At 39.7% G+C, this 141,102-nt stretch overlaps 15 protein-coding genes, 1 long non-coding RNA gene and 3 pseudogenes across 19 annotated transcripts; 9 read left to right on the top strand and 10 right to left on the bottom strand.

Annotated features, from left to right (window-relative positions):
- Positions 1-478: 478 nt before the first annotated feature.
- Positions 479-1,948, bottom strand: LOC115677844 (nuclear transcription factor Y subunit B-3-like). Its single transcript, XM_056303727.1, has 2 exons — positions 1,556-1,948; positions 479-1,406 (listed from the first exon to the last, which is right to left on the bottom strand). Exons 1-2 carry the CDS (start codon positions 1,724-1,726, stop codon positions 975-977), a joined length of 603 nt encoding a protein of 200 aa, XP_056159702.1. The 5' UTR covers positions 1,727-1,948; the 3' UTR covers positions 479-974.
- Positions 1,949-6,747: 4,799 nt separating this feature from the next.
- On the top strand, positions 6,748-7,854 carry LOC115677821 (uncharacterized). The gene is made up of 2 exons (XM_030601032.2): positions 6,748-7,158; positions 7,291-7,854. Exons 1-2 carry the CDS (start codon positions 6,942-6,944, stop codon positions 7,635-7,637), a joined length of 564 nt encoding a protein of 187 aa, XP_030456892.2. The 5' UTR covers positions 6,748-6,941; the 3' UTR covers positions 7,638-7,854.
- Positions 7,855-12,332: 4,478 nt separating this feature from the next.
- On the top strand, positions 12,333-17,285 carry LOC115677880 (SNF1-related protein kinase regulatory subunit beta-2). Its single transcript, XM_030601120.2, has 4 exons — positions 12,333-12,858; positions 13,703-13,881; positions 13,997-14,159; positions 16,656-17,285. The coding sequence occupies exons 1-4, from the start codon at positions 12,652-12,654 to the stop codon at positions 16,980-16,982; spliced, it is 876 nt and encodes a 291-aa protein (XP_030456980.1). The 5' UTR covers positions 12,333-12,651; the 3' UTR covers positions 16,983-17,285.
- A 132-nt stretch (positions 17,286-17,417) lies between these two features.
- On the bottom strand, positions 17,418-21,484 carry LOC115677878 (oligopeptide transporter 3-like). The gene is made up of 6 exons (XM_030601119.2): positions 20,791-21,484; positions 19,984-20,081; positions 19,003-19,572; positions 18,623-18,878; positions 18,337-18,519; positions 17,418-18,224 (listed from the first exon to the last, which is right to left on the bottom strand). The coding sequence occupies exons 1-6, from the start codon at positions 21,301-21,303 to the stop codon at positions 17,607-17,609; spliced, it is 2,238 nt and encodes a 745-aa protein (XP_030456979.2). The 5' UTR covers positions 21,304-21,484; the 3' UTR covers positions 17,418-17,606.
- Positions 21,485-26,559: 5,075 nt separating this feature from the next.
- Positions 26,560-29,865, bottom strand: LOC115677959 (oligopeptide transporter 3-like). The gene is made up of 6 exons (XM_030601213.2): positions 29,353-29,865; positions 28,799-28,896; positions 27,998-28,567; positions 27,559-27,814; positions 27,258-27,440; positions 26,560-27,174 (listed from the first exon to the last, which is right to left on the bottom strand). The coding sequence occupies exons 1-6, from the start codon at positions 29,863-29,865 to the stop codon at positions 26,560-26,562; spliced, it is 2,235 nt and encodes a 744-aa protein (XP_030457073.2).
- Positions 29,866-37,496: 7,631 nt separating this feature from the next.
- On the bottom strand, positions 37,497-40,833 carry LOC115677884 (oligopeptide transporter 3-like). Its single transcript, XM_030601126.2, has 6 exons — positions 40,261-40,833; positions 39,736-39,833; positions 38,938-39,507; positions 38,495-38,750; positions 38,194-38,376; positions 37,497-38,114 (listed from the first exon to the last, which is right to left on the bottom strand). Exons 1-6 carry the CDS (start codon positions 40,831-40,833, stop codon positions 37,497-37,499), a joined length of 2,298 nt encoding a protein of 765 aa, XP_030456986.2.
- Positions 40,834-48,138: 7,305 nt separating this feature from the next.
- LOC115677885 (heavy metal-associated isoprenylated plant protein 7-like) lies at positions 48,139-51,877 on the bottom strand. The gene is made up of 5 exons (XM_030601127.2): positions 51,740-51,877; positions 51,477-51,627; positions 50,606-50,805; positions 48,731-48,821; positions 48,139-48,659 (listed from the first exon to the last, which is right to left on the bottom strand). The coding sequence occupies exons 1-5, from the start codon at positions 51,746-51,748 to the stop codon at positions 48,334-48,336; spliced, it is 777 nt and encodes a 258-aa protein (XP_030456987.2). The 5' UTR covers positions 51,749-51,877; the 3' UTR covers positions 48,139-48,333.
- An 11,021-nt stretch (positions 51,878-62,898) lies between these two features.
- On the top strand, positions 62,899-109,676 carry LOC115677850 (disease resistance protein L6-like; annotated as a pseudogene).
- On the top strand, positions 72,454-73,964 carry LOC115677857 (disease resistance protein L6-like; annotated as a pseudogene).
- On the top strand, positions 81,358-91,060 carry LOC115677858 (disease resistance protein L6-like). The gene is made up of 7 exons (XM_056303812.1): positions 81,358-81,441; positions 81,540-82,098; positions 84,877-85,436; positions 86,141-87,248; positions 87,391-87,675; positions 87,762-89,374; positions 90,274-91,060. The coding sequence occupies exons 2-6, from the start codon at positions 81,919-81,921 to the stop codon at positions 88,503-88,505; spliced, it is 2,877 nt and encodes a 958-aa protein (XP_056159787.1). The 5' UTR covers positions 81,358-81,441; positions 81,540-81,918; the 3' UTR covers positions 88,506-89,374; positions 90,274-91,060.
- On the bottom strand, positions 102,855-103,544 carry LOC130135232 (uncharacterized). The gene is made up of 2 exons (XR_008814681.1): positions 103,416-103,544; positions 102,855-103,329 (listed from the first exon to the last, which is right to left on the bottom strand). It is a non-coding gene; the product is annotated as an uncharacterized LOC130135232 (long non-coding RNA).
- Positions 103,199-105,968, top strand: LOC130134492 (disease resistance protein L6-like). The gene is made up of 3 exons (XM_030601080.2): positions 103,199-103,692; positions 104,390-105,497; positions 105,603-105,968. Exons 1-3 carry the CDS (start codon positions 103,199-103,201, stop codon positions 105,951-105,953), a joined length of 1,953 nt encoding a protein of 650 aa, XP_030456940.2. The 3' UTR covers positions 105,954-105,968.
- A 4,607-nt stretch (positions 109,677-114,283) lies between the features above and the next one.
- On the top strand, positions 114,284-115,943 carry LOC115677855 (heavy metal-associated isoprenylated plant protein 5-like). Its single transcript, XM_030601089.2, has 3 exons — positions 114,284-114,452; positions 114,729-114,810; positions 115,199-115,943. Exons 1-3 carry the CDS (start codon positions 114,441-114,443, stop codon positions 115,759-115,761), a joined length of 657 nt encoding a protein of 218 aa, XP_030456949.2. The 5' UTR covers positions 114,284-114,440; the 3' UTR covers positions 115,762-115,943.
- Positions 115,944-116,016: 73 nt separating this feature from the next.
- On the bottom strand, positions 116,017-118,641 carry LOC115677852 (two-pore potassium channel 1-like). Of its 3 annotated transcripts, none has more exons than XM_056303916.1 (3): positions 118,282-118,641; positions 116,713-118,132; positions 116,017-116,621 (listed from the first exon to the last, which is right to left on the bottom strand). In XM_056303916.1, the coding sequence occupies exons 2-3, from the start codon at positions 117,645-117,647 to the stop codon at positions 116,474-116,476; spliced, it is 1,083 nt and encodes a 360-aa protein (XP_056159891.1). In that variant the 5' UTR covers positions 117,648-118,132; positions 118,282-118,641; the 3' UTR covers positions 116,017-116,473. The 3 variants fall into 3 exon arrangements, with proteins under 3 accessions (XP_056159891.1, XP_030456946.1, XP_030456945.1); XM_030601086.2 differs by having other exon boundaries at positions 116,713-117,630; XM_030601085.2 differs by having other exon boundaries at positions 116,713-118,641.
- A 540-nt stretch (positions 118,642-119,181) lies between these two features.
- On the top strand, positions 119,182-120,227 carry LOC130135203 (putative protein FAR1-RELATED SEQUENCE 10). The gene is made up of 2 exons (XM_056303758.1): positions 119,182-120,091; positions 120,166-120,227. Exons 1-2 carry the CDS (start codon positions 119,182-119,184, stop codon positions 120,225-120,227), a joined length of 972 nt encoding a protein of 323 aa, XP_056159733.1.
- On the top strand, positions 120,208-121,833 carry LOC115677851 (putative protein FAR1-RELATED SEQUENCE 10). Of its 2 annotated transcripts, XM_056303917.1 has the most exons (3): positions 120,253-120,419; positions 120,499-120,728; positions 120,828-121,833. In XM_056303917.1, the coding sequence occupies exons 1-3, from the start codon at positions 120,401-120,403 to the stop codon at positions 121,437-121,439; spliced, it is 861 nt and encodes a 286-aa protein (XP_056159892.1). In that variant the 5' UTR covers positions 120,253-120,400; the 3' UTR covers positions 121,440-121,833. The 2 variants fall into 2 exon arrangements, with proteins under 2 accessions (XP_030456943.2, XP_056159892.1); XM_030601083.2 differs by having other exon boundaries at positions 120,208-120,728.
- A 4,074-nt stretch (positions 121,834-125,907) lies between these two features.
- LOC115677854 (nuclear polyadenylated RNA-binding protein 3-like) lies at positions 125,908-127,407 on the bottom strand. The gene has a single exon (XM_030601088.2). It carries the CDS (start codon positions 127,044-127,046, stop codon positions 126,219-126,221), a length of 828 nt encoding a protein of 275 aa, XP_030456948.2. The 5' UTR covers positions 127,047-127,407; the 3' UTR covers positions 125,908-126,218.
- A 4,025-nt stretch (positions 127,408-131,432) lies between these two features.
- LOC115677856 (uncharacterized) lies at positions 131,433-132,286 on the bottom strand. Its single transcript, XM_030601092.2, has one exon. It carries the CDS (start codon positions 132,182-132,184, stop codon positions 131,606-131,608), a length of 579 nt encoding a protein of 192 aa, XP_030456952.2. The 5' UTR covers positions 132,185-132,286; the 3' UTR covers positions 131,433-131,605.
- Positions 132,287-135,530: 3,244 nt separating this feature from the next.
- Positions 135,531-138,090, bottom strand: LOC115677761 (uncharacterized; annotated as a pseudogene).
- Between the last annotated feature and the right edge of the window lie 3,012 nt (positions 138,091-141,102).

Below are 141,102 nucleotides of genomic sequence, written 5' to 3'. Positions count from 1 at the left end.
GTTAGGGAAGCCCATAAAAAGGATAATGACACCATAATTATCTAAACTCTTATCTATTCTACAATTGAATATCTAAACTTTTTCTTCAATCAAATGCCCAACTTTTCAAATTTGGCTCACGTGAGACCTCCATTAAAATCACAGACCAAAAATGCCAACGTCGTCACTAGCATCGTTAAATTATAGTTAGCTATCTATTGGCACCTGAAAGCAACTGAAATCAGTCTCAGAGAGAGAGAGGGAGAGACTGACAGATAAGTGATAGGAGGCTTTACTTCGTATCTTTCCCTGTATGAGTAGATTTTGCTAAATATATAGCGACAAAGCAACTAAAATCCTCTGAGAACGAAATCGTTTCCACAGGTTCGGAAAAATAAAATTGGAAAAGGAAAGAAAGACCTACAACGTTATCCACTCCTCTCTCTCTCTCTCTCTCTCTCACTTCATCCACTTCCATTTCAACTGAAAAACCAACCCATCACAGCAGAACCTTTCTTACATTCAATCTTACAGCATTTACACAGTGTCGAAGATGGAAAACATCGAAAGATTAGCCATCACTAATCCACTAATAATCACAATTATACATGTAAAAACTTCTTCTTCCCTTCCTACTCCATGACAACACCCACCAGATCGCCTCTATCATACCCTTATGCTCCTCCACACAGTACAATCTCTCTCTCTCTCTCTCTCTCTCTCTTTTTCCGTGTGTCATGTGAAGACCAATGAAATGGGAAGGAGGAAAAAAAAAACCCTTTTGTTCTTTAACAGCATTCGTGAACATTACTTGGATCCACTAAGGAAAAAGATGAAACTAGAAAGGCAAACTAAAACGAAAAAGCTTGGCATCAGCATCATCATCACCATCAGCATTTTTACTAATTTAATTAAAAAGGAGGGAGAAGAAGTTAAATTCTTTCCTTTTTGTTTTTAATATATGAGAAGAAAAGGGAAGAGAAAAAGGGAAGAACCTACCTTGGTCTCCCACCAGATGACCCTCCACTACCGGATCCATACATGTGATGGTGACTCTGATGATGCGCATGATGCACATGATGCCCCATCATCATCATCCCCCCGTACATCCCCCCACCTCCCCCAACCCCATACCCACCCGCGGAGCTCCCGCTGTTCACGACGGTGCCCCCGCCGCCCCCGCCGCCGATGCTGCTGCCGTCCCCGCCGTCCGATCTCTCCCCGCCCTTCCCCATGGCCGCCGTCTTCTCCCCCTCGATCTCCCGGAACTTCTGCAGGTACACCTTCAGGGGCTCCACGTACTCCTCGAACCCCAGCGTGGTCATGGCCCAGAGCAGATCGTCCCCGTTGATCGTCTTCCGCTTCTCCCGCTGGCACTTGTCCGACGCCTCCCCCGTTATGAAGCTTATGAACTCCGACACGCACTCCTGCAGAGGAAATCCGGGAGGTCCCGACAAACGAATTATCACACCAAATAACAGCTCCGTTCGCGGCAGCAACAAGGGTTCGACAAGAAGGGCAAGGGGCAAGGGGCAAGCCTGGCCTGCCGCCGCCGCCGCCCGTCATTTTTTTTTACCTGCACCGTCTCCTTGGCCTCCTTGGATATCTTGGCGTTGGCGGGGAGCGCCTTCTTCATGATCCGGCTGACGTTGGCGATCGGGAGGAAGCGGTCCTGCTCCCGGGCGAGGGCCGAGGACTCGCTGTTCCCGGCGTTGTGGCCTCCCGAGTCGTTGTCGGAATCCGCCATGAACCTCCCCTCGATGCCGCCGGGCCGAGGGGCGGCGACGAGCCGCCCTCGAGAATTCAGGCGCGCGGGGACGAACGTCGCTCGAAGCGAAGACGGTGGTGGCTGGCTGTTCTCGCCGGAGGGTTTTGTGACCTTTCGGACACGACCGAGGTCGTACGGTAATAGAGAGAGAGAGAGAGAGAGAGTGAGCGTGAGTGTGTGTGCGCGCTTCGCTTCGGCTTCGCTTTGCTTCGCTTCGTGTAGGGAAAGTGGGAGGGTTTTTGATTCGGACTTGATGATTTGTGTTATGTGATGCGGGGGTGGATTTTTCTTTTTTTAATATCGGATCGGAGGAGCGTTGCGGGTGACACGTGGGGGCCTCCCCCGCCGTTCGTTTATCGATAAGTTCACGCGACTTGGGCGCGCGGCGTGCCGTCCGATGTGCCTCGGGATCGCGGGATCCCGGCCGTCCGATCACCTCGCCCCCGCACGTGATCTGGGCCCTCTGCGTGTCCCGATCCCCCCGGCTCGGCTCGGCTCGGCTCGGCTCGGCTCGGGCTCTCTCCGCTTTGTACGTGAGACTTTCATTAAATGTTTTAAAAGATGGAATTGGAACCCCTCCGCCAACCCTCGATTGATTAATTTTTTTTTTTGTTTTAATTTAATCTCAGTGACGTGGCAGTGTCTCCTCCTGTACTTGAGGAGATCCATATGCCTCAAAAATATTGGGGAACGATTTTTTCCGTCAACCGATCTTGAAGATGCCGCGCGGGATTCTCAATAGCATCAACCAACGAAAGTCCCGGTCACAACTTATTCTCGCGTACTAAAATATGGAATGATATGGCCAGATATTTTCTCGATATGTTCTTTTGACTAAATGTTGCCTGATGCGGTTCCTAGCTTTGGATTAGATAAAGCTAGGGGGCTAGAAAGCTTCTTTATGTTAAATCAAATTTGGACTTTTCCGGCTAAAGAAGTTTCCACAACAGTTACATTTTGGTTTTAGTGTCTTTCCGCACGAAGCTGCGCTGTTCCAAAGGACTCCCTTAGAACTTGCGAGACCTTTTTGCTTTTAGCCATGCGAGTAACTTCTTAGGAATTTTTATAAACATGCAATTACCACGTTCATTGATCCTAGAGAAACGATATCGGCATTAATAAAATGGTGTTGCGATCTTACGTGTCGTTAATAGATTACGTTGCGATCTTACGTCTCATTTTTTATAGGATAGTTCGCATTTCTTTTTTTCGCTGGTAAATCGACACATGCCATGAGCAACAAATCGAGATAATTATCAAGGATTGGTCTTTCTATGTTTAGCTCTTTTGCTTGCCAAGCCATGTCTGCGTCCACGACACGATTAAGGCACGCAATTCATATCGTGATTAAAGAAACCGCATGAAATACTTTCCCTTGCACGACGGTGAACATATATTGTACCGGACATATATCAAACCCTAAGGCATGTGTTCGTGTTTCTATCGGGCTTCGACCCACATTTCAATTCTCAATTTAAGAGGTCGGTGAGGTATTTTCTAAGACGAGTTTTCTTGTAAAAAGAACTTTTGGCGTACTTTTCCATCTTTAACGAGTGTTGAATGGGTCGAGTGATGCCAGATAGTCATCTTTATCCCTCATCTTATCTATTGCCCGCCACTCATGGAGCGACGTTTTTGCTAATTTTTCTCTAATGCAAACATGAATTAAAATCTAAAATCAGATGCATAGCCAATTTTTTTTGGGCTTAATTGGAGTAACCATTTTGGTTCAAACTTTTTTTTATCTTCTCAAAAATTAATAATTTTCACTTAAATCTCAAATATGGCACGAACAATTTGAAAATTTTAACATAACAAGGATCAAATTTACGACTCGAGTAAAAGTTAATTCTTTTTATCGAGACAAAAAAAGTTCGGATCATAATTATTATTCAAGATAAAATTTGTGCTTTGTTTTTCTGGAATTAACTTTGTTTTTTTGCTAAAAAGTATTCATTTTTAAGAATTTAAAATGTAGAGAAGGGAGTGCCCTACCCAAAAGGACTACAAGCCAGACAAAGTTGTTGGGGGGGGGGGGGGCGGTCAAAGCCGCTCCAAGCCGCCGCCATTTGTGGCCATATTCCATGACGTCAGCGTGACGTGCGGTTTGATTTTACCAATTCATTCATTTATTTATTTTTGGTTTTTTTTGCCAGTTTCTTTCAACTGCTAGTGGAGCGGAGCCAATGGACGAAAATGGGATTCCCCGGGGGGGTCAAAAAGCCTCGCTCCCACGCCCCCCGTCCGCCATGCATCATGCGTTTTGACCGCAGATGCTGCCCCCTCCCCACCACGTTGGACGGTCCTGATTTCTCGCAATCATGCCCGGCGGGCCCCGCACCGAGCAGCACGTGGGCCGTGACGGGGCGCCCTTGATGATTCGAGCAGGTGGTGGGAGGGAGGAGGTCCTTGGTTGACCGGCTCATGACGAGACAAGCGAGGGAAGATGGGTCAAACTGTTCAAGTGTCGATTCCTCAAAACCTCGATCGATGAAACGCACGGCACGAATTCGATCCCTCGCACCAATTCGTGTTTTCCACTAGGCTTTTGACCCGCATTTTCATTCTCGCTCAATCAAGGCGAGGCCGATCTCGCCGTCGCTAGGTTCTCTTGCTACTTTCGAGGCGATCTTTGCTAAAGCCAAATACGGAAGGAGGATAAAAAAAAGAAAAAAAGAAGAAATAAAAAAAATTATTAAAAAAGATAAATTATTAATTATTAAAAAATTACTACGTCGTGGTTTTGGTATGGGTCGAGTCGGGTATGGGTTAAGAAAATTGCATTCCGCATAAATGGGTCATAAGTGGGTTATTAATTATTAAAAAAATTACTACGCAGACTGCAATTGGCCAAAAGAACTGAATCAGAAAATGTAAAAGGTTTAGGATTAAATTGGCAAAAATGCAATAAATTTATGACTTTTTGAATAATTTTTCCGGACTCTCATCAAACTGTTGAAGTTCGATTCCTCAAACCTCAATTGATTAAGCGCACGTCACAAATTCGATTCCTCGCACCAATTTGTGTTTCCATTAGGCTTTTGAACCTTAGTTTAACTCTCGACTTAAGAGATCGATGAACAATTTCTAAGACGGGTTTTCTTGTAAAAAGAAACTTCCGGTGTACTTTCCCATTTTAATGAGTGTCGGGTTTTCCTCTCCCGCCAACCTATTGCACGCCACTCATGGAGTGGTGTGTTTGAGTGTCAATGACCACAGTAAGAGGCAACCCAACTTTGGCTGAAAAAGACAACGAGTTTAATAATGTAACATCATTCTTAAGTTGATTCAACATGAAGCCAACGAAGAAATTGCATCTTTCCTGTGCTTCTCCACTTGTGTCGAAAAGCGGGAAGATTCTACGAGAATCCTGCCAAAGGACACATTGGAAAAAGCAACCAGGCTGCAATATGCATGTACGACTGATATTTTTAACTTCCGCGTGCTTTTTGAATACAGTCAGCTGTATATCATTAGAGCCATCTTCAACTCTTTGAAGAAGTGATTGACAAGTTTGGTGTTGATAAATTTTGCCCATGAAAATTTACTGGTTTGTCCTATATAGTGATAGCTTGATGCACTATCTTTGGCCAACTACATTTCATCCAGCGACAAGCAACCGGTTGGATTCAACCCGAAAACCGAACATAACTAGCCTTACCTGATTGATTCAAGGGTGGTTCCAGGAAGAACTGATCCGCTTCTCGATTTTGAAAACTTCGAATCAGCTTTATGTACCATGACTAAGTTAATGAATCCCGCAACCTCCATCCTGAAGTTGGCGCATAAGACAATTCAACTAACTTCATGACGCCCATTGCACATACTCCTCCACTCGTTGCCGCCCTGTGATTGATACCAACCTCCATTCAAGCCGCTCAATGCCATTGCCGGTGTTGCCCATTGCACATACTCCTCCACTCGTTGCCGCCCTGTGATTGATACCAACCTCCATTCAAGCCGCTCAATGCCATTGCCGGTGTTGCCACTATCTACCCACTCCTCTCTCTCTCTCTCTCTCTCTCTCTCTCTCTCTCTCTCTCTCTCTCTCTCTCTCTCTCTCTCTCTCTCTCTCATATGAGATAGTGACCTCAATTCGAGATTCTCAGTCGAAGGCGATCTCTAGACTAAGATTGCCCGAGGCTAAGTGCGCCATTGGCAAGATGGTTGTGGCCTTCGTGGTTGTGACTAGCTACGCGTATGCAAGATATGCAATAATGGAGATAGATACGGAGCGAAGAGACAGCAAGGCAAAGGTGCGATGAGGGTGTGGAGCGAGCAGTGACGGAGCCCCTCACCTCATGGGGGGTGAGAGAAACTCAGCGATGGATCGCATTAGAATACTTAAATATTAAATCACGCAAGTTTAAGCTTTTAAACAATTGATAATGGTCACACAAAATCTCAGAGGCGGGGAGGGAGGAGGTAAGGTTTAGATTCTTGGTGTAAATTTTCTCTAGAGTCATAATATTTTGGACAATTTGGATGACTAAATCAGGTCTAATCATCTCCTAATAAATTGCCATTAGCAAATCGTAATCTTCCTCCTTTTAATTACTTGCACGAATGCCGCGTCGAGTTAATGTTTTATCCCAACAAAAGCCGCTTAAAATGGGAAAAAGATTTTACTTTAGGGTTAGCATTTTAGGAAGGTGGGTCGCTCTGTTGAAAAGATTAATTTGGGGCAGATTCGAACTCTTTTGGATGGGAAAGTTATTGTGTATTGTTAAGTTATTACATCGAAGTAGTATGCTTCTATATATTTCGATGCTGCAATTAGTTCTCTCTATTTTATGGCTCGTAAAGTGAGCTTACAAAAGCTAAATCGAGGATGAGAACTTGGCTATCGATGCAAGCTATTAGGATACGTAAAAAGATCAAGTTAAGACAACCAAACTTTACGTATCAACTGCCCTTCTAACTACCAACTTCCGTTTCGGAGATTTCGAGGATATAAAGACAAGTAAGCCCCTAGTTATGGATCTAATCCACGAAATCTCCCCTGCTCATCCTTTGCAAACTTTGACCGCATTCAATTGAAGAGTGTCAAAAAGGGTAGCTACGTAAAAATGTCAACTGCACCTTGTAAATCTTCATCTTCATTGCACGAAACACGCGATGGAGATTGAAGAACAAACCCCATGAATAAATATGAGGTACTTAGCTTTGGAGCTTCGACCGCGATCTTGCGACGATGACCATCTTCTTCATCTTCTTCTTCCTCGTTATCTCCGACGGAGCTGCTTCGATGGAGGGCTTGCCTCTCGAGTTCTCGAGCCGAGACGAGCTGGTGGAAATGGCGGGATACGGCGAGAAGAAGGTGTCGACCGTCTTGGTCGCCGGCTCGGTTTCATGCGAGGGTCGCTTTCTCGGCGATGCTCGTCATCAGCTTCATGCTTGGCCAGTCTCCGGTCTTTACCTATAAACTCGAACTCTGCTATTTGAAAACCCTCTGCCATTTGAAACCCTAAAGCTAGATACGACCTTCATGATTATTTGACTATTACTGTATGCTGACTATAGTCGTCAGAATCAATCCACAGGTGCTTTAGTTGGTGTGAAATGTCGTACAAGCAAGAACGAGATCAGTTTGGCTTGGACTCGAGGCATCGCCGATGAATTTGGCGACTTCACCATCGATCTCCCTTCCCACCTCCACGCCATTCCGGACCTGCCCAAGGAATGCTCGGTTGAACTCCTCCGAGTCCCGAGAAGCTCGCTCTGTCGGCCGGCTCGCGGCCATAGACGCAAGAGGTTGAGATTAGCTTCGGTCCGGGACGGGGTTCGCAGTTACGAGGTGGGAAATATAAGGCTCATGCTCATGCAGTCCTCAAGGCTTGCAATGGAATATAGAAGCAACAATAAGAGGGTCATGAATAGAAATCTATAGCTAGTTGATCATTCAAAAAGGACAGTTCCGTCCGCAGAATATAATTCGATACATATTGAATGACGATTATTTTGAAGGCAAGGCAAGAGCATGTTGGCGATTTGCATGGTCTTGGGCAAGTTGTACTTGTTCAGATGATTTTCTGAAGGTGTATATTTTAATCAGTAGCTGGATGATGTTGTGTAAATTCGATATTTAAATAATTTTTTTAATTCAACTCCAGGGTGTTATAGGCTTTATTTTTGGGTACAGATATGGTCCACTTGCCAATGGTGCATTGTTTGGACCTGACTGGTCTGGTGGGAAATCTTAGGCCCATCCAGAAATTGCGGCTCCCTTTCTTTTGTTCTGTTTTTTTTTTCTTCTGTAAAACATGGTTTTTGGGCCAAAATTGCTCTTTTTCTTTAATCTCTCAACCATCTAAAATTGCTTTTTTTTTTGTGAAATTTCTAATCATCCGAAATTAATTTTCTTTTAGCTTTTTTTAGAAAAAAATTACTCAAAGCCCCAATGAACTTTGGAGCAGTACACATTCGTGACAAACTTTCAACTGTTATACAATAGCCTTGAACTTTCATTTTGTTTCATTTGTTAATACTCCATTAATTTTTCTTTTAGAATGTGCGATGCACAAGATTTTATTGGGGTAAAAAGTGTGCTTTGCATCTCATTTTTTGAGGCCAATCTCTTTTTTACTCATAGGCCCTGTTTGGCAACCGGCCAAATAGTGAAAATTTCTGTTCTTTTGTTCCCAGAATCAGTTTTGGAACAGAAATCTATTTGTTAAATTTTTTGATTCTGGGCACAAAAGAATTTGTGCCTAGAATCAATTTTGAAGTAGAATCAAGAATAAAAAAAAAGTAGCTTTTTGATTCTGGGAACAAAAATGAGAATCAATTTTTTTTCTTCTTCTTTTTCTTGGTTTTTAATGTAGCTTCTAATGTCCGGCGCGAGGGCCACCCTCGCCGTATCTGACGAGATTAAAATATTTTAATAAAAAAATATTTTATCGGCTATGAACAAAAAAACTTATTTTACCAGCCATGGCCAGCGACTAGGCCATGAAAAAAATATATTATTAATAAAAAAATATTTTATCTGCCATGGCCGACGACCAGGCCATGGCAAAAAAAAGGAAAAAAATATTTTCAATAAAATTATTTTTTATTAAAATATTTTAAGAAAAAATATTATTAATAAAAAAAATATTTTACCGGCCATGGCCGGCGACTAGGCCATGGCAAAAAAAAATAAAAAAATATTTTCAATAAAAATATTTTTTATTAAAATATTTATAAAAAAATATTTTACCGTCCATGGCCAAAAGAAAGAAAAAAATATTATTAATAAAAAAAATTTTACCGGCCATGGCCAAAAAAAAAAAAAAAATTATTTTTTAATAAAAGTATTATTAATAAAGAAATTTTTTACCGGCCATGGCCAAAAAAAAATAAAAAAATTATTTTTAATAAAAGTATTATTAATTAAAAAATATTTTACCGGCCATGGCCAAGAAGGAGGAGAAGAAAAAAAGAAAAGAAAGAAATATTAAAATATTTAAAATATTATTAATAAAAAGAAATTTTATGCCGTTACCAAACGCATTTCTGTTCTTTTACTATTTCAGGAATAGAAATTTTGGGCCGTTACCAAACGCCTTCAAATGCTCAGAATCAGTTCCCGGGCACAGAATAAAAAAGAATCATTTCTGAGCAGAATCAGTTCCCGGGTACAGAATCGTTGCCATGCGCACCCTTAATTGCTGTAAAAAATGAAAAAAAAAGGGTGAAAACTAAATTGACTAAAATACTAACAATAGGAAAAAGATACTATCAAATATCATATTAAACATGTGTATGCTAAAAATAAGATATATGGTAAATTCACTAGTGTAAGGGATGTCAAGTGACTTGGATGTGTTTGATCTAGCTCTTTTTGTGATCTTTTTCGATTTGTTTATGCAACAGTTGAACTGCTTCTGTGCACCTGAATTAGCTCTGTTGAGCTGCTAATGCTATTGAATGAAGTTGGTCATTTTGAGTAAGGAGCTGCTGTTGAACAGAAGTTTGGTTTCATGCTACAAAATGAAGTTCCATTTTGTGCAAGGGCCAGCAACTGATGTTGAATGAAGCTGTTAAGTATGCTATTGAATGAACTGCTGTGTACACCTCACAGCCATTTGTATAAGCCAACTTGATCTCAACTTCAACAACAGGAGTTCTTTCATTGATCATCATATCAAAAGTATAACCAAGAACAAGAACCAAGAAAGAACAAGCATCCATTGATGCATTATCGTCTCCTTCTTTGCTTGTGCAAGCTCCTGCTTCAAGGTCATCACTTTTCCCTTCATCAACATGGAAGGAGTTCCCTTCATCAGCATCATCTTCATCAGGCATTTCCCTTGCTGCATTGCAATCGGTGAGCTTTTGTCTTCCATCGATCAGCTCCGAAATAATTTCCCTTATTCAATTCAATACTTTTCGATCAAGTCACGCAAAAAAACTTGCACTTCCCTGGCATATTAAACCCGGCACGTTCTATTAAACCTAGCCCATCCGTGAAACTGAGCGCATCCGTGAAACCTTCTTCCTCGGTTTATTCTTGTCAATGCAGTTTGCTGTGATGTTTGGAGCAAGATACCTCTGATTCGACTTCAAAGCAAGTCGATTGACTAGATCGTGTTGAATGAGGCATACTTCCGCTTGCCGTAGTCCTTGATCGAACGCGAATTAGGGTTCTTGATTTTGAGTTGCAGCTCCACTTATTTGATTGGGGGTGGAAGAAAATGGCGTCTTAATTAGGTTGTTTTAATTGTGATTGTAAGGGGACGGCGTCATTTTCTCTTGTAGGATGCCACGTTGGATTATTAACGACCACGTATGATGAAAAAATTAATACAAAAGCCACGTGTGTATTTTCATCCATTTAAAACTGACAAACCGAACGAAAGGACTTAATTACGAGAAGTTGAAAAGTTTTGGGATTTGAATGTATGATTTGACAGTTTAAGGACTGAAATGCACGAAGTTGACAAATTTTAAGATTTTTGCCGTAATTTTCATAATTTTTTCTTGACATTCAGCGTCGCCCTCGAATCTTATTTTTTTTTTCAATATGATCCCTGAATTTCTAAAATGTCGCTCAATATAATTTTTCCGTAACAAAAACTAGCAGAGCTAGCTAACACAAACGCTACCACCATTAACTTGCCATCAAGTTATATAGCTTGGCGTCTAGGTATAGCAATGGCTCGACCACCATTCTAGTTGCAACTTGTTGCCACTGCGCTCGGACGCCACCATCGCCAACTCAACCACCACCCGTTGTTGTAACTTGTCGCCGCCGACAAGATACACTTGACCACCAACGAGACAGACTCGACCACCACCTCTTGGCCATTGCTCATTGCATCACGACTTACTCGATTACCGCAAGCCAATTGAAACTCGGTCTCGACCATTGCAACTATTAGATATATACATTGATTTTTTTTATATTTCTCAGGACTTTAATTGTGCATATCCCCAATTGATTATAATTGGTATTATGTTTACCTCATTACCTCGGATAGTCATATAATTAAACTTATAAATAGGCTTGCGTACTTTTCGTTACGACACGCGTTGAAATACACAAAAATTACTTGATTCTCGTTTCCGCATATTTCTTATCTGCAACCATCGACATCCAAAAGTTAATACTGTATTGTTCTCTCTCACCTTGTGGTCGACCGCTATTAACGGAGATTACACGCTTGGTCGTGACATCTATTTGAGGTCCGTCGAAGAGTGAGAGAAAGAGCTCCCGAGGTTGAGCTGAACACGGAGGTTCGGCACCGGGAGCGATGGTGATGAGGCACGGCACGACGACACAGGTGACTACGAGTAGAAAAGATAAAGGATTTCATTTATAGAATTTAATGGAGCGGGACACTCTACAACATCACTATGTACAAATTTTTCCGTGCTGGCATGCCACGTAATTGCTGGAAAAAACAGGCGACAGGAAAGCCTGATTAACGGAATGACCATATTGAGCATGCATCAAATTGAATAAGAAAAAAAGTTCGAGGATAATATCAAACATCGGACAAAAGCTTAGGAGCTACCCATGATATTACCTTTTTTCCGGGGGCCTATGCACAAATAATGCAACAAATGAGGAGAGTAGCTTTGGAAAGAGTGAGATGGAAGGGAACCAAACCAAGGGATCGAAAAAGGCAAAAAGAGCACAGGGTATATTAATAAGCAACCAAAATAGCAGTTGAAGTTACCAAAACAGCATCATCATCGTCTCTCTCCTCCCCCATCTCTCTCTTCTCTCTCTCTCTCTCTCTCTGTGTTGGAGGAGGAGGAGGAGGAGGAGGAGGGTGGAGAGAAAGGGGAGGACTTTGTCAAAATGATGACGTGACGAGTATTCCCCCCCGCACTAACCCCTCCCCTCCCCTTCCCGTCACAATCACTACTGGGCCATCGTCCGATCTTCCAAACTCGTCGGAGTACAATTTGCCCCTTCTTCCCCCCTCTCTCGCTGTTTGGTTTCTCCCTTTCTTGGGTTCTCCCGTTCTTGGGTCGGGGCTGCCTTGTTCCTTCGCTCGCTCTCTCCTCCTCCTCCAAATCTCGTTTCGCTTTCGTCCTTTTGCGTTCGTTTTTTCATTTGGGTTTCTCTAATCTTTTTCCCCCCTTTAGTTTTAATCCGTTTCTTTATACCCTTAAAAGTTCCTGCTCCCGAACAGGGCGACCCATTTCACTGTCGCTTCGATGGGTGCCTGCTTCTTCACAGTGGGAAAGTAGCACTTTTCGGGGCGAATGGGTTTGTGGGTTCGTGGGTATAATCCTTAAAAGGCGTTCGAATCGAGCTTTGAATTGTGCGAGTGGGGGGCTTTTCTTGTTTAATCTTTTTTTCTTCTCTTTTTCTTTTTGGGGGGTGTTAATTCTTGAGGGGGGGATTTTCCCCTTCGTAGCGTTGAGGATAGATAGGATAAAAGAAAGAGGCTTTAATTGGAAAAAAGATGGGGAATGTGAACGGAAGAGAAGATGGGTTGGGCAGTCCATCTGGAGTCGATGAAGAAGGTGGCGGTGGTGATGGTAGTGCCCAGGATAGCATGGGTGCGGCCGATGAGGCGCTCGTTGGGTACCCTGCGCCGGCTGAGTTGATGGGTCAGTCTCCTCCTCACAGCCCAAGAGCCACCCAGTCTCCTCTGATGTTCACTCCTCAGGTTAGCCCCTTGGTTTTTTTTTTCCCTTTTCTATTTCTGGGTTGATTTGATTTCGTGACATTCCCCCCATTTGGAGGGTGTTGGACTTAATCTCTGAAAAATAAAAACTTGTAGCAGTTTCTTTTGCATGTGGTTTCTTAATGGTTTTGATTTGATGAAGCTGTCTCTTGTTTGGTTTCTGTTTGGGAGAGATTTCACTTTGGATTTGAGTCTGTTGTTGTGAGCTTAGTAGTTCTTGTGATCGTTACAAGGTTGGTTCTGTAGAGAACTATGATTGATAGTTGAATTGATGATCTCTTGGAAAACCTTTCTGGGATTTTGGATTGATGATGAATTACTCTTCTGCGTGTGTTTTTCTTTGGTGTTCATCAGATGTTTGCTTAAAGTTAGAGTGAATTCTTGGGTTTTCTTTTGGTTAAGAACATATGGCAATTCCTCAGCGTGGGAATAATACTCAGCTGCTGCAAATTTCTGTGCAATTCCTTCTGGACATGAAGATCCGGGATATGTGAAATGGAGCATTCTTGCAAAAAGTATTCTTCCTTGTTTTATTATGTGATTTGCGATCCCCGTAGTTTGTAGAGCTTCTGACTTCCTTTGTGAAGCCCGATCTACATCGTGGGGAGCTGAACAATTTCTCATCTGTATGAGATCTTGTCGATCCCCTCTTTGCCAAACCATTGCCATGTTTACGCCTCAACGATCAATTTTGTACCTGGGTCAGAAATCTGTTTATTCCAAGTAAAGGAAATATTTGTTTATTTGTCATGAGTTACTTTCATTGAGATTTTTAAAAAGATCTAATTGTAGTTTGCTGTCTACTACTTCCCGGTGTCACCCTTAGGTCCCGGTGGCTCCACTACAGAGACCAGATGAGATGCATGTTTCTGGCCACTCCTGGATGCAAACTTCCTCGGGTTTTGAAGATGTATGTAGTGAACAAGGGATACCAACCATGATCACATGGTGTTACGGTGGTAAGGAAGTTGCTGTGGAGGGATCGTGGGACAACTGGAAAACAAGGTTCCTTCCCTTTTATTTCTTTAACTCTCTGTTCTAGTGTTGTTTCGTCCTCGATGTTTTGCTGGAGCTGCACTGCACATGACCTCAAGTTTGAAACCTTTACCCTATTGAGCAGGATGCCCTTGCAGAAATCAGGGAAAGACTTCACAATAATGAAAGTATTGCCATCGGGTGTTTACCAGTATCGGTTCATTGTTGATGGGCAGTGGAGGTATGTGCCCGAATTACCCTGGGCCCCAGATGATGTTGGAGCTGCTTACAACATTTTGGACTTGCAGGTATGTGATTTGTTGTTAATAAAACGGGGTTGTTATTGTTCTAATAGGCTGGAAATGCCTTTACCATGGATAGTTTGTCTTCAAGTGGGAGTAAGGTGCTTTTGTCTCATTTACAGTTAGGTTAATGGCTGGAAGGATGGTTTGTTCTTTAACAATCTAATTTGAATTAGGGTAGTGTGCCAAGTGGAAGCTAGGGTGAACGGCTTCTTTGTCATTGACTGCCTCGCTGAACATATTGACTGCCTCGCTGAACATTCTTTTATTGTCCTGGTCCACACCTTGGGGTTTCTAGTCTTGTTCTTTTTTTATGGGTTAGTGTTCTAAGTTCTTATATGTGGGAGAACTTCCTTTATTCCATCTTCCCTTGGTTGATTGTTCTTCCCTGTCGAAATTGTAGTTTGATAATTCTTAAATTTTACAAGCACAATCATAACTGTTCAAAAGATCCTGATTTTAAGATACTCAGATTGATAAATGGGCTCTATAAGTTAGTCTGTCAATGTATGGCACTCTTCCCAGCCCGTTGATTTCCCCAAACAAGGTAAATGATAGTACTCATTCCAAAAGATGGTTGGAATTGTTGCTTTGGAGGAAGAATGACTTTATATCCTGATTGAGGCTGTAACCGTGAGCTCTATCTGTTCTGGGGACAAGTACTGCTTAGATAATGACAGATGTTTGTGGGAATATCTGAGCTTTGAAATATCTGCTACTTGGATGGATATTCTACTTTCAGTATTTTTATGTCTATCTTCTCGTCTTTTGGAACATGAGTAATTTGTACAAGTATCTTATTCAAATGTTATTGATGTCTATAAGATGATTGATAGGATCAACGACTGTATTCATTGTCGTATAGATCTTGATGCATCTCTTGACTGATCCATCTAGGTACATGACACTATGTTCCTTTATTCTATAGCTGTTTTGTGTAGCATGGATGAGTTATTGGACAATCTGGATTAATGCATGCTATGTTCATATCGAATAATCCACCATTAGACTTTGTCTTGTTTACAAAGTTTGGGTCCCTCTTTCTGGTTGGTTAATCTGACCAGTTCATCATTATCAGCTAAGCACGAACGTCCTTTTATGAGGAAGCACCACAATTTCGCCCAACTGGATAGTGGATTCTAGGGACTGTTATCAAAATGGCATGAGAAATCCACTGCATGAAAGATTTAAATTGAAACCAACCGAGACTATTTTGTTAGATCAACTCAATCTGAATTCTAGATACCCTGCAATTGAAAATTTTGCATCATTGCTGGAAAGCTCCTTGGAGTAGCGATCCCAAAAGAAAAAAGTTTCTAAGCGAGCACTTTGCTAGAATGAATTGCAACCTGTGAATGTCACGGACGGGAAGTGTCGTCCCTTGACATGAGTATATACTTGATGCACATGCATGTCGTGCATGATTTCGGAGGTGACCCTTGGGACAATAATTAGTTTTAAGCGATTTTTTCTTTTGACATTAGCTGAACATCTTTCGCCACTCAGTGTATTTTTTACATTTCAGCAGTTTATGGTTTATACAACCCTTTGGCCTTGGGGGAAAAAGCAGTTTATACAAGTATCTAATATGGATGACTTAGTTTCTTCTCTGTTTTGGCGTCCCTTACTCCATGATTGTTTTCTCATATTAGTGGAAGAGTAACAAATAGGTGAATATTTTCTACTATCTCAATGATAGCAATGTTATTCCATCAAGTGAATGGATTAGGGTGATGCCGTCCTCCGACTAGTTTCACTGTTATATATGGCTTCATAAGAATCGGCATGAATTTGGTTCAGTTTCACACGCATTCCTTGTTCTTGCACACAATCTTTATGGTAGACGAGTTTGAGAACGGGAATTTCTTATGTTGCATTCTATCAAGTTTTCCTCTACAATACTGTCCGTCTCTTCATTTATATGTATCTGAGAAGGTTCGATCATGAATAAACCAAGATTAGATCTTCCTTGTCGATACTTTCCTTTTTCTTGACAAGGGATCACTTGATCGGTGAATGCTGAAATCATGAAATATTTCACTAATTTCATGGATTTGGTAAGACGCGAACCGAAGTCTGTGTGGAAGGCCAAAGCACGGGATTTTTGCAATTTGACATATTTTTCGTGCAACGAAGCTTATTTTGTTATTTTACATGACGTTTAACAGTATAAAGAAGGATCCTCTTTATAAGGCCACCTTAGTCATGCAACTTTATATGTTCATGGAAGATGAATGAAGAAAATCATGAATTTACAGTCTCATGCCTTAACTTGGATGAATATGCACCCACAAGTGACACAGAAGTCTGGGATGTGTGCATGTTGCATCTGTGGTTTTCCCAACTAGTGCATTGAGTTGGATGTATGGATTATATATTTCCATCTTGTGACGGTAAAGAGGAAACTTCGCCGGAAGTGCGGTCATATATGTGAAGTTGCTATTTGATTGTGCAAATTGGTTTCCAATTGAGGTGACTGGTACTTCTGATTTTTCCCTGCAGGATTTTGTTCCTGAAGACCTCGAGAGCATCTCCAGCTTTGAACCCCCACAGTCCCCGGAGTCCAGCTATAACAACTTGTTTCTTGGATCCGAGGATTACGCAAAAGAGCCGCCCATGGTTCCGCCTCACCTACAGCTCACGCTTTTGAATGTGCCGGCACTCCACATGGAGATTCCACCGCCTTTGTCGAGACCCCAACACGTGGTGCTCAACCATCTTTATATGCAGAAGGGGAAGAGCAGCCCTGCGGTGGTTGCACTTGGCTCGTCGCACAGGTTCTTAGCCAAGTACGTGACGGTGGTGCTCTATAAATCCTTGCAGAGGTAGAGCATGTGTACTTTGTATCTGAGTGGGCTGTGTAGTATTCAGCCAGTCTTTTCCATTTGATTAAGAGGGTAATGCATTTTGTCAGTGGCTTATACTAGGAGGTCAGAAAAGAGTCAATCGCGAATGGAGCCTAATTGTAGTGATTTAGATGTAGACCATTTGATCGGATAGATGTTCGCGTCGATAATTTGGTCTGGCCTCTTTCGTGGTTTCGCCCGCTCATGCAACGAGGAATCTATCAAACATGTAGCACTGGAATTGCAATACTAAGAACTGCTCTCTCATTTTGGAGGAGAGATTGAATGACAGCCTTCTTTAATCATGTTTAGGATTCAAATTACAGTCATGATTGATTGTTGCATTTCTGATTTAGTGACATAGCAAATCAAGGTAACATCCAAGTCCAAAATTGAGGCCATATGTGGAGATAGTTGCTTCAGTGAGAATAAACCATAACTAATATATTACCGAGAATAGGCATGCCATCGTGTACGAAATACAAAGCAGGTTCCCTATCTATTCAAATCTTACAGATCTATGCTACTCTGCTCACACTCATACACATTCTGCTTATCTCCAAATTTGCAAGACAAATGACTAAAGGGCAAGCTCACATAGACACAGCTAATTGAAAACTGGGCAATTTGGGACCTTAATTCCTGGCGCGGTCGGACACGATGCTAGAGGACAGTGATCGATATCGGTTGCCCACCATTTCAAGTTTTTGTTCTCGTTCTGCAGAGCGAAGAACAACAGAACACCCATAAAAGCCGTCCCAGCATCCAATGCCGCAGATAAGACATAATTATATTTCTGCCACCAGCGTTTCCGGTATCTAAAGACGAAATAGTTGAAGATCGTTCCAGTGATGAGCCAGCTTGCTATATTGGTCGGAGTGGCTGGTGGCATTCCCGCGAATCCGTAGGATATGACCGGAATGTTTATCAAGGCAATCCATTTCTTTTCTGGGAAGATTTTGCTCAATGCCCAAATTGGCACAGGCAGGACAGCTCCGATGAGGAACAACCAAACCAGGTTTCTGTATAATCCTCCTGGTCCGAACAGCCTTCTTGGTCCAATCAATCCCCATATAACAGAAGCATCAAAGGTAACACGGTACTTAGGGCACGTCCATGGAGAATCGGGGTGTAATGCTTCGACGTCGCAAATGTTCTCGATGCTATCTAGCATCCACCATGCAACCGCGAGGTTGACCACTCCAGAAACTAGAGTACCAACAAGCTGAAAAAAGAACATCAAAACCAAGAAAAGAAAGAGCCATTATGCCATGACAGATACAACCTCGGGATACTAATGAGAGCCACGAAAGCAGGAACCTGGGAGCTGCAGATACCTGAGCTGTGTACATGCAGCGGGGCGGAATCTTCATGTAGTGCCCGAGTTTGAGATCAGATAAGAAAGAGAGAGCATGAATGGTGCTGATCCGTCCGTAGATCTTGAAAAGCAGATTCGCAATGGGTTTTCCTGGGAGCACATACCCTATAAGGAACTGCGCGATGATGTCGTATCCGGGTTGCTGCAAAAGAGAAGCAAATGGAAAAGCAGCATGTCAGCAATGCAAACCTTGCATTAAAGAACATAGAGAGAAGCGACCTAGTAACTAGCACCTCTATTTTTACCTGGTTGGTGGTCGCTTGAATGACCCCAATTGGCAGTGTAACAATAAAAGCCAAGCCGAAGGCGAATATCATCCCCCACCATGGCAGCTGAACTTCATCTTTCCACACGAAAGACATCATAAGGGATACGACGGCACTTCCTAACAGTAGAATGAGGAACCACCATTGAGGCACTTGTTTGTAACTTTGCATTAGCTTTGCGTGAATGTCCAGTTTTGCATTCTTGATGGCAGCTCTACTTTGCTTCATAATCTCGCTATAGGACACAAGCATGAAACAGTTCCATGAATGTATCCGTGTGAGTGTTGATAACGTGACATTACCCGATACATCTATTCAATTGAAATCAATAAGCTGGAAGGGACCGAAAAAAGATTTACCTGCCATGGAACAATGCCACATGAGTGAGCGTAGCCGTGAACCGAGCGAATCCCGTTGCTATTGAGAGGGCAAATAGAGGGCTCAAGTATAGCTTCCCATAACTTTCATAAGCAGAAACATTGAGATCATATTCTGGGGTCAATATCTTGGTGGTATCATACTTGAGCCCATCAGACTTGAACAGCTGATTCGAAAATATTGGGAACTTTCGAGCATTGAAAGTGTTGTACTTCCAGTAGCACAGAGGCACTATTATGTATATGAACATGATGAAGCCAATCCCGACATTGGCAATTGAATGCCATGGGGAAACGAGCGGGCTTCCGTGATAAGCGGAGATTCCGGCCCAATCAAGCGTGAAGGCGCCGACCCCGAGTCCATGGTATCCTGATCCTACTTGTTGGGCAGTGATACTGCGTGGCCAGGCCCAGCAGACCCAAGAGAAGAATGTCAGGATCGGGAATAGATAGCCTGGAAGTGCGTAGTAGACAAAGCTCGCCCCCATTGCCATGAGAAAGAACTGCATTCGGGTAAATCCTCTTGTTTTATGTTCCCTTTCATGGAGTGCTCTGCCAATAAGCAAGAACAAAAAGAATAGTGAGTCATGCTGTTCAACATAAAAGAGGATATAGAGAGGAACAAGGAAGGGATGTGCTTCCGATTGACATATTAAGGGGCTGCAATTTTCACAGCAGACTTTCTGATTTGCTCAACCGCTTGCAAGCATAAGGAGAAGAGCGAGAATAAAAATTTAATTGTGCATATTTTGCTGGTTTCCCCTCATTTCAGATTTGATACTATTTAGACACATGAATAATCTCACAATAGATCCATTTGTATTGATTGATTGTAGAACTTAGTGCTAGAGAATACATGGATTGCTTTTGTTTCTTTCGTCTAAGCATGATTAGTTCGATTGTTTCAATAAACTGGAATTCATGGACGATGAGAACTTCAGATGTTACGACCATTTTGCGGACCTGAACAGAGAAACCTGAGCAAGATTTGCAGGCCACCACATTTCGACAGGATCCACAAGGTACTTCCTCAGCAATCCAGCCCAGCCATATCCCAGTACCTGGATACCCACAATATAAAGATCAAGTGATTTTTAGAATTAGCACAATACACATATGACTACTCGAGGATCATAGAAGTGGATAAGGAGAGAAATTGAAACTATATGCAATCTGGAGCTCCTTAAGAAAACTCCATCTCAGTCCACTTTAAACTAGGAAACGAATCATTCCGACCCAATATGTCATGTTTTAGTCGCATATTCCTAGCTCTTGATGCCAGATGCTTAATTCATGCTCCATACTAAATGACCGAGTCCTTTTGTAAGAAGTTTATTACAAACACCAGATGCAGAACAACTAGTCCTCTCGAGCCGAAACAGCCTAAAGTTATCAGTTTTCCTACCACAAGGTGGGAGAGAACATTGACCGCAACCGAGGGCCACAAATGGGGTTTGGGGTCTGTGAATGAGACAGTACAACATTTAAACAGGCTTTAGCACTCGGGTAAGACTAAGACTAAAATGTAAAACTAATCCTAAAACTTCTGACAGCAGTTTTTGGTACACTACTAACAATAACCGCACTAAAGTTGCATAATAATTAGACAACTGGAAACAGTAAGCTTTATGAACACCCTGGCCTTCTCACTTCAACTCGAAAACATCTAACCAATAATTGAAAAAGAGAAGGCGAACACACAAAGACCCCAGACCACAAAACACACGAACTAGTCAAAAGGGGACCAAAGGAATCAACTCTTTTCCTCACCTGTGTGGTCAAGACAATGAGGAGGCCACAGAGAAAGCTCAGGTTCTGCTTGTAATAAGCCTTCATGACAGTGATGGCTCCAATGGAGTACGCATCGCCCCCACCGATGGACACTCCGCAGTTGGCGAAAATGGTGATGATCACATGCTCCTTCATGTTGAAAGGCCCCGGGTTCAAGCTAAAGCCGTACCCAAACACCTGGTACTCTTTCCTGGGCAGAGTCCTGGCCATGAACCTGCCGATGGGCAACACCGCGATCTGCATGAGGATGGCCGAGATGGTGAGGGGCTGCGTCCGGAAGGTGAAGAAGGTGTTGAGGAAGATGAGGACGACGCACGAGGCCAACCCGAGAGTCCACACTCGGAATGTCATCACCGGGAGCGATGGGTCGTCCGTTTCCGGCACGACCAAGGCCACTTCTTCCACCGGGCATCTTTCTACTTCTTCTCCAGCTTCTTCTGAGAAGTCTTTCTTTGGCTTTTCCGGGTCCAGCGTTTGGTCTATGGCGGCCATTGAAGGCAGGCTCGGGGTGGTTAGTGATGGCTCTCAAAGCTTGGATGTGTTATGCCTACAGTGTGTTGGGAGCGACAGAGCTCACTCCCTCTGTTTTCTACCTGTACTGGACCTTGGTACTTCTCCTGGAAAGTGTTGAGCTCCGAGGTAGTTATATAATACAAATGGGACACGAGTTTCTTGTCGCTCGCCGCACAAATTCGATTCCTTGTATTACCAATTGCAAAGGATTTCGTGCTTTCGTTATCCATTGCAATTTTTACTCGCGTCTTATTTGATTTGTGAGGTTGATGCGGTTGCATAAATCCGAGAGTTACCCATATTAAATGGGGTTCCTAGAGAAAAACGTATTAATGATCAAAAGACTTGTAAGGCTTTTGTGCTTTCCAACCAGAGCTTTTCACACTTCGTTTGTTCGCTAGGATTTGACGGGAACTGGTTGTTATGGGACCTTGCTGATCTCGAGACCCTACTGTCTCTTTTATTTTTTCAAGAATGACAAGGGTAAAAAGAAAAAGGAAATGACGGATTGAACCTGCTTTCTAACTAAAACATGCTGTTTTAATTTATAATCTTATCATCCTACATTAACATTTGGAATAACTATACAAATGATTCATAAATTTTAGCTCAATCTATAATGTCGTCCATGAAAACTAAACGAGATATTTCTTGAAACGACACCGATTTTATCTAGTCATTGCCGACCATCTTCCTGTCACGGCGGATAACCAAATGTGGATAATATTACTCGAAACAACAATGATTTCATCCATAAAAACGGAATTGAGCTGCAAATTCAGGCAAAAACTTGGCCGTGAGGGCTTGATTGCATATTTCACTCAAAGGTTTAGGACTATATCGATTCAATTCAAGGATTTATGACAGAATTTAAATTCATATAGTAGGTATAGTATTGAATCTGCAATTCTCACGGTATAAAACAAAAAAGGGTCGTCTTCTCTCGTTCCATCACGCACACATATCCTGCCGTGCTAGTCAAAGTGTCCTAGCGAGGTACTTTGTCTTCTCTGATTAACACCAAATCATCAATCAGATACATCGTGATTTTATTTAATGCTGCTGCAGCTAATTTCAAATTTCTTTATTCTACCCTTTGGACATATTCTGACCGCCATCTGACTCTCTACTGCAAGATGACAAGTTTATATTATATTATGCACAGAGGGTCTTCATCAACAACTTCTTCCTTGATCCCCCCATTTCATCATGTGAATCGATGGAAAGCAAAGCTCTCATGCATACATCTTTTGTCCCTTCGCCATTATTGCTTCCAGTCTCTCGCAGTTTCCCTTGTAACCCAACTAGCACGATTCGACAATTCTTTGTTTTTTTATAAAGATTATAAAAACAGCAACTCGAATTAAAAAAGTCAGATTCTGACAAACTGCCCTCTCAAGGCACTGTCAGAAAATATTTAAAACAATAACAACAGTATCTAAACATATCAACTCCCTAAAGAATAATGTGAGAACAAAAACATGCAGATGTTTTGTGGACCACCATCTTCGAGACAAAAATAGACATTAGATAACTGTCGAATTAAGGTTCATTTGAGCCTAGTTAAGGCCTCCACTGCTCGCAGATAAGAGGCTATTCATTGACAGGAAATGTGTTGTTTTTAGCTCAATTTTTTTATATTTTCGTTCTAGCAAAATATGTTAAAATTTATTTTCTCTGCTGTAGCTACCGGATGCGTGACGCAGATAATTTTCAGAGAGTGTGGGACCGTGGTAGTCTAATTTGTAGCTTATACATTATTGTGGGTAGGGCTATCTTCACTTTTTTTTTAACCTAAAATACAGCGTTTTTAATTTGATTAGCTAAATTAGCCTTAGCTTTTGATTAAGCATACATTGATATTTAACACATAGTTTTAGGCAATTATGATCCATGAATTGCTGCTTCCTTATCTCAGTTTACTTCAGAAATTTTCCTTTTGAAGAACACAATTTACTTCTACCCTCAGAAAGGCAAAACAGAAACTCAAATTGGCATTTATTCTATTTGTTGCTTCCAATCTGAAAAACATAAAAATTAAACAAGGTAAACACTCAAAAAGGAAACGAGAAGATCGAGACTAAACTTTTAGATTGTTCTACCGTGAAGAAAGTCGTTTATACCTTTCACAATCTCAAAATTCAAGATGGTCACATATATGTTGAGAGGAGGAGAGTTCTTTGATGAAGCAATGGAAGTTCGAATTTATGGAGATTGTAACTAGGTTTGGCTCTCCATCAAAATCACGTAAAGCTACAAAAAAAAATGACGTCTTACCAACTCAAATCAACTGCATTATACCATCGCGGCGTCGACAAACCCATGGACTTGTGATCGCACGAAGAAAGACTGCTTTTCAAGTTTCGAACAAGGTTGTGTTCCGAAAGATATTGAAGGTAATTTGGTCAATCCACTTAAAAAATGTGTGTTATAATCTAAAATGACGTGGAAATAGCCCCACCTATTTGTCTTCCTTGAAGTATAAAATATAGTTTTGTAAAGAAATTAGATACTTTTTCTGCTCTCCAATCAAAGCATGTGTCCAGCACATGTGAGAGAGCGTTTTTATTTTTATTTTTATTTTGTGCGGTCATCTCATAAGATTTTCATTATCACTATCACTGTGAATGATGCTTCTTACAATATTATATACTAGCGTGACTACCTACATGATGCTATGTAAAACTTAAAAATGATTTTCGAAAACGGTGCATATCGAAGTTAAGAGTAAGATAACGAGAAAGAGTGTTCGACATTCTGGAAGAACAATTCCAGGTTTTGTTATAATGAAAATGAAAAATTAGATCGTTTGAACTCATAGTCTGTATGTGAATACAAAAGTAGAAAAGAATGAAGCTTAAGAGACATGAGAATGTTTCAATTAAGTGAAGATACCGTGCCATGAGTATTATAGTTTATGAGTAAAAAGTAGCATAGAGCAACAAAATAAATAGTAAAATTACAAGTTAGATATGATGAATGTTGTGTAATGAAAGTGATGTTAAACAAACATGTATTATCGTACATAAGCAAGCATTGTTTTCAAATAAAATATTTTTTAGATAAACTTTAAACGATTTTATTGCTATAAAGGAAAACAAAGATAAATGTAAGCAAACGGTTGGTTGGGTACGTTTATTTGTGTTTTCATGCATAAACAATAAGACCATTTAATGTGGTTTTAGTTATTTAAATATTTGTCTTACTAACCAACCAATTTCTACGATTGTGTTATCAATTAGTTTTGCATTACTAACTCTTATCGGATTAGTTACGACGTTTATGTGAATTGTTTTTAATTACGAACTTCTCTTATGTGTGACAAAAAGACTTCATTTATATTTTACCAACTTTATTTACCTTCTTAATATGTCTTATATTGACTAGCTGTTACATGAAAGTACCTACCATTATTTGAGAGACAAACCAACTTTCTCTCGATTGAGTAACCCAATAGAAAAACTGGCGAATTAAACAATATAAATAAATATTGGTGACTAACTCAAATGAGAAATAAGAACCCAAAAACTAGTTGATAACTCACTTGGAGAAAAGTTGATAAATCCCATAAATTGAATTTAGTGTTTTCATAAGAGTTGGCAAATCTAAGGCGTAGTTAAGAAATATAAATAAAAGTTGATAAAAAATTAAAAGAAAAAGAATTAGGTAAGTAACTCAAATATGAGTTGGTAATAAAAAACTAGAGAGTAACTTAATCGAGGAAAAGTTGGTTAGTCACTCTCATTAAGGTTGATAATTTCTAAAAAGAGGTGATATATTTAAGGCTTTGCTCCATGAATGCAATTGAAATTTTGTGGACAATAAGAATTGCTGACGAGAAAAAAAAAATGACGGAAAGTAACTCAAATGAGACTGGTAACTCGATACTAGATGGAACCGACCAACAAAAAAACCCGATACTAGATGGTAATTTAACGAGAGAAAATTTGTTAAGTCTAGGTAATTTAGGTGGTAACCTCTAAAAGGAGTTGGTTAATTCAAGGGATTTCTAAGTAAGACAAGTAAAAGTTGATAACTCAGTAGAATAATAAGTAAATAAAAAACAGATCTAGACGTTAGTAAGTAATTTCAAATGAGAGTGGGTCATCTAAAAAAGTTGATAAGTCACTGTAACGTTGATATTTTTATAAGAGTTATTTAATTCAAAGCATTAGTGAGTTTTGCATAAAAAAATCGGTAAGTTATTACAAAATTAGTAATTTGCAAACTATAGAAAAATGAGATAAGTGCATTAGAAGTCATAAAATTTGTCACGAAAGTGCAATTACTTCCTAAAATTTTCAAAAACTATACTTAAGTTTTAAAACTTATCAAGAAAGTGCAATTGAGTCCTAAAACTTTTAAAAAGTGCAATCGAGTTCTAAAACTTGTCAAATTAGTCCAACAAAGTTATTCTGTGATTGCACTTTTTGAAAGTTTTAGGACTCGATTATTTTTTTTTTTTAATTGTAAGACTCAATTACATTTTCGTGACAAGATTTAGGACTTCCAGTGCATTAATCCCTAGAGAAATTGATAATTTCATTAAAGCGTTGGTAATTTACCAACAAGGTACTTGTTCAGCAACGGATTTTTTTACGCTTATTAATACTCAGTGAAATTTATCAACATGAAAATAAAATCCGTATTTCCGTGCACGGAACGACAAATTTATGCAGTGTCTTAATGTTAGGTGTTATTCCTCTCATGGAAATATCACCATGTGCAACTTTAGATTTGCCCAAAGATTATCAAATGGAGTATAGCTATTCCTAAGACAGAAAGTAGCAAACAACTTCCAGTGAGAATGTCCCATTGTGGTGCAGGACTGAAGTACAATACAATGAGATTGTTTCTTGTTACGAAAAATAAACAAGTTTCTCCAAAGAAACATAATTTGATGTTCGAGACCGGAATCACTAGTCCAATCAACATCATGTTCCGCTCGCGATAACGATGAACAGTCGGAGGAGCTGCGATGACGATGTGTCCTGATATATATATATTCCGAATCGATGCACAAAAAAGAAGCAAAGTGACCAAGCAAGGATAGAAATTCCTCTAGTTTCACATGAAGAATCAAACATGTACGGAAAATGTCACAAAACAGAGTAGCAATCTACCAAATCATCATATCTTCCCTTACTCTGCTGAAATCTCATCTCCTTTGAGCTTATCCTAAACTCCCAATGCCAAATTATCTGAAACATGCGAGATCTCTCATGGACAAAACTACTAGAAAACTGGGCATCCTTGGACGACGACCCCCGGTTCGGTTGGGCAAGTCGCAAGCGGACAGTGGTCGATCTCCGTCCCCCACCATTTTAAGTTCTTGTTCTGATTCTGCAGAGCGAAGAACAGGAACACGCCCATGAAGGCCGTCCCGGCATCTAACGCTGCCGATAAAACGTAGTTATACTTCTGCCACCAGCGCTTTCGGTATCGAAAAATGAAATAGTTGAAGAACATCCCCGTGATGATCCAGCTCGCGATGTTCGTGGGAGAGGCTGGTGGGATCCCTGCGAAACCAAAAGATAGGACGGGAATGTTTATCAGGCGGATCCACTTCTTTTCAGGGAAGGCCTTGCTCAGCACCCAAATCGGCAGAGGCAAGAGAGCTCCGACAAGGAACAACCAGACCAAGTTCCGGTACAAGCCGTCCGGCACGAATAGCCTCCTTGGCCCAATCAATCCCCATATGACAGAATAGTCGAAGGCGACCCTGAATTTGGGACACGTCCATGGGGACTCGGGATGGAGGGCCTCGACGTCGCAGATGTTCTCAATGCTCCCAATCATCCACCATGCCACCGCGAGGTTAACTACGCCTGAAACTAGACTAGCCACAAGCTGCAAAACTTGAAACAAAAAGATCAGACAAAGGGACTGAGTAATCTCAATGCCCTTCTGCTGGGGATCCGAGCCACGATTACCTGAGCAGTGAACATGCAACGCGGAGGAATCTTCATGTAGTGCCCAAGTTTGAGGTCCGACAGGAAAAACAGCGCATGGGCGAAGCTGAATCGCCCGTAGACCTTGAAAAGCAAGTTTGCTATGGGCTTTCCTGGCAATATGTAACCGATCAGGAACTGTTCTATGATTTCATATCCAGGTTGCTGCAGAAGAAGTCATAGAAAAACAACACGGTGCTTATGTCAATTAATGTGACCGGGTTAACCACAAATCCCATGCCGTCTCGGAATCTGAAGCAACGAGGAAATTTCATATTTTTACCAGGTTTGTGGTTGCTTGTATGACCCCAATGGGGAGTACAACAAGCCAAGACATGACGAAGGCGAGAATCATCAGCCACCACGGCAGTTGCACGACGTCTTTCCACACGAAGCACATCGTCACCGACAAGGCGGCACATGCCACTGCCACAATGTGGAACCACCATTGGGGGACTTGTTCGTAACGACTCATCAGCTTTGTGTGGATGTCCATTTTCACGTCCTTCATCGCGGCTCGGCTCCTCCTTATTACATCGCTACGAGATGGAAATGTAGCACGATTCTATTTATGTGTTAGTTGATCATGATCATGCCACTCTATACTCAATTAAGGAAATGAATCATACAAAACAGCAGCCACTTGAGTAATAGTATGATTTATCAAAGAGTATTGTGTAAAATGGAGATGCTTAATCTTGGAAATAATGGAAGTAAGTTACCTGCCGTGGAACAATGCCACGTGCGAGAAAGTAGCGGCGATGCGAGTGAATGCTGATGCTATCGTTATTGCGAACATAGGGTTTAGGTACAGCTTCCCGTAGCTTTCATAAGCAGCTACATCAAGATCATATTTCGGTGTCAATATCTTGGTGATATCGTACTTATGCCCATCGAACTTGAAAAGCTGATTCGAGAATATTGGAAATCGCCGAGCGTAGAAGAGGTTGTACTTCCAATAGCACAGAGGCACTATCACATATATGAACAAGACGAAGCCGACCGCAACATTGGCAATTGTCTGCCAAGGCGTCACGAGTGGGCTTCCACGATAGGCGGAGACGCCAGCCCAGTCGAGGGAGAAGGCGCCGATCCCAAGCCCATGGTATCCTGACCCGATTTGCTGGGCGGTGACGCTCCGTGGCCACGCCCAGCAGACCCAGGAGAAGAATGTCAGGATTGGGAACATATAGCCAGGGAGCAAATAGTAAGCGAAGCTCACTGCGAGCGCCGCGAGGAAAAACTGCATTCGTGTGAGGCCTTTCGTTTTGTGTTCCTTTTCATGTAGGGCTCTGAAAAGAAAGAGGCAAATCATAATCAAGAGAAGCAGACACATGAAATGATAATCAAACAGAATCAATTAGAACCCTAAGCCCATCCAGGCAATTATAATCAGAGAGATGATGCATCCTAGGAAATGTCAGCGGGCCACCTAAGTTCCATTAAAACATTCCTAGAATTATCAATTTTCCTTTCATAGCATATATATAAGTAAAAATGAAGAGAATAGTACAGTTACAGACCTGAAGAGAGAGACCTGAGCAAGGTTTGCAGGCCACCACATCTCAGCTGGATCCACCAGGTATTTCCTGAACATCCCAGCCCATCCATACCCCGCTAACTATTTGTATCATCCAGCAACAGACCCATCAGTCACTCAAAACTTGCTAACCAATATTAATTACAGTCCCATGAAATTCGGTTCTACATTTTTCATTGGTAAAAAACATGTTTTCCCCTTCATCTTCATCGAGCGTGTAAGCATAATCTTGAAATCAGAGCAACATTTTCCTATAATCATTTTTCCGCAGTATGAAACAAACATATCATGATATTGGAAAACACATGACTGATGACTCGTTTATAATTTCATGCTAGTTACGAGAAACTCCTTGTTCGATGCACACTTGGTTACTAGGAAAACAGATAAGCCATTTTGTCCATGATATCCGATCGGCCGTAAAAACAAAGGTAAGTCTGATAGTTTGAACTCTGGGCTCGAGAACGAAAAATGCAAAAAAAGTGACAACCTAGGAATGGCAGCCACTCAAAGGAAGACCAGTACGATGAGTTGCACCTGTGTAGTCAAGACAATGATGAGGGCGCAGAGAAAGCTCAAGTTCTGCTTGTAATAAGTCTTCATCACCGTGATGGGTCCAATGGAGTAAGCATCAACTCCGCCCGTGGCCACTCCGCAGTTCGCGAAGATGGTGATCAAAACGTGCTCTTTGACGTTGAAAGGCCCTGGGTTCAAGGTAAAGCTGTACCCAAAGACCCAATATTGCTTCGCGGGCAGAGTCCTGGCCATGAACTTGCCGATGGGCAACACGGTGATCTGCATCAGGATGGACGAGATGGTCAGCGGCTGCGTCCGGAACATGAAGAAGGTGTTGAGGACGATGAGGACGACGCACGATGTAAGGCCGAGGACCCACACGCGGAATGTCATCACTGGGAGCGACGGATCGTCGGTCTCCGGCACAACCAAGGCCACTTCTTCCACTGCACATCTTTCTTCTTGTTCCTGATCTCCTCTGTGATCTTTGTTTGGCTTCTCTGGTTCTTGGGTCTCTTCATTGTCGATATTCATTGAAGCAATCAAGTTTTTCAAAGTCAAACCAATAAATGGAGCACAGAGCTCAGCGTTTGATCTTCACTACTTATTTTGGTGGATATATATAAGTACATGCATTTTTCATGATGAATTTGTTACACATAAAATATTTGCAAGATTTAGAACGTCCAATGTTATAACAAGACGAGGACGGTCACCGTACTTCTTGGAATAAGTTCAACTTGGAGTAGAATCCATAGCAGTATTATCTAAATTTAAGTGTTTATCATGCAATTAAACTATGGCCATGAATTAGGAAAAGCATCAAAATATCGACTACCGCCGTATGAATTTAATAACAACGGTTTACTAAATTTTGTATACTAAATGATATGGCGGATTCAAAATGAACTTTCAAACAGGTGGGACATATTCATCGTTTAATAAAGATCCGACTCATTTGTTAGTGTGTGTATATATATAATCATTTCAGAATTTTTTCTTTTTATAATCATTCTGACAAGTTCTGATTGCAATTTCTCATTGTATTGCTCATATGACGATTGTTTATTGGTAGACTACAGAGTCTGATCAGCATCATTAACCTCGTTTTATTAGCATCTGAATCCGCCAAAAGGTGTCTGCCAAATGGCGATATTTTATTATTATTCCTCGTAGCTCTATGGTTTCCACTTTCTCTTAAGATTCTTAAATTTTTTTATATCCAAGTTGGATAATTTTATATCAGAAATTTTGAAGAACGTATCCTACCCTAGGACCCAGGTACTTTATCGTGGGTGTGTCATAAAATTTACAGTGGAGCATTTCCACTTTTACCACTAATGGGCGATAATCCTGATTAAAATAAGAATAGTGTAAAGTATACTAAGACTGACAATCTAAAATGTTTTATAATGTGATAGTTTATTAGATGATGCATATAACCTGCTTATTCGAAGGCCCCATTACTATTGCCACATACTTACTAAACTAATTTAAAAGATCAATTTTAGTATATCTGTCATTACTCTTGAACTAATTACAGATATGTGATTCAACTTAACCCACAAACACACATAGGGATTCTCGCTAAAGTATCAGATATCCCGTTAGATTTAATTACGATATTTTCCTTGATTTTTCATAACTTTAGTTGATTATTATTGATATCAGAATATATATGTTACCTTAGATAGACATATAATAAACTAATGTATTGTTCATTATCTAATATACAAAAGTACAGAGAAATTACACATTTCTCTCTTCCAGTTTGTTCTTGTCTTGGGGTATTGGGTGCACACCCAAAACACACCTAACCTCATAGCTAGACATGGCCACGGTTCAGGAACCGCCGGTTCCGGTTCGTGGCCATGTATGAACCGGCGGTTCCGGGCCGGTTCGGTCCCGGTTCCGGTTTGAAGGGGAGGAGGAGAAAAGGGGAGGAGGCGCAGTAGTGAGGGGGAAGGAGGAGGGGGCGTCGGCGGGTCCGCGGCCATGGGCGGGGACGACGGCGGCGGGGTCGATCTGGGAAGACGGGGGCGGGCGGAGGAGAAAAGGGGAGGACCGGAGGAGGCGCAGGGAGAGGGGGAAGGGGCTGGCCGGTGAGGAGCGAAAGAGGACGAAGACGACGTGGACCCCTGGCAGTTCGGTGCGGAGGAGTTGCCGGGGAAGTGGGTCACGATCTTGACGCCGATGTAAGGGAGGGAAGGGTGGGAGGACCAGGAGGGCATGAGGAGAAGGGAGGTGGAGGGGGCGGCGGAGGGGGAGGACTGAGGAGGGAGCTTGAAGCCCTCGACTCCAGGAAGATGAAGAAGATGACTCAAGTTTTTTTTTTTTTTTTTTGGAACCGGGCCCGGAACCTTCCAAAATTATTGGAACCAGAACCGGGCCCGTATGCCACGGGCCGGTTGCTCCTGCTTCAACCGCGGCCCGGCGAACCCAAGGCGGCTTCCTCAACCGCGGCCCGGTCAACGGGCCGGTCCCCGGGTTTGACTCCGGCTCGGTTCTCGGCCAAACCGGCCCGTGGCCATGTCTATTCATAACAGCCTATTGTGTAGCATGCACCGTCTTTTGCTGACCCTACACCACAGCCACGTCAACCTCTTCTACTCTACCTACACGGTAGCCACGTCAACCTATCATTGCGTAGCTTGCACACATCAGCCGGTTCTCTCTTTAGCACACCAAATTGTTTGCACAGCCTATCGGACTTATTCTCTACCATCGGTTGCACACATTGTGTTTTTTTGGATATTTTCTCCAAATTCCAATTAACTTCTTCTAAGTCACCTCGAGGAGGATGTTGGAAATAATTATGATATTTCCCTTGATTTTTCACATCTCTTCAGATTGTGTATATATCTCTGATATATTATTATTGATATCATAATATATATCTTCCTATAAATATGCTAATGTATTATTCATTATCTGATATTAAAAAATTACACAATTCTCTTTTATGTTTTATACTTATCTTATCGAATACAAAAAAAAATTATATTTATACACGTGACTTTACGAATATATATTGTGCTTATTCAAATACCAATGCTTATTTGAAATAGGCAAACACAGAGCTCTTCAACTCATGCATGTAAATCATCTTGGTTTGTATTTGATCGACAAGATACCAAGTCGAATGGCATAAAATCTGATTGGATAAGAAATCATCTGCATTTTCTATGCGCTATTGCTGTTTAGAAAGGTACCGTATAGATATATTGTACCCCGTAAAACATTTAGTCAACCCAGATCTAGAAAAGGTTGACTAAAAATAAAACAATCACAGAGAGTACTGCAGAAACTAAAGTAAACACCACCAAAAACTCCGTACATAGAGTATTTATTATCTTGTATACCCTTTTATTTTAAAGTATGTAAGAGATAAGAGACATGTCATTATCTTCGAAATCCTTGTTAAGTAATAAGTTTATTATATACATATCGCGCATGGGAAGCCACCATTAAATTTAGATACACAAAAAAAGTCTTTGAAATGGGAAAAATAGTGAGATTAATTGTGCAGTAACTCTTTTGTACGTATAGTTAACTAATCAAACAATTAAGCTGTTAAAAAAACAAGGGTTAATATCATGAAAAACCCCAAATTGATACACATATGATAAATTTACTCAAAACTAATTTTTCGACTACCAAAATCCTCAAATTGGTATACTTGTGATGAATTTACCCTCTGTTTGTTTTCGTTAAATTTTGCTGTCAAATTTCTAGGTTGGATGACACGTGCAGTTGACGGGTGTACTAGTTTAGAGTTTTACCCCTCCATGTCACAGGTTTACCAATTTGTAATTTTTCGTGATATTAATTTAATTTAACGGAGAGTAAATTTATTATAAGTGTACCAGTTTATGATTTTTGATGGTCAAAAATTAAGTTTGAGGTGAATTTGTCACATATATACCAGTTTGGGATTTTTGGTGGTCAAAAAATTAATTTAGGATAAATTTATCATAAGTGTATCAGTTTGGAGTTTTTCGTGGTATTAACCCGAAAAACAATAATCATTCGAAGCACTTTGCTAGGATCAGATCATCAAGACCGTCCAACAGAAACAAAAAGAGGCAGTTGTCATGGGGGACCACCATTTTAGACAATGATGAATTAATTAATACGCAAAGCATCAGAATCTAAAGCTTCATATGGGCTTTAGCTACAGCCTTCACCGCTTGCGGCTGAGTGGAAGTTTGGTGACATGCAATGTGCCAAAATTCAGTTGTCAGGCTCATTTTCTATTCCAATTTATGTCAGTTGTTTTTTCGATTTTATAATATGCGATCGTGTCTGGCATGGTTATACCCGATAAGTTTGGCTATGCAACATATGAAACGAGAAGATATTCCTGCCATGTTGGATCCGAGCTTTGTTCAATTTATAAGTTCTTGCTGAATGGTTCTACTTGATTAAGTAGTCTTAATATGCTAATGTACTTTAATCGCAAAGTGGAATCTCAGCCTGTGCTTTCCAAAACATTTCTGCTCATTAAAATACTCAATCGCGACTCAATTAATCAATTCAAATTTTTTAGCTGGATTGATAGTGATCTTGCCATGCAAACAGAAAAGGATAAATCGCTATGAAGATGAGAGTGGTGGAGTTGTGGAGTTTGATGAAATAAAGAAATGTTGTTAAGGTAATATAGTTTTCCCAATAACTTTGTATGTCCTAAACTGTTGCTATATATGAGGACAATCTCTCTTACAATTGTAACTGGATATTGATATTGATAGTGAAAAGATTTCCTAGTGACGCACCGTGATTTTTCCTTTTCTGATTCAGAAAAGGGTTTTCCAAAAAAAAAATTCACATGTCTTCTTCTTTGATTTCTTCTCATTGGTATCGGAGCTTGGTTTGGCAAAATAGTGGGAGCAATGTAAATGGATGAAGGGAAGGTGAAGATCAATTAGTTCGACAACAAGGATTTTTCTTTCTCGAAAATGCAGATAAAATATTTGTTGTATTAGAAAAACCTGCATTAGCCTCTGTCGTGAGAGAAATTAGATTTGATCACGAAAGTAGAGTAGGAATGGTTAGATAGGCAAGCCCAAAGTGCGATTTGTCTCACGTTCGCACGGAATGTTGCCTTCAACATTGCCAACATGAAGACAACAACGAATTTGATGAGGGCATTGTCCCACATGTACAAGAAGCCTTCTGCATCAAATAAGGTATATTGGATGCGTTGTTTGTTCAATTTGAAGATAGAGAAAGTGCTTTTGTGACAGATCACATCAACTAATTCAACGTAATTACAAGTTTGGTGGAAATCAAATTTGATGCCGAGGTAAAAGCTTTCGTTTTTTTCTTTTTTTTTTTTATCTTCTTTACTTGAAAGTTGGAGTGCAATTGTCACTGTGGTGGGTAGTTCATCTGGTTAGAAGAAGTTGAAACTTCTGGATATGCAAGATATGATGCTTAGCGAGGATATTGTAGAAAAGAGTCATATAAATCTTCGGGCGCTGCCTTGAGTATTGAAGGCAAAGGGAAAAGTAATCAATGAGCTCAAAATCAGAACTGTGGTATATCAAAGTCCAGAGGGAGAAGCAAATCAAATCTCGTGGTGAAATAATTTGGTGGGATTGTGAAAAGAAGGGTCATTTGAAACGAGATTGAAGAGTCCTAGAGTAGAAAATCAAATATAAGGATCGAAATCAAGAGGAGGAGAAATATGTGAATGCAACCCTTTAAGAGACTTTGTCCATGATGCCTTAATTTAGAGCGCCAAGAGTCTGACTGAATTTTGGATTCTAGACTCAAGTACAATTTTGTTGTTTGGAAGTTTGGAAAGGGTTTATCTTTTATGATGAACCTTTGAATATTATGAGGAAGGGTAACGTTCACATAAAGACTACAAACGGTTATTAATGAAAGTTGCATGGTGTCAAATTGATTCTTGGTTTTAAGAAAAATCTAATCTCTATAGATTAATTGCATAGCACAAGATACGCAAATATTTTTTGGGGACAGCTCGTGGAAGATTGTTAAAGGTGCTATGGTTGTAGCACGGGGACTAAAGTTGGGAACACTATATATTACCGAAAGCAGTAGAGTAATAATAGTAGTTTCTAGGTCGCAATCTGTCCAAATTGTGGCACTATATGGCTGGGAAACATAAACGAAAAAAGGGATGCGGGTGTTAGCATTAAGGGAAAAATTGCCTGATCTGAAGTCTGTAGATATTGGTTTATGTGAGGATTGTATTTTAGGCATGCAGAAACGTATTAGTTTTTTGAAGCATTAGAAAGTTATGCAATTAATATTTGGTACTTTAGTGTAAAAATTGGTAAGGGCGCGTTTGGTAACGTTTCTATTTCTCTATTTTTCTGTTCTTCTGTTCCTTGGAACAAAAAAAGAACAAAAATCTGTTTGGTAACGCATTTAATTTTTATATTTCCTGGAATAGAAAAATGACCAAGAAATAGATTTAGAACAGAAATAAGAAGTAGATTTTTTCTACTTCTTTGTTCCTAGAAACAAAAAAAGAAATAGAAATGTCCGATCCTCAAGCCGCAGCCCCAGCTCCTCCTCCATCCTCCATCGTTTGTAGACCGTCTCAAAGCACCGGTCCGATCCATTCCCGGCGGGAATAATAAAAAAAAAATTCATAAAAAAATTAAAAATTCCAAAAATTCATAAAAATCAGAAAAATTCTCAGAAAATCCATAAAAATCAGGAAAACTCAGAAAACCCATAAAAATTTGCAAAATTCTGAAATTGAAAAAATTTAAAAAAATTCATAAAAAAGTTTCTGGAAAATAAAAAGAGAAAGATTTTGGGAAAGTAAAAAATGTTAATAAACTTTTCCCCAAAAAAATCAAAAATAAAAAATACACAAAATGGCTTAGAATAAATTAAAAAATTCCGAAAATTCATAAAAATTAGAAAAATTTCAGAAAAATCCCTACAAAAAATTAGAAAATTAAAAAATTCCAAAAATTCATAAAAATCAGAAAAATTCTCAGAAAATCCATAAAAATCAGAAAAACTCAGAAAACCCATAAAAATTTGCAAAATTCCGAAATTGAAAAAATTTCATAAAATTTTTTCTGGAAAATAAAAAGAAACAGATTTAGGGAAAGTAAAAAATTTTAATAAATTTTACCCCAAAAAAATTTAAAAAAAAAATTCACAAAATGGCTTAGAATACCTGTGGCCACCCACTTTGAGTGAAATTTAAATTTTTTGAGGTGCCCAAGTGGTATTTTTGAAGATTCCTTAGTTTAGGGATTAAAAGGGGTTTTAAACCTCTAAAACGGATTAGACAAACTAATAAACCATGCTTATTGATTTTTTTCACTTATAACTTGTACTTATGGTTAAATAAAAGATATAGATTTGAATGCAATAAATTGGGAATAGAAATTTTGTTGGTTGTACCAAACGCATTTATGTTCTTTTTCTATTTCAGGAATAGAAATTTTGTGCAGTTACCAAACGTATTCTTTTGCTCAAAAACTCATCCATGAAATAGAAATAGAAAAATTATTTCTGAAAAGAAATTGTTCCCAGAAACAGAAACGTTACCAAATGCACCATAATTTGCAAACTATAGAATAATCGGTAATTTTATAAAGTTGCGATAATTTAACAACAATCTACCCGGAAAAGAAAGTCACCCGTCATTTTTTTCACTAATAATTTTTTTACACTTACTAACACTAATCGAAATTTAATAGCATAGAGATAAAATACGTAATTTGGTGTAAGGATCGATTCAATATTATCTGTTATCCTCTTATAAAATATAAGTGTGAAACTTTAGATTTGGCCAAAGACTATTAAATGGATTATAGCTATTCCTGAGGCAAAAAGTAGTAAACAACTCATGCCAAGCGAGAATGTCCCATTTTGATGCTAGACTGAATTACAATCACTAGGATTGTTCCTTGTTACCCAAAAATAAACAACCTTAGCGATCAGAAACATAATTTGATGGTTGAGAGCTGAATCACTAGTCCGATCGACATCATACTGCGCTCGTGACAATGACGAAGAATCGGTGGAGCTTCGATGTATCTTTCGATTCAGGGCGCAAAACTGAAGCAAGGTGACTAAGGAAGGATAAGAAATTCAACCATTCTTACCTTATCCTGAACTTTCAATACCAAATTAACTGAATCATGTTCGATTTCACCTGGACAACACTATTGGAAAACAGGGCAACCTTGGACCACGACCCCGGGCTCAGTCGGGCAAGTTGCTAGCGGACAGTGGTCGATCTCCGACCCCCACCATTTCAAGTTCTTGTTCTGATTCTGCAGAGCGAAGAACAGGAACACGCCCATGAAAGCCGTCCCGGCATCCAATGCCGCCGATAAAACGTAGTTATACTTCTGCCACCAGCGCTTTCGGTATCGGAACATGAAATAGTTGAAGAACATCCCTGTGATGAGCCAGCTCGCGATGTTTGTGGGAGAGGCTGGCGGGATCCCTGCGAAACCAAAGGACAGGACGGGAACGTTTATCAGGCGGATCCACTTCTTCTCCGGGAACATCTTGCTCAGCGCCCAAATTGGCAGAGGCAAGAGAGCTCCGACAAGGAACACCCACACCAAGTTCCGGTACAAGCCGTCCGGTACGAATAGCCTCCTTGGGCCAATCAATCCCCATATGACCGAATTGTCGAACGTGACCGTGAATTTGGGACACGTCCATGGGGACTCGGGATGGAGCGCCTCGACGTCGCAGATGTTCTCGATGCTCCCCATCATCCACCAAGCCACCGCGAGGTTAACTATGCCCGAAACTAGACTAGCCACGAGCTGCAGAAATGGAAACAAAGATATCAGAAAGAGGAACTGATTAATCTCAAGGCCTTACTGTCCAGCGAACTGCAAATACCTGAACCGTGAACATGCAGCGCGGAGGGATCTTCATGTAGTGCCCGAGTTTGAGGTCCGACAAGAAAAACAGCGCATGGGCGAAGCTGAATCGCCCGTAGATCTTGAAAAGCAAGGTCGCTATGGGCTTTCCCGGCAATATGTAACCGATCAGGAACTGTTCTACGATTTCATATCCCGGTTGCTGCAGAAGAAGTCACAGAGAAACAGCACATTGCTTATGTCAATTAATGTGACCGGGTTAACCACAAATCCCATGCCGTCTCGGAATCTGAAGCAACGAGGAAATTTCATAATTTTACCAGGTTTGTGGTTGCTTGAATGACCCCAATGGGGAGTACAACAAGCCAAGACATGACGAAGGCGAGAATCATCAGCCACCACGGCAGTTGCACAACGTCTTTCCACACGAAGCACATCATCACCGACAAGGCGACGCATGCCACTGCTACAATGTGGAACCACCATTGAGGGACTTGTTCGTAACGCATCATCAGCTTCGTGTGGATGTCCATTTTCACGTCCTTCATCGCAGCTCGGCTCCTCCTTATGACATCACTACGAGATGGAAATGTAGCATGACACTATGCATGTGTCAGTTGATCATGATCGTATCACTCTCCATACTAAAAGAAGGTAACGAATCATACAAAAAAAAGCAACCATTTGAGAACTAACACGATTTATCAAAGACTATAGGGTAAACCATGATTGCTTAATCTTGGAAATAATGGAAGTAAGTTACCTGCCATGGAACAACGCCACGTGCGAGAAAGTAGCCGCGATGCGAGCGAATCCCGATGCTAACGATATTGCGAATATAGGGTTTAGGTACAGCTTCCCGTAGCTTTCGTAAGCAGCTACATCAAGATCAAATTTTGGTGTCAATATCTTGGTGATATCGTACTTATGCCCGTCGAACTTAAACAGCTGATTCGAGAATATGGGAAATCGCTGAGCGAAGAAGAGGTTGTACTTCCAATAGCACAGAGGCACCACCACATATATGAACACAACGAAGCCGACCCCAACATTGGCAATTGTCTGCCAAGGCGTCACAAGCGGGCTTCCACGATAGGCGGAGACGCCGGCCCAGTCGAGGGTGAAGGCGCCTATCCCGAGCCCATGGTATCCTGACCCGATTTGCTGGGCGGTGACGCTGCGGGGCCACGCCCAGCAGACCCAGGAGAAGAATGTCAGAACTGGGAACAAATAGCCAGGGAGCACGTAGTAAGCGAAGCTCGCCGTGAGCGCCATGAGGAAAAACTGCATTCGTGTCAGGCCTTTGGTTTTGTGTTCTTTTTCATGGAGGGCTCTGAAAAGAAAAACAGGCAATTCATTATCAAGATAAGCAGACCTGAAATAACAATCAAGCAGAACCATTTAGAGCCTCTAAGCCCATCCAGGCAATTATAGTCAAAGAGACGATGCATCCTAATAAATGTCAAAGGGTCACATGAGTTCCATCAAAACTTTCCTAGGATAATCAGTTCCCTTTCAGACCATATATCTAAACAAGCAAGAAGAGAGTACAGTTACAGACCTGAAGAGAGAGACCTGAGCAAGGTTTGCAGGCCACCACATTTCAGCAGGATCCACCAGGTACTTCCTAAACATTCCAGCCCAGCCATACCCTGCTAACTATTTGTATCATCCAGCAACAGACCCATCAGTCACTCAAAACTTGGCCAACACAAATTCTGGTCCCCCGAAATTCAATTCTACATTTCCGTTAATAAAAGAACATGTTTTCCCCTTCATTAATCTTTATGGAGCACACGAGTATAATCTTGAAATGAGAGCAACATCTTCCTGTAATCATTTTTCCACGGTATGAAATGAACATAACATCGAAAGCACATGACTAACCACTAATTCATTGTTTCATGCTAGGTATGAGAAAATCCCGGTTCGATGCATACTGGGTAACTAGATATCTGGTAAGCCATAAAAAGAAAGCATAGTCTTGATGATTTAAACTCAGGCCCCGACGACGAAAAATGGAAAAAAAGTGACGGAACCTAGGAATGGTAGCTACTCAAAGGAAGACCAGTACAATGAGTTGTACCTGTGTAGTCAAGACAATGATGAGGGCACAGAGAAAGCTCAAGTTCTGCTTGTAAAAAGTCTTCATCACCGTGATGGGTCCAATGGAGTAAGCATCAACTCCGCCTGTGGCCACTCCACAGTTCGCGAAGATGGTGATCAAAACATGCTCTTTGATGTTGAAAGGCCCTGGGTTCAAGCTAAAGTTGTAGCTGAAGAACCGGTACTGCTTAGCAGGCAGAGAGTTGGCCATGAGCTTGCCAATGGGCAACACGGTGATCTGCATCAGGATGGACGAGATGGTCAGCGGCTGCGTCCGGAACATGAAGAAGGTGTTGAGGAAGATGAGGACGACGCAAGATGTAAGGCCGAGGACCCACATGCGGAATGTCATCACTGGGAGTGACCGGTTGTCGGTCTCCGGCACGACCAAGGCCACTTCTTCCACTGCACATCTTTCTTCTTGCTCTTGATCTTTTCCTGTGATCAAGGCCACTTCTTCCACTGCACATCTTTCTTCTTGTTCTTGATCTCCTCTTGTGTGATCTTTGTTTGGCTTTTCTTGGTCTTGGGTCTCTTCATTGTTGATAGTCATTAAAGCTATCAAGTTTTCCAAAGTCAAACCCCCCAAAAAATGGAGCACAGATCTCAGTCTTTGATCTGCGCTACTCACTTTGGCGGATGTATATTAGTGCATGTATCATGATGAATTTTTTACTCATAAATATTTGCATAATTTAGGAAGCCAAAGGTTCATAACAAGATCAAGATGGCCACTGTAGTTCTTGGAACAATTCAACGTGGAGGAGAAGCCATTGAAGGAAAGTCTTGCACTATTACAATATTTAAATATTGAGCAGTACCTTATGGGTATATTAAAACTAATTTACTAAATTTTGTATACTAAATGAGGGGCGAATTAGAAGCGAGCCTTTAGTCATATTCATCATTCAATAAAGATCCGACTCACATGTTAGAATATTAGTTTAACTGGTTTTAAAATACGTAACATCATCCTTAAAAAAAGTTAGACAATGCTTTCGTTTAATAAAGTAAAATTCTATTCACATCATTCAAGTATTTCTCCTTTTTATACTCGTTTTAACACGTTCTGACCGCAATTTCTCACTCTATTGCTCGGACGGTAATTGTTTATTGACAGACTAGGGAGTCTAACCTAATCAGCACTTTCCTTGAGCCTAATCAACCTCGTTGAATTAGCATTTAATCCGCAAAAAAGCCACTGGCAAGTGGCAATATCTTACTAATTTTCCTCGTAGTTCTATTGCTTCCACTTTCTCTAAAGATCGTTTAATTTATGTCCAACTTGGAAAGTTTTATACCAGACATCTCGAAGGACGCATTCGGATCCTAGGAGCCAGGTAATTTATCATGGGTGTGTCAACAAATTTAATGCGGAGCGTTTTCCACTTTTACCATAAGTTAAGTGCACTAACACCGATAAATTGATTTGATTTATTAAATAACTGGACAGAGTTTTATTGGAGGTTGAATACGACTCTATTGTTCAAAGGCCTAATTGTATTCGGCCACAAACTTGTTAAATTAATTTGGAAGATCCAATTTAGTATATATATCTTTACACTACATAGGAATTCTCACTTAATTTTCATATAATCCCAAACAGAAATATTATGTTTCTACGTGCGACAGTTGACCAACATGTTTTGGGCTCATTCAAGAAAACATGCTGAATTGAAAGAGGGAAACGCTGAGCTCTTAGACACATGCATGTAAATCATTTTCATTTTGAAGAGTAATCCCATTAGAACATTTAGTGAACCTAGAAGTAGAAAAGATTCAATATAAAATAGAAATTATCAGATAAAGAACTGTAGAAATCGAACACAAATACTATAAAAAACTTGGAACGTAGAACCTTTGATTTAATAGTAAGTAAGAGACTAGAGACATGTGATAAGAGAGGAATTGTTCAATCAGTCCTAAATCTATTGTACGGATGCCGATTTAGTCATAAACTTTCTAATTTCTCCAATTTAGTCCTAAACCTTTGCGCAAAATTTCAATTTAGTCATTTTGGCTAGTTTTTTTCAGGAAAATGCTATATGGCGATGGCGAAAACTATGCCGCCATATTAGTAATTTTCGGCGAAAATTGACGGAATGACTACATTGGAATTTTGCACAAAAGTTTAAGAATAAATTGACAAAATTGGAAAATTTGCAACTGAATTAACATCTTACAATAAGTTTATGATTGATTGGGTTAATTTTCCTATAACAAGGAGAATTTGTTAATGTGTATCTTTGAAGACTTGTTAAGTAACTGTTTAAGAAAATTATTTAATGTTCGTTGTATCAATGGTTCTAGCGAAATATGATATTAGGGTTTTGAAAATTGAAACTTTTTTTCGAGTTTGATGACAGGTGCTTCGAAAGGTACTCGCTAAACACGTCCTCTAATAAATTTACTAGACACATGTCGTACGTGGGAAACCACCATTACATTTAATAAGATTAATTGTGCATTAAATCTTTCGTACCCATAGTTCAATATTCAAACAATCGAGCTGTTAAAAAATCGACTCTTGGTTTTTATTATGTGGAACAATTATAAATTATCTAGGATCAGATCATCAAGATCATCCAATAGAAACAAAAGAGTTCAGTTGTCATGGTGGACCACCATTTTAAACAATGATGAAATGATTAATACGTAAAGCTTCATTTGGGCTTAGTTACGGCCTCCACCACTTGAGGATGAGTGGCAGTTCGGTGACATGAAATGTGCCAAATGTATCATATTTAAAATCTACCAAAATTAAGATGTCAGGCTCATTTTCTTTTTTATTTTCTAATTTATGTCAATTTTTTTTTTTATGATACGCGATCTTGTCTAACATGATTATACCGGATAAGTTAGGTGATGCAACGGATATAGTTATTTAGATATTTCTACCATGTTGCAAACGAGATTTGTTGAATTAGTAAGTTATTGCTAGATGGTTTATATTTGATTAAGAAGTCTTGACATGATAATGGACAATTATATTCAAATCTAGAAAAGCTTATTTATTGGACGGTTCTTCTTGTTTCCTACTTCATTCTTGAATCAAATGTCAGCCTGTGTTATCCACTGCGCACTAAAATCTCAATCATGTCTCTGTCAATCGGTTGAAACTTTCCGAAAGATTGATATCGATTTGAAGAACCCTTAGGTAGCAAACAAAGAAAAATAAATCATCATGAATGTTATAAAGTCCAAATCAAAAGTTTTAAACTTTTAAAACAGTTGGCATTTGTACCACAAAATCTCAACATGGTATATGAGCAGGAGTTCTTGAATTCAGATCTTTCAGACCTTTATTTGCCTCTCCAATTATATATTTTTACGCTTTAGGCTCAGGTCAAAATCCAGCCTACACGAGCTTGGTGTTAGAATATTTAAATAGTAAACCATACATTTATCTAATAACTTAAGCTTTTAGGATAGTTGATAGTAGTCTCACAAAATCTCACAATAAAAATTAGAGACGCATTATAAAGACCAAATAATCTCAAGTAACATTCAATGAATCGCATAAGAGAAAACATATTTTGATTCCAGAGGCCAACTTGACTTGCTCAGACTCAAATAAACGAACACCAAAGGATTGGTTGTCTTGCCAAGTGCTTACTTAGTACTTAGTGTCTCGGATTCGAAATGCTCTTGAAAACCAAACCGTCGTAGCTATGTGGAGCCCTAATCGACTCATGGAAACAGATTGGTCAGATGCACATTCATAGACATTAGTTAAGAAAAAGATCTAGTTAGTCTAACTACAACTCGGGCCTAATAAGACCAATGCCCATATATACTATGAGATTTTCCTATTTATCGGTAAAAGGGTGAGAAAAAGAGACCGGCGTCGACGATCCCTAAATGTTAGAATAGAATCCATTATTGTAATCGAAATGTTCAGTTTGAATCACAACTATTATTTATTTTGAGCGGACCCGTCCCCACTACACTATCGAGTAGGAGGTGGAGTAAAAGCCAAGTAATATTACTTTTGACTCTACGCATACGATTGAAACTGCACACCAAAATCTAGATAATTTTATACAATCGTAATTTACTATCACTTTTCGAAAGTTACCATCGTAATGATAAAAGTTACTCATACATTTACAAAACTGTAACATCTCTTCTTGAAAACTATAGATAACACTCTGAAAATTTCAGGACAAATTATTTTTGGAATTTTTGCTAATATTGAGAGTTTTGTTTTTTCACAGGAATAGCAGGAATCTAATCTCTAGGCCGTGACGGAGCAATAGGGCCACCTGAGGATGATATGCACGACTGGGGTGCCAAATAATTGATGACTTTTTTTTTTCTTTAACCAAATGAATTATTGCTACTTTGATGAGATGGCAACACTATCAATCAAAACTCTACTCCTTGATGATCTTGACGTTCCGGAGAAGGCTTCTTGATATAAATTAAATTTGAACAACGTTAAAGAGCATTAAGTATACTTAACGTTAAATAATTCAGTTTTCAGAATATAAATAACACATAACACGATAAGAGTTGGTCCATTAAAAAAATATTAAAATTTTCTTAATTGATTATTTAACCAGTATTCCTACAGCACTTGTCAATGCCCTTCTTTTTATCCACTCAATCTTCCGAAGTTGGTCTTTGTAACTTTCTATTCTCATCTAGAGCTCTAAGATAATTTCCTTATGTAGAAAGTTACCTCAAATGCATAGTCCAAATGTTGCTCTGGCAATTATTTATTCAATTATTAAGATACATGTGTGAATTATGTTAGAAAAGTTTCACATTGTAGTTTCGAAGAGTAATTAATATATTCTAGTTTTTCAGTAAAAATGTGTCCAACTAGATATGTTTACAGGTTCGAACTAGAGCTCCCCCTTGGCAATCTTCCAAGCAAAGGTATCTGCTAAGTTGATGGTTGATTGATACTCCAGCCCCAATATGTTCCGCTGTTTGGTGAAGTCGGAATTCGAGGGCAACCTTCATGGTTTGATCTGGCGAAAGAGTCCAGGGTTGAAGGTGAACGTTGTGGTGTAGCAATACGGGCCCGATGGTAGACTGCTTGGTATGATTTGGAGAAAGAGACCTTCCCGGGAGAAACCTTCATGGCAAAAGACACCGGGGTTGAAGGCGGACGTTCCTGATGGTAGACTACTTGGTTCGGTTTGGAGAAAGAGACCTTTCCAAGGGCAACCTTCATGATTCGATTTGGCGAAAGAGACCAGAGTTGAAGGTGGACATTATGGTATAGCAACACGGGCCCAATGTCAAACCTTTTGGTTCGGTCTGGAGAAAGGTGTGTGTTAATGAAGATTCAAATTGAGATATGTTTGGTGCAAAAGATACTTGAATGAAGGCCAATATGTTCCGGTGTTTGGTGAAGTCAATTTCCGGGGGCAGCCTTCATGGTTTGATTTGACGAAAGCAACTAGAGTTGAAGGTGTACATTGTGGTGAAGCGACACGGGCTTGATGGTAGATTGCTTGGTTCGGTCTAGAAAAAGAGACATTTTCGGGGGCAACCTTCATGGTTCGATTTGGCGAAAGAGACCATGGTTGAAGGTGGACGTCGTGGCGTGGTAACACGGGCTAGATGGTAGATTGCTTGGTTCAGTCTGGAAAAGGAGACCTTTCCGAGGGAAACCTTCATGGTCTGATCTGGTGAAAGAGACTGGGGTTGAAGGTGGATGTTGTGACGTAGAAACACGGTCCCGATGGCAGACTTCTTGATTTAGTATGAAAAAAGATGGGCATTAAGAGGGAGCATACCTAACACTGGATTTACATGTAAGGGAGAGATTATTGATATACACGTATAACTCATGTTAGAAATGTCCCGCATTGGATAATTGAAGTGGTGTGAAGTAGTTAATATATAACTCATTGACTTAAGCTTTTGAGTTATGACATGTCTAATTAGATACGTTGACGGGCTCAAACTTGAGCTTCTTCTTAACGATCTCCTCTAATGAAGGTATCGGACTTCTATTGCACGCTTAAAAATCAGATAACAGTGGTTCATACTTTAATTGATATTGACCTTTGAGTTCCATTCTCTCAAAGAATCTCCACTTAAAATGGAGAGACGCCCAATGCGTCAGACACTGCATCAAGACTTCTTTGGAAGCATCGGCTTTTCGGCGATTCCCATGCTAACCATTAGCCTTTTGTTCCGTCGAATACGACCATGCGAAGACACCAGTGCATCCTTTTCAGATACCACCATAGTTTGTATGTGATGGGCATGAATCTGCAATATGGTCCATGAGTGGCCTTGTGGTCCAATGCCGCAAATGCTAACAAGGCCCTTAATCTGGAGAGATGATGGCACTGGTTAACAAAGATTGCTGAGCAATTGTTTTGACAAGGGATTAAATCCCACTGGCCCCCGAAGATCTCGATACCGAACTGGTTCGATGTGTTCCTTTTTCGAGTTGGATTCTCGATAATGCGGAGGGACACGACGAACTGAAACTTCCTATCCTGATTTTGACACTGGTGTTGGAGATGGAATAGTAGTATGTACATGGGCAAGCTGCGATTCTAGTGGTCCAAGTAGGGGTCCAAATATAGAATCGAAAGGTGAATAAGTCCTGCACCTTATGTTTCCGCAACAGCTGGTCGGCATACTCTGTGGGGATGCACTTATGGATGATACTCTAGGCACCGACACCGTTTTCTCGCAAAGTCGATGCTCGATGTCGACGATTTCTGCATAAAAAATTCTGGTGCCACAAGCTCGCGCACGATGAAGACCGGATATAGCGAATACGAAACTGAGAATGTTCCTCAATCATGGATCAATTGACAACGTAGTCCATCATGGTTCGCGGCATTTATTATGTTGTGAAAATGCGATCTTGAACATTCTCTTCAACCTCAATTTTAAACTTTTTACACGAAAATAAAGGGAAAAGTAACAAAAAAGTCATAAATATATTATATTGATATCAATTTAGTCCATCTAGCCAATTCAGGCTGTAAATCGATGACGTGGACACTAGCCATCCTACGTGACACGTTTGGTGCTGACGTTGACATTTTTAATAATTTTTTGAATTGTTTTCCTTTTTTTTCTTTCCCTTTTCTTTCGCTTTTCTTTTTGTTGGTGTCAGTGGCTAGTCGCCAGCCAGAGGTGAGGATCAGCTTCGTTCGGTCACGCCTGGGCGAGAGTGAGCTCTAGCGAGGCCGACCCTTGCCCAGGCTAGGGCGGCCTCGTCGTGCCGCGCCTCACCGGGGGCGACGGCAAACCTAGTCGTGGCCTGTGCAAGGGTTGGTCTTGCGTTGAGGAGGCCGAGCCTCGCCATTGCCCAAGCAAAGCGCTACGAGGCCGCCCTGGCCTGGACGAGGGTCGGCTTCGCTAGATCTAGCAAGGGGGACCTTGCCAGAGCCCTGGCGTGGCTCGCCCAGGCGAGGCCAACCCTCGCCAGTCATGGCCTATGGTCAGCAGCTGGCAACTGGCCACTAGCACCAGCAAAAAGAAAATGGAAGGAAAAAAAAGTAAAAATTATTAAAAAAATTTTAAAAATGTCCACATCAGTGCCAGTTGTGCCACGTAGAATGGCTAGTGTCCGCGTCATTGAATTCCGGCTTACATTGACCGGATGTACTGAATTTGTATCAATGTGAAAATGGTTTAGAACTAAATTGATTCAATTAAAAAGTTTATGACTAAATTGATATCAATGAAATATGTTTACGACTTTTTTGTTACTTTTCTCGAAAAATGTAGCTTGGCTTCTAGGAAGCAAGACTATTAATGTCGAAAACGAATTCCTAGCTTGAGAGAGAGAGAGAGAGAGAGAGAGAGAGAGAGAGAGAGAGGGGGGGGGGGGGCGCTAGGATCAGAATGTACAGGTTATTGCAGAGCCATATTTGCTGAAAATTCAATCTACACTTTCACATCAAGAGAGTAGACAATTAGTAACACAGATTACAGAACATCAACGGATTACAATTAGCCAACGACTCCCGGTCTCGCGAATGTCTTTATTGGCAAGCTTTAAGTACAACGGAAAATTGCCTCGCCACGTACTCTTAACTGAGTCCGAGGTTCGAAACTCTCTGCACTACATCACAGAGCAAGCGTTCGGGTTCTCGTCGCTGAAGATCTGAGACGGGTACGAGTGATATTCCATGTAGTACTTGGAGGGCCAGTACTCGCTCTTCTTTATGTCCATCTTCGTGTCGTCGTCGTCCTTCCCTTCCTCGCCGTCCTTCTTCTCTCCTTCCTTGCTTTCTTCCTTCTTCTCCTCTTCCTTCTTCTCCTCGTCCTTCACGATCGACGCGTGCTTCCCTGTCCTCTTTTTCACGTAGTCAACCAGCTTCAACGGGTCGATCACGCCTTTGACTATCACCTGATCATTCGCGACGTCGGTCTCCACTGTCTCTACTCCTGCAAAACATCGACAGAATGAGTCTTCCTGGACGGTATACGGCTCAACGATTCAAGAGCAGACAACTTGCCTTGAATTTTCCGAATTCGTTTCTGTAAAACTTGAGCGCATGCTTCGCAATGCATTCCAACCTTCAACGCGACCGTTATCGGAGCCGGAGGCTTAATAACCAGCCATAGAAAATTAGTAATTGTCAATCACATGATCGTAGGATCAGCCAAGAGGGAAAAAAACATTGATATTAGGGACAAAGGAATATGACGTCATAAATCGGCATTGCATTTCACAAACAACAATAAGCACAATCATTCAAGCTCCTTGCTGTAGCTTTTCCTAGTAGTAATAGCGAATAGCGATTCCATGAACATAAATTTGCAACAAGGTGCCACTAATTATAAGTGACAAAGTGAATTTGTAAAGCTAGGGTTAGTAAAATGTTTTACCAAGAGCTATTTACTAGGTAAGTCACAAGTTTTATACAAACTTACATATGGTATAAAATGTGCCATTATATGTTGTAGGGTCTTGTCTTGTCACATGAATCATTTATTGTAAATATTGATAACATCTACCTTACACATGTAGTATCCCTAGTATAATTATTCAATTCAATAGGACTATTGTTTTTACAGGAGTGTGAAGGCGCAGGTGGCAAAAAGAAGCCAAAAAGCACTCATAACCCAAGGTACGTACGAAGCAAAATGACAAAAGAGACCATAACCTAACTCCCAGACCCACGTACGAGTCACCGACCTTTTTCGTTTTCTTTAATTTAACCTATTTACCGTTAGGAAATGGACATGAAATGTCGACATAATAAACACACATTCACGAAATAATCCGGAAATAAAACACAAAAGTAACAAGCAAGACCAAATATCAAGATTTATACTCATGAATTATGATTTGGTACACGTCGAATAACTATTTTTTCCCAAAAAAAATTTGAAATCGCATGAACTTATGAACATTAGAGATCATCAACTACTTAATTTCCATATGGTTTACATAGTTCACGTGACCAAATTCAACCTTGTGATACATGGAGGATGGACAAAATTAAGAGATAAAATAATTATAAAAAAAGAACTTGTGGGTTCCTTTTCATCACCTTTTTTAAAGTTGGGGTTTCGCTCGTGACCCTCTGCATGACTCCACTATATTAAACAACAAAGGCTAACGATCGAAATCGAACAAACATGGTGGGGTTCAAAAAAGAGCCCCACTTCAACAGCCCCCTCTCTCGTAGCTCCAACTCATTGCTCACTGTGCCTACACAGCATGTGCCTTCTTTTGCTGACCCTGTCTAGTTATTTTCATGTCAGAAATATTAAGTAGCAACTTTCACTACATTCACTCCCCAACTTTACCCAAATTTACTAATTTACTGTTGCATTGTATGAGGGTTTTATTGATGGAACCACATCTCCATTCTTATTCAATGAAGTAAATCATCATCAAGTGTTGTCACTTGAACCACACCATCTTAGACATTCAACTATTACGTGCCGATTCCATTGTCGAATTCATACGAGCTCATAGACGGCTGGATCGATTTGGACAGGCTGATTCTACGCGATTCACAAGAGCAATAGTTTGATTTAGAAATTAAAACCCTCACATATGATTCTCATTTGATGTCATTTTTCCCACATGATGTCATCGTGTATGGTTGTAATCATTGGAATTGAAAGGAGGTGAATATCCAAGCTGAACAAAAAGATGATTGAGGAAGTGGGTGGATCTAGTTAGCGCTTTAAATGATTTTACTGAAGCCCTCAATATGTTACATTAAATTGCTATGATAATCAGCTAACCCTGGTTCTTCCCTTTTTAGCAAAAGACTCGAAAAAGAAGAAGAAAGTTAGTTGGGGTTTGGTGGTGTGGCTATGACTGATTTGAAATCTGAAAAAAATAAACAACATTAAATTTAATTTAAAATTACCTCCTCTTTTTTCTCTTCCTTGGGTGGTTCTTTGGCTTCTTCCTTTTTCTCCTCCTCGGGAGGCTTGGGCAAAGGCGAGATTAACTCCACTTTCCTCCCACTTTTCTTTTGCAGCCTCTCGCACACTTTTACAGGGTCTGCCGACTTCCCTTTCACCACCACTTTACTGGCCTTGCTATCTGTGGTCACCTCTTCCACACCTGAATCCATGCCCCCAACATTCAAATCAAATTATAAGGTAAACAAAAAAAAAATTATATGGTAATCTCTTTGGCCAAAAAAGAAAAAAAAATCTTATGCAATTTTCCTAAAATTTAAAATTCATTGTTTATGTTAACGAGTAGTTTTGAGACACTCATCGAGTGTATTAGAAAAAAAATTAAAATTCTCAAAGTATTGATTATACCCAGAATAAGAATTGTCGGCATAATGAATATTACAAAATTTCTTTACACAGATGCTTGACAAGTGTTCTAAAAGCACTCTTGAATAGAATCCTCAAGACAATCAGATTGGGAAACAGAACTAATACCTAAAAATGGATAAAAAAAAGGGAGATTCTAATATAATTGAAATCCACTCAAGCAAAATTGACTGAATTTGATTAGGAAAGATCATGCATCTCAACGGTCAAGTACTTTTAAGGATGATGTGCATGATCTCACAAGCGAGTAATATAAAATTGAGTTTGAAACCCAAAAGAGAACAAACCCTTAAGCTAAGGAGTTGTCTCATCTGTAAATTTTTTAAATTTTTGAATGATGACATACATTCCAGTGGAATTGAATATAAAAAACTCACATGGAGAGTGGTGACAAATTTTTTCATAATAGAAAAATGGCTTTAATTAAAAATTAAATAACAATGAGACCTTCAAACCCTTTCAGAGCTCTTGCAACTTTTCTGGCACAGGCCTCGCAATGCATATCGACCTTGAGCACGATCTCCGGCGGCGCCTCCTCTTTCTTCTCGTCCTTCTTCTCTCCTTCCTTGGCCTCCTCCTTCTTCCCCTCTTTATTCTCCTTCATTGTTACCACAGACAGAGGAACAACACTTCAGTCTCCGTGAACACTACGGGAGAGAAATCAAAGTGGGAGAAGGAAAGTAATTGATAAATGATGAGAAAGAACTCACTTCACCCATTTCTGTGATAGACCTGGAAGAGCTTTCTCTCCGATGTGTTCAGCAAAAGGAGGTCTCTTCCACTTCTGTAGCTACTCTCCTCTCTCTCTCTCTCTCTCTCTCTCTCTCTCTCTCTACGAATTTCCGTCTCAGGAGAAAGAGGCAGTACATCATAAGTAGGTGAGGGAGATGAGGGAGGATTCTGAAAATCTGACGTGGAATTGTTTATGGTAGACTGCCTTTATCGTCCTTTAGCAGCAGCAGAATCTCATCGAGAAAAATATTTTTATCTAACGATTGTATCGTGTGAATGTGATATATAAAGGAATAATCGCCCGAACATTCTTTGAATTTTAACCCAATATGTAATATGGACCATAACTTTTTAATTTACCCAATACAATTTATAAACTTTTAGCATAATATTCAATATGGTCCCCGAACTTTTGATTTGTTCAATATGATCCTTGGACTTTTAATACATGTTCAATATAATCCCCAAAATTATATGAAAATGTTCATTAAAATCTTTGAACTTAAATTAATGGAAGGATTACATTGAATATTTTCATATAATTCATTGACTTGCAAAAAGTTCATGGACGATATTAAATAAATTAAAAGTTGAGGGACAATATTGCACATTGGGTTAAAGTTTAAGGACCACATTAAGCAAATTAAAAGTTCATGGATCACATTGTATACTGAGTCAAAGTTTCCCATACGCATTTCTTTCATTAAGTCATCTCATTTGCCATGCAAGTAAAAAAAAAACACTAATTAACATGAACATTTTTCCAACAAATATCATAAAGGTAAATGTAATTTGCGCATAAATCAAGGTTAATTCATGCATTCCAAAAATGTTTGAATAGTTCTGAGTGACGCATTCGAAATATAAATAATTTTTCAACAAATATCAAAATAATTGGACCAATTCAATTCGAGAACTCAACCAAATCGGCCTTACTTGATTGGTTTCAAGCCGGTTCACACGTGAGGCCTTGGTCGGTTCGATTTTCGATCTTGTACAAAAAAAAAAAAGCTATCGATTCTATTCGAGAATTGACCTTGTAAGGCCAGTTTCCCAAAAGAATCAGTTTTAAGATTGTTCAAAATAAATCCTAAATGTCTTTTATTTAAAACTCCTCTACTTTCTTGTGTTAAAAGTATTTTGTTTGGTCTTATGTTTACATTTTTGTAGGATAGTTTTAATATTATAAATAAAAAATCAATTTGCTTGATTAAAAAAAAAAAGCAAGAAACAAAGGTAGGCTGGTTTAGGGTTAGATTCTCAAATCCAAAAATTGTGAATCGACTCTGATATGATAAGTTCTAAATTATTAATATGAAACTTATCCGTTCTAAAGTCGATCACTCTCGCAACATCGTACATGGATCGTGACATGAATGCTAAAAAGAAAAAAAAAGAATTCCCTTCATATGCAATTCTTTTTCCACCATGCAAATTGCTGGTACAACTTTTCATGCCGTAATTATGGCGGATCGGACTGGCAAGTAAAAGAGTAGGACAAAATGGCAATAATTCCATCTAACAGCCTACCTCCCCGTATGATGTCCCTATTCTCACAACAACAAAAAAACATGTCTCAAATTCATCCTCTTCCCAATCCGAAAAGTTAATCTATTTAATAATTTGTTCTAACTAGTGAAGTGTCGAATTTAATTGCCAACAGGTACTTGGCAAATCATACTAGCATGATTTACTAAGCAATTAGGGGAATTTTTCACATGAACGATTTAAGTGTAAGCTAAATTTCCCGTTGAGCAAAATTAGCTGACAATTTTGTATTCGAGATGCTAGGGCTACGAAGATTAGTTTTTCCAAATTCAATTTTATAAAGTGGTGGTGTTTAAATTCTAACTAGATTAAATATATATGACAGATTCAAGCAAATCCATTAAGAGTCTCTCAATCTCTTTACAAACCGACTTTGTAAAAAAAATTTACAAAGTCAAACGTCGAGATAAGTGTACCGACCCACTAACATTAGAAAAAAGTATTAAAATAGATAATGTATAAAATAAAGAAAAGTTTAGGAAGGGATGGAGATTGGTTCTTTTAAATGCATGGCTAAAGTTGCATGGTCAAAAAGAAATGGACAGGGTTTCTCTAGTTTTATTGAATCGCACACATATCATTCGTCGTGCGCTTACATAGTTGGATAGAGGCACATGACTACAGTTATATTTGACCTTATAATATGTGTATCATCTATTGGTGAGAAAGCCCTCATTCAACTTGATTATCTTTGAATTTGATAATTCCAATGGATTTGAGCTAACTTTTGTACGTTAGATTTAGTTCACATTTTCCTGAGATTCTGTCAAACAAATCATTCGCACGAAAATTATGGGTCAATAAACGGGATTTCACGTTTCTTTAATCCTAATAAGTCGGAATTTATTATCGACTCGCCATTTCTTTCGGTACGCATTTAGGCATATTCTTGAAGCTAACAATAACTTACACAAACACATTGTTTGTCAATTGATCTAGCGATTTAAAAATGAAGTCTCAACTCGAGAATCACTTCATGGGATAAATTTCCTTAGGCCGAACCGTCTTTGTGTGACGAGTAATTAAATAGCCAATTTCTAAGACTATCAATACTTAAATCATGTTCTCCATTCAAAAAGCATGATCCACATTGTCTTAGTCCAAAGGGGTCATAAAGCATGGTCATTCTTTTTGTAGTGATATAGGAAAAGATTAAGTAAGATCGTTCTTTAATGATGATGTTTGCAATAAACATCAAAAGTGGTGTTTAGTTTATGGATTTTGGGCAGCTTTTTTCCAAGTCTAACAAAAAATTCGAGTCAGATGACGATGTACTTTGCTCAAAGGATCTCCACCCTAGCCCTCAATCTTTCGGCTTGTCTGGGGGAAAATGCTTAGTTACTGTTTGAATCCTAGATTCAAATCACAAAGAAAAGAAGAATATCAGATTCCAATTAGTCGAATATTTACAAATTAAAATTTTTTTTGTAAATATTCCATGTGGTAATCGATTTGCTCTACCACATGCATCTATCAACTATTCAATCAATAACAATTATTGTCAATGAAATTTGTTCGTTCCTTTTTCATATCTTATTTATAAAGCACTATACTTTAATTGAAATACAATATTTGATGAGGTTTTTATTTTAATTCGATTTCTAATGTTTGGTCGCTCCTGAAAAACATTGTCCCCTTTTGGATTCTAAATCTTAGTGAATCATGGGGATGGAAGATGAACATGCAATGTAAGGGATGGCGGGCTGGCTTCGAGGAGGAGACCAGAGCATCTACTACGGAAAAGTCAAGGGGGAGGAATCGGGTGGGGCCCACGAGAAGGGCGGCCACCCACTGACCGACACGTGGCAGGATAAGCTCTATCTTCATCCGTTCTTTTCTTTTCTGTTTTTCCTTCTTCTGTGAAATGAAAGTGAAAGCGGGAAAAGAAGTGAGAAAAGGAAAAAAGGTTGATTGATTTTTCGTCCCCATGCGCCCAAGTTGACGCTCGCCCAAAGAATCTCAAACCGTGTACTATAAACAATTATATTCCATACATAAGTATTGCACTCCATATTTGTTTGTTTCAAGAAACATTTCATGATAAAGAAAAGTATTTTTTAAAAATTTATTTTCTGGGAAAATATTTTCTTCTTTTTAAGTTAGAAAATTCGTTTTCCTAACTCTAAGCACGCATATTTTTCATTATGATTTTCTGTTGACCGATCATTTTCAGCAAACCAAACGCGTGGAAAGTTCAAAAAATTAATTTGTGAATAATTCTTTCTCTCAAACAAATACATCCTATATTTCGGTTTTTTTATAGCTAGGTGAGTTTTATTTTATAGATATATATGGGCGATTTCGGCTTTGCAAAAGTCAATCTATGCTCATCGATAAGAGTTAAATAGCCCCCACACAAGTTTGAGGCGAACATACTTGTATCAGAAAAATAAATTCTATCTAAACCATCTAATTTTAAGTACATTTCTCATTGAGAAGCTATCGTAATTTGTTTTGACGAGAGATTATTTGCTATGTTTAAAGAAAATTAACACAACAATTTGTGAGTGATAAATCCAGTTTAAAATTTGTTTTTTTTTTTGTTTTCTAGAAGAGAAAATTCCTCAAAAATAGGTGAATATATGATAAGTTAATTAACTGTTAAGAGAAGATTATATCAGCAGTATTTTCCTTATAAGATCATTCAATTCATCATTCTAAATTCTGCATTTTCAAAAGAATAATGCTATATGTACTAGACTTCTTAATAAACCTTATTTACTAAACGATGTGTCTAATTTTTATTGGTGAAAAAAAGCTTTAGTATCTCTAGCACAACCTATTGTTTTTCAAATTATGCGATGGAGAAATTGGAACTGAAATTTTTGACTGAATGAATGGAACAGAGATTCATATCCACAACAAATTGTAATAAGAGGAAAAATTCAATATAGCTCACACTTTAGCATATTGGCAAGATTCCTTACGATATCAACCGATTATTTTGCGAATAAAAATTGACTAATCATCGGAATATTACTGGGGAAAAATGAAAAAAATTGAAGCTACTATTCTCTCCAATTTCCCGCATATCAAAAGGTGATGCCAAAGTCTTATCTTCAAGACTTCTGAAAGCAAAAGCCACGTCCATACCGAAAGGGAGGTGAATGGTTCGGCTAAAATGGGCATGGTTGGAGGGAAAAATAAAAGAAATAATAAAATAGAGGGAAAGCAACTAGAGTGTTTTTCTATTTTATTATTTTTTAATTCCTTCTGATTTTTTTTTTGGGGTCGAAAAGTGCAACTTGAGGTCTTCACCAATCTGACATATTTTACTAACCTTTTTGTTTGTCGCAATCATATATACTTCACCCTAGAACCACCTTTTCTTTTCTTTAACATATTAATTTGGTTTTGGAACGATAAGATCAATCAATTTTTAGAGGGAATGCCATCGAGAGAACATAAAGTGATTTTTTGTGCATATCGTACATGATTTGAGAACTACGACTATGCTGACGATTTACTGGGAGAAACCTTAGTATCAAATGAGAAATAAAAACATCGTCACTCGATACGAACCCTTTGATGCTAAACACCATCAAATCTTGACTTCATGTAAGTACCTACCTTCCCATATTTTGTCTACATGGAGAGACACATGAGTGTTCAAATAAGTTTGTAGAACTCAATAGACCAGTTTCAAAAGTTTAAGAGGTTTTAAAACCTTGGAGAATTAGGGTTGAAACTACGAGAAACTTTTTGCATTCTCGACGTGAGACTTAAATGCCGAAATCCCAAAGGATAAGGGAATCGTACTCATGCTCTAGGGTTACAGACCTTTTTGTTTTTTGGCATGTCCCTTTAGCTGAATTTCAACTACTTATAGTAGTGGACCTGAGTTCTGTGCTAACAATAGAGCCATTGAATTAGGGCCTAAAATCAAGCACCTGCAAACACAAGCATTTAGTTAAATTCATGAAACGTTTTAGCAATTTGTGGAAAATTTTAAGCAGCCGTATTTCTCTTGCATATCATGGCAAGAAATGCCCATATGCTGATCTAGTTCTAGATTTTTTCGAGTCATAATGTACTTCATAGCATTAGTAGGTGGACATTACATTTAGGGAAGATCAATTTCAAATCAAGAACTTAGAACCTATTCTATCAGAATCAAGTTATTTAGAATTGGTTCCCTTGAGATTAAGTCAATTTTCATGTCATGACACGCAGGATTCCTTAGGCCTTGGCAGTTGAAGGAAATGTGTGTTTTAGGAGTGATTCGATTTTCAATACTTTCTCTTGCATTGACATGCTATAGGTTATTGTTGCGACCCTCCTAATAGGAGAAGACGGAAATACCGGTTTAGAGATAATGCAAAAGGTGGATCAATAGTCCTCAATCGGCGTTAGTTCTCCCAAACCCTTACCTTACGCAAACATTGGGATTTTCATATTTATTCGATTAATCCTATGAGAATTATAAATGAGGAGTCGTTACTAACCTATTGAGATCAGTTAGAAATCAAGTGAGGTATGTGAGTATACCCCACTTCCTACACAACCAAAGATCTAAAGTTGGGGACTTGATTACATAACCAGTACACTTTCGGTACTTAAACTTGATTTTTTGTCAATTGTGGTGTCATATGCAGTCTTCTTATCCAATTACGAGTTCTAGAATTCTTGTCAACTAAGTGTCCATGCAATTTTTTTGTGTTTATTATGGTCCCAAAGTGTAACCTAAATCAATTAAAACAAGCAAATCACAACACAATCTTCTTATCCAACTATGAGTCCTAAAATTCTTGTTCACTAAGTGTCCATGCAAATTTTTTTGTGTTCATTATAGTCCTAGAGTGTAACATAAACATACAACTAAAACAAGCAAATCACAACTCAGAAAAAGCATAATAAAAGAAATGCAATCAATTGATTTAAGAGAGTAACGAAAAAACAAGCAAAAAGTAAAATGGAGTAAAGTAACTCGATATGAGTTGTGCAAAGAATATAGCGTGATTAAGCCTTGGGACAGCAACCCTTGTGAGTTTGATTTTAGAGAATATCCTATCTTAAAATGGTAATGTAGATTATCGAAACTTTTGGGGAAACAAGAAGCCCCAAGTCAGTACTTTGTCATCCTAAGTTGGGATCCCAATCGGACTTTGGGATAATGGGTACTCATTTAATCCGCCTCAAATTTCTCCTAGGTCACGACACTTTCACGTTACCTATTCAATTATTTGAGATAAATGCTAAATTCAACTAAGCTATTTACTATGCTCTATTTAATGTTTTTTGAAGTGTTGTTTCTAAACAACTCCTTTTGCTCCTCCTCCTGCTTCTACTACTACTACTATTATATTTCTCAAACTAAATCTATTTCATTCATTAAAACTAATCAATCATACTAATCCTAAGTGATCCTAAACTAATCTAAGAATAAAAAGTCTAATCAGTAATGAACACACTAATCACCAAACCATCAAGTAAAAGCATGACTTGCACTTAAAATCAAAGAATTATGATGAAATGAAACTAAGCTAAATCTAATGCTAAAATCTAGCAATCTAATAAAAAACCTACTTTTTAACCAAATTTCTAATTTTCTCTTTTCGGATTTTCTATTTTATTATTTTCTGGAAACAGGGACTCGGGCTGGGCCCTCTGGTCCAGTCCGAATACAGGCTGCGATTAAGCTTTGCGGGTCTGGGCTATGGACATAAATTGGGCTCTTATTAAGCTCTCTTTACAATTGGAAGTAAACCTTCTGAAAATCAAAATTCAATTTTAGGGCCCTTTTTCTTTCACGACTATGTCTGGCCCATGCTAATCTCCTACTAGACCATCCCTCACTTTTGGCTTTGATTATAATAAAGCCCATTCATTAGCTCAACATCAAGCCTAAATCTATCAAGACCCATTCACATTTTCTTCCTTTTCTTATCCAACTTTTCTTACATTTTATTCATCAATCACATTAGCCCCAAAATCATGGTTGAAGATTAATCTTTCTCAAACTCACACTATAACCAAGTATACATCACCATCAATCGCCTCCGATCACAAGGGCATGACTACCAACCACCGCCATCGTCGCTGGCCGCCATAGTCAACATCGCCGTTCGCCGATTACCATGAATACACAGGAAGAGCAAGGAAGCTTAAAATTGATACCATAGAAGCATAAACCATAAACACCACCGGGACTGAGTATTCAAGTCAATGACTGTACCTCATGTGCCCACCAGTCAACACCACAGGCCATCCTCAGAACGTGCAAACATTCCAGAACCGAGAATCATAACAACCAGTCATGGAGGCAAATTTCGGTAACCATGACTTATCTCATCTAATAGCTGATGAAACGACATCCAAACATTCAAAAGTGATCATCACATATTCAAATCGAACAACACCAGGAATTACTTCGCAAAAAGTTTTTAGACGCATTTTGCTCGAGCAGGTTATGTGCATTACCAGAACAAAGTAGAATCATAGAATTAATGTTGTCATAAAATAATAAAAAAATAAATCTGATTTTTTCCTACAGGCCTCATGTTTTCGTTGGAGTTGTAGTAGAGGAATGCGACGCTTATAACATATCACATGATAAACCTTAAAGTATCGTATGAAAATTATTATCTTAAATTCAAAATGGACTTGAGCAGATCACTTCTAGATTGTTAATGTTCCCCTGTTTATCCCATTATTGTGGTGTAGTCTGATGGAATGAGATTGGGCTCCAGTCTGGTGGAGTTGTATCGGTTACTACTAGATTGTTGTTATTCACAATTTACCCCCATCAACAAGGTTTTCCATTGTGACAGCCAAGGTGAACTAATCAAATTGGTCGATTGAGAAGGTTGTGGATAAGTTGATGATAGATGTCGATGTGTGACTCACTAAAGTTCATGGCATGGATGGTATCCATAAGGCGACTCTTGCCAAGGTTATCTCAACCAACTTTCTTCTCCCTTCCACGAGTGTTGTTGCTTTCTTGAAAACGTTCAAGAAAAGTCATCAAGAATCTATAAATGCTCAGGCATGTACCTAAAGAATGTAGTGAATGTTCAGGCAATGACTTAATAGATGATATGAGATTTGGAAACTTAATCAAGGTGTGTAATATGTTTGATACTGTTCTTTTTTCTCTGAAGGCAACATATAGACTGCTCACCATTGAATAACGTGTTCATTTTTCCAGGCGGTAAGAAAATTGAAAGTTCATTTTCTTGAAAGTTGTAGTCGCATAATCAGAACCACAGACTTGTAAGGATGCTCACCTTTAGAGAGGTTGACTTTCCGACATTGTGATAATTTGGGGAAAATTATCGGTGCCATGGGGAAGTTAAAGTGTTTACTTGACCTGAATATTGATAATTGCCTTCAGCTTGAAGATTTGCCCAAAAGAAACAGGGTTCCTAGAGAATCTGGAGCGCTTCTCTTTAGAGCTGTGTATAAAATTGAAGAAAATCCCGAATTTCATGTGAAAGCTGAAATCATTATGTGAATTGTTAGATTCATTTCAAGAAAATGCACGAGAGTTAGAGGGTTTTGAACAAGTTAGTACTTTATAAATGCAGATCATCGGAAAGGCTAACTGATGCAGAATAGCTAAAATATTTTATCTAAGATATTTCATTCTAAAAAGAACAATGAAAAACTAATTGGTGGATGATGTATTTCTGCATCCCCTCCTGCGTCTTGCAGTTTGATTAAAAAGCCACTTTCAACAGGAATTAAAGTAGTCAATCTTTCAGGCATTTGTATTTTTAGTCGTGATGATTTTATTTTAGCTAGAGTATAGAGTCGATTTTTGCTACTTATTCAACCTTAGCATGTAGGTTCAGTCTAGGTTTTACTTTCTACTGTAATTTAGTCGATTTATAACATAAAAACTTCCTAATTTAGCTGGATTGGTTTTCAAAACCAGTTTTGGTCAAAGTGGTGAGATACTTAACAAGAAAAACTGTACCTAAGCAAATGCGAATTCACATAGATGGCATTTCATTAAACTACTTCAATAACTATGTTTTATAGAAAGGGGGAGGATGAGGAGGGAAGGCTTTATCAACTTGATTTATAGCTAGCCTGGTTATTTTCTGGTAATAGCATATAATTTTTCTCTCTTAGAAGCTTATATCTTAGGTAGATAAGGCGTCAGACCCTTATTATATATTACTAATCTAATGGACCAGGTAAGTTATGAGCCAAAGATCAGGTGGATGGTTTCAATGTGAAAAGTCAAACTCATGTGATGTGCATAAATCCAAATACAATTCCGCTTCTTAATCGCTACGAATCTCACATGATTTACAACATCTTTTTGAATGATATTGTTTCCTCTTATGTATAAATCCTTCCTCGTATTTCAATCTTAACAGCTTCTATCTATTTTCTTTTATAGTATACATTGACAAAGATCATAAACGGTAGACATTAGCTGATATGTATTACTGGTGTGAGGTCAATGCACTAAGGAGTCTAAAGTAAGGTATTTCACTAAAAAGAAAAGCTATAAAGATGCAATTCGAGCAATAAATTGATTTGACGTAGTTTATTGATTTAATGCCAAGGTTGACTTGAAATTGAATGTTTAATATTGAAATGGGAATATGACTAAATTTGATTTTCTCAATCCCGTGCTTGAGTTCAACTCAATACAACATATGTGCTCAAGATTAAACTCGATTCAACTCAATTGTTGAAAACTAAATCACCATGTAAAGCTTGGACTCTATCTAAAGTTCCCCTGAAAAATAAATTTAAAAGTAATGTTTTTCTTCCGTTTTCCTTAGTAACATCCTTTAAATTATTAACACGGCTTACCAGCCGCATTACTGTAGTATTACAAAATTTGACACCTCCGACATAGCAATCGAAATTGTTAGGTCCACATACACAAGCAAGTTTTCAAATATGTTGAGCCGACCACTTTTTTCTAAAAAATTGAATCTATATGCAAGTGAAATAGCAAAGCAGAAATTAAAGAGTTTAGTGAAAGCGAAATTGCAAACGAGATTTATGAAGGTTTGACTTGGTTGTGCCTTCTCCTCTCTTCTACCTCTAGCAGCCCAATTGAGTTGAAATCCACTGGTTAAGCCAGGAGTGCAAAATATTGCCTTATTATAAGTGTAAAGCCTTCCGCCGTGCGGACCCGATTCCTTCTGCAACTACCCTCCTGTAAGCTAAGTAATTATTAGACTCCTCCCAATAGTCATTCCCATATCTTGTACACAAAGCATAGTAGGCATTCTCCTCAAGTTATAGACCACACCTCTAATTGTTTACAAAGATTCATTTGAACACTTTGTCTCTTACCTAGACAGCTGCCTACACTCTAAGTACAATAACTTCTCTCGTGTGTTTAGCCAATCTTGCTAAGTTTTAGGATTAGCACTCAATTGACAACAATGCAGCAGCGAAGAGATAGAACTCAAGAACGCTCAATATGCTTCAATTTCTCTTGTTTCAAGCACTCGATGACAAGCCAAAGATTTTTTTGTATAGTGGGTCAAATTATGTAACAGAGATGTGTGTCAAACGAATTATGGTCTTTTGCTATATATTTCTGTTCGGTCGGCCATTTATCTGGCCACATTTAGTTTTTCTCATCGACCAATAGGATTTGATTTTATGGCCTTCGTCGACAGCACCAATTATTTCCTCAAGAAATGTTATCTAGATAATGCTGGGGTTTGATTGGTTCCTATTCGCTGCTCAATTATTTCCTCAAGAAATGTTATCTAGATAATGCTGAGGTTTGATTGGTTCCTATTTGCTGCTCAATTATTTCCTCAAGAAGTGTTGACGCGGCCTCTTTCTCTGTGTTGGTGAGAGAGAGACTGAGCTGAACAAACTACTGTTATGGCGATCTCAGATGCAGGACCCTCATCAGCAAGTGAGTACCAAGTATTCCTAAGTTTCAGAGGACCCGATACTCGCATCGGATTCACTGACTTCCTCTATCATAGCTTGATCGATGCTGGAATCTGTGTCTTTCGAGACGACGAAGAGCTCCGTGTTGGTGAAAGGATCCATGGATCGCTCCTGCGAGCGATCGACAATTCCAAGATCTATATACCCATATTCTCTCGGACCTACGCATCGAGCCAATGGTGCCTCCGCGAGCTCGCGCAGATCATGGCAAACACCTTTGGATCAGAGGGTAATAAAGAGATCCTACCGATTTTCTTCGATGTAGAACCTGACGATATTAAGCTAAAAACTCCACTGTATCGCGACGCCATTTTAAATTTGGAGCGCGAGAAGAAGTTGAGCATTGAAGAAATAGATGTGTGGAGAGGGGCCCTCATGGAGGTTGATGCGATAAAGGGGTGGGAAGTGAAAAAGTATAAAGGGTAAGATAGCAATTTTCAAGATGTTTGTTTTCGCAATTTTGCTTAACACTTGATATAGATGTATAAATTCCAGTATGATTGAGGTGGGACTTTTATTTCTAGAAGATCACTTCTAGGTTGTTAAGGTCCCATTATTTATCCGATTGCTATGTAGTTTATCCGGTGCTTGAATAACATCACTTTTGGCTAGGTTATCGTGATTTCACAATTTTACCCCTTCTAAAATGGTTTTCTATTGTGGCAGCCATGGTGAGTTGATCAAATTGGTAGTTGAGAAGGTCGTGAAAGCCCTGAAGACAAAACATAGGAAGGTGACTGAACATTTAGTTGGAATAAACGAACGAGTAGAAGTAGTAAGCAAATTATTAGACATCAATTCTAATGATGTGCGACTCATTAAGATTTATGGCATGGGGGGTATTGGAAAAACAACTCTCGCCAAGGTTGTCTTCAACAAACTCTCATGTCATTTTGGAAAGTGCTGTTGTTTTCTTGAAGATGTTCGAGCAAAGTCATCTCTTGATGATGACTTAGTTAAGTTGCAAAAAAAGTTATTATCCGACATCGGCCATCCTGCAAGCACAACGAGCATAGACAATAGTGATGATGGAATGAAGGGGATTGAAGAAGTACTTCGCAATAAGAAAGTCCTCATTGTACTTGATGATGTTGATAAGAGCAAACAAGTGGAGAAATTAGTTGGAGAGAGTATTTTGCATACAGGATCAAGAATAGTGATTACCACTAGAAATAAAGATGTTTTGCGAATCCATAGACCAAAGTATCAAATTTTAGATTATGAGATGGAGGTGATGAGTCTTGATTGTGCGCTTGAGCTTTTCAATTGGCATGCATTTAATAGTGACTCTCCTTCAGATGATTACAATGACCTGTCGAGGGAAATCACATATGTTACAGGGAGACTTCCGTTGGCTCTTGAAGTAATTGGCTCGTTCCTCTACGATAAAAGGCAACATATTTGGCAAGAGACATTGGAGAAGTTAAGCAAAGCACCTCATGAGGATGTTTTTGTAAAGTTGAAAATTAGCTATGATGCCTTAACTTCGGTGCAACAACAAATCTTTCTTGATATTGCATGCTTTTTCATTGGAGAGGATAAGACAAATCCAATTTACATGTGGAAAGATTGTGAGTATGCTGCAAATACCGGAGTTGATGTCCTCATTTTCATGTCTTTGGTCAAGATTGTTAAGGACAATGAGTTTTGGATGCATGATCAACTTAGAGATTTTGGAAGAGAAATTGTCCGTCAAGAAAATCCAACGAATCCTGCGAAGCGTAGTAGGTTATGGATTCACGAGGAGATCCTCGATACAATAACCACAAAGGAGGTAGAGTACCTCGAGAGAAAACCGATAGATTCTTTACTAGAAATTCCACTTTGCTGCAGTAGTTGCTTTTTGGTTTTCATCTTTTTCCACTTTAATCCTTTTCCTTCGAAATTGAATACTAAATACCACTCATTTCTTGCTCTCATTTGTAGATGAAGAGGAACGTTCAAGCACTGGATCTTGATTTACGCAAAAGTTACCTTAAGGACGCTATCGAAAGTGAAGAGATTGGAAGGTTTGAGCGTCTAAGGTACCTCAAATTAGATTGTGGAACCTTTGTTGGTAACTTAGAGAATCGTCTCACCGAATTAAGATGGATATCTTGGAGTTCTCCTCCTCATGTGTCTAAACCAACCAATATGCACTTGAAGAATGTGGTCATTGTTGAATTTGAAGAAGTTGACTTCATGGATGATTCGACATTACAGAGCTTTATCAAGGTATGTTACATGCTTGTCTCTATTTTATTGTCCTTGAATGTATCATCTGACAATTATTTATTGAATATTGCATTTGTTTGACAGATGGCAAGAAAATTGAAAGTTCTTACTCTGAAATGTTGTCAGAGTATAGTAAGAACAACAAACTTCTCTGGGTGCCCGAATTTAGAGAGGCTTACTTTTGAATCTTGTTTCAATTTGAGGAAAATTGACGGCTCTATTGGGAAGTTGAAGTGTCTAATTTACCTAAGGATTTATTCATGTTTTAATCTTGAAGATTTTCCCGAAGAAATTGGGGACCTATATAATCTGAAGCACTTCGCTTTACAAAGGTGTAAAGTAAAGAAAGTCCCAAAGTCCATACTTGAAATCATTACGTGACGTGCACTTTGTTAATTTCTTTGACCCATTTGATTCAGCATTTGCATGGGAGTTGCCTAGTGCTATTGGAATGCTTCGGAAGCTAGAAGTGCTTCGAGTCAATGATTTTAATTTAAAAGGTCAACTTCCTTATGAAATCGGAAGCTTGCCCTTTCTAAGAATCTTAGATTTATCAAATACTAGTGTTAGTGAAGTTCCAAAGACTGTTAGCATGCTTCCTCGCCTGCAAAGATTGGAGTTGAGGGAATGTCATGAGATTCAAGAGTTGCCGGTGCTCCCAACAAGTTTAACCCATCTACAAGTGTCATCTAAATCGTTGCGGGTAGTCCCGCATCTCTCGAACTTGACTAATTTGGTTGAGTTGGGTCTAAATGATTGGGGAGGAGGAGGAGATAAACTTTGTACTAGTGAATTATGGTGGATTGGGAGGTTATCCAAACTGACCAAATTGAGCTTTGGACTTCACAATCTTCCCGTTCCTATTGAGCTGGCTTCCCTTCGTCAGTTGAGCCAACTTGATTTGTTTGGATTTGACCTGCAAAACTTTCCGCAACTTCCCTTGTCTCTAACAAGGCTGCGCCTTGATAATTTTAATCGAATGGTGTCACTCTCTCCGAACCTGATAAATTTGTCATGTTTAGAGCTCTATAGGTCTCCAATGCAAGAATTTCAACTCGATGGGCTTCAATTTCCAAATATAAGGGAGTTCGGTGTGCGGAGATGTGCATCTCTCGAGAGATTCAAGCTATCAAGCATGAGGAAGCTGAAAGATGCCAAGGTATTACTATGTGAAAAGCTAGTTGAGATCCAATTTTCTGGGTTGGAATCACTGGAGGACTTGTTTATTGATCGTTGTGAGTCCTTCGGAAGGCTAGTTTATGTGGGGGAAGTAGGGCACGATAACAGTGAGCCTGCTAATGAGTTGATTAGTTGTGAAGGGAGACTAATCCTTCCATTGGGATTCTTAAATAAGTTGCAAACTTTCAGCCTAGGGGGTTTCCCTAAGATACTCGACATACAAATTGTCGGTACGTCAGAATCATTGGAATACTTTTCTCTTTCTCATTGTCCTCATGTGCAAAGTCTTGGTGGTTTGTCAAACTTAAAGAACCTCAAGTCACTAGACATCGGCCACAACGAACGGCTATGGGTTGTCAAGGGCCTTGACGAGCTAGAGTTTTTGGATTACTTAGGAGTTCATGGATGCGGATCGTTGGAAAGGTTGATTGATGTATCGAGTACCAGATTGCCAAATGATTGCCAAATACTTATCTTCGGTTGCAGGAAAGACTTTCGGGGTTCCCTCGAGTCTTACAAGCAGCACAAGGTGAGTTTCGCTGAACCTTCTCTCTATTGCGTAGTTAACATTTGATTGACTGAAATGGGAGATTTGGAATTTCGGTTTACTTGTTGTCGAAACAATAAAGATGTCATGTAGAGATAAAGATGCATTGAGTTTTATTTTCCCAATTGTATTTTCTCATTTTCCTTTTGCTGTTTCTACTCCTTTTTCTCCCTTTTTTATTTCCTTCCCGGCCATGAGAAAGTTATAAAAAACTACATAAGCTAGTGGACAAGGTCAATCGGTAGCAAAATAAGTGGATGAGCTTCAATAATCTAGAAGAAACGTCATCCTTCAGTTTCTTGTTATTCAAAAAAGTTACTTTCTATGTTTCACCCGTCTTTTTAAATAAAAAGTGAATTGCTTATATGAATTTTGTTTTTACCTAAATGGTATCGATTTCTTTACCGATACTATTTATTACGGTAATATGATTGGTACTATGCGATTTTTCATAGTCAAGATAGGAAGCTTAAAGATTCATGTGCTGTAGATAATTCGCTTGTGGTATGTAAAGGACGCACTCTTAGCGCATATTTGACTCGGTCCTCCAATTTAACTTCTTGTTACGGAGGATGATTCTTTTTTTTCTTTTTTTGAACTCCTGTAATACTTTTGCTCAATCATGTACACGAAAACTTATTGATTGAATCGATCAGTAACAATAGAGCAGGCTTTAAGGTTTTGATCTATAGAACTTGACCAGAGAAAACGTATGTAAGCATGTACAATTTCAAATAGAGGAGAAACTGAAGTTCGATAAACAGCAAAGGAGGTGGGAAAGAGGAGGAGGGAAGGCTTTGTCTACTTGATTTCACTGACAGAATTCTCAATTCGATGATTTGTAGTTAATATGACGAGGCTTTGTGAAACTAGAGTTTATGGGAAAGAAAATTGGGCGGACAAAGTTATTGCAGAAAGAAACCTAAAATGCATGTCCATGAGTAATTGACGTATACCTTCTGCAAAGTTTATATCTTAAGTGGATTGGTGGTGTGGTTATTTAGTTTAGCATTGTGTAGGTCCTGTAATTTTCTGATAATATGATATTGTTTCTCTTTTATCTTTCTTTTTTCGTCTCGAGAAAGTTTATTTCTTAAATGAATGCCAAGACCATTCTATATCCTATTGGCCATGGTCATTTTCTAGAAACAGATAAGGCATCATGCCCATAGAATATATCTCATGGACTAGGTAGAGTATGAGTCAAAGATCGGGTGGATGTGGCTTCGATGTGAAATTATTTGCATTTGGTGACTTGGGAAATCAATATGATGTGATGTGCATAATCCATGCACATAAGTCCGTTCCTTAATCACTATGCAAACCACATGATTTACGATAGTTTTTATATGATATTGGTTCCTTATATCCTTTCTCGTATTTCAATATCGACATGTGCAGTTAGAACCTATATATTTGACTTTCATCGATATTTTTCGAGGAATTTTTAGAACAGCTTCTATCTATTTTATTGTATATAATATACATTGACAAAGAGATCAAACACGATAAACACTACTTGATATGTATTACTGGTTGATTTTACTGCATAATTCTAATCTTGTTGTTCTTTTCTTCAAAGTTTTTCTCGCAAGATCGATTGAAATTTTATTTGTCAGGAATCATCCTTTGACTGGATATGGTACATGTTTCGAAGGCTTGTGACATGTTTCGAAGGCTTGTGAAGTTTTGAAGACAACTCGGGTGATACTTGTTAACATGCAGATATGGAACTAAAACGCAAAAATGTTTGCAGACCAGCCTATTGGAGTAGCCGAAAAGTTTTGTTCTTTCCCTCTCTCTTCTCTCTCCATCGTTTTCTTCGAGCTTCAGTCATAGGGGAGGGTTTCAGCTAGTCTCACTCTCCCCTCCCGCTGATTTTGGTTGAGTCTTTTTGTTCTTTTTTTGTTTTTTCTTTTCTTCCGATCTAGATCTGGGAGCTCTCTTCTCCCGATCTAATTCTAGATCCGAGAGTTTGCACTCTCCTTCTTCACAGCAACATAGGATGGATGAATATCTTCCCTTCCCTAAGGTAGTGTTTCCAATGTTGATGATGACTATAGTAAAAGTAGATGGAGGCTTCCTAGCTACATTATTTCTTCCCCCTTTCCTCTTCCTTTATAAGAAACTAATAGTACTTGAGGCTACATGCAAATCAGGCCAAACCCCATTAACTACTATTGACCATAAATTAGTTTTCATCATTCCAAATCACTTCTAATTACGCTGAAATGCGTAGTTTGCCGTTATTTGTTTCAAGTGTTTTGAAACAGACACATGTTCTAGCCATTTCATGAAGCTACATAGGCAGCGCCGGGCAATCGGACATAGCAGTCCGGGCGTCCGGATGGTTGTGCGGAAAGCCCAATCCATTCTGTCTAGTGTTCGGAAGACAGGAGGTACTCCTGCGGAAACTCGGATGGTGCAATGGCCGTTTAAATGTCTGACTGGATAACACTGATGATGAACACGTAAAATAAAAGAAATGATAATATAGAGAGAAAGCAACTAGATTGTTTTTCTCTCCATCTTTTGATTTTTCGGTCGAGAAAAGCAAAAGGTTAGTGATAAAATGACAGATTCGAGAAAAGCGTCTTTTGATTCCCAATGGACTTCCATATGTTTATGCTACGGACCATATGTATTTGCCTTCTCGAATCTGACATTTTATCACTAACCTTTTGCTTGTCACAATCGTACACACTTTACAGTAGAACCACCGTGTCTTTTCTCACCATTTAAATTTCGTTTTGGAACGATGACATCAATCGATATATAGGAACAGATCAAGATAACATATAGCGATTATGAGTGCAAATCATACATAACGTGAGAACTATGACTACGTTGATGGTTTACTTGAAGGAACCTCAGTATTCAACAAAAAGCAAAAAAAATCCTCACAAAATGCGAACCCTTTGATGCCAACACCGGCAATCCTCGACTTCATGTAAACTATCCACCTTCCCATACTCTGTCTACATCGACAGGTAGTGTTCCCATAGCCAGCTCACCCTGGCCGCATGGTCGTCAATTGTGAGTTTTTTAAAGTAGCCTTGTTGATTAAATGAAAGTGATAAAGCATTACTCCACTAAGGAATCTGCGTTTGGAAAAGGATGGATTTCCATTGGACTCCCACAAGGGACAAGGGCTTGATTGGTTTTCCTATATACACTGCTCCATCTTCCTTTCTCATGAACCAATAGCATTTGATTTTATGGTCTTCGTCGTAAAATATTACGATTTCTGTTTCAACCATTTGATTGTATGCATTTGATTGGTTTTCCTGTAACTACTCCTTTGTTTCCTTTTTTTACTTTGCTAAAATACTCCATTATTTCCTCATGACGTCTTGACGTGGCCACATTCGACGACTTTTAACCATTCCACATTCACATATCTAAGGGTTGACAACAATAGGGCGTCTACTCCCCTTTTTTGTGAGTTATTAACTTTATGTTCATATGAAAGATCCTGATTGACTACTCGTGGTCAGACATTGCTAGTCCTCTCTCCTCTTTCTACTATCCAATTCGAGTTGATGGCGGAATTTGTTTCATTTCATCACTCGAATAAGAGAAAAGTTAAAGAGGGGGAGGTTTCGATGACAACTGTAGGGCATCTCTATTCGTACCATGTTTAGAGCGTGGAGATTGGTATCAAACTATGGTTCAATTGAGCAATTCCCGACTCGTTGAAACGAAAAAAAAAAAAAACTTAGCTAAATGATTTTAGTTGAAACCATCATTTGCAATTTGAGACCATCCGCCCAGGTAGCGCTAGCTGCTGGGCGCGCACTCTTCTCTCGCAAAAGGTTGAGTGTTCGAATCCCGGTGCCGCGGTGTGACTTAACTAGGTGCGCGTGTGTGGTGGCTAGCACGTGTCGCCCCGGGGTTTACCTTCCAGGCTGTCGGCCGTGCGGGAGTTCCCTGGGTCATAAAAAAAAATCATTTGCAATTTGAGGTTAGAAAGGGTTCGCTCAGAACAGTTCCACTTGTATTTATTTAATTAAGTTAAATTGAACAAGCCAACAACTTTGGAAAACAAACATTTCTTTTATTTAATCTACTAATTCAACAGTAACATACTCAAATAATGACCCGTCAATTTCATATTTTATACAAACGTCAATAATCTTTTTCATTGGATCAAGCGATTGTAATTCTCTAATCATCAAACAAGCCATTTTAACATATTTGCAATTTACATGGCCACATGCTTAGTCCTTTTTCCTCGTCGACCAATAGCATTTGATTTTATGGTCGTCGTCGAAAAAAAATTGCGACTGTCTGTTTCAACCATTTCCTCATAGACCCAATAGCATTTGATTGGTTTTCCTATAACTACTCCATTATTTTCCTCATGACGTGTTGACGCGGCCACGTTCTACGTTGAAAACATCGGGTGAGTCTCAGTCAATGGCAAAGGCCTAACAAAGGATCACGCCTCTTCTTCTGCTAAGCCGAGCAAACTACTGTTATGGCAAGCTCAGGTGCAGGATTGACTTTCATTTGAGCAAAACTACTATGGAACAGAGATGTTTATCTCCATGGAATGACTTTCATTTGAGACACAAAGTAGACAGAAGTTGTAAAGAGCTGGGCATTTCTGGTGTTTTGCTATTTATTTCCGTTTAATCGGCCATTTATTTAGCCGCATTTAGTTTTTCTCATCAGCAAGTAGCATTTGATTTTATGGTCTTCATCGTCAAAACTAACGACTCTCTGTTTCAACCATAAAATGTCCGTTTACATGTGGTTAATTTCTGCATCAAAGCTAAATTGGTGATAACAATTGTTTTTGAAGACGAGAGAAAAGCCTCAAGAGCGAGCAAGATGAAGTCGACTATTTTTCTTAGCCATCACATAAACAAAAACAAAAGGAGAAAATTAAGGAGAAGCAATCCTATTTCATGACAGCTAAACGGTGTCCTAAGCACACGGAAGTATGTGATTATCATCTTCTAACGGGACAATCCTGTCGACATTCATCCAACGCAAGACAGCTCAACCTGACCGGCATAGTCGTCCATTGTAAGTTCTTAAATAGCCTTGTTGATTGAATGAAAGTGACCAAGCAGTACTCCACTACGCCATCTATGTTTGGAAAAGGGAGAGCTTTAACGTCCAAAAAGCCTATTGTCATACCGTCAATCCAATCGACTTTCTGTTTCAACCATTTTATATTCAGAAACGTTATCTAGAAAAGGCAGAGGTTTGATTGGCATTCCTATTCATTGCTCAATTATTTCCTCATGACGTGTTGACGCGGCCTATTTCTCTGTTAAAATCATCGGGTCAGAGAGAGTGAGAGACGACACATCCGCTAAGCTGAACAAGCTACACTTATGGCGAGCTCAGAGGCAGGAATGTCATCGGAAAGCGAGTACCAAGTGTTCCTGAACTTCAGGGGATCCGACACTCGCACCGGATTCACCGAAGTCCTCTTCCATAGCTTGGTCGATGCTGGAATTTGCATTTTCCGAGATGACGAAGAGCTCCGTGTCGGTGAAAGGATCGATGGACTACTCCAATGAGAGATCGACAACTCCAGGATCTACATACCTATCTTCTCTCAGACCTATGCTTCGAGCAAATGGTGCCTCTGTGAGCTTGGACAGATCATGGCAAACAACTCCAAATCGGAAGGTAATAAAGAGATTCTACCAATTTTCTTCGACGTGGAACTTGACGATATTAAGTTGAAAACTCCACTGTATCGCGATGCCATACTAAGTTTGGAGCGCGAGAAGAAGTTGAGCAATGTGCAAGTAGATGCGTGGAGAGTGGCTCTCATGGATGTTGGTGCAATAAAGGGGTGGGAAGTGAACAAATACAAAGGGTAAGTTAGCTACTTTCAAGATGCTTGTTTCCCCTATTTTCGTTGTAGGCAGTGGGAGGAAAAAGAAAGTAACAATGGAATGTCATGCACCTTCCTATCTAATTATATAACCTTTCAATGTGTTAAACATTTCTCCTCTTGAGTACACCATGTTCGACTTCTATAATCGTCACTTGAACATAAACCATAAATTGTCAATTTTAAACACATAAATATTAATACATCTATTTTGCACGAACTTTATCAACATAATCCCAAGATTGCCAATCTCATGTTGGAATTAAGTCATATTTCGGGTCATGACATGGCGCACGTGTTGCCAAGGACAAAAAATATACGTTTCAGAGTGATGTTAATATCCCATATGGACTCCTAGAAGATCGCTTCTAGATTGTTAAGGTCTCATTTTTAATTCAATTACTGTGTGATTTATCCCCTGCTTGAATACATCGCTTTTAACTAGGTAATCATGATTCCGCATTTTCCCCCTCCTAAAATGGTTTCCATTGTGGCAGCCACGGCGAAATGATCAAATTGGTAATTGAGGAGGTCTTGGATAAACTGAAGACAAAACATAGATCGGTGACCGAACATTTAGTTGGAATTGATGATCGAGTTAAAGTAGTAAGTGAATTGTTAGATGTTCACTCTGGTGGTGTGCGGCTCATTAAAATACATGGCATGGGCGGTATCGGTAAAATGACTCTTGCAACGGTTGTCTTCAACCAACTCTCTTCTCATTTTGGAAAAGCTGTTGTTTTCTTAAAAATGTTCGAGAGAAATCATCAAGAACCGATATCTTAGTTGAGTTGCAAGAAAAGTTACTATCCGAAATCGGCATTCATGCAGGAACAAGGAGCATCGACGAAAATGATTAGGGAATGAAGAGGACTAGAGAGGCACTTTGCAATAAAAAAAGTCCTCATTGTACTTGATGATGTAGATAACAGCCACCAAGTCGAGAAATTAGTTGGAAAGAGTACTTTGTGCTCAGGATCCAGAATATTGACTACAACTAGAATGTACACAGCTTGAAATATCAAGTTCTCATAAAAAATAAAAATATTTTTCTTTCATTTTCCTAACATCCTTGAAATTATTAACACAGCTTGCATGCCGCCTGAATGTATTGTTTCAAGATTTGACACCTCCAGCTTGGCAATATATATATATATATATATATATATATATATATATATATATATACACACATCTAAAATGTCACGCCCGAAACCCCGACGAGCGCGCGACACCCCAAGCTCGGTCGAAATAGTGCGACGTCCCAGGAATATCGTCGACCCAAACCAACACATCGAGTTCAAACACGGCGAAAAGAGAACACATAAACCACGACAATATAATCATGGGGTAATAAGGAGAGACAAATCACCAAACCACCAAGCACTATATTACACCGCGATATATACAATATCCATTACAATCCATCACAACCAGTAACCTCTTGCACCAACAACCGCCGATATCAAAAGGGACTAGCGGTATCGAGTAGACTAATACTACCACCAAAAAGGCGCCTCTCAAAACTGTCCAACCCCTAAAACTTCTAACTAACCCCTATTCGTCCTAGAGGGGGTCCACTCAGAATCGCTTCAAATCGTCGATCGAGTCTGTTCCTCTCCGAAGACTTGGACTCGGCGGATTGATCTCAATTGGATTGTCCTCCTCTCCCGACTCCACCTTGGAACTTCAATCAACTAAATGGTTTTAAATAAAACCGTGAGAGCACTTCTTAGTAAGCAACACCCTAAACCCAACCTAGGCTAACACGTATCTCTGGACATGTTCGAGTACACAAATCACACAACTATCAAGCCAGAACAATAGCAGATACAAATGTCTCACCTTGATACGCACGAAATCTTACATGCGAATTCAAGCATTATTACCAGAAACCGACACCATGTCGCACTCAATAATACCAATCAAACCATATTCATGCCCCCATTCGCATAACCAACACAACATCATACGATTCCCTTTTCACTCGAGCACACGCATCCAATTCATTTCGACCCGCGTAAACACGCCTCGGGTCCAAAAACTAGCCATCGATCTCCGACCCGCGTAAACATGCCTCGGGTCCAACAACACTTCTATAGCCGCGTAACAACACACCTCGGGCTCGGTGTCTCTAGCCCGCGTAAACGAACACGCCTCGGGCGCAACATCGATCTCCCTTTTTTATAATACAATGCGCGTAACACGCATCAGGTTGAACAACACTTCTATAGCCCACGTAAAAATGCCCCAGGCTCAGTGTCTCTAGCCCGCGTAACACGCCTAATGCGCGGTTAAGGTGAGATCTCGATCTCCCATTTTAAATCCTTACGAAAATTGAATGTTACATCGGGTCCAAAACTAGCCATCGATCTCGACCCACGTAAACACGCATCAGGTTGCCCACGTAGCGAACACGCCTCGGTCCTCGGTGTCTAGCCCGCGTAAACGAACACGCCTCGCGCAACATCGATCTCCACTTTTTATAACCACAACGCCGTAACACGCATCAAGTTGGTATCTATAGTCGCCTCGGGCTCGGTATCGCCTAACAACGCCTCACGCCAGATCTCCCTTTTTACGGCACGGGTTCAATTCCCCACGTAAAACGCATCAGGGATTATGTTATCACACGTGCACACATTTTCCATTTATTTTCTGGACACCGCGTAAAAACGCCTCAGTGTATTTAATGTTCGTGCAACACGTCGGGGCACCCAATCACATGCCAACCTCACACGATCAACTCGCACACGACACCCAAAGTATTCATATCACCAACAAGCCACATTAACCCACAAGTTCATCAATTCCACTTGCACAAGCTCAATTTAACACAATATTCATATTTTAGGCCAATTTTCGCCAATCAAGGGCGTCACACTCATGCCACAAATCCCGAGTCACCACATATAGTAATTCAAACATAATCATGCCACAATTTAGCCATGATATGCACGTTAACTCAGACACCACAGAAAAATCACTAAAACGCCACATTTAGGCCCGTTTTTTATGCAATAATTCTCGATAATAACTTGTAACCATCCCGATCACCAACTTAATCAATTCTAACCTCAATTCCACCTCAAAAATTTCCACAAATTCATCCAAACAACTCAGCCAACTCAGTCCACCAATTTCTTCACGAATAACCCCTAAAACTCGCTAAAACGGCCCCGAACTAACCCGAAATTACCCGTTATCCTAGGCGAGGGTTAGGTTATCACTTACTCGAGGTCCTACGCGAGCTCGAGCACTCAAAGGTGACTGAACAGAGGAGGGACAGCAGCAGAGACGGCGGCGAGCGGCAAGAACCACCGGCGGCTCACGGTGGCCACGGGCGGACGACGGCGGACGGCGACGAGCTGCTGGTCTTTCTCAGCTGGGATGATTAGAAATGAAGGCCGGTGATGGTGTTTCGGCAAAGGGAAAACAAGAGAGAGAGAGAGAGGGACGGTGGTGGAAGTGGTGTGGCGAGGCGGAGGGGCAAACGACGGCTTGACGGAACGGCGGCGGACGGACGTGCGGCGGCGGTCAAAGGCGTGGCCGGCTGGCCACTTTCACGTGAGGGAGAGGGGAAGGGGGAATTCGGCCAAGAAGAGAGGGAGAGAGAGGGAGGCGTGAGAAAATGAGGGGAGAGAGAGAGAAAAAGAATAAATAGGCTAGTCAAAGTCTTCCCAAGGTGGAATTACCATCCTACCCTCCTTTCTACTTTCCATCCGACGGCCACGATTCAACCTTATCTTAAAATCGATGGCCAAGATCAACTCTCACAAAAAAATATCCAAGGGTAAAATAGGAATTTCACAAAAGTGCAGGGCCAAAATCGTTCAAAATTTTATATCTCTAAAGTTGGTATGAAATGACCAAAATGCCCTTCTCATTTTACACTTGGTCTTCACAAAGCCCCAGGGGCAAAACAGTCATTTTCCACTTCTTATCAAAATTTCAGTTTTCTGACAAATCCGGATAAATCCGAGGCTGACCACGTTAATAACGACGTCGTCCAATTACTCTATCATGATTTTCAAAATTTTCAACACCCAAACTCAGTCTCTATTTAATGGTCAAACTTAAATAAACGCGACTTGAGCTTATCTCAAACTAAGGGCGGCTTTCGGGAAAATTCGCATATTCGACCCGTGGTCAACACTAAATCGAGCTACGTTTAAGTTCACTCGAGCCATGGTAACCTCGATTGTCATGTAATTGCGAGGATCAATCATTAGTTCTAAAGAACGCGATCGTTTGGAATAGGTTTGAGATCATTCGCAAATTTCGTATTCTTGCGAGGCAGAATCACTCGCGATCCAATTATACGACATTCGCAAATCGATCCATGACCATCCTTAGATCCGTCTATATTAGCCCAAAATATCACATCGACAATCATCATAGTCGAAAGTCAGTCCACGGTCAGGTTCTATGGTCGCGCGAATCTAGATCCCTAATTAGCATTTCCCTACTGGTTAATGTCCCAAGAGTGATCAAGTCTGGGCGAGATTTACTACAAGTGCGTTATTGAAATTATGCATTTCATAAATACCAAGTGGGTCAAAATTTAGAATGTCACATAAAATGTATGTGTGTGGAAAAATGAAAAAAGAAATTGAAGAGAGAGAGAGAGAAATAAAAGGGAGCCGGTGATGCCAAACGTTCATCATGTCTTCCCTTATTCCCACCAATGCTTAGATTTGATCATAACCAATCATTAGATCGCTAAATAATGACACTCCTGTCGGAGATCATGTTATATTTTCGCGTATTTTATCTAGTGGTAGAGATATAATGAATATTGTTTATTTTATACACATTGAAGTTGGAGATTTGGCACTTCAAGTCAATTTAAAAAAATAAAAAATGAAGATGCTAACTTGCTAGACTTAGACTGAGTTTTTATTAGAACTGTATAATGTATGGAAAATGTCATCCTGTATTGACAACGCAATACCTGACGAGCAGTTGGACAATTGGGACTTGTCATATAGCCCGGCCAAAAATCATGATTAGCACTCCGGTCTGATCTGGTCTCGCACCAATGAGAAAAGGCTTTTCTCATAGATCGGGTTGGAGCATTTGAGAATTTGCACATCGTTAAATCAGGCTCATTTTTTGACCTCCCCAAAAAAATCAGGGAAAATTCCAAAAAGGGACCCGAAGTGGAGTCATTTTCTCAAATAGGGGTCTGAAGTGGACTTTGTTTCAAATAAGGACTTGAAGTAGCTGATGAGTCTCAAATAAGGGCTCGAAGTGGCTGATGAGTCTCAAATAAGGGCTTGAGCCCTCCAACCGGCCAAATGTTCACCGGTCGGTGACCGGTGAATTTTCTGTCAAGGTTAAAGAGTGAACGTGTGAAGCGGATTAACATCCACTCCATTAACGTCCCTTGTGACTGAAGGAACCTCCAGCCTGCGATTCCTAGATGTATTACTCGACATCATTGTGCTTAGAGTTTGCTGATATAAGAAACTTAGTTCGCCTTCAATTTATTCTACACTTCGTTGCCTTGAACTAATCCGCTTCACACGTTCACTCTTTAACCTTGACAGTTTAGCTGCTTCTGACTAAATCCTAAAGATCTTATAGTTCATCTAAAACTCAGAAACTGTCCCAATTGTGAACCAAGACAGAGGTTCGTTCAACGGCTTGAAGATGCAGGGGACAACTGTGTCTTGGTCTATGATTGAATACTGTGGACTCCCATCATCACTGACTAATTCTTCCTAAGTCAATGCAAGTGATTCAAAACGATAGTAAAATTGACGAATCTAAACAAGACTTTTTTCGTAATATTTTAGCCTTCAAATTCATTCCGCACCAGGTGTCCCATTCACTGCTCAATGCGATGCAGGGCACACGTATAATCACGGACACATATTGGCAAATAAAAGGAATAAGCAGAGAGACGTACATAAGATGAATTGCTGATAAGTTCGCTAAGGAAAATCTCCTTGTTGCTGTAGAAAGTGTTGATGATCAAGCTCAGGAGCTGGTTGATCTCCGCCTGAAAAGCGAAGGTCTTTGCGTCGGCCATCTGCACATCCTTGAAGACTTGGAAAAGGCTGGTGAGGGAATTGAGGGTCTCGTGTGCGAAGGTGCTGAGGAAATTGAAGGAGAGCCGGTTGCACTTCGGCGACCTCTTCGCCGGCAACTACTTGGACAGATCCGGCGGTGAATCCGACGCCGGTCAAGAAGTGCCTGGACAGACCCGGCAACGGTGGTGAACGAGGTCGTGCGTATGGTGGAGGAGGATTAGGGTTGTCTCCAAAGGTAACGAAGAAGACGGGAAGAACATAATTTTTATTTTTAGGGATGGTAACTTTAAATTTTGATTTCTTTTTGGACAAAAGTGCCCTTGTTCCGTTTGCCGGAAAATTCACTTGCTCGCCGGCCGGTGAACATTTGGCCGGTCGGAAGGCTCAGGCCTTTATTTGAGACTCATCAGCCACTTCGGGCCCTTATTTGAGACTCATCAGCTACTTCAGATCATTATTTGAAACAAAGTCCACTTCAGGTCCATATTTGAGAAAATGACTCCACTTCGGGTCCCTTTTTGGAATTTTCCCAAAAAATCATGCTCATGGGGTTTAAGCTTCTATATATGAAAACCAGATAAACGCAGTAACATCAGTTAGTAGTTAATAAATGAGTCGTGTGAATGGATCAGGAGCACGACACGATACAATTTCCGTTTTCATTTGGTCCACCCACTCAGGTTTGGATTCGTATATTAGCTGATCCAACTTATATTATAATCTGAGGTGAATACTGAATAGTGCATCGCACCCCCCTCTTCGAGGCTTATTTGTTTGGTAGCTCGCTCCAATCTTTGGATTTTCTTTTTAGATTTTCAGCTTATGTTTTCTTTGTAAAACAATTTTAGTTTTTTCCTTCTTTTTTTTTCATTTTTAGCTTTTTTTTTCAAACTTATTCAAGCATTTTCATTGGCACCACATCCCTCTTTAAATACATTAAAAAAACTGTCATGTCGGCATTTTCATTAAATTCAATTGCGCTAATCTTAAAAATTTTAGGATTTGATTCTCCTATTTGAAAATTTCTGGACTTTACTATACATATGCGATAATTTTTAAAAAATTTGGTCCACTTATTGCTTCTCCCTTTTTTTTGTTTAAGCCTTTGTTCTCTCATGCTTTGGCATTGTAATGGACCTGTGCTTTGGCAATTCCATGTTATTTAATAATAAAAAAACAATTCAATCTTTTTACGTAAGATTCCACTAACTTCTTAATAGAATGAGAAAATGAAAAGAAAGAAAAGTAAAACCACTTACAAAAAGCAAAGGTTTTTTAACAGCATATGGAGAATAATTGTATGCAATGTTAGTCATAATCACACGATAATCCAAGGGAGAGATGGAGTCGAAAATAAAAATATATATAAATTAAAAAAGCTCAAGAAGTCTTGTCTTTTTATGCATGACCACTTCTACTGCTATCAAATCACTCCACCATAAAAGATCAAGAATAATCTGTTGCATACAAATTGATCTGCGGATTTGCTACATATCTAATTTCATGGCCGAACTTTCTATTCAAGTAACCATCAAGTTAATGCACATAAAAAAGCATATTTTTGCATGTATTTATTCTCGAGCTCTGCCCTTCAGCTTTCATGAACTTAATAATGTCACGATCTTGTTTATCGAAAAATAAAATGAAAAATAGAAAGGCAAGTACTTATGTGGATTGTTGTAGTAGACACATTCTTTTGACCTTCCACCAATTTCAATCCACACATTTCATAAATAGGTGTAGATTGCAGGCTTTATGTCTATGACCATCAACCATCGGCCTTTTACTACTTGCAGTTGACTGACTCCTTACCAAATTGGCCATACAAGAATCAACCACCTAAATTTACAGTCAACCGTTTTATCGAAATGCAATTTTTCAATCAAATTATCTAACAAAACAAATTCTTCAATTCGATTTTCTCCCAAATAATCTCGGATTTTCGAAATTGGATAGTCAAGCGAGACCAGTTCAATTTCCAGACCAAAGTATGAAATCTAGTATGTGCTAATTTCTCAAGCATGATTAGCTCAATTCCAATTTGTTAATTAGTGGGCTAATGATGGCTTAAGATTTCATATTGTTTGTTTGGTCAAAAAGGAGAGAGCTCTTTAAGAGACGGAGCCAGCCAAGAAGCCACGATACAGAAGCATTATCATCATACTCATGCACATGTTGTGCCTTGTCAGCACCCCCAACAACTACAAGAACATGCTTTGCACGTTGCATTTCTTAAAAAATACGAACAAGAGCTTTATTACTCACTTGTGGAACCACCGATAATACCCACGCCCATGCTCTCCTTATCACACACCTAAAAGAGTAATTAGCTTTTCATCGAGTTGCAACCTGAAGGAGACCCTGCTCAACATCTCATTGAGGAAGTGCTATTTCGTGCAGCAAAGAAAGCTGGTACGTGTTGACATAGCTAAAACAAAGGAAGAAGAAATTGTTTACTTTAATCCAGGATAACCGAATGATATTAACATTTGGCTTTCGCTTTATTGCAGGCATCGAGTTTCATGATTTGCTTGAAATACCACAAGGAGATCGAAGGCGGTATCATGACGACATTTCCATCATAATTATTTCGTTAGAGGGAAGGATTTGGAGATCTTGTGTATAAAACAGAGCTGCATATAGGAAGATAGAGAGACACGATCTACTAAAAAAGAACCTGAGGCATCTCCTTTTTGCCGTTCCTTTTCCCGGGTCACATCTGTAAAACCAATTCAGATATGCCTGATCTAAATGAATTATTTGTGTATTCTTCTCCCTTCACAATACTAAGTCAAGAAAATAAACACATTTTACTCTTTTAAGTGTTCTTTGCCTCCTGTTTTCCTGCTGAGAGGTCCAATTACTGTGTGCACGTGTGGGTTTCGCCTGATGGCTTATGCTGATAAAAATCTTGCTTACTGGATAGTGCAAAATGCAAATTCACCAAAACATCAAAGTTCATATTTTGAAAAAGACCACTGGACCACCACGAGTTCTCAGAGCCTGCTACGTGGCGAAAGGCAAGACCTTGTGATGAAGGCGGTACTCGGGACCCTCCTGGTTGATCTGGTAATAATTTCTCCTAACTGCTAACAACTTTGGAATTGATATAGTAAATGCAAATTGCAGTTGAGAAGAGGCAGATATGAGAGTCATCAGAGTATTAAAGGCCTGGTCTTCTATTATTAAAAATCTCAGGCCAAGAAAACCAGTCAATGTTTTGCAACTCTCAGCCTGTCATATCAGTTCCTTTGTTCACACGAAGGGACTAGTACCAAAAATCTTTTGTACAACTTTCAGTTTTTGATGTTATATGTCTCGGGGTGACCAAGGCTCCATAATATATTTCGATTATTTGTATTACTTACAGGGAATCGTTTTATCATTTTTATGACTGATGAATTGGACGGAAATAATCAACGATCTTTTGAAGTTTACTACAATTAACGACAAAGATCCTATATTGGGGGAAATTAAACTAGGGTCTGGTTAAGCATACTTAATAAAAATGTCTCAACACATTTTTTGACACATATTTTGTCATATCCAAACCTATCTAAAATAAAATAAAAAATTTATCACTTCGCCATTACTCGAGGATTCAAATTTGTACATATGTTGTCCTAGAAATTCGTTGCAAAAAAATTCGACGATCATGTATCGTCGTAAAGTAAGTTGAAGACATGTATTTTAGAAAGAAAACGGAAGTAGGCGAGCATCTAAAATGATATAATTGAATACATCTTTCGGAAGATAAAATAAGAAAAGGGAAAAAACCACCAAAAACCCCAAACTTTAAAAGGAAGGAAAGGACAAAAAAAATCATATTCTTGGTGAGTGGGAGGGGAATCCTCACTTCTTATTATTGCTCAAGGCTTATATCCTCACAGGATGAATGAGTGACTGTGCAATTAGTACTTGTTTCACAAAAAATAAAAATAAAAATTTGACAGAAACATTAATTTCTCTTCCAATTCCTTAATTTTCTTTCATATCTATCTGAATTTTATCCCTTTTAATTGGTTCCTAGTGTTGGGAATGCACAGCAGAAGCCCGATACCTTCACCTGAGGAGATCGCCAAGAAAGAGCTCAAGTCTGAGCCCATCAACATATTCAGTTGGACACATCTTCACTAAAAAACTTAAGCCAATGAGTTATGGGCCAACTAAGATATATTAACTGCTCAACACCATATCAATTATTCGATATGAGACTTCTCTAACACAACCCACACCATCATCAACTGCTAACTTAAGATTGCATCACCCATGGTCTCTATCTCGCGTAATCAAATCAACTGTCCATGGTCACTTCTTGCCAGACCAACCGTGATGGTAATTCCACCCGAGACAAACGTCGATCATGAGATTTCTTTGTTAAGATATTCATCAAACACCTTAACAGATTGGAGGCCCGTCAATCCACCATTGGCTCTGATACCATTTGTTGGGAGCACGCAGCAGAAGCTCGATACCTTTCTCCCTGGGAGCTTAAGTCCGAGCCCGTCAACATATCAAATTGAACCTATCTTCACTCAAAAGCTTAAGCCAATGAGTTATATGTCAACTAGGATATATTAACTGCTCAACACCACATCAATTCTCCGATATGGGATTTCTCTAACACAATCTACACGTGTATTTCAATACTTAGTTCATACTAACCAAAGTGCTAAAAGTGTGAAAAAGTCGATTTACGCAATATTGTCATTGCAAATATGGAAATTAACGTCTCGACACCATTAGTGAATTAAAAAAAATATTATTGTTCTTTAAAATAATTTAACTAAAAGTACGTGCTGACGCCACCACATTCTAATATTGGGGTACCCCAACTGGTGCCATATCAGCAAAATCATAATCCATTCAATGATGGACACGTGTCGCCCGGGCCTACCGTCAGGGATATTTTCTCCTGTGTGGAGCCCACTTTCTCTCCCCCCTCATGTCGCTCACGAGACTCCCTCTTCACTTTCTCTCTGCCGCTTCCTCTGCAATTCCTTATCTTCTCCATGGAAACCCAAAGTAGATGACGACGGTGTGCCTCTTAACAGCTCGTCCAAATCGGCGTCACTGACGTCTTCTCCATCCCCGGCACCGGAGTGCGAGCCCGAGGCTCGCGGCCGTCATGGCCACGGAGCTCGACCTCGAGTAACCATGGTCACGAGCTCGTGGTCAAGCGACCATGGCGGTTTGGAGGGGGAAGCTCTTGAGCTTGATTTTGCGGAAGCAGGGGGAGGACGATGGGTGGAGGTGGAGCGGGCGGGCTTGGCGGCGACAGTGATTTTCAGCGCGAGGTTCCCGACCGTGAGGCACACGAAGGGACAAGTATCCATCGGCGGTGAGCCCGTTGCCGGAGACTCCGAGGGTCCTCTTCGCCGTGGCCGACAATGGCAATGGCTAGGGCTCGAGGTCAGACAAGGGAAAAGGGATGAAGCGGAGGAGAGAGAGAAGGGGAAAGAGAGAGATCGAGAGAAAAGAGGTGGACTGAAAATTTGGCTGACATAGGTGGGCCCGGCAACACGTGCCCATTACTGAGTGAATTATGATTTTGCTGATATGACAGCACCTGAGGTAACCCAATATTTTCTCTATCACAAGGGCCGGCAATCCTGACTACTTTTCGTCCCCAATACTCTTTGGTCTTCCAAGGAGTCATATAATAATTTCAACTTTTGGAAAAGAAAGAAAGCCCTTAATTTTTTTTTTTGGTTTTCGTACATGGGTCCTGCATCTTTGGTTTCTTTATCATCGACCGACGGCATTTGATTCTATGGTCTTCGTCTTCAAAAATTACGACTTTCTGTTTCGATCATTTTCTCATCTACCATTCTAAGAAGTGTTCAGGCGCACCCCAAACCCGCCCACACACGGGAGAGAGAGATCGCCAAGCCGAGCAAACTACCGACAGCTATGGCGAGCTCAAATGCGGCAACAGCATTGGGAACTGACTATCAAGTGTTCTTGAGTTTCAGAGGACCTGACACTCGTACTGGGTTCACTGACGTCCTCTTCCATAGCCTGATCGATCATGGAGTTTGCGTCTTCCGAGACGATGAAGAGCTCCCTTTCGGTGAAAGGATCGATGGATCGCTTGAGCGAGCGATGGACAATTCCAGGATCTACATACCCATCTTCTCTCGGACCTATGCTTCGAGCAAATGGTGCCTTCACGAGCTCGAGCAGATCTTGGCAAACACCTCCAAATCGGAAGGTGATAAAGAGATTCTACCTATTTTCTTCGACGTGGAACCTGACGACGTTAAGTTGAAAACTGCGTTATATGCCAATGCCATACTAAGTTTGCAGAGCAAGAAGAAGCTGAGCAGTGAGCAAGTAAATGCATGGAGAGAGGTTCTCAAGGAGGTTGGCGCGATAAAGGGGTGGGAAGTGAAGAAGTACAAAGGGTAAGCTAGCTGTTTTCAACATGCTTGTTTCCCCAATTCTCGTTAGCACTTTATCATAGATGTAAAAATTCCGGTGTGACTGAGGTGGGACTTTTACTATAATAACACTAAATGACGCACCTATGCCACGCGTGTCAAAATATGTGAAACTGCATAACAGGGTCATCTTATAAATTGGCCGAATAATGATATAATAGCTAGATAGCTAAACTCCTATTTGATTGGGTGTAGTGGGAGGAAAAAAAATGGGATAATGAAATCCCATGCACATTCCTATCTGATCATTTAATCTTTCCACACGTTAAACATATCTCCTCTTGAATATATCATTTTAACTTTTATAACTTGTCGCTCGAGCATAAATCATAAAAATGTCCATTTACAATGCATCAATATTTGTACATCTCCTAGCGCAAGTTATTAGCATAATCTTAGGATTGCTAATCTCATGTTGGAATCAAGTCAAATTTCGGGTCAATGACATGCACACAAGTTTACAAGTGCATAAAAGCATTGTTTTGGAGTGATGTTAGTGTCCAATAGGACTCTTAGAAGGTCACTTCTAGATTGTTATGGTCCATTACTTGTCCGATTATTGTGTAGCTGTTCCGGTTCTTGAATAACATCACCTCTAGCCAGGTAATCGTGATTTTGCATCCCCTCCTCTCCCCAACCACCACTAAAATGGTTTTTTATTGTGGCAGCCACGGTGAACTAATCAAATTGGTAATTGAGGAGGTTGTGGAAAAATTGAAGAGAAAACATAGATTGGTGACTGAACATTTAGTTGGAATTGATGATCGAGTTGAAGCAGTAAATAAATTGTTAGATGTCAACTCTGGTGGAGTGAGACTCATTAAAATTTATGGTATGGGGGGTATCGGTAAAACAACTCTCGCCAAAGTCGTCTTCAACCGTGTCTCTTCTCATTTTGGAAAGTATAGTTGTTTCCTTGAAGATGTTCGAGCAAAGTCATTGAGAACTGATGGCTTAGTTGAGTTGCAAAAAAAGTTATTATCCGAAATTGCCATTCATGCTGGAACAAAGAGTATTGATGAAATTGGTTATGGAATGCAAAGGATTGGAGAAGCACTTTCCAATAAGAAAGTTCTTATTGTACTTGATGATGTTGATAATAACGAACAAGTGGAGAAACTAGTTGGAAAGAATACTTTGCGTTCAGGATCTAGAATACTAATTACAACTAGAAACAAAGATGTTTTGCGAATCCATAGACGAGATTATCATATTTTAGATTATGAAATGAAGGTGATGAGTACGAATTGTGCACTTGAGCTTTTCAGTAGGCTTGCATTTGACAGCCACTCTCCTTCAGATGATTACTATGATCTTTCAAGAAAAATCGTATCTGCCACCGGGAGACTTCCGTTAGCTCTTGAAGTAATTGGTTCGTTCCTCTATGAAAAAGGGCAAGGAATATGGCAAGAGGCATTGGATAATTTAAGCAAAGCACCTCACGAGGATGTTTTTGGAAAGTTGAAGATTAGCTATGATGCCTTAAGTTCCGAGCAACGACAAATTTTTCTTGATATTGCTTGCCTTTTCATTGGTATGGATAAGACGAATGCAATTTACATATGGAAAGATCGTGAGTTTTCTGCGGATACCGGAGTTGATGTCCTCATTAACAGGTCTTTGGTAAAGATTGTGGAGAACAATAAGTTTTGGATGCACGATCAACTCAGAGATCTTGGAAGAGAACTTGTTCGTCAAGAAAATCCAATAAATCCTGGAAAGTATAGTAGATTATGGATTAACCAGGAGATCCTTGATATAAGATCGACAGAGGAGGTAAAGCACTCCAAGAGGAAACTAGTAGTTTCCATACTAGAAAATCTTCCACGCTGCACTATGTTTCCTTCTTTTTCCCTTTTAATCCTTTTCCTCTGAAATAGAATACTGAATACCGCTCATTTCTTGCTCTCATATGCAGATGAACAACGTTCAAGCACTGGGTCTTAATCTATGCTACACTTATCTAGATCTCATTCTAAGTGAAAAGATTGGGAGGTCTGAACATCTAATGCACCTCAAATTAAATGGTGGATCCTTCAATGGTAACTTAGTGAATAGTCTTACCAATTTAAGCTGGATTTTCTGGAGGCAGCCTCCTCCGTTGTTTTTTAAGCGAACCAATGTGCACTTAAAGAATGTGGTCTTTCTTAAATTTTCACATAGTGACTTGATGGATGATTCGACACTACGAAGCGTAATCAAGGTGAGTATTATTGTTATTTATATTCTATTTTCTTTGAAAGTAATATTTGAATATTCGTCCATTGAATTTTGCATTCATTTTGACAGATGGCACAAAAATTAAAAGTTCTTTCTCTTGAAAGTTGTCACAGCATAATCAAAACACCAAGCTTCTCTGGATGCCCAAATTTAGAGAGGCTTACTTTCGAACAGTGTTCCAATTTGAGGAAGATTGACGACTCTATTGGCAAGTTGAAGTGTCTAATTTATCTGAGGATCTATGATTGCTTTGGTCTTGAAGATTTGCCTAAAGAAATCGGGGATCTAGTGAATTTGCAGCACTTCTCTGTACAAGAGTGTAAAGTGAAGAAACTCCCAAGTTCCATATGGAAGTTGAAACTATTGCGTGAGGTGCACTTTGAAAGTAGATTTGATGACTTAGATTCAACAAATTCATGGGAGTTGCCTAGTACTATTGGAATGCTTCAGAAGCTGGAAGTGCTTCTAGTCAATAATGAGCATTTAAAAGGTCAACTTCCTTATGAAATCGGAAGTTTGCCTTTTCTAAGAACCCTAGATCTATCATATACTGGTGTTAGTGAAGTTCCAGAGACCGTTAAGCAGCTTTCTCGCCTACAAAGATTGAAGTTGAAGGAATGTAATAAGATTCAAGAGTTGCCGGCGCTCCCAACAAGTTTAACCCATCTACTAGTGTCATCTGAATCGTTGCGGGGAACCCCGGATCTCTCCAACTTGACTAATTTGGTGGAGTTGGATCTAAATGGTTGGGAAGAAGGAGGATATAAACTTTGTGACAGTAGGTTGTGGTGGATCGGGGGTTACCCAAACTGACTAAAACGAGATTTGGACGTCACAATGTCCCTGCTCCTGCTGAGCTGGCTTCCTTTCCTCTGTTAAACCAACTTGATTTTTATGGGTTGGACCTTCAAACATTTCCACAACTTCCCTTGTCTCTACAAAAGCAACGCCTTGATAATTTTTATTCAGTTGAGTCACTCTCTCCGAACCTGCAAAATTTGTCATATTTAGAGCTCTTTAGGTCTCAAATGCAAGTATTTCAACTCGATAGGTTTGAACCTCGAAATTTAACGGAACTCCATGTGGTAAGTTGTGTACTCCTCGAGAAATTCAGGCTACCATGGATGAGCAAGTTGAAAGTTGTTGATATCTTAGATTGTCCAAAGCTAGTTGAGATCCAATTTCATCGGGAGTCCAAATCACTGGAGGCATTGTCTATTCAACAGTGCCAATCCCTGGAAAGTCTAGTTTATTCAGTAAGGAACGATGGGGTGTCTTATCGTTGGGAAGGGACAATATCGCTTCCATCGAGATCCTTTAAGAAGTTGCAACGTTTCATTCTTGGGGGTTGCCCTGAGATATACAGGATAGACATTCCCGATACATTGGAATCATTGGAATACTTCACCCTTTTTGGTTGTCCTAATGTGAGAAGTCTGCGGTATTTGCCAAACTTAAAGAACCTCAAGTATCTCAGAGTTTTTGGCAACGATGGGCTGCAGGGTGTCAGGCTGCTTCACATCGGTGAGTTCCCAGATTTTGGATCGTTGACAACGTTCGAGAATGCACTTAGGAATTGGCATCCATCATCATGGCACGATATGCCAAATGATTGCCACATAGATATCTCCGGCTGTGAGGAAGACTTTCGGGGCTCCCTCAAGTCCTACAGACACCAGAAGGTGAGTCTCACTGAACCTTCTCTGTATAACGTAGTTAACATTTAAGTAACTGAAAAGAGAGATTTGGCGTTTCAATTTACATATTGTTATCGGACAAATGAAGATGTCATCGATAGAGAAAGATGCATTCAAATCGACGTCACTTGTTCCGACACCAATCTAAATTTTGACACACTTGTAAGTTTTATTTTCATAATTGTGTTTTCTCATTTTCCTTTTCTTGTTCCTACTCCTTTTTTCCCTTCTTCTTTCCTTTTCGTCGATGAGAAAGTTCTAAAATTTCGGATAAGCTAGGGGACAAGGTCAATTGGTATCAAAATAAGTGGAAAAACTTCATTAATTCAGAAAAATGTCATCGTTCATGCATTCATCTTATTGGTGGTGTGGTGTGGTTGTTTACGTTGTGCTTAACATGATCTTGCCATTTGATTGCTTTATTTTTCAACTCTGTCCATCCTAGTGCTTGATTGGTGGCGTAATTAATTTACTTTAGCATTGTCTAGGCCTGGTAATTTTCTGGTAATATCATATTGTTTCTCCTTTCTTTTTTGTCTTTGTGTGGCAAGGAAGTTTATATCTTAAGTGGATGTCAGACCCATGAAATATGTTGTTGACCTCATGAATCAAGTAAGATTCGAGCCAAAACTTGATTTGTTGGCTCAAATATGAATTGTTTGTACTGGGAAGTGTCAGAAATCGAACTCATGCCGTGCATATTAACTGCAAGCATACGTCCGCTCCCTAATAATTAAGCTAACTCCACGGAGTTGATGACGTTATTAAATGCGAAGCTATTCCTCTCTTATGATATATATTTTTAATCGTAGGATGCGTGTTCTGAAAGCGCCTAAAATACTTATTTGAGATTTTATAGTTTGATTAGAAGCCACTTCAAACAGGAACAGGAATTTAAGCAGAGGAGGATAAGGCGAGAAAGAGAGTTGCGACGATGGGCGATCTTCGAATGTTTTCTTTACTGCATCTTCCCCTGTTTATTTTTCTTTCATTAAAAGCGACTTCAAACGGAAATTAAAGCAAGCAGAGGGGAAGGCTGGAGGGAGAGTGTTGTTCCAATGCCTGAGCTTTGACCTAATGTGATGTTTGCGGGAAAAGATGGCAAGCTGGCTGGTTCTTTGACGGCGGAACTGGAGAGTACAGAACGAAAGTTGCCTGAAAGCAGAGGTAAGAGGGTACAGAAACACTCCAAACTGCATTGGAGGATGACATACTTGCCCATTTTTTTGTAATTGATGCCAATGGCGTCTGGCAAGGCAAAGCGAGAAGATTTCACCGTCGGCCACGTTTAAAGGCCCCCCTTGTCTGTACCGTATTTGTGGCCTATGTGTTTTTGCCTAGAAGGCATTCGTTTCTTTAACTCGTCTTTGCTTTTAAGCTCGAGCTTTGGCTCCCAACCAATATGCACTTAAAAGAATGTGGTCTTTCTTCAATTTTCAGACAATGGCTTCATGGACGATCTGAAACTAGGGAGCTTAATCAAGGTGTGCCATGCTTTTTCCTAACCTATTTAACTCATATGTTATCATTCCTCCGATGAATACTGGTATTCACTTTTTACGGATGGCAGTTAAATGTGAGTTTTTTTTTTCCTTCCCTGGTGTTCTCACATAATCACAAGACTAGACTTTGTTGGGGCTAACAAAGCAACCTAAAAAGGGGTTGAATAGGTTGAGTGATGATAATAAAAACTTTTATAGAATACTAAACAATCGGCGCTCAGGATGGTATCTTAAACAGAACAGCGTGTCTGATGATGATACGCAGACCAGAGTGAATGAAGACAATCACACAATAATTTATAGTGGTTCAGTTTTATACACAAACCGACGTCAACACTCACACAACAATTTATTGATTTAGAATTTGAAAGTTCTCTGCAGAGCATATGGCTTTTAAATGGGGAACCCTCATCGGTAACTTAGCGAATCGTCTTACCAAATTAAAATGGAATTTTTGGAGTCATCCTCCTCGAACGTCTAAGCCAACTAATATGCACTTAAAGAATGTGGTCCTTCTTCCATTTTCACAGAATGACTTCATAGATGATTTGAAACTACGGAGCTTGGTCAAGTTAGCTTTTTTTCTATTCTATTCAACTAATATGTGATTGTTTCATCTGATGAATAGTGGTGTTCATTTTTTATAGATGGCAGTGCAATTGAAAGTTTTTTTTTTTCCTTCTAAGCTGTTTTCACATAACCACAAGACCGGACTTCTCTAGTTGCTCGACTTTAGAGAGCCTTATTTTCCAACACTGTTCCAATTTGAGGAAAATTGACAGCTTTATTGGTAAGTAAAAGTGTCTGATCGACTTGAATATCCATGGTTGCCATCATCTTGAAAATTTGCTTGAAGAAATCGGAGGCCTCATGAATACCCAGTGCTTGACTCTGGGCTGGTGTCGCCGAGTGAAGAAACTACATCGTTAAGTATGTCGTACTTTTCAACTGAGTACTTCAAATCAAATTCATATGCAAACAGTGCATGGGAATGCTTGAGAATCTGGAAGTGCGTGAAATCGTGACAACTTCCTTCTAGAACCGATGGGTTTGCCCTCACTATGAATCTTACGCTTATCGTATCTTGCATCCGTGAAGTTCCAGAGATGGTAAACGCTTCAGTTAGTAAAAAGTGATGAGATGCAAGAACTGACAAGGCTTCCCAATGTTGAGGAAAACTCCTATTAATTTTGAAGTTGACAAAACCTTCTATGTTATTGTAAATCTGATACTTATTCTGAATTATTCAAGGTCTGTATATTCTGGAAGCTCAGAAGAAAGTTATTCAGACTTTACAAGCTGTCAAGTATATTTTTGAAGACCCACATAATCGAAGTTCCGAGATTCGAGAAGCGAAAGATATTCGGATGCGGATGCGAAGTTATTCGAGATGAAAATGCGGACGAAGAAATTATTCGAGACGAAGAAATTCGTCGACGCGAAAGAAATTATTCGGGACGCAGAAAGTCTTGAGGCGCAGACGCGGAGTTCTTCCGATGCGACGCGCAATTGAACGTAACACAACAGCTAGTGATCCGCATGGATTTCACGAAGGAATGTTCGATTGTCTCAATCTCGAATCAAACTGATTGACAATCAAACATCATGACAAGAATGCATTACAACGGACAAAGTTCTACTTATGGAAACCAAGATTCTGATTGTATGGGCGACCAGAATCAGCGGGATTCAGAATCTGTTATCCAACGGCTACTCAATCCTTAGTATACAAATCTGTCCAAGGTGAAGATTGGAAGATGATCCTCTGAATGCTGTCCAACGGCTAGTTTGGAAGTGGAGGAGTATTTAAGGAGATCAATGAGCAGCAGAAGAAGTACAGAATCAAGAATCAACAAGTCCAAAGTCTGAGCTTAATCCAATCATTTTTCTCTTGTCATTCTGAGCCAAATATTAAGATCTTGAGGGACACTTTGTAAGAGTGATTGTGTGGGATAGAGAGTCCTATCATACACAAGAGTGTTAACACTCAGAAATTGTAATTCCTCTTGATTACATAGTGAAATCCAAGCCAGGTAGGCATAAGCGTGGAAGAGTGGACGTAGGCTTGCTATAAAGCCGAACCACTATAAACTTGTGTGCGGATTCTCTTTCCCTTATCTCTTACTTTACATTACGCACATCAAGAGCACCGTCTATATAATCTGTCTTGAATCTGAACTTTATTCAGACTCTTCTGTGATTTATTTCATTTCCGCATAAATTACTAAAAATTGTTTTAGATCACCTATTCACCCCCCTCTAGGTGATCCTTGCTAGCTACATCAATTGGTATCAGAGCAGGTTGCTCATTTATTGAAGTGTCTTACTTCTGAGCTAACGATCTATATGGCTAGCTATGGTGCTCCAGGGCTCATTGAAGGACAGAGCAACAACAAGACCACCATATTTCGATGGCAAGGAATATAGTGTCTGGAAGAATAAGATGAAGGCATTCATAAAGTCAATTGATCACATGCAATGGGATGTCATCATCAGAGGTGTCAATCCAAAGTCTTCGATTCAAAAGAAAAGGCGGATGCAAGCAAAGCAGCGAGATCCTCCATTATCTCAAACTCGAGATATCCAAAAGAAAACCTTAGATTCCAAAGCAATTTATTCTCTTTATTGTGCCTTATCACCTATTGAATATAAAAAAATTGCTGCTTGTGAATCAGCTAAGGAAATCTGGGATACTCTTCTTATTACTTATGAAGGAACAGATCGAGCCAAGGAAACTCAAATTAATCTTCTGCTTGGTCAATATGAATCTTTCAAAATGAAGCCTGGAGAATCAATTGCTGATTTATATGACAGGTTTCGATATAGTAAACGGTCTTGCTTATCAAGGACAAACCGGTTCCCAGATGCAATGAAAGTCAACAAACTTACGAGAAGGGATGACAAATCGGTGGGACAACATCAAAACATCTCTTTGAGAGACACAAAGGATCAAGCCTCTATCAGTGAATGAGTTAATTGGAACTCTTCAATCATATGAGACTGAGAAACGAAATGAGGAGATTGAATCCAAAGGTAATAAATCAATTGCTTTGAAGACTAACATTGATTCTGATGCAGATTCTGAAGATGAAGACGTTGATGATGAAGAACTAGCTCTATTTATAAAGAAGTATAAGAAAATGAAGATCAAAGGAAGAAACCTCAGGGGAAAGAAGCCTTTTGAAAAGAAGAAATCTTTCGATGAGACAGAAAGATCGAAGGATGTTATATGCTTTCACTGTAAGAAACGTGGACATATCAAGCCAAATTGTCCACTTCTGAAAAAGAAGACCAAGTTTGAGAAAGCAAAGAAGGCCTTAAAAGCGAAGCACCGGGTGACACGGAATGTGAAGACGGTGATGAAGATTTGCCTAATGGCTAAGTGAGACTCAGGACTCGATTCGATTCCGATCCCAAAGTGGAAATTGAGGTAAAACATTCTGACATGCCTATTGAGGTATCAAATTACATTGATGAATTATGCTTTGAATTCAAGACTGCTCTTAAATGCATCTCTTCTTTGAAAAAGGAAAATTCATCACTGAGGCAACAGGATGTTTCACAAAAAGAAAAAATCGATTTCCTTCAAAAAGAATTTCATCAAGTCAAGGAAAGTCGAGATTTTCTTTCCAAAGAAAATGCAGTTTTGAAAAAGCAAGTTTCAGAAATTACTTCCAAATTTTCAAAGGGTTCAGAAACCTTGAAGCATATCCTTTCTATCCAAATTCCTTACTACAACAAATCTGGTCTCGGATTTGTGAAGGAAAGTGATAGCTTGATTGATTTTCCAAAGGTCAAGGAGAGATTAAAACAAAGACCTCCTCGACAAGCTTATAAAAATCATTTCAAAAGGAATTTTGTAAAACCTGTTGGTCGAAGTGCACTCAAGTGCTCAAAATGTGGAGATCCACAACATTTTGAGAATGAATGTCCTAAGGTCTGGAGACCTGTTAGAAGAGATTTTGTTAAGACAGCCTATACTAATGCTCAAGGACCCAAACAAATTTGGGTACCAAAGAAAACTTGAGATGTTGTGTTTTTTGCAGGTTACCACAAAGAGAAAAAGGAAGTGGTACCTAGACAGTGGATGCTCTAGACATATGACAGGAGATCCAAGTATATTCGTTGATCTACACAATCTGAATGGTGGAAAAGTATCCTTTAGAGGAAATACCAAAGGAAAAATCGTTGGCAAAGGAACAGTTGAAATTGGAGGACTTACAATCAATGATGTCTCGTTGGTAAAAGGACTCAACTACAACTTGATAAGCATAAGCCAACTATGTGATACAGGTTTCAGAATCAACTTTCAAGAAGATACATGCTCAGGGACAAGCAAAGATTCTTCTCAAACATTTACAGGGAGAAGACATGGCAATATCTATCTTCTAGATGTCAATCCAAACTCCACTCATTGCTTGATCTCAATCAAAGAGGATGAAGATCTATGGCATAGAAGACTGGGGCATATCAGTATGAAACAAATCTCAAAGATCTCAAACAAGAAACTGGTTCGAGGTCTACCAGATTTGAAATACAAGAAAACAGAGTTATGCAATGCCTGCACTCTAGGAAAACAAGTAAGAAGTTCTTTCAAGTCTATACATCATGTTTCCACAGATCGTGCTTTGCAGCTTCTTCATATGGACCTATTTGGACCAACCAGAACACAAAGTATTGGTGGTAAGAAATATTGTTTAGTCATTGTTGATGACTTCACAAGATTTACTTGGGTGTTCTTTCTTGCTCATAAAAATGAAACATTTTCATATTTTTCAAAATTTGCAAAAAAAGTTCAGAATGAAATGGGCTATTCCATTTCCTGCATTAAAACTGATCATGGGGGAGAATTTGAAAATCAAAGTTTTTCAGATTTTTGTGAGGAAAATGGCTTTCAAAGACAATTTTCTACTCCTTATACACCGAACAAAATGGTGTTGTGGAAAGGAAAAATCGTTCTTTGCAAGAAATGGCAAGAACTTTGCTGATTGAAAGCAAAATTCCTTTTATTTACGGGCGGATGCGGTTTTTACGACATGCTTATATCATTAACGAGCTTTTCTCGGACCCATTCTTGAGAAAACCCCTATGAGCTTTACAAAGGTAGAAAGCCCAACATTTCATATTTTCGAGTGTTTGGTTGTAAATGCTATATCTGAAAAATCCAAATGACCGCACTGGAAAGTTTGATGAGAAAGCAGATGAAGGATTTTTCCTTGGATACTCAACTTCAAGTAAAGCATACAGAGTCTACAACAAGAACTCTCAGACTGTTGAAGAATCAATGAATGTGAGGTTTGAAGAAAACATTCAGACTCACAGAGATGAATCTGAACCATCTCCCAACATTCAAGAATTATCAGAAGCATCAAAAGGCAAAGAAGATATAATACAGACTCAACCAGAAAGTTCAGAGTCTGCAGATTTTCAGAAGGAAAAATATGACAAAAACTGGAAACATAAATCCAGTCATCCGAAGAACCTCGTTATTGGAGAAATAGAAGATGGTATCAAGATAAGATCCAAACACAAAGAGAACATCAGCAACTTGGCTTTGATATCGAAATAGAGCCAAAGAAGTTGGTGAAGCTTTATCGGATGAAAGTCGGATCGATGCTATGCGGGAGGAACTTGACGCAGTTCGGAATCAATAAAGTATGGGAGCTTGTGCCAAGACCCAAAAATCATCCAGAATTGGAACAAAATGGGTATTCGAAACAAACTTGGATGACAAAGGGAAAGTTACAAGAAACAAAGCAAGACCGGTTGCAAAAGGCTATTCTCAAGAAGAAGGCATAGACTATGATGAAACATATGCACCAGTTGCAAGGTTAGAAGCCATTCGGCTACTACTAGCTTATGCTTGTTTCCATAACTTTACATTATTTCAGATGGACGTGAAAAGTGCCTTTCTGAATGGATATATCAAAGAAGAAGTATATGTGGAACAACCACCTGGTTTCGAAGAACCAAGAAAGAGTGATCATGTCTACAGACTCAAGAAGGCTCTTTACGGTCTGAAACAAGCACCAAGAGCTTGGTATGAAAGGTTAAGTAACTTCCTTCTGCAAAATGGTTTTACCAAAGGTAAAGTTGATACAACTTTATTTGTTAAGAAAAAGGGTAAGGATTTCTTAATTGTTCAAATTTATGTTGATGATATAATCTTTGGATCTTCTAACGAATTGCTATGCAAGGAATTCTCAAAGAATATGCAGAATGAATTCGAGATGAGTATGATGGGAGAATTATCATTCTTTCTTGGCCTTCAAGTGAAACAAACCAAAGATGGTACATTCATTTGCCAAGAGAAGTATGCAAAGGAGATTATCAAGAAATTTGGATTACAGAATTGCAAGAAGACAGACATTCCCATGTCTCATTCATCCAAACTGGACAAAGATGAAAATGGTAAAAAGGTTGATCAGAAGGTATATAGAAGCATGATAGGCTCTTTATTATATCTAACTGCTTCTAGACCTGACATTCTTTTTAGTGTCTGTATGTGTGCAAGATTTCAATCAGACCCAAGGGAATCTCATTTCTCTGCAGTAAAAAGAATAATCAAATACATTGGAACATATCCAATGTTAGGTCTTTGGTATTCCAAAGATTCAGATTTTACTCTTACTGGATATTCTGATGTTGATTTAGCTGGATGTAAAGTGGACAGGAAAAGTACTTCCGGTACATGTCAACTGTTTGGGAATATGTTGGTATCCTGGTACTCAAAGAAGCAGAGTACAGTTGCACTTTCTGACGACGCGAATATGTAGCATTGGGAAGTTGCGTACGCGATTACGTGGATGAAACAGAATTACAAGACTTTAATATTGAAGAATCAAGTGTTGCAATCAAATGTGACAACACAAGTGCAATCAATTTGACAAAGAACCCAATTCTTCATTCTCGTGCTAAGCATATTGAAATCAAGCATCACTTTATTCGAGATCATGTTCAAAATGGTGATGTAAATATTCAATTTATTGATTCTAAGAATCAATTAGCTGATATATTTACAAAACCTCTTGATAAATCTTCATTTGAATTCATCAGAGAAAAACTGTGCATTACTTATCCATTTTCTTGAAGTGTTTGATAGACAGGAAATTGTTCAGACTCAAGTATTCTCAGTCTGAACATTTTTCAGACTCACAAAGACAGGTACGTTCCTTATTCAAATTTTGGCGGGTATATAATTGACATTTTTGGCAGGATACTTTTATAATTCGTTATACTTGGAAGCAAATCAGGTATGCATTCTATTTTATCTGATAAAATCTGCCTAATATATTGATATGTTTGGTTAAGTTTTAGAGAGTATATTTTCTTCCTACTTGTTTAGGATATCTCTTAATTTCTAAAAGTACTTTTTCCTTCCAAAAAGTTATCAACCTCCTTTTTAAACCCGTCCTTCTCTTTTCCAAAACCCTATCAGTACGATCTTTTTCTCTCAAAAACCTTCCGATATACAGAGACTCTCCTCTTCTTCTTCCAAAAGATCGAAACTTTCGTCTTCAAAGGTGATCATAATGCCGGTCAAGATGGTGGCCCACAGAAGATCTTCTCGTATTCTTAATCAAGACTCAAAATCTACCGCACCGGCGGAATTTTAGAAGTTTCGGACTCGAATCCGATCATCATGCCGACCCTTCAAAGCGTCAACCCTCGGCGTTCGTCTCCACCGAAATCGTGCGGTAAAGCGATTTTCGGTTCATAAACATTAAACGTGTGTGGGAGAATTATCAAAGGCCGAAAAGGAATAATGCCTCTGAGTCGGCTCTTCGTGCTTGTCTGAAAGACAACGATCTTCGCTCTGAAACTCACCTTGTGAAAATCTATTCTGAATACTGCACTAAATCAGGGCAAGTTCCAACCAGCACTACTCCACAAGAAACTTCTTCAAGAAAGGGCAAAGAAAAAGTTGGAGAAGCTTCAACTCCATCTGAAAAGAAATCGGTTCATGTAAGCCCTAAGACATCTAGTGCTTCAAAATTTGTTGTTCCAGATGATGATGCACGATTTTTTGAGAATTTTGAGATAAAAGTTGGCATAGCATCCGGCTTGCCCGGAACAGGAGGCTTATTCGAGAACCTTGCGCATCGGATGTACTACAGTGTTACTTGATAGAGGAGTAATGAACAATAGAACTGTGGATTTCGAGTATTTGGAGAAGGCTGGAATTTCTGTACAGAACCTGTTTGAAAAATTAGGGGTTTATGAATTTTGCCTTCAATCTGCCAACACTTATGCTGAATTAACTGCCTACTTTTATTCAAATCTTTCAATTCTGTCACCAAACTGGTTACAGTTTACTATTGGTGACAAGAAAGTTGATTTAAAGGCGCATGAGTTGGCAAGGATAATTGGAGCCACACACTCCACTTTTACTCCATTGGCAGTAAGTCTTGAAGAGGCTTCTCAGCTAGCTTCTGAAAATCCGAACTTTGCTCAAGGATCAAAAAGACATCTCTCCTATTCTGACTTATCAAGACGATCGGTGATCTTGCATAAGATCATCATCAACTGTTTAAAGACAAAGGATGCCTCAAAAACTGACCTTTCGAAATCAGAGATCAAGCTCATTTGGGCTATCTTGACAGGTCAATCCTTCTCTCTTCCTCACCTCATAATATTCCATATGTACAGAGCATTACAGAAAGATAAGGGTCATCTGCCATATGGAGCTTTGATCACTCGTATCTTCATGTATCTCAATTTATCTATTCCTGGTGAGTTGCGAGAAACTATGCTTCCACTTATGTTTGTTGGAGAAAAAATGCTCTCCAAAATGAAGAAATTTGAAGATGTAAGGGACATAGTAAAAAGGAAAGAGGCTCAACAATCGGAGGCAAAATCATTTGGCAAGAAAGTTCGAAAGAAAAGGAGCAAAGGAAAAGAACCAATTCGGCAAGCAAGCAAGGCGATTCTCCAACCCCAATCAAAGTGTACAGAAAGAAAAGAAAAAACTCTTCTGCATGATGCAAATGAGGAAGCAGAAGCAGCACACTTTGAATCAGGTCACACTGCAGAACCAGAACATGTTCCTGAACCAGTTCCAAATGTTTCAGAACCAATTCATGAAGAGCATGTTTCTGAAGAACAATCACCTGTTCAGGGGGAGATTCCACCAGAATCAGCCGCAGGGTACAATCAGTCTGAAGAAGCTAATGACCAAGGTCAGCCATCTGAAAATCAGAACATCCTTTCTATTCTGCTCGAGATAAAGGACAAGCAGGCTGCTCTAGAACAAAATTTGCAGAACCTACAGAAAATTGTTGAGGAAAACACCAAGGCTCAACAACTTCAAGCAGCAGCAGATAAGGCGGAATTAGAGGAAGCCATTGCTATGTGCTCATCCAGCATGGATAAAGCCATAGGTCAATGCAGTTCGAAGATTGAGGAGGCTGTCTCAATATTGGAAAATTTTCAACTGATTCGTACTCCTAAAAAATAGCCTGTTTTTCAACATTTCTCTCTATTTTTTTCAATTGGTATGTAATATTTCTCATACTTATTGTTAGACTGGTTGATTTCTTAATATCAGTGCATTATCCTTTCTATTACTATTCTTTTTGTTGATGACAAAAAGGGGGAGAAATCATATTGCAGATTTACAGGTTATTCTCAAAGGAAGAAAGACACAGATATCAACAGAGTTTACTCTTTCAATCTGTGTTTATTGAGCTTAATATGTTTATTTATTTTCAAAATAATTCAATCTGCAAAGAAAGTTTTGTCACCATCAAAAAGGGGGAGATTGTTGAGGAAAACTCCTATTAATTTTGAAGTTGACAAAACCTTCTATGTTATTGTAAATACGTACTTATTCCGAATTATTCCAGTGCCGTATATTCGGAAGCTCGGAAGAAAGTTATTCGGAGACTTTACAAGCTGTCAAGTATATTTTTGAAGACCCACATAATCGAAGTTACGAGATTGAGAAGCGAAGATATTCGGATGCGAGATCGAGAAGTTATTCGAGATGAAAATGCAGGACGAAGAAATTATTCAGACGAAGAAATTCGTCGGACGCAGAAGAAATTATTCGGGCGCGAAAGTCTTGAGACGGGACGCGGGGAGTTCTTCGATGCGACGAGAATATCTTCGACGCGAGAATTCGAACGTAACACAACAGTAGTGATCGGCATGGATTTCACGGAAGGAATGTTACTCTGATTGTCTCAATCTGAATCAAACTGATTGACAATCAAACATCATGACAAGAATGCATTACAACGGACAAAGTTCTACTTATGAAAACCAAGATTCTGATTGTATGGGCGACCAGAATCAGCGGGATTCAGAATCTGTTATCCAACGGCTACTCAATCCTTAGTATACAAATCTGTCCAAGGTGAAGATTGGAAGATGATCCTCTGAATGCTGTCCAACGGCTAGTTTGGAAGTGGAGGAGTATTTAAGGAGATCAATGAGCAGCAGAAGAAGTACAGAATCAAGAATCAACAAGTCCAAAGTCTGAGCTTAATCCAATCATTTTCTCTTGTCATTCTGAGCCAAATATTAAGATCTTGAGGGACACTTTGTAAGAGTGATTGTGTGAGATAGAGAGTCCTATCATACACAAGAGTGTTAACACTCAGAAGTTGTAATTCCTCTTGATTACATAGTGAAATCCAGCCGTAGAGGCATGTAAGCGTGGGAGAGTGGACGTAGGCTTGCTATAAGCCGAACCACTATAAACTTGTGTGCGATTCTCTTTCCCTTATCTCTTACTTTACATTACGCACATCAAGAGCACCGTCTATATAATCATGCTTGAATCCGAACTTTATTCGGACTCTTCTGTGATTTATTTCATTTCCGCATAAATTACTAAAAATTGTTTTAGATCACCTATTCACCCCCCTCTAGGTGATCCTTGCTAGCTACATCACCCAAAAGATTAAACAATCAACAAGTCTCATCTAAATTGTTGCGGGTTGTTCTAGATCTTTGACTAATTTGGTTCAATCGGACCAATTTGATGGCTCTAGTTGGAGACAATGAGGTAAAATTTATGCAAGTGATTGAGGGTGGATTGGGAGGTTGTTTATATAGGTTAAGTTGAGCTTGAAACTTCTCAATGTCCCCGCTCCTTCTGATTGGCTTCATTTTCTCAGTTAAAGGAATTTCACTTGTCTAGGTAGGACTTGCGAACGCTAGCACAACTTCCATTGTCTTCGTTAATTTTTAGTCATGATAACCTCTATGCAATTGTTCACTTCTCATCCAAATTAGGAAATTTGTCAAGTTCGGAGCTCTCATGATCTCAAGTGCAAGAATTTCAGTTCAATGGGCTTCAAAATATTTAACAGAGTTGGTTCTACTTTCTAAACTTTCTGGCCTTTTTCTTTTTGATTTTAGCTTTTCTATTAAAGCTTTTCCAAGCCTTTTCCTATGGTGCCACATCTGTCATAGAAAGATTGTCATGTCGGCATTTCCATTGGATTTGATTGCACCAATTTGACAAGTTTTAAAATTGAATTGTGCTATTTAAATGTCCTAGGACCGATTGCACTGTTACAATAAATTTTAGAATTTTTGATACACTTATTGCTTCTTTCTTTTTAGGTGTTTATACATTTGCATTCTGATGCTTTGGCATTGCAATGAACCTGTGCTTTGGCAATTCCATGCTGTCAAGACAAAAAAAAAAAGCAATTTAATCTTTCTGCATCAGATTTTACTAACTTCTGTATAGAATGAGAAAATGCAAAGGTTGTTTAACGGTAAAATAAGAATTAAAAAATATGTAAATAAGAGAAGCTCAAGAAGTCAAGTCTCGTCTCGTCTCGTCTATGTTTTTGTGGATGGCCACTTCTACCACTATCAAATTACTCCACCACAATTCAAAGACCACGCATAATTTGTTCAATACAGAATGATCTATGGATATGCCCACTAACAGTAACATTTGATTATTTTCCTCATGACGTGTTGTCACGGCCACCTTCTACGACTTTCGCAAATTAAAGGGATGACCCATTCAGAAATGTTATCTAGAATTTGTTAGAAACGGTCGGCTATGTTGAATATTCATATATGCTTAGGACAGTCTGGCAAGAAATTGAGGTGGTCCTGTGCGTGGAATACGCGTTTCCCAAATATCTATTCCACCCTTCTCTCTCCCTCCACAAACATCTTTTTCATCTCAGCTACTCACTCAACAGCAACACACTCCTCAATTATTGACAAGTCAGTTTCATCTTTTATACAGATATCAATAATCTCATTCATTCTAGATCTGCCAAGCTGAGAGAGAGAGAGAGAGAGATCTAAATCTGCTAAGCTGCAAACTCCTGCTATGGTGAGCTTAGATGCAGGAACATCACCGGGAAGCGAGTACCAAGTGTTCCTGAGCTTCAGAGGACCTGACACTCGGACTGGATTCACTGACGTCCTCTTCCATAGCTTGACTGGTGCTAGAATCTGCGTCTTTCGAGACAACGAAGAGCTCCGTGTCGGGGAAAGAATTGACGGATCGCTTCACCAAGCAATCAACAACTCTAGGATATACATACCCGTTTTCTCTCAGACCTACGCTTCGAGCCAATGGTGCCTCCGCGAACTTGTGCAAATCGTGGCAAATACCTGCAAATCAGAAGGTAATAAAGAGATCCTACCTATTTTCTTCGACGTGGAACCTGATGATGTTAAGCTTAAAACTCCGTTGTATCGGGATGCGATACTAAATTTGGAGCGCGACAAGAAGTTGAGCAATGAGCAAGTACATGCGTGTAGAGAGGCTCTTATGGAGGTTGATGCGATAAAGGGGTGGGAAGTGAAGAAGTATAAAGGGTAAGCTAGCTGTTTTCTAGATACTTGTTTCCCCAATTCTTTTCAGCACTTAATCATAGATATAAAAATTATAGTAAGATTGACATGGGAGTTTCATTAAAGTAATACTGAATGATGAACCTATGCTACGTTTGTCAAAAAATGTGAAACTTCTTAACAAGGTCATCCTATATAATGAGCGAGTAATGATATGAACAGCTAGGTAGCTAAATTAATATTTGATTGTGGTTAGTGAGAGGAAACAGATTGGGATAATGAAATGCCATGTACATGCCTATCTACTCGTTTAAACTTTCAACGCATTAAACATTTCTCCTCTTGAATGCACCATGTTCAATTTTTATAATCATCGCTCGAACATATACCGTAAAGTGTCAATTTCAAATGCAAAATATTCATACGATCTATTTTGCACCAACATTTATCAACATAATCCCAAGATTGCTATTCTCATTTGGACTCTAAGTCAATTTTCGGGTCATGAGATGGCCCACGTGTCGCCAAGCGCAAAACAGTATGTTTTGGAGCAATGTTAATGTCCAATGTGGACTCTTAGAGGATCACTTCTAGATCGTTAAGGTCAAACAGTATTTATCCAATTGTTGTGTAGTCTATACGGTGCTTGAATAACATCATTACTAGCCAGGTAATCGCGATTTCGCTTTTCCCCCGCTAAAATGGTTTTCCATTGTCTCAGTCATGGCGAACTGATCAACTTGGTAGTTGAGGAGGTTGTGGAAAAGTTGAAGACAAAACATAGATTGGTTACTGAACATTTAGTTGGAATTGATGAACGAGTTGAAGCAGTAAGCAAATTGTTAGACGTCGATTCTTGCGACATTCGACTCATTCAAATTCATGGCATGGGAGGTATCGGTAAAACGACTCTTGCCAAGGTTGTCTTCAACCAACTCTCTTCTCATTTTGGAAGCTGCTGTTGTTTCCTTGAAGATGTTCGAGCGAAGTCATCAAGAACTAATGGCTTAGTCGAGTTGCAAAAGAAGTTATTATCTGAAATCGGCGTTCATGCAGGAACAAGGAGCATTGACGAAATTGATTATGGAACGAAGAGGACTGGACAAGCACTGTGCAATAAGAAACTCTTCATTGTACTTGATGATGTTGATAACATCGAACAAGTGGAGAAATTAATTGGAAAGAGTACTTTGTATTTCGGATCTAGAATATTGATTACAACTAGAAATAAAGATGTTTTGCGAATCAATAGTTTAAAGTGTCAAATTTTAGATTATGAAATGGAGATGATGAGTACCGATTGTGCCCTTGAGCTTTTCAGTAGGCATGCATTTAATAGAGACTTTCCTCCAAATGATTACAATAATCTTTCAAGGAAAATCGTATCTTCTACTGGGAGACTTCCGTTGGCTCTAGAAGTAATTGGTTCGTTACTCTTCCACAAAAAGCAAGAACTATGGAAAGAGATATTGGACAAGTTAAGAAAATCACCTCATGAGGATGTTTTTGGAAAGTTGAAGATCAGCTATGATGCCTTGAATTTCGAGCAACAACAAATTTTTCTCGATATCGCATGCTTTTTTATTGGTAGGGATAAGCACAATGCAATTTACATGTGGAGAGATTGTCAGTTTTTCCCTAATACTGGAATTGATGTCCTAATCAGCATGTCTTTGGTAAAGATTGGGGAGGACAATAATTTTTGGATGCATGATCAACTCATAGATCTTGGAATAGAAATTGTTCGTCAAGAAAATCCAATAAATCCCGGAAAGCGTAGCAGGTTACGGAATTGCAATGAGATCCTTGATACTATAACCACAAAGGAGGTAAAGCACTAGGATGCTCTTTTTTCTTTCTTTTTTCTCCCATTTTAATCCTTTTCCTCTAAAATAAATTATTAAAGACCACTCATTTCTTGCCCTCATATGCAGATGAAAAATGTTCAAGCATTGGATCTTGATCTACGCGGCAGTTATCTTGAGGTCGTTATTAGAAGTGAAGAGATTGGAAGGTTTGAACATCTAAGATACCTCAAATTAAATGGGGGAACCTTTGTTGGTAACTTAGCGAATCATCTTACCAATTTAAGATGGATTTGTTGGAGTTGTCCTTCTCCAACCTCTAAGCTAACCAACATGCACTTAAAGAATGTGGTCATTCTTGAATTAATGGACAATGAATTCATAGATGATTCGAAACTGCAAAGCACGATCAAGGTCTGTAATATACTTATTCTTGTTCTATTTTCTTTGAAAGTAATATATGACTGTTCATCCATTTAATAATGCATTCATTTTGACAGATGGCGAGGAAATTGAAAGTTCTTTCTCTAGTAAGTTGTCACAAAATAATCAGGACACCAGACTTCTCTGGATGCCCGAATTTAGAGAGACTTACTTTCGATGATTGTTCCAATTTGAGGAAAATTGATGGCTCTATTGGGAAGTTGAAGTGTCTGATTGATCTGATGATTCATTCGTGCTCTTCTCTTGAAGATTTGCCTGAAGAAATCAGGGAGCTAGTGAATCTTAAGAGCTTCTCTGTATTATGGTGTAAAGTGAAGAAAGTCCCAAATTCGTTATGGAAGTTGAGATCATTACATGAGGTGCACTTTTCAAGTGACTTTGATGGATTAGATTCAGCAAATTCATGGGAGTTACCTAGTTCTATTGGAATGCTTCAAAATCTGGAAGTCCTTCGAATCACTAGTGAGAATTTGAAAGGCCAACTTCCTTCTGGAATTGGAAGTCTGCCCTTTCTAAGAATTATAGATCTATCGTATACTCTAATTAGTGAAGTTCCACAGACCCTTAGCATGCTTCCTCGCCTACAAAGATTGAAGTTGCGGGCATGTTCTAAGATTCAAGAGTTGCCGGCACTCCCAATAAGTTTAACCCATCTACAAGTGTCATGTGCATCGTTGCGGGTAGTCCCGGATCTCTCGAATTTGACTAATTTGGTTAAGTTGGAGCTAAATGATTGGGGAGCAAGAGGAGATAATCTTTGTACCGGTGAATTATGGTGGATTGGGAGGTTGTCCAAACTGACTAAATTGAGCTTGGGACTTCCCAATGTCCGTGCTCCTCCGGAGCTAGCTTCCCTTCCTCTGCTAAACAAACTTGATTTGTTTGGATTAGACCTACAAACCTTTCCGCAACTTCCCTTGTCTCTACGAAAGCTATGTCTTGATGATTTCAATTCAATTGTGTCACTCGCTCCGAACTTGAGAAATTTGTCATATTTAGGGCTCTATGCGTCTCCAATGCAAGAATTTCAACTCCATGGGCTTCAACTTCCAAATATAACGGAGTTGCATGTAACTAGTTGTGAATCCCTCAAGAGATTCAAGTTATCAAGTATGAGGAAGCTGAATGTTGTCCAAGTATTTGTTTGTCCAAAGCTAGTTGAGATTCAATTTGCTGGGTTCGAATTACTGGAGAGATTGGATCTTCAACACTGCGAGTCCTTTCAAAGCCTTGTTAATGTGGGGGAAGCGGGGCAGGATAATAGCGAGTGTGCTAATGAGTTGATTAGTTGTGAAGGGAGACTAATCCTTCCATTGAGATTCTTAAATAAGTTGCGAAGTTTCGTGCTGTTGGGTTGCACTAAGATACTCGAGATAAAATTTGTTGGTACGTCGGAATCATGGGAATCCTTTTTCCTTTCTAATTGTCCTTATGTGCGAAGTCTTGGTGGTTTGTCAAACTTGAAGAACCTCCACAGTTTAAGAATCTATGACAACAAACAGCTACGGGTTATCAACGGCCTCAATGAGCTAGAGTTTTTAGATTACTTATCAGTTCGCAGATGTGGATCATTGGTAAGGTTAATTGATGTATCAAACACCAAATTACCAAATCATTGCCTCATAGATATCTCCGGTTCCAGGAAAGATTTTCGGGGCACCCTTGAGTCTTACACGCACCATAAGGTGAGTCTCATTGGACCTTCTTTCTACCGCACAATTCACAATTGATTTACGGCAAAAACAGATTCAGTATTTCATTTTACTTAATGTTATCGGACCAATGAAGATCTCATTGACAGATAACGAGGCATTCAAATTGATCTAACTTGTTCTAACATTAATCTAAATTTTGACACACCTGCAAGTTTTATTTTCCCGATTTCATACTTATAATATTTGTTATGGAGGTAGGATTGTTACTTTGTGATTTTCATAGTTAAGATAGAAAGCTAAAGGAATCATATGATTCTTTCACGTGTCGTAGATAATTTGCTCATTGCGTGTAAAGGACGCACTCTTAGAGCATAAATCACGTGAAAATTTACTAATTGAATTGATAAGTACCAATAGAGCAGGTTTCAAGGTTTCTGATCCATAGAACTTGACCAGAAAACGTATGTATGCAGGTACAATTTCAAATAGAGTAGAATCTGCAGGTCAATAAACAACAAAGAAAGAGGGAAAGAGGAGGAGGAAAGGCTTTGTCTACTTGATTTTACCAAGAGAGTTTTCAATTGGATGGTTTTATAGCTAATATGATGAGGCTTTGTGAAACTAGAGTTGATGGAATAGAAAATTGGGCAAAATGTTAGTGTAGAAAGAACCTGAAGTGTGTGTCATGAGTAATTCATGAATGGTCTGGTCATTTGATTGCTTTATTTATCGACCGACTCTATCCAGCCTTGTGTTTGATTGGTGTTGTAAATTTTTAGTTTAGAATTGTCTAGATTGGTTATCTTTTTGCTTTTTCTTTTTTTAGTGTTGCGAGGAAGTTTATATCTTACTTGGATGTCGGACCTATAAATTAATATTCCATTAACCTTGTGAAACAAGTAAGATTTGAGCCAAAAGTCGGTTTGCTGGATCGAACACAAATTGTTTGTACCGGTTAGTGTGAGAAAATTGTCCATTCCTTAATCATCATTTAAGATTTTTAATTCTAAAAAAAACAATGAAAATCTAATTGGTGGATGATGTATTCATGCATCCTCCCCTGCTCTTTACAGTTTGATTAAAAGCCGCTTCAAATAGGAATTAAAGTAGTTGATCTTTCAGGTATTTATATTTTTGGTCGTGAAGACTTCAAATCAGTTAGAGTCAATTTCTGATTCTCTTTTAACTTTTGATGAGTAGGTTGAGTTTTGGTTTTAACTTCTGGATTGCAATCAAAATCAGTTTTTATATCAAAGTTGTCGTAAACCTGACAAGACATATGTTTTCGTTAACCTGCTTCCATAACTTCGCTAGAAAAAAAAAGGAGAAAAAAGGAGGAGGGAAGGCTTTATCTACTTTATTTAATAGTCCTGGTCTTTTTTTTTTTTTTGTAACAACATATTATTTCTCTATCTTCGAAGCTTAGATTTAAGGCAGATTACGCATCTGGTCCATAGGATATCTTATTAATCTTATGAATTAAGTAGGGTACGAGTCAAAGACTGGGTGGATGTGGCTTCGTTGTCAAATTGTTTGCATTCCGTTATGTGGAGAATTGAATTGATGTGATGTGCATAATCTACACACACAAATTTGTTCCCTAATCACTACACTAATCCCACACAATTTACGATTTTTTTATATGATATTGATTCCTTTAAAATATATATTGATTCTTTCTCGTATTTCAATCTCAACAAATGCAGTTAAAACCTATATATTTGACTTTCATAAGTATCTTTGGAGTAATTTAAAACAACTTCAATCTATTTCCTTCTACATAGTATACATTGACTCAGAGATTAAACACGATAGACATTAGTTGATATGTAGTACTGGCTTGTTTGACTGCATAACTTTAATCATGTTATACCCTTTTTGAAACTTTCTCTCAAGATTGATTGTGACTTTATTTTTCAGGAATCATGCTTTGATTGGATATGGTACATGTTTCGGAGGCTTGTGACATGTTTTGAAGACAACATTCTTGTCAGCATGCAGGGAAGGAACTAGCATATTATTTTAGTTGGGTCAAATCAATGCACTAAAGACTCCAAGATAAGGTATTTCATTAGAAAAACTATAAAGACTCAACCAATCTACTAATTGATTTGTAGCAGTTTATCGATGCAAAGTTTGACTTGAAATTAATTGTTTGATTGAATATGACAAAATTCGGTTTCAAATCCCTGTGCTCGAGCTCAACTCATTATAGTTTGCATGCTTAAGATTAAACTCGATGCAACTCGATTATTAAAAACTAAATCACAATGTAAATTCTGGACTGCATCTCAAATTGTGCCAAACATTTGCCATGTCGTCTCTAGCTCCAACCGGTAATTAAATTTGATCATTGCTAAATCATTAGATCGCTAAATAATAACACTCATATTGAAATCATATAAATTTTATCTAGTGGTAGAGATTTAATATATTTTTTATTTATACACTTTAAAGTTGGAAATTCGAGGGGTGGCACTTCAAGTCAATTTACAAAAGAAAATAAAGATGCTAGCTAGCTAGACTTTCACTGATTTTTTATTGTAGGAACGGTCCAATGTATGGAAAATTACAGCCTGCACAGAAAATGCAAAACCTGACAAGCAGTTGGACTTGGGCCTCATTTGGAACTTGTAGTTGTAGGTATAGCCCAGCCCAAATTCATGGTTAGCACTCTGATCTGCTCTAGCACCAATAAGAAAATGCTCTGTTGAAAAGTCAAGAACGAGCCAAACCTCAGTGTTTCCCGTGACAGATCATCGTGTTGGAGCATTTGCACATCATTATATAAGGCAAACCAGATAAACCCATCACATTAGTTTAGCAGTTAATAAACGAGTTATGCGAATTGATTTGGAGCACGACATGATACAAGTTTCATTTCCGACGCTGCACCAAGGATAAATGACACTATATTTAGATCACACACCAAGGTTTCGATTCATATCTTACCTAATATATGAGGTTACCAATTCGTATTAGAATCTATAGTAAATAGTGTACACAATCCCTGTTATAGGCTTATTTGTAAGGTAACTGGCACTAACAAATTTATGATCCGCATGACAAATCAACACACTTTGACAATAAACTTATGAAAAGCTCTCTAAACTGTAACCAAAGAAATAAGAAAGGTGAGCATCTTCACATAATTTTAATCTCTTTAATGAAAAAAAAAACATATAAAAAAACACGCTTATAATTCAACATTGTGGCATCTGTAAAATTATCATCAGAAATACAACAAAAATTTGACCAAAGAAACTATTTGATGGGAAACAGGGAACAAGTAATGTCTTGTCCAAAAAGAGAAAAACCTGAATGAAAAACTCGTATCGCGAAAAAATACATATTTTGATTCGCCAGACTTTGTGCGCAAAGTGAAGTTCAAAATCTAAAAGAAAAATGAATTTGAGTTCCTTAAAAGTTTGTTCATAGCAAATACTTTGTAAATGACTTGAGTTCCTCAAGATATCCAATCTAAAAAGCTTCATATTCAAGCTATCTGCTATTTCAATTTCACTCTAAGTAAACTGAACATAACTAAAAAAATCAAGGTGCAGGCTTAGATGATGAAGTTTGCTCCTCTTCTTGTGGTCTTGGATTCAAGGCTTATTGAGGCACTCTAGGAGTAAAATCCCGGATGCACCATGTCAGTGTGGGAAGCGCACCTATAAAATCGCCTATAAAGGAGAACCAGTCGAGATGCACAAAAGTTTACCCCGACACCACGTAACTTCTATCTTCAACAAAGAAATCAACAGAACTATAAAAAAGATGGCATCGAATATCTTCATCAGTAAAGAGGAGAGCAAAATCCATTTATGATAGGAGTTTCATTCCACTGATGCAGCCGCCTCAACCCAAGCCCTCCTTTCTTAGGAAGACAAACATCCTCCCATTTACTTTTGCCTTCCTGCACGGAGAATAGATCTACAGACGCTTTCGAGCTTTTCCATTACTTTCTTAAAGTACACCAATAATTGATCATACTATGGAGTACAAAGTTAATTAACAGCAATCTACCGACAAAAGTAAGTTTTTCTGAATGAACTTGTGCTTTGGCAATTCCATGTTCGGAAAAAATAAAACAATGCAATCTTTCCACATCAGATTCCATTAACTTCTCAAAAGAATGACAAAACGCAAAGAAGAATAGCAAAACCACTTACATAAAGCAAAGGTTGTTTAACAGTGTACGGAGAACAATCGTATGCCTTATCAGGCATTATCGCACACAATAATCCAAGGGAGAGATGGAGTCAAAAAATTTAGAAAAAAGAAGATGTAAAATTAAGAGAGGCTCAAGAAGTCTCGTCTTGTCTATGTTTCATGCGTGACCACTTCTACTGCTATCAAATTACTCCACCAAAAATTTAAATGCCACGCATGATTCGTCAAATACAAAATGACCTATGGATTTGCTGCATATCTAATTTCACGGCCTTAACTTTCTATTCAAGTTACCATCAAGTATATGCATATAATAAAGTATATTTTTACGTGTAGTTGCTCTCGTCTTTGTCGGTCATTTTTCTGAACTTATTGTCACGATCTTCTTATCAAATAATAAAATAAAAGAAAGAAAAGAAAGAAAGAGAAGTACTAATGTGGATTGTTGTACTGGACACCAACATTAAAGTACTATGAATTTATTGAATGCGGGCAGGCGATCTCTTTTAACCTTTTCTTGACCTTCAACCAATTTTCAACCAAACCCACTTCATAAATTTCCACGCTTGGGTACGTTTAGATTGCAGTCTTTAATGTCCATGACCATCAACCGTCTGCCTCCTTATTAATTGCACTAAACTCTTAACCAAATTGGCCGTACAAGAATCGACCACCTTCATTTACAGTCGACTCTTTTGTTGCTTGGGACCATAAGTTCTCTCGAAAGCACAATTTCAATCGAATTATCTTAAAAAACAAACAAATTCTCCGATTCGATTTTCTCCCGGACAATCTCGGATATATCGAAAGTCGAAAGTCGAGAGCGAGACGAGTTCAATTTTCCAAGCCAAGGCATGAAATCTCGCATGCCCTATAATTTTCTCAAGCGTGAGTAGCTCAATTCCAATTTGTTAATCAATGGGCTAATGATGGCTTCAGATTCCATACATTGCTTGTTTGGTCAAAAGGAGAGAGCTCTTTTGAGACGCGGAGCCAGCTAAGAAGCCACGATCCAAAAGCATATCATCATACTCATGCACTCGTTGTCCCTTGTCAGCACCCACAATAAGAAAATGCTTTGCACGTTGTGTATGTGCTTTGCATTCCTTGAGAAAACAAAAAGAGTCAAACTTTTTGCAGCGTGACCGGTCAATGGATCGGAGCCCCGCCAAATCATACTGGGACCAAGAGAGGTTTTTGCTCTCGGCACCGGTCGATAATTGACTGTCGAGACCGGCGGTTTCCGGTGAGATCTTTTCGATCAGTTCAACACCATCTGATTGCATTCTGGTCAGCAATTGGATCCGATCTCCTGTATAGTTTTGGATCACTGCCGACTAGCCCCCAATTGGGTATGGCAGGCTTTCCTCATCTCACACACACACAAAGAGTAATTAGGGGAAACTCGTGCCCATCCGATCATGCGGTGATTTGAACCCGTGCATTTTGTTGGTTTAGAAGAACATGCTTTTACCATTTGAATTTTCTCTCGGGATTACGAATTTGGTCTCTGAAACCTAATTTACGCGTCCTCATCGCTCGGAATCCGTCTCGAAACAAAAGTCACGACACGGAACTTTGAAGCACAATTAGCATTGTACGGAAACTGCAAGACTTACATGTCTTAACTTTTGAATTTATCGGGTGCACCACATTAGATACATGAAGCTGCAAAGACTAATTTTGAGTTCGATGCAACAAGACAACCTTAATAGAACAATGTGGTATGATCTAAGCTAGTCGTACTTATCGAAACACCTAACGAAACTAAAGTCTAATAACATTTCGTACATGCCCTTTTGCATATCGATTATCCCTAGAGCCGGAGAAAGCTTTATTCAATTATTGTTCCGACTGATGGATCACAAGATACGAAAGCCACCCACATTTTGATTTTCAATTTTGTTTGCATGTGAAGGATATCGACATTCGTAATTAGTAATTCGACCCGGAAAATATGACACTTAATTTGTAGCAATATTCGTTTTCCATATGTTCCTGTGAACCGAAAGGTGACTGGCATGTGAAGCCAAATCGAAGAAGGACTCCTCCCCCAGTCAATTATTGCAGCCAAAGCAAACGACGTGCCGTAGACTCGACATCACCTGTTTTTTTTCTCTATTTGTTTTTCTGGTTTTGTGAGATCACCAGAGAGTGAGTTGGATGGTGGGAAGTTTCCATCGAGGACCAGAACATGCAGATCAAGAAAGATTTTGTAAAAGAGTCAGCAAACATCGGACCCCACCCCCACCACCCAACAAGATCATCATCACACCCGTCCGATGGACGCCGGGCGCGTCCATCTGATGATCTCGGCCGTCGGGTTCGATGGGAGGGAAGGATCCAAATTTCAATGGCCCCGAATGAGTGCATTCGGGGAAGGCGCTGAATACCAGCAACAATGTCTCGACAGTCATCAAATGACAACGTGAATATCCCCACGAGGCGACACATGTGGCCCTCCCATTCGCGGCCGCCCCGGAGGCTTACATGTTCACACGATGCAAGGATTTCTTGTCCTCGTTTATATGAATGTGACCCTCTTTGATATTTGCCCGTTCACTTTACTATCATCTCTCTATCTCCCTTGAGCTCTCACTCCTCAAAGAGAGAGAGACAGAGTTTCACAGTCAGTCGTATTCCTCCTCAAGCTTGAGAAATCAGATCTCGCTGAAACTCACCGGAGAGGAGAGCTATGGCTGAAAAGGTGCATCTCATCTTCCTCATCCTTTCAATTTATCAAGACCCTGTATTTGTAACTGATAGAAAGATCATTACGACTCATATATGATGACCATTTTTACGTTCTTGCATAAAAAAGGTAGGATTTTTTCTCAATCTTCTGATGTCAGAAAGAGCCATGCTTCTTCTCTCTTCTTCTTTTAGCTTCATTTTTGTTTGCAAAGTACAAAAGATCTTTGCCTGTATTGTTCACTCACCTTCTCTGTGTTTGTGCGTATGTGTGTGTGACTGTGGACTGTAGAAAGTAACAATGGTCATAACGGTTGACCTGAAGTGCTATCGCTGCTACAAGAAGATCAAGAAAGTGATCTGCAAATTCCCTGGTGAGTCTCACTTTGCCTGTGTTGATGGTTGTCCTGTTTTTTCTTTGTTCATTACCACCATCGACTCCATATGACTTCAGTGGGCGAATCACACTCAGCAATAAATAGAGCTTTCATGCTAAATGTTTTGTAAAGTCATAATGAACTAACGACTGTATGTCTGGATTTCTAATCCCAGACTGTCGTATTTCGTGAACGATAATTCTGTTTCTTCCGAAATTGAAAGTCTTCCACACATTGTTCCTATTCTAATTATGAATTTAGGATGAGGACCTTGGTGAATTAGACTCTCCGAGTAGTATTATGTTATGTAAACTTTAGTACCAAAATTTAGCTGTAGAAAGGAAACTAAGTTCATTTATCGGTGTTATCGATTTGGGAACAAGAGAAATCCAAAACCAAGAATTCGACGAGAAGCAGAACAAGGTGCGAATCACCGTGGTAAGCTGTTGCCCTGAGAGAATCCGTGACAAAATAGCCCGCAAAGGTGGAGAAACAGTGGAGAGCATCGAGATAGTCCCCGAGAAGAAGAAGGAGCCCGAAAAGAAGAAAGAAGGCGAGAAGCCTAAGGAGGAAGAGAAGAAGAAGGGAGGGGATAAACCAAAAGAGGGCGAAAAGAAGAAGGATGCACCAGCTGCAGAAAAACCGAAAGAAGGCGAGAAAAAGAAAGAGGGAGGAGGAGGAGGAGACAAGCCTAAAGAAGGCGAAAAGAAGGAAGCGCAAGTTCACAAGCATATTGTCGACCCCGTTTCAGGATATCCCATGATTTATCCGAGTGGAATGTACTACCAGCCGCCTCAGCCGTATTACCAAGGATACGGCGCCGTGCCATACTATCACGGGGTGCCGGCTTACGACAGTGAGGGCGGTTATGGTGTGAATAGGGGCTATAACACAAACCGCTCCGACTACTTCAGTGAAGAGAACCCTGAGTCGTGCACTGTCATGTGATTGGATCATGAATAGGTTGGCGTCGCATGTACACGTTCACTTGCTAAAGGTTTTATTTTATATCAGTTGTGCTTAGTTGGAGGATCTGTCAAATTTGGTGGATGCTTGTATTTGTTCGTATGAGACAGAAGGAACAATAAGGTTTGGTGGGAAGGTCAATGATTTTATGATCCTGTTTGAGGCTGAATAGGTGGTTTGGTATTTTAAACACAGATTAAATTACCCAGTCACCAATTGTTGAAGTTTTAATCAATGAGGACAGCCGATTCAAATTAAGTCCGTTTGCATGATGACTATGATCGTGCTGTTCAGATAGATTTAGGAACTTAAAAGTCATCATGAACAAAACGTTTCAGTTGGCAAACTGCAGACTTTGTTGCACGCACCACGGTAGCAACTTCTGTCATGTAAAAGTGAGACTGCAACAGATCGACGATGAAATTCAATAAATTTTGTGAAGCTGATGTCGCAGACCATCTGACTCGTGGTATCTAGCATCTGCTGCTAGATGCTGAGATTCAGGCAGGGATACATGAATTCCACCTTTTGGATTTACTTTTTGCCAGTGATTTTATAGATAGGGGAGACATTCACTTATGGTTGAAGCTAACAGAGAAAACTTCAGCATCATCACCAAGTAATGGCGGGGCGTATGAGTGATACAAGACTAAAGTATGTAAGTATAATCCTCGGAAACAAGCAGCAAAACCCCCTAATTTCGGGACTGGACTATATCAGATGTTGTCAAAGTTCCAGACTGATCAACGTCAAGATTCTGGAACCTCTCTAAGATCGCCGTAACATCTTCCTGGCTGATCTTTCCCATTTCCTGTAGCTTGTATACAACAAACTCCGCAGCGCTGCAAAAAGAAAGCACCAGCAAGAAACCCAAACATTTGCTCAAATCAGTTATCTGCATCATTGAATTTGTAGTAGATTATTAAAATTCACCTGACAACTTTGTCCTGATCAAGATCTGCTGCCTCTAAATCCGAGCACGTAACGTTTCGTGTGAGAACCCATTTTACCAATGATCTTTGCCTGCTTTCTGTGTACATTTCAGTGAGGTAGAAGAAAAACTGAGCCACACATATGGTACTCGCCAGTATCCAAAACACGGCAAAGATTCTGCCGCTGGTGGTCGAGAAACTTTCATCTCCATAGCCCAGAGTAGTAATGGTAGCGCAAACACAATAGAAAGCATCGACAAATGTAAATTTCTCGACAACCAACAGAAACACGGTTCCAAGTACAGTTAGGACCCCAAGAAGAATGAGGGAAGTGAGACATTTATATCTGATTTTGTGGACTTCGACCTCCTTCAGGATTTCGGCTGGACCAACCTTTTCATTCATGTGCATAGCTCTTACTAAAAGCATTTCCTGCTTTTCGAGAACGTAATCGGCCGCTTTGCTTAGGATCAGCCCACCAAGAGCCATTCCTGCAAAAACATATGTCGAGGCAAGAAGTTTCGCCAATGAGCTACTTGGGACAAGATCTCCATATCCCACAGTAGTCATGGTGACAACACAAAAGTAAAGGGCATCGAGTAGACCATTCGTCTTCTTGCCCGAGATTTGGTTCCTTAGGAGAAAGAAACTAAAGCTTCCTACACCAAGGTATGCAGCCACAACTATGACGATTTTTCTAAATGTGGGTTCTTTAGTAGACTCGAGAAGATGAGGTTCAGTGCCATTCTGCTCGGGGAAACTATCCACTGAAGGAGAATTGTGGCGGTGTCTTCTTCTTTGGACTGCATTACTCTTGTCCTTGGGATGATTCGAAGCATCAGCTGGATTCCCAATCAAGGATTCTCTGGTATTATCATAGGCCATATCAAATGCTGCAGATTCGTCCTTCTCAAGCAGCCTGCATTTTTGGAGCATTCAGCAATCGGTCAAGGGACATTCCGTGAATTTTCTGTCGGTCTTGTTTACCGTCCAGTAATGGGTGTGTTCAAACTTCGCCATGAGCTCAAGTTCCCCGTACCACGCAATCTAATGTCTGGTCCCTCTATGTGATGCAGAGTGAAGGTGAAAATTTCGCAGCTTTCACTCCCAAATAACCTTAAACTGGCGATTCTCTTTGATTTCATGAAACAGATATCAGGCTTATAAATTGTGAGAATAGAGAGACTCTGTTTCCCTTTAGACATTGCCTTTTTTTACCAAGACCAAGGACAATTTCAATCAACGTTGACCATATTGCAGATGAAACGCAGCCAAGCATGTAAATGGATGAGCAAATAATGCCAAGAAGGCTTGGACTAAACAAGAATTCATCCCTTCGAACAGAATGGCAAACTTAGGAGGACATGAATGGATCTCTTAGACACATACAAGAATTCACGATCTTTTAAACACTACTTAATCTGCGACACATCCCAGAAAGGTCAGATGATCATGAGGACACCCAGAAGAGACGCACGAATAAGAAACACGGGAGATTCACGGCAAAGGCATACGTGCATGTCTACGTCTTGGAGCTGAAAATGAAACGGCGGGCTTTTGTCCGATTTACCTGAGGAAGCGAGTTCACAAAAGAGAAAATGGCTTCCCAAAAGATTGCATTGCCCTCCTTGAGAAATGGGGAAAAAGGACTGCAAGATCCGAACTTTTCCGAAAGAGGAAGCTGAAGAGTTACGCCCCGTTGTTTCCACGCACCCATTATCGAGCCGAACTGTGTTCCCCGCATTAATATGCACACGTGAAATTCCGTGAAGATAAGCGTCCTTTCAGGCACCATCATGGAGGAGATGAATCCCCTGATGTGGAATTGAAAATTCAATTACATAATGATAAAAAAAAAGGAACTGCCTTTTGGACTGCGAATCCGAAAATGGCAATTCGGGCCCAAGCGCGAGTCCCCCAAACACTGTCTCATTCGGCCTTTGTTGGCTGAAAACTGAAAAGGGCCCATCTGAGAACTTCACGGGTTTGCGTTTCCCTTTCTCTTTTCCTGGAAAGCGAAAGAAAATTTTATGATCAAGTTGGAGTCAGTCTGGAGGACGAAGGAAGAGAAAAGAGAGAATGAGACTGTTGAAGAAGCAAGCAAGCAAGCAGGCAGAGCAGCTAGGGTTTTGCTTCTGCCTCTGATTCTCTTGTTTTTATAGTCCCTTAGCATGTCGCGTAGGTGCAGATATCAAATTTCACTGCTCAAAAGAAGGCAGCCATTTTCAGCATAGCTCGAAGTCCTCCTTGTTTTTTTCTCTTAATGGCTGTGCTACAGGTTAGTCTGCTGTTCTAAGGGAAAGGGGGGGAGATAAAGAACTAATCTTGACAAGGTTACACCATCATACTGCTGCTTGTAGCTTTCAACTTGGACATCTAGGATTGATTTTTGCTGCTTCTTGGATCACCTGGGTATTGATATTTCTGTGTTTGAGAGCTGTGTAGTGCTAGCATTCGATCGTTTTGTGTTATGACATCGTTGTCGTCAAAGAACATATGGATACAGCGGCAGCAATGCCCGTGTGGGGATTGGAAATGCTTTGTTACGTGCGAAGGCGATAATGAAGAGGCCGCGGTTGCCTTGCAGTTGGCGAAAGCGAAAGCGGCGGCGGCCGAGGCTATGGTGGTCCCGTATGTGGGGATGGTGTTCAAGAGCGACGATGACGCATTCGAGTATTACGGCAACTTCGCGAGGAAGAATGGTTTCTCCGTTAGGAAAGAGCGCTCGAGATTGAGCCCTCAGTTGGGTATTTACAAGCGCGACTTTGTTTGTTATCGGTCCGGGTTCGCGCCTGTCAGGAAGAAACCTAGTGGGGAGCACCATAGGGATCGGAAATCCGTCCGGTGCGGCTGCGATGCGAAGATGTACTTGTCGAAGGAGGTTGTGGACGGCGTTTCGCAGTGGTTTGTTGTGCAATTCAGTAATGTTCACAATCATGAGCTGCTGGAAGACGACCAGGTTCGTCTCTTGCCTGCTTACAGAAAGATTCATGAAGCTGATCAAGAGCGGATACTTTTGCTATCGAAAGCTGGGTTTCCGATTCATCGCATAGTGAAGGTCTTGGAATTAGAAAAGGGGATTCAAGGTGGACAACTGCCATTCTTGGAGAGGGATGTTAGGAACTTTGTTCAGAACAGGAAGAAAGTTGTTCAAGAAAATGATGCTTTGCTCAATGAGAAGAGAGAAAACGATATAATGGAACTTCTTGAGGCCTGCAAGGCCTCGAAGGAGGCAGATGAAGGCTTTAGTTATGATTATAGCGTGGATGAAAATGACAAACTTGAGCACATCGCTTGGTCATACGGAGAATCAGTTAGTGCGTATACCATGTTCGGTGATGTGGTGCATTTTGACACGTCATACCGATCAATCACTTACGGTATGTTGTTTGGGGCATGGTTTGGCATTGACAGCAATGGCAGAATGATCATTTTCGGATGTGTTCTGTTGCAGGACGAGGCACCACGATCATTTGCCTGGGCTTTACAGGTTTATCTCTCTGTCCCTCTAGATAGATCCATATCATGTACTCTGCATTTCCTCATAGATGATGTTTCTCTCCCTGGATACAGAGTTTTGTTCGGTTTATGAGAGGAAGAAGTCCTCAGACAATCTTAACTGATCTGGACCCAGGCCTCAGAGATGCAGTGAGGGGCGAATTACCAAACACAAAACACGTTACTTGCATATGGAATATTTTGCCCAAGGTATCAAGTTGGTTCTCTGTTCCACTTGGATCTCAATATGCAGACTTCAGATCTGAGTTTGATGCATTGCATTGTGTAGAGAATACAGAGGACTTTGAGTTACGATGGAATGAAATGGTTTCTCAGTTTGGACTGGGTTCAGATAAACACATTGCTTTACTTCATTCAATTCGGACTTCTTGGGCTTTGTGCTATACAAGGGGTCACTTTCTTGCTCGAATGACAAGTGTTGCATTTTTTAGATCTGTAGACTCATTCCTGAAAGGAATCTTCAGCCCAAATGCATGCTTGCGTAGTTTTTTTGACCAGGTATAGCACTTGAAGGTTTTGTCCTCTCCGAGACCTTATATTCCATTTGATTGCCTTTTCTTCCCCCTTCTTAATGTTGAGTTTTTGGGCTTTTTTCAGGTAGGAATATCGGCTACTTTTCAAAACCAGTCACACCATGAAATGCAGTATATGCCTTCCAAAGCGTGCATTCCAATGGAAGAGCATGCTCGAAGCATTCTAACACCTTTTGCATTCAATGCTTCGCAAAATGAACTCGTGCTGGCCATGCAATATGCAATGTCTGAATTGGCTGATGGTTCCTACCTTTTACGCCATTATAAGAAGATGGATGGCGACTGTCTTGTCATGTGGATGCCAGAAGAAGAGCATATTCACTGCTCATGTAAGGAATTTGAATCTTCAGGGATTTTATGCAGACATGCCCTTTCTGTTTTTATTAGAAAGAATTACTTTCAACTTCCCGATAAATACTTCATTACTAGATGGCGCCGAGAAAGCTCTATAACATGTTATGATGAACCTGCTCCTCAAGATACTGACAATGAATGGTTTCGAGAATATCAGTCCCTCAGTGAGTCGCTGTTCACAGAATCGTCGCTTACAAGGGGGCGTACCAATTATGTCCACAGGGAATTAATGAAAGAAGTCAGGAGGATCCTTGAAGAAGTTAGGAGCATGCCAGAGACCGATGGCATCGCAGTGGATTTGACACTTTCTCCAACTGGATGATCTTTCTGATGGTGCTTGTGTTACTTACACGTGCCTGAGCTTCTTGCATTTTTCACATGAAGAACTGAGAAGATGATTGAAAATGGTCAGAAATGTGAAGAGAAGTGAAGATCTTTTACTCTGTTTCCGCGGTCGAGCACGAGAGGGAGTGGACCGTACATGCAGGGACTTGATATAGACATCATTACTCTGCCATCGCCCATCGGTGGCTCCAAGTGAATCACTCCTGAAGCTGAAGATAAAGAACCAAGGATGAGGACATTGGCACGAGGTACTCTTTGTACGATTTGTAGGCAAAAAATAACTGAAGTAGATTAGCTGCATTTCACCAACAAAGACGAATGTCTTGATGAGAAAGCTTAGTTCGTTTCTGTTATTCCATTTCTTTTGTGAATCTTCTTGAAAGCGCAAAGCAATTTGCATATCTTTTGGCTTGGCAGTCAATGGTATCTCATGCTAGGAAGACATGACATATCTTCGTGACATCTCGTGTTAATGGATTGTTTCAAATGGATGGTATAATATCTCTCTCCTTTTTTTCAGGTAAATAGAAGTGTGAATGTTTAACTTGCATTAGCTTCTGTTCTTCATTGTTAAGGCTGGGAGACTTCTGTCTTTTCCTTGATGCAGCTTAAACAGTAGACATGAGTAAACTCGCTAAGGTACACCTGAAAGACACACAAAGCGCACTAGAGATAAAATCTTGATAGTTTATTAATTCAAAGATATAAACTATTTACAATAAAAGAGGGGACCAATATAAAGAGCTCGACAAACCTAAAGAAATCCTAAATCAAATTTAACCGGAAACTATTCAATATAAGTAAAGAAAATCTCATTAAATGTTATCTTGAATCTAATCAATTAACGAATAACTGAAATAAAATTACTCGAGTCTCTAAGATAATAATCTAAAAGTTAAAATCCCAAATACAAGGAATATAAGGACTTGTTTGTTTAGGAATAAGTAAAATCAATTTTTTGTCAAAATTTAAAATATTATCCAAATTAAAAAAATTTATGAAAAATTATATGTGAGTTTTTGTGTAAACATTTATATGTTGTCAAAATTTCAATGTGCATCTGTCATGAAAGTTAGATGAAGCAAAAAGCAAGAGATAAACATCTATCTAGATAGGCCTTACATCAAATCGTGATCTTAAAACTTCTTATCATGCCCTCTGTCATTTCTCCAGCTGAGTAAAATTTTTGGCGCAGTGGCTTATTTTAGAATTTTCTACACGTATTATTGTTGATTCAGGTTCAAGTCTTCTGTAGAGAGACCGATTGCTGATGATCCCATTTGTAAAAGTCTCCTGGTTCTGTTCAATAAGTTGTTGGGCCACTACTATTTGTAAAAGTGTAGACTGTCAAAGTTATTGAACCACAGTGCATACTATGTTAACAGTTTCCCATTTCAAGCTTTACCTTACAAAGTAAGGAACAAGGGCATTGGGCCATTTGGCCGAGAACATGAACAGGAAAATGTGCGGAATAACAAACTTGTCACCTATGCTACGATGCTTCGGCCGAACGAAAAAGAAAAAACTTATATTCCGATACCATAGTGGGAGACCATTTTCCTTAAAAGTTTACGATTAGAAGACGGGTTTTTGAGTGTATGTAGCATGTTTCTCGAAAGAAATGCTGTTGTGGTCATTGGATTTCTAGGACCCCACATTCACATGCACATACGGATAGGTACAGATGGTATTTTTATGTGTAGTACGGATTAAGTATTGTTTGACAAATGACTGTGACTGCCGAATCGTCTACACTCCAAGACAGAGCCAAAACACTTGGCATTTTATCAGTTCTCCTTCGCTTGTGGGATGTTTCTAGACCACTCTGTTTTTTATCATGTCATATGCCCCTGTTATTTTGACATGATTCCAGTTCAATCTGAACCTTCTCTCTCTCTCTCTCTCTCTCTCTCTCTCTCATGATGGACCCCATGTCTAAAGCCAAGCACACCCCATTTTATCAGATATTTTGTAGATATGGTAAAGTTGTGCAGATTTTGAAAATGATGAGTAGAATTTTTTAGACCACATAAGTGTACGAAGCTCAAGAAATGGTCGGTTTTCACAACACAGTACTAGGAGAGAGGAATGTCTCCCTCACCATGAGTTCCGAGCTTACATGTCCTTTCATAGTCACATTAAGATCTTTGCACTTTGGGGGCTTGCCTTGTTTCATTGTGCTGTAGAATGGCCCTAAACTTTTTTCCTTATTTCAATTTGCTACTGATGCTCATGAATATAGTCTTTCTTTGGGGGAAAGTATTGCCATGAATATTTGTGTTTTAGAAAAAATGTACTGAGCTTTTCGGTTCAATTGAGTACTGATGCAAGAATTCAAGAGTATATCAAACATCAATCCGGTCTGATCTCCCGTGACATGGAATCAATAAAAATCATCCTTACATTATCTTGATTTATCAAGGCAATCACATATAGAATAGAGGACACGACCCTATTCAGTATCTGGGTTATAACACGGTGTCGATTTTACTTCAAGATTTTTATGTCCTTTAGGAGCACGAACTCATCTTCCACGCTAGAGGGTTTTTAATGTGCATGCATTCTTAGACACGATGATTGCTTTCAAGTTTCAACAGCCCCCGTACATTATTGGGTTCTTAGAGTGTGTCCAATATTTAGCTTGACATTCCATGACAAGATCATGTAGACCCACAAGAAATTGATGATGAAACCAAGAGGGTCTCAACTGATAGTATGCTGATTTCTCCGCTTACATCTTACTTGAATTGATTGATGCACCCAATAATTCGATCGCATCATTTCAAAGTACCGACACTTGGAGCTCCTCCACTGGAGAGCACATGAGGGGGGTGGCAAAAGCAAGGAAATTTCTACCACTTGGAAAGATTGTCTAAGAGTCGGTTTCAATGTGCTCTGCCTAGTCTGATTGTGGCCGTTAAAAAAATGGCCCAAGAGTCGGTTTTGGTGTGTTCTGCTTAGTCTTATCGAGGCCCTCTTGTCTTTGTCTAAAAAGCACGTTATAATTGAGGTTGAAGCTCGGATTTCAGAGTGACGTTTGCATCTCTTAGCTAGTGAATTTCATCGTGAACTTTGTCTCGTTACTGGGAACGATCAGTACATATCTTTGGTGGGTCTTGCACAATAATAAGGTGTGTTGTTAATAAAGAAAGGGTATGAGATATTGTGTCTCAATCGCCTTTCCCCCACCACACACATCTTCTGGTGTGCCTCTAAGAACATTTTCAAGTACATATGATGAAAAAAAAAATGATTCATTGAAGAGTCGTGCAAAGTTGGCAGGGTAAATAACCTATCTTAATAACCTATCTTTAGCTCGACGGCCTAAAAAGCAAATCATACATTAATCAATGACAGGGTGAACTTTGGAATATTACAATGCAAATGACATATAGGCTCAACTTTAGTATTGGCTTTCATGATGCACTAACTTTTAAAAAAAATAAGCAACTCTTGTCTAAAATTTTCAATGATGTGAATCACATAACTAATCATAGAACAAAGATCAGTTAAGATTACTCGAGCACTGACTACCTTTCTTATGGCTGACCAAGAGCAGTCTGGAGCCGTGCATTACCGCACAGCAATTAAACCTGTTAGAGATGTGCAAACCGTCCCATTCTCACGCTTAAGATGAGATGTTTGAAGAGTCGAATCCTTGTGTGAGTGATTATTTAGAGGAATTCGAGGAATACAACAAGTGATATGGAAAAATATAGGTAGGTGTCTAATACACAATCCTAGATGACTTATATGAATATCCAACGAGACAAGAATATATGCCGGGTAAATTTGTATTCAACTTCTAGTAGAGAGCTGTAATGGCGCTGGCGTTTTTGGTTATTCTTTCTGTCACCAAACAGTCGCGATTCAGACCATGATTCAGACAAAAAAAAAAACAGCCATGATAATCTCGTTCCTTAATGTCATCTTCTCTTTCTGTTTAATCGTTTAGTGCTTCCATTGTTTCTGATGCTGAAGGAACCGGAAGTTTGATTTTCTGCAGCGGACTGAGGTATTGCATCACACGTTCGCATCACTCATGTGAGTTCGAGCTTTCATTACAAAGACAATGACACTAAAGTTCTGTCAGAGTAATAATTACTTTGTCCGACAACAAGGGGAGTTTCTTTCCCTTCTCTCTCTCTAGTTTCTACATCACTCCAGCCCCAAGTCAACCGAAGAGCCAGCTATTTCCACGTTCGTCCCAACCACACCGGGAAACCCTAGTCTCACGCGAAGAGATAACGAGAGTGCAAAACGACGATTAATTACAGAATTACCTCCAAGATTACGGGATTGATACTCTTTTTTTGGGGGCTTATTAGACCGTGATATTTGAAAGTTTTGGATACAAGTGATGTCGAAAACACATACTTTCCTTTTATAGATTCCGACATGATCGTCTTTCCTTTTCCTTGGAATTTCCTCTTGCTGAAGAACTGTAAAAAGAAGATGAAGATGCATAGAAATTTATTCTTCCAGATACCGACTCCTATTGAACATTAGGAGCTAGGCACAGAGATATAACTTGAGGGAGATAAAATAACAAAGGCTAGACATTTTGTTTATGAAACTTAACTGCTATTTGATCCAGGACAGGACTAACAGTGCTAAAAGAGACAACATGATGACCTCAAACCTCACAAAAGAAAAGGAGTCATAACATGAGAGTTTGGTTGTCATCGACCTAAAAGAGGCAATCCCTTGATGGAATTTGCTTAGTTCGCTTATTATGTACATGATTGTCTCGCAATCACACTGCAATCAGCTGACTTTTTGCTTCAATCCTGATCTCCTCTTTCATCTTCCTAATGAATTCCTCAAACTTTTTGTTCAACTCCTCTGTACTCATCATCTCTTCACTCCCTGTAGCAGCTGCTAGTGGTTCTGTTTCTTTCCACAAGTAGCCACATTCTTCTGGTTCTTCTTCTTCTTTTTTGCTGAGTCTGTCATCGTCTTCCATGACGCAAATTTCATTTCCTTCTGCTTCTTCTACTCCTGTATTAGCAAATTCAGTTTGTTGTAACATTTGCTCGTCTTGTTGCTCTGCTTCATCTTCTTCCTCTTTATCTTTTCCTTGAGCTTGAAGTTTCTCCTCCTCTTCTTCTTCAGCTGCAAGAAACAGATTGTTTTCCTGGTATTTTTTATCCCCAATAGTAGCAGCATTCACAGCAGTCACAGCTTCAACTTCAGATGATTCAGAAGCTGAAACTTTGATCGCATCCTCAGGTGACTCATCAAAAGCCGACCTGTCTTGTTTCTTGAACAATTCATCATCACCATCAAGATCAGACACAGATGGTGAAGAGCTGCTAAAACTGGAGGAGCTCCTGGCAAGAAAAACTAAGATCCCATTGCAAACAAGGAACATGAACTTTCTCTCGAGGGGGCGAGTGAAATTTGAAAAGAGCATCGTGGAGAAGCAGATGTTGAAGGAGTGAGGGAAGAGAGTGTATCCTGAGGAATAACACACAACGAAAGACAGTAGAGAGATTGAGATGACAAATGTCACAACTCTTTTGAGGAAGTGGTTGTTCTTGTGAACATGCTGGACTTTCATCACGATGTCATTTTGATCCATCTTTTGCTTGAATGTTTCGTTATTGGGTGCAAAGCTCAAAAGGCAAGCTGTGTTTGTGGAAGTGAATGATGCAATTCTCTTTTGCTTTGTGGGTTTTGGCTCGACATAGAATCATGCTACCCCTTTATCTCCTCTTATAGAAGTCCTAAAGTGCTGGGGAGCAACATGTAAAATGACAAGTACACCCTTTGGTAATTGCATTTTCATACCTTTTTGTTATTGAAAAGTGTGAAGACTAATCATCTCTCAGTAGCCAACCTTTTCGAATATTATTGAAGAAGTTCCACATCCAAATACAGGATCTTAGATTCGAGCTATAATCAACTATTGTCATACAATGAACCTGCCACTGCAGCTCCACCACAGTGCAAGCGCCTACATTTGAGCTATATCTTCTTGAATTGTCGGATGTGAATATGCAATCAACTTTATAAAAAACAGATGGTACGGACTTAAAAGTCAGTTGGAGGCACTCCCCCATGAAGAGTATAGATCTTTTTATTCCAATTTTGATAAGAAAAAAAAGAAGTAGCTGCTTTGAAGTTTCTAGCAAACCTACAAGAAAAATTGCTTGCCCAAAATGGTAAAGATAAATGGAGGCTCCCTCTTTACCTAATCACGCAGGTCAAGCATTATTTATGTATAGGTGTCTGTGCTCGATGTATGTAGAATATAATTTATTATGTGCAGAATCTATACAACAACATGACTACATAAAGAAAGCTAAAAGCATCATGTGTCCCTTGAAGGAATTAAATCTTCTGCCTATACATGTCATGTAGTCCACATCATCAACATCCTTAACCTAAAACCCCAAGAAAGCATCCAAAAGCAGATCTTGTAATGATTCTTTCTGCTGATCTAAAATGATGGGATTTGCTTCTGTCCTTGGAACATGGCAAAAATACATACGGATATAACATGCCAAAATTATTAGCATTGTTATCTTCCTCTTGCCTCTTTCTTTGTCATTTTGCTACATTGAACAAAGGCATGGCACGACCTGCAGATGATATTTCTCCTGGAATTATGGTCCTTGTCCGTTCAAGACTCTTCTATTCCTATCAATGACATAGAAAAAATGGAATGTCTCAGGAATTCAACTGTTACTGAATTTTCAGAAGCCTCAGGAAATTGTAAAGCTCTGCGGCATTGATATGGTCATTAGCAGTTTTCTCTTGCATGTATGAATCTTGAACAGCTTTCATGAATCTTTTTGGCATATTGCGGTACAGCGGTACATCCGAGATAAGTTTTTTGCTTGGCAAATTAAATCCACGATCTAATCAAATGTAGCTCTTCCATGTCGGGACATGGGATTCGCAATAACTACTCCGCGGTGTGGTCTCACGAACTCTTCGAGTAAAAATTGCAACTAAGATGTTACTGTTTTTTAATTGCAAATCTCTAAGTCGTTCTCCCACTGAATCATTAATCTTAAAAATATAATAGGAATCAGAAACTGTGCTTGGGAGCTTGAACTTAAAAAGGTACAATTAGATGGGTTTCACCTTCATATATATCACATTTTTAATAGCGTTCAGATATAGAATTAAGATTAATTGTTTGACAAAACTATGTTACAGCTGGAGCAGTCTAACATATTAGGAAAAAAAATATTAAGTTTGAAGAAAACATTATCTTTAACAGTGGGAAAGAGAGCATAAAACAGGCAAGATTTCTAACTTCATCAGAATCAGACGTTTCTACATTTTTACAGCAATTTCAAAATCCTTCTAATTAATTTACTATTTTTTTTAGTTACGAAGCTCGATTCCACTTCTAGTGTATTCTTGATGTCACATCATCACAAATTCGCAATCCACAGCTGCTCCAAAAGCCCAACTAGATGCAAATTGGGAGTCAAAACCTTCTTGAAACATCAAAACGGCAAGGGTTAGGTGAATAAGAATTTGAACTTTCTTTAAGCAGCTTTCAGATTCATTCAGCCTTGATAACCACTTAGTAAGGGAACGAAGGGCTGGTACTAATATTATTACTTCTTTTAGCAGGTTTTTTTTTATAAGCAAGTAATTAGTTATACATGCAAATCCCTTAACTTCATTTCTTGTTTGAGCAGTTAATAAATAAACATCGAGAAGACTTCAAGGTATCTTCATGAAATGAAAGAGCTTCTATTATTTCCAAGAGATTGATGGTGTTGTCTACAGTTGATTCCAATAATGGATACAGAAAATGACAATATGTACCCATGTTGCCAAAATACAATAGAACAAGTACTAATATAATTGCTGAAGGCTTGCTAAGTCTATACTTTGAGCACTTGGGCCTGACCTTTGTGGTTGGATTTACAGTCATAATACATATAAGAGTCACTTAATTACAGCAGTTCAGTCAAATCTCATAACACCGACCTTTAAAGTGCCATTATGTCTGATTAATATGGTCCCTAAATATTCTGCCTTGGTCCAAATCTATGTTTCTAGCAGATAGAGTATATATAATTAATTTCATCTTTATTCTGAGCATTAGATCAATTACGATAGGTGAGACCATAGATTTGGAAAGTCCCTCTTTGCACTTTACATACTCTTTGTTCTCATCAAGCGTAACAATGAAACTCTGCCTGAGTGGTACTCCCTCAGAAACATCTCAGAGTCTACTTTCTGCTCCTCAGGCCCCTCTTCTCTTTTGCGATGGTGATGCATCTTGAATTCAGGTGGTCTTGTCTACAGAGGCAAATTCATGTCAGATAGCATCTGATCTCCAGAGCCATCACCTTCATTTAGACACCCCTGAACACAAAAATCTACTAAACAGTTTTGCAAACTCCAACAGAGTAACTAATCGAGTGGGATCTTGGACAAAATGCACAAGATTGGCATTTTAATCAGTTGGATGAGTTGTGATTAGGGGTGAGATGCCAAGAGCCTACTCACGTTCGACCTTGTAGACAACTTTTAAGGAACTTTTGAGGTCTATCTAGCATCATTGAACATTGAGACGGTTATGCATCTTGGTGTTCTATGGTTCTGTTGACTGAAGCTCCCATAAGTAGTAATTTTGCCTATTTCAATGGTTTTTCTTCCTACAGAAGTGGTGATTTCCCTGTGTTTCCTGGGTTACGTTTAATTACTATGAACATAAAAACAATTACAACCACAAATGTGAAGAATTTAGCAAGGATTTGTACGAGACATTAGAGAAGCAATGATGGCTAAAGGAGGCAGAGGAGGATTGGATATTTAGCCATGATATGGACAACGGCTTAATCCTGTTATAGTTACCTTCATGTACTTGTTTTGATCATTAAGATTAAATGTCGGTTCATGCACGTACTCTCACATGAAAGTGCAGTGACAGAACTAATGGCGATAATCCATCTCCATTGCTTCAAAAAACGGCAAGATGACACGCGATTTCTGTGGGCATTGCAACATGCATAATCACACATCTAAAGCCTGCAAAAAATCAAACATATCACCATATTTTTGTCTAGGATAATATCGGACAAGTGATGTGTTTGAAGAAGAGGCCTCTTGTCTATTGATTTGCAGAAATAACTTTCAATGTCATAATGCAGATCTTTAAGAAGACGGTAGAGTTTATAAGTTTATGATCACGGATGAGTATGAAAATGGCTTCAGAAGCACTTATCTGTGAAAATGTTCATTGAACTGCAACAATCAATAGAACTTGTCCAGAATCTTAGAGAGTAAGCTAAGCCCCTAGAGCAAGCATGGATTTTTCTGGGGATTTGAAGAAACGGGAAATCATAATCTTTGATTCAGGAAGCCTGGATGTAGTGTCTCGACAAGTAAGAACTAGAGATAAAGAACAGTTCAACTATCTCCCATGTTTAGACAAAACTAACATAAGAGGTTTAGCCATACTTCATGAATTACATTCTAAAAAAGCATAGTAACCTGCACACTTCCGAGGAAACGATAAAAGGGAAAATTTAAAGGAAAGAGGCTACTCGGGGAGAATGTCCACCAGCTGATGATAGAACTTGCAGCAACACGGAAGATCTTGCACCAACCTTGAATCAGATAATTAGGTTGGAAATTGAAGGATGTCCAATGCGCCTTTTTTCTTCTGTTTGGATCAAAATATGAAGTGTTCATTAACCCATTTTGGCATCATTCAAAGTCTATTTCCCTCTTCGCAGATGCCCAGACAACTAGTGTGTTGCTATATGAGTTTTATTGGAGGCTTCAGACAGATTTGTGCACCACCCTTAACATGGATGTGTACTGTGAAGGACTCAATCAAACCATTTACAAATTGAGCCAACCTACCGTGTATTTAACCCTCTCAAAATCCAAACCAAACTATCTGTAGTTGGATACGTTCTAATATGCCAAGCATACAGAACGCAGTTACAAAATTCTGTTCATCTGATGACATTATAGACATCATCCATGAGATAAGCAAAACCAACCAGTAATGCGCATCATTATATATTGTGAGCAAAACTTGCTAATATTCTACTATTCCGAGAACCATGGTTCATGTGTTAAAGACATAAAATCAAAGAGCAACATGAAAAGACATTTGAGAATCTATCTTCCGGAAAATTGAGACTTCGGATTAAATTAATATGCATATTCATAAGAGAATTCATTGACCCCAACCATGGTAGCCACCACCTGGTATACAATGAAGATGCTGCCTCCTAAGATCATCAGGATCAGAATTGCGGAAATCGGGTTCTTGAGCAGCTCCAAGATGGGCTGAAATATAGTGTAGATAGCGCCTGTACTCACAGTGAGGGCATAGAGTGCATATCTCCTGACATTCTCCCAGAACTCCTCCGCAAGTGGCCCTTCAGGACCAAAGGCCAAAGCCTTGTTGTGGTGGTCCTCAAACCCCATGAGGACCAGCACAATCCCAAGTAAAACAGCACCTAAAACCACCTTTCTCGACCACCCATCTGGTGAAACATGAGGAGAGTGCTGATTTTGGGTCTTCTGGATGGCTCTTGTGGGTCTTGAAATGGAATTGCATTTGGAAGATGATGGTGATGATGATGAAGAAGGAGATGGTGAAGAGCGGTGCTTACTGCATGATGTGATGATTCTTGAGGGGATGAAAGTGGTGGCATTGGATCTTGGGTTGGAGAGCTTGGTGCTTCTTGGAAGAAGGAACTGAGATTGCAGAACCAGTGACTTCATTTCCGATAGAGTCACTGTTTCTTTTAGCTCATATATATGGGTGGTGGCATTTTTTGGTGCGCCTTATCAACGGAAAGAGAGGATAATGATGACAAACTGATAGTTGCTCGGGCTAGATCAAGATTCGATATGGGGATGGGCTTGCATTGGGAATTTACTCGTTATAACTGGGCGGGCCTCAAGACCTTCTAAATTATTTTGAGAAAAAGTCACAAAAAATCCTAAATTATATTCACCGTGACATATTTATCCTGAACTTTTTTATGACATCAAAAATCTCAAACTATGTTCATTGTGATACATTTACCCTAAATATTTTATTATGATATAAAAGGCCCCAAACTTTTACTTATATGATACATTCACCCCATCAAAGTTCCATCAGATAATTTTTCAGCCAAAACATTATTGTTTTTATTTCACTTAAGTCATGTGGATATCATGTCAATATTGTTTGCTTTCTGATGTCCATGCAGGCAGATTTTCATCAGTTCTCATTGACAAAACTTTGACAGAGAGTAAATATAGTATATAGGTACATGTTTGGGTTTTTTTGTATCACAGAAAAAAAAAAATATTTAGGGTAAATATACCATTGTGAGAATAGTTTTGGATTTTGGCTTGCTTTTGCCCAACTATTTAATGAAATTTTATTTTTCCTTGTTGTAAAGTTTTGTTGTTGTATCACAAAAAAAAAATTATACTTATGGAGGAAAAATTGAATTTCGTTCTAAAATTGCCGTCAGAGATAACTTGGGGGACTAAATAATAACGGAAAAAGTGTCGAAAAAGTCATAAACTTATTACGTTGATGCTAATTTAGTCTTAAACCTTTTAATAGTATCAATTTAATCAGAAACCTTTTGACTTAAAGCCAATTCAGTCCTTCCGGCTAATTTTGGCCGGATGTTGCTAACATGAACACCAGTCGGCCTATGTTGTACTGCCGACACTGATATGGATAACTTTAATAATATTTTTTCAATTTTTTCAATTTTTTTCTTTCTTTTTTTCCTTTCTTTTTTTTTCTCTCTTTTTTTTTTCTTCTGGTGACCGGCACGGCCATGGCCGACGAGGGCTGATAAGGTCGCGACCTTGCAGTCTCTAACGAGGGCTTAAGCCTTGCTAGTGGCTAGGCGAGACACGACCTCATCTAATCCTCACTGGATCTAGCGAGGTCAAGCCTCAACCCTCGCCAGCCTAGCATGAGGCCGACCTTGCTAGCCCTCTCCTCCAGCCAGTTGCCGAGGTCCAACGACCAGTTGGCGGAAGAAGGAAAGGAAGGAAAAAAAAAAGGAAATAGAAATAAAAATAAATAAAAATTCGAAAAAATATTAAAACATTATTAAAAGTTGTCCACGTTAGTGCCAGCCGTGCCACATAGGCCGACTGGCGTCCACGTCAGCAATATCCGACCAGCCGGCCAAAATTAGCCGGAATGACTAAATTGGCTTTAAGTTAAAAGGTTTATGACTAAATTGGCACTATTAAAAGGTTTAAGACTAAATCAACACCAATGCAATAGGTTTATTACTTTTTTTACACTTTTCCGAAATAGTATAGGAACCAAAATTAAATTTGAGATACTGCTAAATGGAAGGATCTTATCAATGTACATGAATGAGAAATCATAGATCGAATTGCCAAATTGAAAAAAAAAAAAAAAGATTCGGTCATATAGTTTTGTATCATATAAGTTCACTTGTTGGAGATAAGCAGCCCCTAAGGTCCGCTACAGGATAAACCACCGTCTCTTCAGCCTCCCGGCTAATTCTACTATAGAGGCCAACGATAGACAATAACTCTTCCCGAGCACAGTAGCTTACAACTTTCATCGCATTGTGCTCTCCGAAGAGCAACTTAATTTGGGGACGATTTTGTCATTTCCTCAAGATCTAATGATGTTCCAACGATTACGAGTCGACTAAAGTCACGACTCACAGAAATCCTTGCCCTGGAATTGGTTGTGCCATTGTGTCTCCGTAGGAACACTTTGCGGATAGCTTTGTCGGATTATATAGCATAGTTACGTAATGAATGGTGATCTTTCTTTTGTGGACTAATAATCGTTGATCTTAAGTACAATCCCATTGCTAACAAACAATCATAACGAATGGTGTTTTTTCTTTTGTGAACTAATAATCGTTGATCTTATGGTGAATGGACAGATTATAAAGTTGCTGGGTTTAGGATCCGACCATGCTACCATTACAACTCTAATCGAAGCCGGCAGTCTGATTATAAACGAATTCAAAGTGGAATATCGGTATTTCGTCGACCAATCCTTCCTAATTCACATCTTTGTTGAAAGAATTTCTTTTGTAATTCCTTACATGAGGATTCAGAAAATACCGGATCTCCGCCTTGGATTTGCAGGCTCGGCCTTTCAAACCAAGAGCGCTTAACTGTTTGGAAGCATCGAAATGCTGATCAAGTTGGTCCCTGGAAATATTGCTGGGATAGTCACTGCAAACTACGTAAGATCAAATCAAATTTTATCTATGCAGAAAAGCCCCTAAACTTACAAATGTTAAGGATTCAATCGCGTTTGCGCGCACATTATTTGCAGCTTTCTTCCACGGGGCCAAAGCACAATGAGATCGACTTTGAATTCCTGAGCAACATTTCCGGACAACCTTGCACCATCCACACAGACATATTCACTCAAGGAATCGGTAACAGAGAACAGCAGTTCTACCTGTGGTTCGACCCCGCGGCCAATTTCCACAACCACGTCATTCACTGGAACCCCACCGAAGTTGTGTTAAGTTTCAAGTCCCACGTAGCTCTCGCCAATCTCTTAATTTCGAGATAGATTTTTTTCTTGTAACTACTACAAAGGATGGAATTTTCTTGTTGTCGTCAAGCACGGCAAAAGAATGGATAATCAAGGCAAAAACTGTAAGTTCGAGTTGGATCGCGTTCGGAAAAGAGCGATTGATGTCTAATTGGTTCCATCCAGAATGGTTTTAACTTCATAAATTTTTCCATGACTACGTAACGACACAACAATCTCATATCGCGATTTCGTGTAGAGAGCGATGGTAAGTCGATAGCATACCCATCCGAGTGTTCAGGAACTACCAGAGCTAGGGAGTCGGGTACCCAAACCAGCAAGGCATGAGGGTGTACTCAAGCCTGTGGAACGAGGACGACTGGGCCACGAGGGGCAGGCTCGTGAAGACCGACTAGCGGAGGGCACCCTTCATGGCCCTGGTTCCGCAACTTCCACCCCGGTTCCGTAACTTCCAGGCTAGGGCCTGCAAGTGGTTTGGGCCCGCCAGCATCTGGCTGTGCGCGGCCAGGACGCCAGGACGGCTTTATGGTTCCTTTAGAGTTCAGACCGTTTACTTCAACTTCCAGGCCAGACTTTATTAGAAGGCAATTTGCATTTTAGGAGATGACCGTCTACTTCAAATCAATAGCGACTCCTTTATGGCTCCTTCAGAGTTCAGACCACTAACTAAGATGACCGGACTTGTTGTATAGACAATTTTTCTCTCCTCCTTTCATCCCCCCTTGGTCACCTTGCCCTCATTCACACTTCTTTTCACGTCTTTTCTCTGTGTAACAGAACAATCTTGTCAAATCCGGACATGAGACATTCATTAATGGTGTCACGCCTGAATCCAAAAACGACGTTCTATTAAAGAAATTACACGATATAACATGCTTAACATGTTTCTTAAATTTGAAAGAACTTTTCGCTGGTCTACGAAAGAGTTAATGCAGACGACGAACAAACAAAATGGTGATACGTTTGATCGCAGAGGAAAATCCTCCTGTAAAAGAGGAACCACATATGCTAAAAATGAGTAGTTACCAAAATTCAGGATTGAGTCAATATTTGAAGGATGAGGATGGATCATGTTTTTTGGGGATTTGTCAACACGCTCAAAACCTCGTCGACCACCTTTTTCAAAAGTAATCCTTCATCCCTGCCAATTGCCCAATAAATTTGAAGTAAGCTCTAAGCAGTATAAGAGGTTTCCTGTTATAGTATCAAATTAAGATTTTGGTGGGAATTTGATGAAAGTAAGTACCCATCGGCGAATTTTTTCGATTCCAATCCTTTGGAGGACCCAACCTCCTTAAGAGCTTGCTCCCACTTCCCATAGACAACTGCGTCGACCACTTTCTCATGTTTATTCATGTGCTTTCCGTAACGATGCGAGATCTCTTTCACATATGAGGGCTTCACTTTGTAGAAGATGGGCAATATCTTTTGCCCTTTTTTTTTCTTGCAATCAACCATTCGAGCAAGATCGTCGAGGCACCATTGAGAGGAAGCATAATTTACAGAGAGAATTGGAATTGATATTTTGCAGTGGCCGATGGCATTGTCAATCCCATGAACAAGATCTGCACCTATGAGGCACGGATCATCATCATTAAGCACTCTGATTCCTGCATCCACAAGGCTGCTGTAGAGGCAAGCAGCAAAGCCACGTCGAGTATCAGGGCCGTGAAAGGCCAAGAACACCTCTCCTCTTATCTTCTCCGAAAAGTAACCATACACTGTGATCCAACAAGAAAAACCAAAGGGATGATGATAAGATCAAGTAACCATACGAATCATACGAAAATTCAAAAGGACCGAGTAACTCTTAAGAGCCACAAAATCGCTTCGGTTCATAAACCATGCGAAGCTTGCATGCCTTCTCCATGTGAGAATTGAAGGGAGGCCAAAACTCTCAGATGAGAATACTTCCGAATGGTAGTCACTTGGCTCAAATGGAATTGGGAGATACCTGATCTTATTTGGTAATTGGACATCAACATGGGAAATATGGGGAGCCTCTCGATCCACATTGTCTTCAATTCGCTTGAAACCCTTTCGACCACAATTTTCGCCAGCTCTCCGTCATGCCTGCCCACATATTGATGTTTGAAACAAAGGTTAGGCGTAAGTTTGATTCCTCCCTTCTCCTAACTCAGCGACTCCAGATCAGTCATTCCTATCTAAGTATCACAGCGGTTCGGAATCAGATTTGTGATGGATATAGATCTGTAGATTCGAAATACACATATCCATAGAGACAGACAGACACACGTTCATACATACATACATACCCATTAGCAATGGTCTGTGATCTCCATCCTCTAATCAACCCTACAGCAGTCAGGGCTTTTGTCCATTTTTGCACTTCTTCGCTGTACCTGGCCTTATGTCCGGATAGATCGTGTGCAAAATCACCTCCTGGGCCCTTTAAATCTAGAGCATCCACTTTATAGAATACAGGAAAGACTGATTTGTCACCCGTACTGTGGCACTCCATAATCTCGGTGAGCTCGCGGAGGCACCATTTACTCTGCGCATAGTTTTCGGAGATGATGGGAATTGCGATCCTACAGCTCCTGATGGCCCCGAGAAGCTCCTGGCCTATCTGCTTTCCGACCCGGAGGGCCTTGTCGTCCCTGAACACGTGGAACCCAGCAGCTACCAGGCCATTGTAGAGGAAATCGGTGAAGCCAGTGCGAGTGTCCTCGCCTTTGAAGCTCAAAAACACGTCGTACCTCTGAGGGACCGTGCTTGTTTTCCGCCACAGGAAGCTGTAAGCGCACACGAACAGTAGTGGTAGAACAGATTGTGAGTCATACAGGAACAGGGTTGCTAGTATTTTTTTTTTATTTTGAAGCTCAAAAACACGTCGTACCTCTGAGCGACCGTGCTTGTTTTCCTCCACAGGGATCTGCAAACGCACACGAACAGTAGAGGTAGAACAGATTGTGCGTCATACAGGAACAGGGTTGCTAGTAGAACAGTTGGTAAGTAATACATTTTCTTCTTTGTTCGCGACTTCCCTTTTCTCTTTTCGGATCTAAGAATGTGTTATCTCGATGCTTTCTCTTATTCAAGACTAGATGCTTTCGAGATTCCAAGTCATTTGTTATGTTTACCTACGAATCCCAAGGGCCTCAACACGAAAAAGTTGACTTTTTTTTAATTTTGTCTTCTTGTCTCTATTCAAAGGGTGGACAGTATAATATCCTTGCACTATTTCTAATTTTAGTTTTCCCCGATCGCTCGGGAACACCACCTATAAAAGCAACGTTTGAAAGCAAAAATGAATTTGCATAAGATAATTTTTGTAATATGGTAGTAAAATCAAAATTATGTAATCGGCAACTGTCTAAATGTCTTAACAACAACTCGAGGGTTTTTTGAAATCGTCCGTGAGCAAGTTAGTACTTAATCAATGACACTAACAACTAACACGCCTTAGTAACAATCGCCAACTTTATCAGTAATGCTTCTGCTTCATTTTGTGTGATTGATTCTTCTTCTTAAGTGAGCAGACATCGAAATATGATATTCGGAGTAAATATTTGCAACTATTTCTAGAAATATCCTAATTTAGACTAAAACCCACATTTCCTAAGTTTTGTGTCCGAGCACGTGCTAATATTGCACATTTTGAACACCTAGAACAATAGGCCCAATCTTATCACACTATATGGAGTTGGTTATATGAATTTCACTACGTCATTGTTGTACCAATGTGCTTATCACGTTAAAATAGCTATCTTGTCTGAACTCCATGGGTGGTGACATCTCCATCGATTTTCCCTTTCTCTTTGGCAAAATAGATTGGAGATATCGAAAACATTCACTCTTTGGTAGTCCGTTTTTACCTGGTGTCTTTAATAAGCTTCTACTCTTTCGCATTTCATCGACTCAGCCAAAAAGTTTTTAATTCTAAAGTTGCTTTCCAAAATTTGAGTGTCGGGTTAACTCCCGCTAGGATTTTATCTGCCAGGCACCAAATCATCCGAGACACAAAAACATAGAGCAATAGTGAAAAACTTGTCGCTTGCCCAAAAAAGGGATAATGATACAAAAAGTCCCCAAACCAAAAGTTCGAGGACAACATTGAACAAATTGAAAGTACAAGGACCATATTAAACATTGGGTTAAAGTTCATGGACCACATTAAATAAATAAAAAATTTAGGGAACACATTGCATATTAAATAAAAGTTTTGGAACTGTTTGTATCATTTTTTTCCCCCAAGAAAATACCATATGTTCCGGACCCAGGAAAACTTTACGGTTGACCCGACCCCAGGGGTCAACATTAAAGTTTAAACCCCGCAGGAAAAGCCCAGGAAGAACCGCCCTCAGATAAGAATGTCTGCCTCTTTCACAGCACCTTCAATCCTCCCTCAGAAGCCGCTCTTTCCGGTGAATTCCTCTTTTTCCTTTGTTTTCCCTCAATTTCTTCATGCCCTTTTACAAATTATACTTCTTTGTATTGAGATTGAAGAATTGGGCGCTGTGCACTGTTCAGAATCTGAGTGCAAATAGGGGGTGTTGGGTCTATGGAGAAACGGGCAAAGAGTAGGAAACTTTGTGGTAAGAGCAGGTCCAAAGAAGATATCTTTTGGCAAGGAATGATGCAGAGAGGCTCTTCAGTCTGGAATTGATAGGTTAGCTGATGCTTTATCTGTTACTATAGGAGCTAGCGGTGTGTGGATTCCTTTGTTTCTTCTGCTGAAGTTCCTGATTCTGTCATTGTAATCTTGGGAAAAGTCTGCAAAAGTCCAAACCTTTGCATTAGTCACGTCCTAACCTTTTTTGGTGCCAATTCGATCTAGCTTTACTGGTGGTCCAATTTAGTCCTAAACCTTTTTGGTCGCTTGTTAAACCTTGCATCCCAAATTGGTCGGATTGATCCTACGCTTTTGTTTTGTCAATTTAGTCGCTTCGGTCAATTTTGACCGGAATTTGCTGACGTGGACGGCTGCCGGCCGGCGACCGGTCACCGGCGCCGACGTGGCGCTGACGTGGACAAATTAAATAATATTTTAATATTTTTTGAATTTTATTTTTTTCCTTTTTTTCTTTTTTTCCACTTTTTTTTGGCTTTCTCCTTCCTCTGGCCGGTCGCCGGTCCGGCGACCGGCCAGAGGCCAGTGGCCGGCGAGCTCGACCTCGCCGGCCACTGCGGAGGGCCGCCTCGCCCGGCGAGGCCGAGCCTTGCCTTGGTCGGGCGAGGCTCGACCTCGCCAGATCCGGCGAGGTCGGGCCTCCCCGACCATGGCGAGGCTCGAGCCCTCGCCGGAGGCCGCGGCGAGGGCGAGCCTCGCCATGGTCGGGGAGGCCCGACCTCGCCGGATCTGGCGAGGCCGGGCCTCGCCGGCGGCTGGGCGAGGTCGGGCGAAGTGGCGAGGCTCGAGCCCTCGCCGGAGGCCTCGGCGAGGGCGAGCCTCGCCATGGTCGGGCGAGGCCCGACCTCGCCGGATCTGGCGAGGTCGAGCCTCGCCCAGCCGCCGGCGAGGCCCGACCTCGCCAGATCCGGCGAGGTCGGGCCTCGCCCGACCATGGCGAGGCTCGCCCTCGCCGCGGCCTCTGGCGAGGGCTCAAGCCTCGCCATGGTCGGGCGAGGCCCGACCTCGCCGGATCTGGCGAGGTCGGGCCTCGCCGGCGGCTGGGCGAGGCTCGACCTCGCCAGATCCGGCGAGGTCGGGCCTCGCCCGACCATGGCGAGGCTCGCCCTCGCCAGGCGAGGCCGCCCTCCCCAGTGGCCGGCGAGGTCGAGCTCGCCGGCCTCTAGCCTCTGACCAGTCGCCAGACCGGTGACAGGCCAGAGGAAGGAGGTTTAGGACTAAATTGGCACTAATGCAAAAGGTTTAGGACTTTTTTGGCACTTTTCCCTTGTAATCTTGGAATTATTTGTTTATTTGGCTGTTTTATTTATTATGGGGGCGTTGAGCTGGGATTGGATTAATGTAGTGACCCTTTGGAGAGAATGAGAGATATTGTGACTTTGCTTTGTTAGCGATGAGGGAGCTGGCTGGTCTAGTTTTCTGTGACGTTGGAGTTGAGAGTTGTCTTGACGGCGTATGTGCAGAATTGTGCTCTTCGAGCTTGAGTTTTGCGTATGAACTTTTCCTTTTGTCAAGAGGGCAACGCTA

The sequence above is a fragment of the Syzygium oleosum genome, unplaced genomic scaffold, assembly GCF_021117445.2.
Source record: "Syzygium oleosum isolate NSW1041296 unplaced genomic scaffold, Sole_v2.1 Sole_v2.29, whole genome shotgun sequence".
In the NCBI taxonomy this organism is placed as follows: domain Eukaryota; kingdom Viridiplantae; phylum Streptophyta; class Magnoliopsida; order Myrtales; family Myrtaceae; genus Syzygium; species Syzygium oleosum.
Note: the sequence above shows the minus strand (reverse complement) of the source record. Positions and strands in the feature narration are given on the sequence as shown.

Bases quoted from the DNA above. Each gene is read 5' to 3' on its own strand.
- LOC115677844 (XM_056303727.1), bottom strand. From the start codon at position 1,726: ATGGCGGATTCCGACAACGACTCGGGAGGCCACAACGCCGGGAACAGC. The intron at 1,407-1,555 runs GTAAAAAAAAAT...TTTCCTCTGCAG, and splicing joins AGGCCAAGGAGACGGTGCAG to GAGTGCGTGTCGGAGTTCAT.
- LOC115677821 (XM_030601032.2), top strand. From the start codon at position 6,942: ATGACCATCTTCTTCATCTTCTTCTTCCTCGTTATCTCCGACGGAGCT. The intron at 7,159-7,290 runs GTCTTTACCTAT...ATCAATCCACAG, and splicing joins TCATGCTTGGCCAGTCTCCG to GTGCTTTAGTTGGTGTGAAA.
- LOC115677880 (XM_030601120.2), top strand. From the start codon at position 12,652: ATGGGGAATGTGAACGGAAGAGAAGATGGGTTGGGCAGTCCATCTGGA. The intron at 12,859-13,702 runs GTTAGCCCCTTG...TGTCACCCTTAG, and splicing joins CTCTGATGTTCACTCCTCAG to GTCCCGGTGGCTCCACTACA. The intron at 13,882-13,996 runs GTTCCTTCCCTT...CCTATTGAGCAG, and splicing joins TGGGACAACTGGAAAACAAG to GATGCCCTTGCAGAAATCAG.
- LOC115677878 (XM_030601119.2), bottom strand. From the start codon at position 21,303: ATGGCCGCCATAGACCAAACGCTGGACCCGGAAAAGCCAAAGAAAGAC. The intron at 19,573-19,983 runs GTCCGCAAAATG...GCTTATTGGCAG, and splicing joins GCTCAGGTTTCTCTGTTCAG to AGCACTCCATGAAAGGGAAC. The intron at 18,225-18,336 runs GTATCTGCAGCT...TTCTTTTTTCAG, and splicing joins GCTGCATGTACACAGCTCAG to CTTGTTGGTACTCTAGTTTC.
- LOC115677959 (XM_030601213.2), bottom strand. From the start codon at position 29,865: ATGAATATCGACAATGAAGAGACCCAAGAACCAGAGAAGCCAAACAAA. The intron at 28,897-29,352 runs GTGCAACTCATC...TGATACAAATAG, and splicing joins TCATTGTCTTGACTACACAG to TTAGCGGGGTATGGATGGGC. The intron at 27,175-27,257 runs GTAATCGTGGCT...CAAGTTTTGCAG, and splicing joins GTTGCATGTTCACTGCTCAG to CTTGTGGCTAGTCTAGTTTC.
- LOC115677884 (XM_030601126.2), bottom strand. From the start codon at position 40,833: ATGACTATCAACAATGAAGAGACCCAAGACCAAGAAAAGCCAAACAAA. The intron at 39,508-39,735 runs GTCTGTAACTGT...TTTTCTTTTCAG, and splicing joins GCTCAGGTCTCTCTCTTCAG to AGCCCTCCATGAAAAAGAAC. The intron at 38,377-38,494 runs GTAAAATTATGA...CTTCTTCTGCAG, and splicing joins TTCAAGCAACCACAAACCTG to CAACCGGGATATGAAATCGT.
- LOC115677885 (XM_030601127.2), bottom strand. The intron at 50,806-51,476 runs GTCTCATTGTTA...GCATGGATTCAG, and splicing joins AGCTCTGAAAGGGTTTGAAG to GTGTGGAAGAGGTGACCACA. The intron at 48,822-50,605 runs GTAATTTTAAAT...CTGGTTATTAAG, and splicing joins AGGAAGAGAAAAAAGAGGAG to CCTCCGGCTCCGATAACGGT.
- LOC115677858 (XM_056303812.1), top strand. From the start codon at position 81,919: ATGGCTTATGCTGATAAAAATCTTGCTTACTGGATAGTGCAAAATGCA. The intron at 82,099-84,876 runs GTAATAATTTCT...AGAAGTGTTCAG, and splicing joins GGACCCTCCTGGTTGATCTG to GCGCACCCCAAACCCGCCCA. The intron at 85,437-86,140 runs GTAAGCTAGCTG...TTATTGTGGCAG, and splicing joins GAAGTGAAGAAGTACAAAGG to CCACGGTGAACTAATCAAAT.
- LOC130134492 (XM_030601080.2), top strand. From the start codon at position 103,199: ATGGTGAGCTTAGATGCAGGAACATCACCGGGAAGCGAGTACCAAGTG. The intron at 103,693-104,389 runs GTAAGCTAGCTG...CCATTGTCTCAG, and splicing joins GAAGTGAAGAAGTATAAAGG to TCATGGCGAACTGATCAACT. The intron at 105,498-105,602 runs GTAAAGCACTAG...CCTCATATGCAG, and splicing joins ATACTATAACCACAAAGGAG to ATGAAAAATGTTCAAGCATT.
- LOC115677855 (XM_030601089.2), top strand. The intron at 114,811-115,198 runs GTGAGTCTCACT...TGGGAACAAGAG, and splicing joins AGTGATCTGCAAATTCCCTG to AAATCCAAAACCAAGAATTC.
- LOC115677852 (XM_030601085.2), bottom strand. From the start codon at position 117,647: ATGCTCCAAAAATGCAGGCTGCTTGAGAAGGACGAATCTGCAGCATTT. The intron at 116,622-116,712 runs GTGAATTTTAAT...TTCTTTTTGCAG, and splicing joins GATCAGGACAAAGTTGTCAG to CGCTGCGGAGTTTGTTGTAT.
- LOC130135203 (XM_056303758.1), top strand. From the start codon at position 119,182: ATGACATCGTTGTCGTCAAAGAACATATGGATACAGCGGCAGCAATGC. The intron at 120,092-120,165 runs GTATGTTGTTTG...GTTCTGTTGCAG, and splicing joins ATACCGATCAATCACTTACG to GACGAGGCACCACGATCATT.
- LOC115677851 (XM_030601083.2), top strand. From the start codon at position 120,300: ATGAGAGGAAGAAGTCCTCAGACAATCTTAACTGATCTGGACCCAGGC. The intron at 120,729-120,827 runs GTATAGCACTTG...GGCTTTTTTCAG, and splicing joins TGCGTAGTTTTTTTGACCAG to GTAGGAATATCGGCTACTTT.
- LOC115677854 (XM_030601088.2), bottom strand. From the start codon at position 127,046: ATGGATCAAAATGACATCGTGATGAAAGTCCAGCATGTTCACAAGAAC.
- LOC115677856 (XM_030601092.2), bottom strand. From the start codon at position 132,184: ATGAAGTCACTGGTTCTGCAATCTCAGTTCCTTCTTCCAAGAAGCACC.